The sequence below is a fragment of the Rutilus rutilus genome (genome assembly GCF_951802725.1).
Source record: "Rutilus rutilus genome assembly, chromosome: 13".
Lineage (NCBI taxonomy): Eukaryota > Metazoa > Chordata > Actinopteri > Cypriniformes > Leuciscidae > Rutilus > Rutilus rutilus.
The window spans coordinates 14,242,101-14,386,279 of NC_140218.1; the positions used below are offsets into that span (position 1 = coordinate 14,242,101).

The 144,179-nt window shown below is 37.5% G+C and overlaps 3 protein-coding genes across 11 annotated transcripts in view; 2 read left to right on the forward strand and 1 right to left on the reverse strand.

The window, feature by feature from the left end:
- klf15 (Kruppel like factor 15) overlaps nucleotides 1–2,916 on the forward strand; it is a 13,690-nt gene extending 10,774 nt beyond the window's left edge. Inside the window, exon 3 of one of the 2 annotated variants that reach the window (XM_084428873.1) lies at nucleotides 2,164–2,916. In XM_084428873.1, the coding sequence (XP_084284999.1) occupies nucleotides 2,164–2,176 (13 nt within the window). In that variant the 3' untranslated portion in view covers nucleotides 2,177–2,916. Of the gene's footprint in view, nucleotides 1–168; nucleotides 1,480–2,163 lie in introns of those variants that run through there. The other variant, XM_084428872.1, reaches the window with a different exon arrangement.
- Nucleotides 2,917–38,037: 35,121 nt separating this feature from the next.
- LOC311302438 (solute carrier family 41 member 1) lies at nucleotides 38,038–59,691 on the forward strand. 7 transcript variants are annotated; one of them, XM_084428319.1, is made up of 11 exons: nucleotides 38,038–38,109; nucleotides 42,603–42,920; nucleotides 48,086–48,193; nucleotides 48,319–48,390; nucleotides 48,663–48,807; nucleotides 50,333–50,479; nucleotides 51,127–51,271; nucleotides 55,172–55,251; nucleotides 56,253–56,387; nucleotides 57,521–57,669; nucleotides 58,810–59,691. In XM_084428319.1, exons 2-11 carry the CDS (start codon nucleotides 42,627–42,629, stop codon nucleotides 58,981–58,983), a joined length of 1,449 nt encoding a protein of 482 aa, XP_084284445.1. In that variant the 5' UTR covers nucleotides 38,038–38,109; nucleotides 42,603–42,626; the 3' UTR covers nucleotides 58,984–59,691. The 7 variants fall into 7 exon arrangements, with proteins under 7 accessions (XP_084284445.1, XP_084284443.1, XP_084284441.1 ...); XM_084428317.1 differs by lacking the exon at nucleotides 38,038–38,109 and adding an exon at nucleotides 39,641–39,719; XM_084428315.1 differs by lacking the exon at nucleotides 38,038–38,109 and adding an exon at nucleotides 39,700–39,935.
- A 1,305-nt stretch (nucleotides 59,692–60,996) lies between these two features.
- On the reverse strand, nucleotides 60,997–78,685 carry LOC311302440 (carbohydrate sulfotransferase 11). 2 transcript variants are annotated; one of them, XM_084428323.1, is made up of 3 exons: nucleotides 78,208–78,685; nucleotides 65,021–65,103; nucleotides 60,997–63,591 (listed from the first exon to the last, which is right to left on the reverse strand). In XM_084428323.1, the coding sequence occupies exons 1-3, from the start codon at nucleotides 78,299–78,301 to the stop codon at nucleotides 62,746–62,748; spliced, it is 1,023 nt and encodes a 340-aa protein (XP_084284449.1). In that variant the 5' UTR covers nucleotides 78,302–78,685; the 3' UTR covers nucleotides 60,997–62,745. The 2 variants fall into 2 exon arrangements, with proteins under 2 accessions (XP_084284449.1, XP_084284450.1); XM_084428324.1 differs by lacking the exon at nucleotides 78,208–78,685 and adding an exon at nucleotides 75,981–76,176 and having other exon boundaries at nucleotides 62,600–63,591.
- Nucleotides 78,686–144,179: the final 65,494 nt, after the last annotated feature.

Consider the following 144,179-nt stretch of genomic DNA (forward strand, 5'->3'; position numbering starts at 1 on the left):
AAAAAGCTTCCATAGTATTTACTTTTTAAAATGTAAAAAAAAAAAATATATAATATATCAACAACAAAAAAAATCTATAAATATATGTAAGGTTTCAAAAAGCTTAATACCTGATTTTTTGTGTTTATTTAGTTTTTATTGGATTTTTTTGTGTGTGTTCCCTTGTAGGGAACGACTTCTTGTACTGTAGTCCGCAACATAATCAGATTCACTAACATCTAAACAACATCTCCAACAAGAACAACAACCAATAGTACAGGAGTCCAGCGCATGTTGTTTAAGCTGAGTCACCGAGGATAAGGACATATTGAGTATGATGCTCGTGAAGGGCCCCGATGTTTATGGCTGACAACTCCAATTTATGTTGCTCCCTTCACAAGCCCCCAACCACATGTGGCACTCCTAAAGATGAGAGGGAGGGAGTCAGGAAGAGAAGAATGCAGTGAAGTGATTCTCTTTTTATGGCCATCTGTTGGACATGCTCACCGGTATGAAGGCGATCTTCAGCAGATTGCCAATATCTCCAGACGTTAGCTAATATGACTGATCTTGGACCTGTTTGACCATAAACGGCAGTCCTGGTAGGATGACTCAAGATTTGGTTCTCGGAAATGTAATGTAATGTTTTTATTTTATTTTCTTGTTGCATATCATACAGATCAACTATCATGAGGTCTTAGAGGAGAGTCAGCTGTTTACAGAGTGCTGGCAAATTTAGGTTCATAGTAAGAAAGTAACTTTAAGTGGATTGTTTACACTAATGCTAAGTAATGCACTTATTGCATATAATGCATATGAGTACTTTGAGCTTCTTGATTTATTACAGTATACTATCCCGGCAACTTATTAAATGAACGTGTTTTATGATTTTATTTCGGTTTAAAGCTATTAATCAGTCTTCCCGTGGTGGCTTCAACACTCACAGTTGTTTAGGGAACTCAGCTCTCCGGGTCTTGCTGTGCTCGGGGAAACGCAATGGTCTTCCAGCCATTTGACAGATTTATTTTTGGAGCATTTGCCGTTGTTGGAAAGAGTAGATCCATCTGTCATGACACCAAGGTAACTTTGGGTCAAGCGCATGACAGGTCACAGGAAATGATGTAGTGACTTATTTTATTAACGATTAAATGGAGTTGCTTACAAATGAGGCATTCATTGAAACCTGAATAGGGACGCATTTTCCATTTGGTCAATTTCTGTAAGATTTTAAACGCTGAGTGATGTTGCAGTCAATGGGCAACCAGGTGAGATCTAAAGTATCCAGATATAAATTTGTTGCCCATTCTCAATGGGAAAGTACCCAAGAAACATTGCTCAAAGAAGTTGCCCCATGTAACATCACCTTTAGGCAATGAATGTCTTGAAGTGTTAATCAATTGCATTGTGCAATTTACAATAAAATACTAATAAAAATGTATATGTTGTGAAAAGGCGGATCAAATTGCTGCTCTTCCTGTTATTAATGTTATGGCCATCTTTAATTGACAACAATATGACATTTCTATAAATAGTGGATTAAAAATATTAAATATTTACTATAATAGTAGAAATAAATAATTTATGTTTTTATTTATTAATATATATACATTTTATTTAAAAAAAAAATAACATTTTTTTTATATGAAAACTTTATATAAACTTTTGAACTGACATCTCAAAATTCTTTTTTATTAAAGTAGTAATAGAGAAACCAAAATTAAAGGACAAAATATGTTTTTATATTAAACTGATTGATAGGGTTTTTGTTTTAAATTAATTTTAATTTAATGTAATTTTTAATAGAATTTTATAATAAAATAATATTAAAATCTTACTAAATAATATTTCTATAATATATAAAATTTCAGAATAATATTAATACAATACATTATAATATAATATATTTTCTATGAATGGCTATACATGTAAAAATAAAAAAGTATCTACTCCTTTAAAATATTTATTAAAAGTATTCCATCACATGAACTAATATTTTTATAGTAAAACAAGTTTATAATACATTTATTATAAATTAACATTCTCCTCCTAAAAAAAGCAGAGTATTTTTAATTCTCAGTGGAATCTGACAGTTTTAGTTTGAAAAACGACTTACTGGTGTACATGTGTGAGAGGATTTATGAATATTCCTGCACATATTGCTTTGCTTTTGTTCCCTCTGCACAGGATTTCATTATAACTCACAGCTTTGCGGTGAACATTTGTAGGATTCTCAATCGAACCTCTGACCGCAACATTACCATCAGATTCATCCCAGATAATAAAACACAGATTTGAACATTGTTGCTGTGGTCAGTATTCTGAAGGCTCTCTCTCTCTCTCTCTCTCTCTCTCTCTCTGCTATTCAGTTTTCATGTTGTCATATCCAAACTTCATGCGGACAGGATTCTTTTTGTCTTGCAGGAGGGATCAGAACTTTAGATCCAAGTCCAAAGGATATAAATGTGTATGAACTTGATCTCTTCATCAAGATCTCAGTCTAGAAACATCTTGAAGGAACGGAGAAGATGTTGGCAGCTCCTCTCACCTCTCTTTCCAGCCTGAGACGCATTCTTTTCTTCCGGTAATAAAACCGTCAATCCCTTTAATTTACTGTGAGTCTGGGCAAAGCCTGGTTTGGTGCTGCAGTCACTTTGTGCACAAAATGTTTTCTGTGTTCACGTACAAGAAATGAACTTGAATACACATCTAGGGCTGCATACCCAGTTAACAGGGAGCATTCTCACAACTTTGGCTAACGGTCTGTCAAGGTTCTCTCAAAGTTCTGAACAAATCGAACGTTCGTTCAAAGTTATCTGGTCTTCAATAATGTTCTCAAAACTGTTCATGAAGCATTTTTTTCTGAAACGTTTTAGTTGGACGTTCATCTAATGTTATTTAAAGGTTACTAAAAAAATATTGTAAGAAAAGTATGTAACCTGGTTGCCTTAAAATTGAGTTTGTTGAACTTAAACATTTTAATTAAAGGGATATTTCACCCAAAATCAAAATGTTGTCATCATTTACTCACCGTCAAGTTGTTTCAAACCTGTATGAGTTTCTTTCTTCTGTTGAACACAATAGAAGATATTTTAAAGAATGTTGGTAACCTAACAGTTGACGGAACAATGGGTACGTCAAATCTTTGATTACCAAAATTCTTTAAATTATCTTCTTTTGTGTTCATAAGAAGAAAGAAACTCATATGATGTATATAAAACGTAGGTAAATGGACTTGAACTTCTATAATTCTGTATTTATGACACATGTAAGCAGAAAACAACTGGATTCCGACATTCTCAGATCGGTTTCAGTCCTCAATGATATGTTTTGCCGACCAGATCACGCCGTTTTTACTTCCTTTTCCGGTTCAGTACGTCTACCTTGGTGGTTTCGCCAAGTGTAAAGTATAAATGCAGATATCGGATATGGGTCACTTTTAAAAGCTGGTTGGATATAATCAACAAATCGGAACTGGGCATCAAGACCTAAATGCGGCATGTGTCAGGCCTCAAACCTTGGCAGCCATTCCTTTCCCTGGCGAGTACAAGCCTGAAAACAGAAGTGTATTTGTTAGCTGTGAAGCCCCTTTTTCCTTCCCAGCTCAAAGGAAAGGCAATTGATTGCTGAAGAGAAAGGACAGCAACACAATACAAGATGTCAAGCATGGAAAAACCCTGTCTAATATCTCACATCAGTATTTCTTTTTTCTTTTTTAAAAATACTTTTATTAAGCAAGGATTTGTTCAATTGAGTAAACACTAACATGCACACACACACACACACACACACACACACAAAATCAAATAAATGCTGTTTTTGGACTTGGTATTCATCAAAGAATCATGAAAAAATTGTATCACTGCTTCCACATAAAATTTTAAGCAGCACAGCTGTTTTCAATATTGATAACAGTAAGAAATATTTCTTGAGCAGTAAATCAGCATATTAGAATGCGTTTTGAAGGATCATGTGACACTGAAGACTGGAGTAACGATGCTGAAAATTCAGCTTTTCCATTACAGGACATTTTAATGACATTTCAGAATATAATAAAATAGAAGACAGTTACTTTAAATTGTAATAATAAAAAATAAAAAGTTCTGATGTATTTTTGATCAAATAAATGTAGCCTAGATGAGCAAAAATCCTTTTGAACAGTATTTGGATGCACTGCTGTGATATATTGACTGCATAGAATAAATATATATATATATTTTTTGCACTGGGAATGAATTACTCATAAACCACTTCTGTTCCACTTCGATACAGATTAAGAAATATATTACCAGCTGACTGAGGCTGGCAAGGACCGGGGTTATCATTAGACAATATGGTGTTACAAGAGCGAAAGGAGGAGACATGCACTCATTTCACTCTGCTGAAGGTTATTGGCTCACAGCCCCATTGTGTGTGTGTGAGAGAGAGAGAGAGTGAGAGAGAGAGAGAGAGAGAGAGAGAGAGAGAGAGAGAGAGAGAGAGAGAGAGAGAGAGAGAGAGAGAGAGAGAGAGAATTGAGAAAAGATGCAATTCGTTGTGCAAAATCCCTCATCAGGAGGGTTTCTGAAGACTGTTTAATATTGCATAATGTGATGGCCTCATTTCACACAGCTGTGCAATGTTTACATTGCGAGACATGCAATTTAGCCTGTCTCGGGTGATCCATGAATGTATGTTGTGTGTATATTAGTGTTTAGCATGCATGTATGGGTAATAGTGCTACATTTAAAAAGTACATAAATTAACAAAAAACAGAACTGCAAAAATAACGACCAGGTTATCCAAACAGGATTGACTTTTATTGTATGGATAAAAAACACAGAAGCGTTGTTCAAAATATTGGTTGTGCTTCATAGAAGAAAGTATGTCATAGATGATTGGAACGACATGAGTAAATGATGACAGAATTTTCATTTTTGGGTGAACTATCCCTTTTAAGATTTTGTTTTATCCCATGTGAGACCGGAATATCAGATTTCCAAACCCGTCAACCTCATCTGGAACTTAATAAATATCCTGATGAAAAATGTTTACTCATCTCGTGTGTGTGAGCCTGTTGCATGCAAGAAAATTTGGTTAGCCCTTGGGAACATTGCAGTTTCAACACTCGAACTGATCAATAATGAAATAAAGCAATAATGCCAGATGCTTTATTTTACCCGATTTTTGTCATATCCAAATGTCTGGAAGCACATCACATGCCTTTTATTATAGTCCGAGCACTATGATCCGATACGTGGAGGAAATGCAAATGATTCTCAACACTTTGTTCTCCTGAACTCGCTGAAACTCCGAAACAGTGGCTGTAATCTTTCTTCCATAATAAAACACTCACAGACTCTTTGAGTTTTTTCACCATATAAAGCTAAAGCAATTTACAACAACTTGCATAGTGGCCATAATTTGATGGTTTAGGAATCAAAGTCTTTACTAGAATATCATACCAACAGCTCTAGAAAACACCGTTATCTGTGGTTCAGTCATCAACACTGGAAACTTACATAACTTAATATGGATTTAGTCAGCTAGAGTTTGTACAAATAAAAAAGACTTTGATCCAGTACAAAGATATCAAATTACATTATTTACAGTATATGAAATTGTATGTTTTTTCTTCATATTTACTATTAGTAGTAGTATATTTTTTATTGCATATAAGAATGTGCTAAGTTAATGTGTGTCAGCTATGTGTAATCTTTGCACAGTGCAAAATATGTTTTGTCACGTAATAAAAAAAAAAATCGTCATATGAAATGTGTGCTTTTAAGGAAAGAAAATTAAGCCATGATTAATTTATTCAGATTTTTTCACAAAAGTAATAATTTATGTGTAAAACTTTTTTAATGGGTAAACCTGAAAGGCAAATAAAGTCTTATGTATTGAGACTAGTTTGTAATTAAAATAATTGTGTTCAAATATATAATTTAAACAAACAGAAACCTCTGACGCTTTCTGACGCAGTTTTGCCCAGCTTGACCAGACACAACTTTCTCTCAGTCCTCTGTGTTATCGATCATGTGTTTACAGTGACGGTAAGAGCTCAGATTCAATCAATATTTGTCTCTGTGAACCTTTGCTGTTCAGGTAGCAATGACGTAAATGATTTCCAAACAGTCTGCTCTCTGACAGATAAATGGTTCATAGGGACATTTTCACCTCGATGGATGATGATGACAATCCATGAGTACAATCTGAAAGTCCTATATGCTGTGTTATTTGCTCTTTGATTAGAAGTCTTGATTTTTTAACAATCGCTAAAGCTGAAGTGTGTCATTTCTGTGCTAGAAGCTTCACCAAAGAGAATTGCAAATATTGTTTTCAAGCAGGTTTCCTGAATATTCTCCCTGTCTCCCATTGGTCTCCAAAAGACGCGTACTTCCACATATCCATCCTTCTCCATCACAGGAAGTTTCTGAGGTTCGCTTTCGGGGGAAAGGCGTACCAATATCGGGTTCTTCCATACACTTGCACCTTCACGAAATGCATGGATGCTGCTCTAGCTCCACCGATCCTAAACTCTAAAGCCTCCTCCACGAGGAAACTGTATGCATTAACCCTCTGGGGTCGGCAGTCGCGCCGGCGTGACCAGCTCACTTTTTTTCTTATCAGTGCAAAAGAGACTCAAAATACTCTGTTGATTTTGATCTTACACATCATTATACAGTGTTATACATCATTCAAAACTGTTAAATGTCTTCTTTTATTTGTGTACACTCATAATAAAAACAAAATGTTGTGTTTTTCGTAAAATAAAGAAAATAAACATGATGCGCGTTCTGCCATCTCTCTCAATGTGAAGTTCATTCTGAAACGTGACAGAAAATGATCTGTAACTCAGCGAATGCTTGCCACACTGGCATGAGACATATGTCTTTACACAGCTTGAAGTTGAACGATGTAAATTATATCAAAAACAAATATTCTGTGTTTAAGTAATCCGTATGAAAGCAACGAGATGTACAACGTCTAAAACGCATCCTCATTAGCTCTAATGTGACCACACCCACACGCGCAAGAGCAATTGACATGCAAATGGTCCACGTGGAGGAACGCAGACCTGTAAATGCCCTCATTACCTCAAAAACAAAAGACTTCAGTACTCCTCTGCTTTTAATCAAGTTCGGAAGACACATTGTGTTTGTGCTGTGCTGTGCTGTTTACCTTGGATTTACCTCAGAAGAATTAGAAGAACGCGATTTGAAGATGAGAAAGATTTTTAATGTAAGAAATTTCCTCTCAAAATAGTAAGCATGTTATTGTTGTAAAAACTTTACATTGTAGCAACTAGTCAAACTGGTGTCAGACTAAAATGTATGTATATAAAGCAAAATGTGCCAAACATTAGGCTTCATGTTTTTACTCCTATCTCATTTCATAACGATAACGAATGGAAACATTTAACATACAGGTGAAACTCGAAAAATTACAATATCGTGCAAAAGTTTGTGTATTTCAGTAATTCAAATTAAAAGGTGAAACTAATATATTTAATATTTATAACTATATACATATGCATGATTATACTTTTCAGAGGGCCGACATTTCTGTATTTAAAATCCTTTTTTCCATGTAATATTCTAGTTGTCTGAGATTTTGAATTTGGGGTTTTCATAAGCTGTAAGCCATAATCATCAAAATTATAACTTTTGCACGATATTCAAATTTTTCGTGTTTCACCTGTATATTTTTCTAGTGTTACTGAAGTGTTCCTTTTTAATGATATATAGACAGCCTACTATAGGCTATTGTTATTACTATTTTATGCAGCCCTACAAGTATAAGCCTACAAGGCACAACAAACCTGGTGTTCATTATATATATATATATATATATATATATATATATATAGTACATTTTAAATCGCAATTTTAACCAGAAAAATCTAAAATGTATTCCCAAAATTGTGCAGCCCTATAGTTTCTCTTGATAGCAGCATGGTCACAGTTGTTTCGTGTGTTTTTTTTGTTTGTTTTTTACAGGGACCAGATGCCACTGATGAGTCCTGCTGACTTAAACATTCACATGAGTCTCTGTACATGAACATGGTAAAATGAAAAATCAAACACCTTGGAAATGACAGGTATGTACTATGATTCAGGAATGGCACAAAGGTGTGTGACTGTTCAAGTCTCTGTCTTTAGATCAGTGTGTTCAATAATGTGCTTTTTTTTTGTCCTTTGTTGTGGATTATTTTTGGATTATGCTGTGTTGTAAATAAATCCAAACAATCAAAAAGCCATTCTTTTTTAAATCTCTCCTCATTCTTTGTTTATAGTTCTCTCACAGTCCCCACCTGATAAGGGCCTTTGTCTTTCTCAGGTGTGAAACACATCAATATTCATGATGATGCCTCCTCGTATAAAGTTTCTAACACAAAACATGTCTTACAAATTGGTGGGACCTGGCAGTGGTTCTTGAAGAGTTATCCCTGGCACCCTTCGAACCTTTGGGCGAGGTGTCAGAGAGATATGTAACCCCAAAGGTAGCCTTCCTGCTAGCTATTACGTCCCTAAAGAAAGTGGGGGACCTGCAGGTGCTATCTGTTGCTCCCTCTTGCCTGGAGTTCACTCTTGGCAGAGTGAGAGCCATTCTCCATCCTAGACCTGGCTTTGTGCCTAAGGTGCCTGCAAATGTGGCACGGTCTGTAATCTTGCAGGCATTTCATCCTCCACCGCATGTGTCGGCTGATCAAGCTAAGCTACATCTATTATGCCCGGTCTGAGCTCTGGAGGCCTATGTACACAGGTCCTCGGGCTGGAGGAAGTCGAACCAGTTGCTTGTGTGTTTTGGGTCACCTAAAAAGGGTTCCTCTGCTTCTAAACAAACTATTAGCAGATGGATAGTAGAGGCTATTTCTTCAGCGTACGAGGCACGCAATTAGCCTTCGTCTTCTCCTGATAAGAGCCCCTTCAACTAGAGGAGTTTATATTTACTATATGGTAGTGTATAGAGGCACATGAACATTGTCTATGTTTCTTGACTCCATTTCACTTCTGCAGTTATTTATGACGTCAGTGTTTTCGGGGTCATTAAATGCATATTTAACTGATGTAACCGTGGCCTGTCGAGGAAAGCATGTGGATTTCATTGGGGTGGAACGCCAATCCATCTTAGTTCAGAAATGGACTGAGAGTTTGCACTGTCTTTTGATGATTTGTCAGTTGATATTGAAGATTTTAAAGCTATGTAATTGTCAATGTGGATTTTCCTGAGAATGCAAAGTTTTTCCAAAAGTATTTTTAGTGCTAAGGCAAACATCACTATAACTAATGCTCATACTTAAGATTTGGGGTTATACAAAAGCATTAACGCTAAGTATTAAACTTCTGCGCGTAAATTTTACCTCAAAATGCGCATCTGAGTGCTATTACTTTTCTAAGTGATTAAACTTTTCACCTAGCAAAAGACAAAATGCATGAATCCAGAGCCACTTAAACATACAGTAGTTGAAATATTTTCTATGTACACCCATACCTCAAACGTTACGGTAATGAAAAGTTATTTCGATCACCTTATGATCTGCCAACACTCACTTGGCAAAAAACAAAAATAGCATAAATCTATCTCATTAATCTTCAACCAAAGATGGAATACTCCAATCTAAGCATGTATACAATATCTCTGCTTGCCAATGTGTAGAAACAAGCCAAAATCAACACAGAATTTAGTTGTAAAGCGCATTCCCTCCAGACAAACTACTGATCGTATAATCAGGTCTTGAACCACCAACACAGAGACACAATTTAGAACGAAACTGAGCAATTGTGCCAACGAGCCTGAGGAGAATTACTCAGTGTTGTGTAACATTATACAATGGGCTCCCTTCAACGGTGCGAACCTTAAATAAAGCTTTTTCTAAGTTCCTAAGTGCAGTGGAACAACACTCTTATGTCCAATGAGAGCTTTTCTCGTTTGCTTTACTTGAGAGTTTGTGGTTGCCAATTTTTTGCTGATCTCATAAAAGCCGCCCGTAGCTGTATGTCACCATCATGGATCTCTCTGCTGAAGCAGTGTGTGACGCATTCAGACTCCCTGAATAGCATGAATGCTGAGTCATTTCTGCTGGACTAATCGGGGGCCATTGCTGAATTTATTCCATGCTGTGAGCCAATGATCGATGATCAATGGTTCAAAGAACAGATGGGCAACATCTTGAACAGTTTTACAGGGCCATTGAACAGAGCTGAGACGGCTCTATAGGGTCAGTTGATATTCAGAGCTTAGCCAGACCTACCCTTTGATTAAATGTTGCAATAGAATGTTATAAAATTACACTTGTTGAAATGTTATATCTGCAAAAACTATTTTTTGTGAAATAAAAAGTACCTACTAAATTAGGTACAACCTCAGGTTTGCCCAAAGACCAAAGTCTTGTGTTTTTATAGCAATGTGCTTTTTAAACCGCTGTACTAATGTGCAGCTTTCCAATGTGCATTGAATCCACTATGGCTGCATCTGAAATCGCATGCTCTCTTGAGTAGTTCTATTCTATAGTATTTATATAGGTTTGTTTATTCAGTGTGTAGTTTGTAATCTTGACGTACTACATTTGTCATGCTGTCATTATTATGTGATCTACTGTACCAGCGTCAGTTGTGTCGCTTCACTACCATTCACAAATCCTCTCTCATGGCATCATGGGATTGTAAAGTGTCCATCGCATGCACACTTCAGAATCTCGTCAGAAGAAGTAGGTTATCCGGGTACTTTTTGTCTTCTCTTGTACTGTGTACTGTGAATTTGGACATTTTGTCACACACTTTTTTCGCCAACAGTAGGGAAGTACTTTAATTTATTAACGTAACCATAAACACTAATTTGTAGAGCAAATAGTTTTACTGTTTACTGAACATTATTATTTTTGTAGTTATTTACATAGTGGCTAAGGAATTGAAAGTCTCATATATTCATTCATGCATTGCAAAAAAAAAAAAAGTGGATACTGATGACAGTCAGGTCATGCCTCTGATTTTTTAGTTATTTTTAGGATTGTTTAGAAGATAGAGTGCTTTTAAGGGAAATATATTTGCTGGATTATATAATTTTGTTGCAGTTTTGTAGGACAAACAGTAGGGCATAGAAGTAGGCGGATTGGGACGCAGCACAGGAGTTTATCATTAGTCCCTCTGCTGCCCCCACCAGGTCTGGAGAATCCACACATTTATGTGATTTTACTGCAGGTTGGCTTGTGCATGACATGTAAAGTTCACATTCTCTTAGAGATACTGGAGTTTGTGGTAAGTTAGCCGGATGGTTTTGTTTGTTAACTTCAATTGTAAGACATGGCTGGTCATTTGATTTCAAAATGGCTGCCCTCATTTTATATAAATCAACATTACAGTTTCACTCAGTATGTGTTTTTTTTTCTTTTCTTTTTTTCACGTCACTGGCTCTTTTTTGTCACAGTGGTTTTGAACTTTATATTGATGCCTGTCAGTGTGGATGCATGAGGTTTGCTGCCCAGTTCATACTGAAGCTGTATATTTTTTTTGTTTTGTTGTTGTCTCATACGAAACATTAATTAAACAGACATTTTGGATTGAACCAAACACTTTTTCATGTTTATGCTTGCACACTGGCAGAAAGTCCCATATAAAGCAAACATATTTTTTAAAAGTCTCATATAAAACATATTATTGTTGCTGTTATTATTAGTAGTAACTCTGTAATTTGAATGACCTGGCAGGTCATGATGTGACTTTAACATGGCATTGGCTGTTAAAGGGCCATATACACCATTTACACTAAAAAGTTATTTCTAGGCCACTAACAGGACTGGATTCATCCTCTTAATGATATTTCTCAGATGTACAGTTTTTTTTCCCCCTTGCATACAAAAAAAAAAAAAAAAACATTTCTCAGTGCAATTTTAATGGATAATAAAAACGAATAGGAAACCCACGTCTTCACAATAAATGCAAAGTAGTATTACACATTTTACCTCAAATTTTTAAATAATTTCTTTATAATAACTATCCATATTGTATTATAGTACAATTTCACTGTGCAGTTTACAAGGAAAATTAGACTCTTGGTACTTTTTAAATCTGGGTGCTTCATATCAGTTATATAATTTAGCAATTCACTGTTGTTGCAGTTTTCTAATGAGTCCCTGTTTGAACTATCTATCTTATCCTGAAGTATTGCCAACATGACAAAGAATTTGTTTTGTGCTGCTTCAAAAGGAATGAATTCCGGATATAAGTCTTTGTGCCCAAAATAGAATGTGAGCCAGAGAAAACACTGAATAGATAATGGTAGACTTTGATTGCATCCTGTTTAATTCACTCTGTCAGAACTCATCAGAAATGGCTGCCCTCATCAGCTTCTAACAAGCTGGTTTCAAAGAATGATGAAGTAGGCCACAGTCTTCTGTTTGTGTGTGTTCGCGTGTTGCTGGAACACTGGGTCAGTGCTGGATCAACAGTGTTTTTCTTTTGTTAAGGGCATCTAAGGGTCCCTCAGTCTAATATAACTGCTATAATTTGATAAAGATTTGTTTTAGCTTGTCATGGTTGCAGAAAATTATATATATATATATATAGGAGGATTCGTTCAGAATTACAAACACAATAAAAAGTGTTAAGAAAATAATGTGAACTTCCGTGAAGATCTGTTTGGCCCAAATTCACAAGAGTACATACTTTTAGGTCGTAATCAAATGGCCTCCTCGGATGCCTCCTCCTTTTAGGATGGGGTGACGGCGATTAATCGACGTCAAGTAAACAGGTTCATGCGCGTGTGTGCTGCGAGTTACATCTTCATCATGACTATAAGTTTGCGTGAGCCTTTGCAGCCTTTTGTTTTGTGCTAATGTAAGTTGTAAAATTGTTTATTTTGTGTAGGCCAATTGATCGATTGATCATGGGAATTTGTGTGAATTGACATCCCTAGATGCTATTATGTCAATGTGGACTAAAATCTCTGAGGAATGTTTCCAGAACCTTGTTGGATCTATGCCACAAAGAATTAAGGCAGTTCAGAAGGAAAAACAGGGTCCAACCCAGCAAGGTTCACATAATATTATAGCATTAAAAGCACATATGGCTCATAACACTGGCATTTTAGTGTGCTAGTTTTGCTAATGATCATAATCTCGATAATTATATTTGGCGAGTTTGATTGATGTTGGTGTGAATGTACTCCTTAAAACATTTCTAGGACAAATAAATGATTAAACTTGCAATACACCTATGTGGGCCTGTCTTCACGTGTTTTTGAAAGCGAGAGAGAACACTGGTACATTTTGTGCCCTCCACAGCCCGGTCACTGCCAAACACATCAAATTAGATCAGTGTTGTTGTGTCTTTGGCTACGAACGGGCACCAGAAGGCCCTTTGTGGTTCCTTCCTACTCCCTTTTTTCACATGTCTACTCCATTACTTTTAAAAATAAAACGAGGCATTATACAGATCACATATACTGTACGAGTTAGCCTTAAGATGTATCCACACAGTATTCACACAGATACAGAGTGTACGGTACATTTTGTGCACGCCTTTGAGACAAAAAGGTACAAATCCTTTCTCTCTGTTCTGAGAAAATATTTTTAGCTCCTTTAACATGCTTTTATGAACATGATGTCATCGCACTGGGCCAATCGAGAGCCAAGGAGCCGTCTCTCATGATCAGAATATATTATACTTATCACAGAGGGGGTCGTAGAGAGAGTGTAAACACTGAGTGTAGTCACATTTCCTTAGCACAATACAGCACGGCTCACACACTGAAATCTCCATTTGGGCCATAGATTGACTCTCCTCAAGAATGGGAGGGGGTGTTGCTGGGGCCCTTCATCGCTTGGAGGGGTGTTGTGGGGCCCCTCTATCCCCATGCCCAAACACGCTCCACAAGTCTTTCACTCTGCACATTTCAAAATAAGCACGTTCTGGCTTAGTTAGGGACCGTGAAAAAACTCGCTCTCAAATACAGGACTGGCAAAGCACACTCTGAAAAACGGTTCCTTGAAAACTACCCTCCGACTCACTCTGGCCCCAGTGAGATGAATGAAATGAAAGGAAGACGATTACAGACTCTCCTTTTCTCTTCCAAATTGCTATGCAGGAAAAATCAGCAAATGGATGTCTTGTCTGAAAGAAACAAGTCTTGAGATCTATGCACAGTAAATTTGTCTAAAGGATTTTCAAATGGAAACCAAGTCAATTATACTTATTAAGATCAGATTTTAGTTTAGTTTTGCAAACAACTGCATGCTAAACTGACTCACTAAATGTCAAATGTTTTTCCCTATAGCTTCACACAAATGATGCTAAAATGTGCCCTATTTTATTTGATTTAGTCATCATCTTTAGAGTGATTCGTTATACTATCACATTTATAAGTTTTGTGTCCTTTCTGTCAATTACTGTAGTGTACTTATAAAAATCAGCTAAAATTCACTTTTAGCAGAAATACAAATGTAGTCCTTTGGAAAATCAGACTATTAATGACTCATCCTGCACTACACAGGCTTTTATCCAATACAATTCTTTCTGGAATGAGAATGTCCCTCCCCTTTATACCATATATGGTATAAAGTAATGGCTGTGACATAACTAAAAAGCTATTGGCTATGTAACAAATAAATGACAAGTCATCCCAACTTCCTGTTTTAACAGGAAGTAAAAGTCTGTAAAATCATTTTATGGGGGGTATCTTTGTCAAACTATGAAGGACTCTATAAATCTAGCTTGGTTTTATTTTTTCCTGGCTGCCCCCCAATGCCAACTCGTCACCTCAGTATGGCTCAATCTGTGGCCACCGGGGATTTTGGCACTTTGCCAAAACTCCTCACAACAGGATTCTGTTCTGATACCCACATGCTGCTTTTTCTGTATGTCCTTCTTTTTTCTCTCTCTCTCTCTCTCTCTCTCTCTCTCTCTTCACCCAGTGCTTGTACTGTGAGGCCCATAGTCTGTCTAAAAGCTGTGCAAGTGTCTGTAAACATGCTGTATGATCTGGCTTCATCATGTCCTCAGAAGACTTTGAGAACAAGGCGTCTTGAATAAATTAACATAAAAACTGTTAAGTGTTTGAACTTTCCCTAATTACATTATTACCATGGGATCCTCATAGACTTCCAGCTCGGTGAAGCGTTTACCTAGAAGTTGTTCAGGTGTGGCGAAAATTACACAAGCGGCACCGCAAGGATTAAAATCAAACTCAAACCGTAAATAAACTTGCTTCGTAAATAAACTCACTTATGTTACCCCAAACCCAATTTTGGTTGTTGAAAAAAGTCGCTCTCTCAAAAAAGATATGCTCGCCTGTAGAGTAAACACAGCCATGCATTAAGCAGTGTGTCTCTATATTCATAAATGATGCCTGTTGTCAAGTGTTGCTTTTACTTTGGTGTACCGATCTGAACAAACCCTGCATAAGTGTTCAATTTAAATCCTTCACCGGTTTGTACAACATGCATGATACCTCAAATCATGCATGTTGATACCTCAACATGTGCTAGTGCTTTTTTAGGTACATTTTTAACTGGTGGACAATAAAGCAGGTAAAAATTGCACAGATTTAGAATAAGAAAAGGACTCGGGAAAGCAGCACTCACATTTTCTTCAGAAATTGAACAACAAAACAACAACTCTTGCCTTTGTTTCGGTCAGTGCCTCAGAATGTGTGTGTGTGTGTGTGTGTAATTCCTTTCTGCCACTCATTAAATTTTGATTAGGAAAAACACTGAAGTGTGGAATGGAAATATGAAGTGCATAAAACAGGAAAGAGTGGGGAGAAGAGAGAAAGTTTGTCAGCTATAGTGGTGTACAGAGAAAAAACAACACAGAAACCCAATCTCCCAAGAGAACCAGTCACAAAAACACAAGGATATAAAACCACTAAAGACCCGATAGACGGATTCTACTATCACTGTGACAACAGTAACCATAAACAAGAATGAAACTGAGGGTCTAGAGAAGCTCCGCCCCCTGCCTCGCTTCACTTCAAAGATAGCTGATAATGATCCCTGTTACATAACAGTTGGAAGGAGAGCGAGAGAAAAAGAGGCCCATTCTATGTGAGGGTGGATGGGGGCCGTTTTGTATAGGCCAAAAGAATGCCCATAAAGTGCTGCTTTTCACAGTAATTTATGAGTTCAGGGACATGAGGCCTGTGTTATGTTATTTACATTCACTTTTCATTTCTTTTTGCAAAACAACTCATCACGAGCCAAAGGTGAAGCTGTATAAAAATGCGCTCTGCATGTTGGGCTGGTAAAGTTGTGCTCTCTGCCCTCTCAAAGAACTTTTATGAATGTATAGACCCCACTGTGTGCAGTTTGTACAGGGGAACATTTTGCACGATGGTTGCTTTTCAGTCACACACACGCACATGTACTCAACGGGGAGCGCTTAAACGCATGCAAAGCGAGCTTTATAGCTTTGTGTTTTTGAGAGGGATATTTGATGCAAATGTAAAGCAGATTGTAGATGTTTGTATGTCGCTTGTGCTCTGCCAGAGAAAAAATCATGCATTTTTCATTAATTTTCAGTTTTGTTCATTAATGCATATCAAGCGGAAATTCAATAGTCCTGCATATAATCGGCTAAAATCTGTATGGAATGATTGAGATGAGTTTTTTTTTTTTTTTCATGAATGCAAAAGCCTCATGCTGTGCTTTTCTGAAGGTGAGGTTCATGTTTGCCCTTAACAGGTTTGTTTATTCAGTGGAAAATAAAAGTGGAAACAGTGAGTTCTTTCACCATGTCTTTACAGTGTGCACACACACACCCATACACCCCCCCCCCCCCCCCCCCCCCCCACACACACACAGACTGACTGATTCAAAACACCCCAGGAGTTCTAATAAACAGTACAGTACACATTTTTGCATTTATTTTATTTTTTTATTATCTGTTGGATGAGCCAGCATACTTTGATAAGCTGACCATATTCCGCATCCATGCCATGTCTGAATTCTGAAGTCTTTTCTCACATCCTCAGAAATTTTGTTTTAGAACCATCATGGATTGTGAAAAGTGTTTCTGTGAACACTCATGAGTCATAACTCCAAAATGTATTCATGTCCTGCTTTGGTTAAATTACCTTTAACTTAAGGTGCTGTCATTTTGGTTATTTTTACATGACATTACAATGCAATGTTCATGTGAGAGAAGTTTGAGTTTTTTTTTTTGTTTTTATAATTTGTAATTATATCCAGGTTTTTACAACCTGGAATCATGTAATTGCTGTAATTCTGATATGATGTGAATGCAGCATTCATAGCAAATATACCATAGATTAGCCATACATCTGAAGTGTGTAGTTTGGTTTTCAAACAGGTTTCCCATTTGCCATTGTGCTGTCGTTGCTGTGTTGGGCTGGTCAGGATGCTCAATTAATGTTTCCAAAGTGCTTACACTTTTCATAGAATACATTTAATTGGCTCTACAAATCAAACTGCAATAGTATTTGAACAAAATTGCAACAAAAAAAAATTAAAAATAATTACAAGGTTTAATTTCTAGGATTTGCTGATCTTTCCCCACAATATTGCAGCTATTGTGACTGTTGATTTGGGCTGACGTTGCTTGCTCAGCGTTTGCATTTGGAACAGACCTTGAGGTTATCTGAGATTAGGTAAACACAAAAAAGGACAAAAAAACAGCACGTTTTTGTAACTTTAGGCAAGTTCTAGAAGTCTGTCAGCAACCATAAGAGTTAACATGCACTTCCTCTGCTGCGGGATGCGCCGTGTTCAGGGGTAGACAGGTGTGCTTGCCGCTTATAGTGCAGGTATGTGGCATACTTACACGCGGCTCTGGGTGTTTTACGCACAAGCACGAGAGGGTCAGAGGGACTGGAAATATCCGTAGTACTTCTGTGACTTGGCCGTTTGTATCTCTGTGATGATGGGGTCTAATTTTACACATGCTGAATAGGAGCGTTGAATCATGAGTGTTAATGCTAAAAGCTACTTTTTCAGGCCGGTGTGTGCGGTGAGTGAGAGCAGCTCTTTAACACCTCAGGCAGGTCTGTGTAAAGGACCGGCCTCGCCCATCATCAACGGCTTAGAGGAAATGCAGGTCTGGAGGTCTGGGACAGGGCAGACAGGGAACAATTTCCGTCAGGGACTTTTAGACTTGACGTCAATACCAGGGACATTACATTAAGCCTAATTTTAAAAAATACTTTAAATTGTTGTAAATGTTTGGGCATTTGAATCAACGCACAAGACCGCTCCCTTTCAGTCATTTAAAATGACTGAAACTCAGATCTCTGATGATAAGTTTGTTTGGATTTAGTCAATGCAAGTAAAATGTTGACTGTTGTCACAAATTAATTGGAAGCTAATATTCTACTTTCCTTCAGAATGAATTATATTTTTTTCTTTTGCAGAATTATTTACTCGCCAATACTTTGAATGTGACCGGTTAACATCCTTGATGTCTTGAATTTTTCTTTCCGATCTAAACTCACTTGGGGTCATTGGTAATACCAGAACATATTTTAATTCGATTTAATTAAATGACTGGGAATTACACAGAATTATTGGACATCATTTTTGTTTGAAAAGATTTTTTGCTTGTTTGATTGCACCACGTGGAGCTTTTCTCTTGAGACAAAGTGCTAAAATGTAGAGTCATATGTCTTCTGGTAAACTGAGTGACTTCATGTTGGCCTTCTTTAACAGTGGCTTCCTTCTAGCCACTCGCACATGGAGGCCAAATCTCTGACACGCTGAGAGATTGTCCAGACATCCACAGTTTCTTCCATTTTGTCCAAAGAATTCTGGCTGCTTGGTCACTTCACTGACAATTGCCCTTCTTGTTCAGTTGTGCAGTTTGGTAGAAGACCAATTTTAATAGTGTATGGGTTGTGGCATGTTTTTTTTTCCATTTTGATATAATGGAACAATCCACAGCTCCTAGCAAGACGTCAGATTCACCAATTATTTTATGACCTTTTCAAGATTTTTTTTTCTTACTCCAGATGACTTCTAATCTGATCTACTGTAATGCTTTATGCCGAGTTCAACATTGCACAATTTTCAAAGTCGTCAGATCACTGTTGGATGGATCGGCGACAGGGGGTTACAACTCTGACTGGTCCACGAACTACATTCTACAACCAAACACACGCGAGAAGTGATAAGGAAATAACACAAGATCACGAGTGAGACCGGAATTGTTATTAAAAATGGTAGCCCGCAAGAAGCTTGGTCCAAAGTTCGACTAAACTTTCCCCCATTTCTTGGGTCCAAATAGACAGAGAAGGAGCCGAAGCCTTGCTTTCTGATATTCTGGCATGCCAAACATCTCACGGACGTCTGCGTCTTTAATAATGCATACTGCTTGATTGTCACTCGTGTTAACGAGCACCTATTTGCCTCCGATTTCGGGCATTTGTTGGCGATTTCGCAAAATCTGTCGGTGAGTGAAAATTGGGGTAAAAATCGTGCAGTGTGAGCTCGGCTTTAGTTGTGGTACAAGGAGGAGCCATTTGAATGAATGAATGAATGAAACATTTATATAGCGCTTTCATATGTACTACTGTACACCCAAAGTGCTTTACAATCATATCAGGGGATCTCTCCTAAACCACCACCAGTGCACTTGCATACAAACGCAATTGTTGTGACATGATAGTTTGTTCCACTACTGGTATATTGTATACTACACAAAAGTGTTAAGTCTTGTCACCAGTGAAGTATATAATAGCACATATTATAGTACACATAGCATGGAGAAGTAGTATGTTGTATGCAAACTCGTTACTATGTTTAAGGTTATTGAATACCTCCAATATACAATTTAAATGTGCCAATTTATGTGCACCTAAAGACTAACAGAATTGCAAAATAATGATTATTTCAAACATGTTTTACGATCACTACCGCCGTCTGCCATTGGTCAGTCAAAACCGATAGTTCCGCCCAGAATTCCAATGGAATTCTTCAGAATACCGGAGTGTGGTAAGAAGCCATTTATATATCTTTAGCATTGTGATTTACTCCTTCTCAATGTTTGTTGGAAACTTCAGACTTATCAATTTCATAATTTAAAATGTTTACTTTTGACATTTAAATTCTACTCTACTGTTAACACTGTGAAGTGTTACTAAAGGAATTGAAATACAGCTAATTTAAATCTGTTTGAAAACACATGATTTACAACAACTCAGTATGGTTCAAATAATCACTCTGAAACTAAGCCTCCACTTCCTACGGTGCACGACATCTCAGTTTCTCTGAACATTTGTGCAGCTTAAATTGAAGTTGAGGGATTTTTTTTTGTGCTGAACCATTCCCCACTGAGTCCCTGCAGCCTAAACTGTCCCAGCAGTAATTGCTCTTGGCTGACAGCAGTGTGTTTAGGTAAAACAGCTCGTAAGCCTCACCGGTGGGTATGGAGCCAATTAAGCAGGAATGAGGCTTACTGTATGGATCATAGTAATCATCATTCTATTCTTTTGGTTGAATACTAACTAGAAAATTCATCATGTGTGTTTCTGCGAAAGTGTACGTTTGAGAGCGTTTTTTAACATTTGAGCTTTTAGTGTGCCTCACAGTCCATTGACGTGAGAGTCCGGTTTGTTTGATTGGTTTAAAAGCTGTTTTTCAAAAAGGTGTGCACCCAGGAATTGCACCCAAGGCCACATGAAAACAGGAGTTCAGGGTAGGGTTGGGAAATCAAGATTCGGTTCTCATTCTGTACTGGTTCCATTTAAAGCAACAACTACACTGCAACCGAATGACTTTGAAGATGTTTAGTTTGTTCATTTTTATTGTAATGATGTCTAGAGTCTTTTGCCAATGGAAAAACAATGCAAACATATAGTGCAAGCAGTAAAGCTTGATTCAAAAATGATGCAAATGAGCAGACTCTTTTCAGTGAATTGGTCATAAAGACTCATGAATCACCCCAGAACTCATGACCTATCAGGTTAAATGTATTTGAATGAATAATTTATTTGTATATGTATGGATTAATACACTGATGGATACAGTCAATACACACACATAGTGTTTGTTTTTCTGTGTAAGATTGATGGTACCTGTGAATGTGACTGAGTGCAGTCACATGTGTCTAGTACCTGACTAATGTACAGTATGTAAGGACGCACGCAGTTGGGTCACAGTGGTGTGACCGTCAGCTGATAAGAGTGGCTGGATACCAGAGCGGCATTCTTTTGGCACTCTCCCCCCTCCACTGTTTCCACAAGCTTTCTGACCCCATGCCAGGATCACAGGGACTCAATCCGAACTAGCAAGCCTTGGGCCGGTGGTTTAAAACCTTTGGCATCATTTCTATGATTGAGACACAAGACTGATTACCAGATTTCAGGCCTTTAATATGAAAGAGCGTGGCCGCTGTACCATGTCGAAAGACAGAAGGACAGTTTTTGATACAAAAAGCATGTGATTATGGTCTGAGGATCATCCTTTATGCTTTTTATTAAGCATGCAAAGTCTGAAGGCACATCTACTTTTGCAAGAGGTACGATCTAAGTAACAACATGCTGCATGTCACTGCTCTGAATATAAGTAATTTCCTGCCTTTTCAATCAGTTTACATTAAAAGAGTTTCACTCAAAAATGTCATCATTTACTTACACTCATGTCATTCCAAGGTGTTTACATGCCTGTTTATTGCGATTAATATCGGTGTACGCCACATAGTTTAATGCGAATATGGTTACTACGATTATGAGCTTAATTGCATTAGTTTGATCGAAGTATCGCGTTTACATGAGGTAAAGGTTAATTGCAATATTGCCAAAATCCGATTATAATCGCATTATGAGGGTGCATGTAAACGCACTGCTTGTTGTCTCCACTGTGGATGACTTTTTGTCCATATAGAGCCAGATCAAAACTATCTAGGCCTGGCTATAGAGATGGAAAGAGAACTCTTTCTGTACCCGTGGATTATCTTACCTAGTAAACATGGTAATTTATCTTGATGGGGTTTTAAATTCTGATTTGCGGTGCATGAGTTCTGTGCTTTTACTGTATCCATCTGGATTGAAGCCGCCAGGCGCAGTAACGGAGCTGTGGTTTGAAAGCTTGCAGTCCTCAAAAACACTAAGGCTGCATAACTTCATTATGTGTTTGCTTAGCACAGCATGGCTCGAGGCAGAGGTGCTGTTTCCTGAGCCCCCACAATCACGCAAGACCCCCTGCCCACTTATTTTCACTGTATGTGGTTGAATATACAAAACAGGGAAATGGCAGGCGAGCATTTCAATTTGACTTATGTGAGTTGGTGTAAATGAGACTAAATTCAACTCCTACCACACACTATAATAAGCTCTCTGCGTAGATCTGATATGTGGATACAAGATTAAAATGATTAAAATGAGTGGTGCCATTGGCAATAACAAACATGCATCTGTGCCTATGAGCAAAGATGGCAGTATTCAGGTCCCATACATGTAGGGGAATCATGTGCCTGCCGAATAATGATTGATCTACCTTCTTGGGGCAGTTACTGAATAGCGTTGATATGTAAATGTAGGCGAGCGGGAGGGCAATTGGACAGTCATATGTTAATGTAATCATGGTTTTGACATTAATACCTTTAAAAAAAAAATTACAGGGTGAACTCGTATTCATATTCGTAAAAAAATTTATTTAGTGTTTTCACAAACACTACCATTCAAAATTAGGTAAGATCTTATTTATATTTTTGAAAGGGGTCTCTTAGGCTTAACAAGGCTCCATTTATTTGATGAAAAATACAGTAAAAATAGTAATATTGTTAAATATTATTACAAATAAGGTAACATTTTCTATTTGAATATATTTTCAAATGTAATCTATTCAGCATCATTACTTCAGTGTCACCCAAGGACACTGTACAGTTGAGTGATAGTCATAAAAAACAAGACAGCAATACAACAATTTAGATAATTAGATATTAGATAATAAGCTAATTTAAATAGATAAGTTTTAAGACATGATTTAAAAGTGTTGTCCAGAGACAAGGAGCAGCACAGCTGAACACCCTGGACCCCATAGTGGCTAAACGAACAGAGGGTACAACAAGGGAAACAGATGAAGAAGATCTAAGAGTACGCTTGGGTTGTTAATATGAAGCAAGTCGATATGCAAGAGATATGAGGGTGCAAGATTGTGAAGAGCTTTAAAAGTGAGAAGCTGAATCTTGTACTCTACACTGAAAATAAATTTCATTGGATTTACTCAATTGAATTATGGACATTGGTTCCACATAATTGTTTTGGGTTCACAGTATCCTACACATTCACAGTTTCTGTACAATAGTTTTGTGTTAATCACATGTATTTTAATGAAGTAATATGTACATTCTCTATTTAAGTTAACCTAACATAATTCAGTCATGTTAGCTGAATATTATTCTTTTATTTTAGATACATGCCTGGATCATGTTAATTCTACGCAATCTAATCAAGTTATCTTTAAATAATTATTTTGTGTTACATTTTTAATGGTTTATGTTGTTACTTAAATGTGTTTTTGTAATAAACAATAAAAAAGCTTTCATTTAAACCATTTATTGAACATTAATTCACTTAAAAATTATGCATGTAAAAACGTACAAAAAGTACTGAATCTACTGATGTATGCATAGTTACAGTCTCTATTTTCTAGCTAGACATATAATCTCATCCCTTACGAAGACCATCAAAATATATATATATATATTTTTTTTTAACAAGATCATCAGCAATATAACATCTCATTTTTCTGCATAACTGCCTCTAAACAAATAGAACATGGCACAATTCCTACCTTTGTTCTCTCAGACTCTTCTACACATTTAATGTGCAGACCTTGTGTAATGTGTTCAAGAAACATCAAAACGGTCAGTCCAGCACTGAACGAAATTTTATGACATCTTGAAATGACTATGAAAAAACATCTTTTTAGAATCTCTTTGGTGATTAAATATCATCAACATGACTTAAAAAACTAGTAAACATGACATTTAACAGGAAGCCAGTGAAAATGATAAAGAACAGGAAAGATATGCTCAATGGAGAAGGTTCAAGTAATTATACGGGCAGCTGAGTTCTTGACCAACTGATGTTTATGAAGAAGTTTATGAGGTGACCCAAATAGGAGAGAGTTAGAATAATCAATGCGTGAAGTGACAAGAGTGTGTACAAGAACGGCTGTGGTATTGCGTTTGAGAAATGGACGAAGACGGCTGATGTTCCGTAAGTGGATATATCCAGACCGGGTAACATTGTTCACATGCGTTTCAAAAGACAAAGTACTTTCAAGGACGAGACCCAGACTCTTAACCTGAGGAGATGGGGAGATTATAGAATTATCAATAGAAAGTGAAAAGCCATTGGATTTTGCCAAATTGGATTTAGTGCCAACAAGAAGTTTGCATGAAAATTGCATGAAAACTAGGGTTTAATATCTTCTAGACAGTCCAAGAGGGAAGAAGAAAGAAGAGTAGAATTTTGCTAGGAAGACAAATAGAGCTGGGTGTCATCCACATAGCAATGAAAACTAATACCATATTTCCTAAAAATATAACCAAGAGATAGTAGGTAAATGATAAATAAAAGAGGGCCCAAAACAGAGCCTTGAGGAACAGCAGTGGTAACAGATGAAGAGTATGATCTGACATTTTTAAGATGGACAAATTGAGTGCGTCCAGAGAGATAAGATCTAATACAGGTGAGAGAATAATCTATCTAAAAGAACTTAGATGAAGTAGGATAAGTATAGTTAAGAGCCCATAATCAGCTGCCATCAGCAAATCATTAACAACTTTTACCATGGCAGTCTCTGTACTATGCAATGGACAAAAACCGGACTGAAATTTTTCAAGCAAGTTATTTTTTAAAAGGTGAGCCTAAAATACAACAATATTTTCCAATGTTTTTTTAAAGAAAAGGTAGATTGGGCGAAAGTTGGAACTTAACATGTTTCACTCTATTTTACTGAACCTATTAATTCCATGAATTAAACATTGCATTAACCTCAAATGATATGCAAACTTTTGTACATCTGACAAGTTGTATATATGTAAAAGTTTATGCTTTGTTGTTGTAAATATTGTTGATGCTGTAAGTAATATTTTACATTTCAGTGTCTATACTGCATACAAAAATGTACCGTGGCGAGAACCATGCTTTATATAGACGTTTATACGAATTATAATGACATCATGTTGGTTTTTAATGATGTTTTGCGAGCTATTCATAACTTTTATGTGTCTACTCAAATATTAATTATGTGCCATTCAGTATGTCTAAATTGTGAGGATGACACTTAATATATAGCAAAGGAGCGAGAAAACAATCCTGTTTCATAAGCATTTTGTGATGTACCATTGGTCGGTCATTTTTATTCTGCATGTATTCATTATATAAGGAGAGAAATGTGAAAATATGCCATGATTATATTCTACAGTTCCAAATGAAATCTGGTCATGAATGATAAATTCCAGCAGCCGAAGCATTTGTGGGTTTTTTAGACCAATACATTTTAGCTTTTATTGTGTTCGTGCTTGTAATTGTGAATAGTTTAAACCTCTGTAGTGTGTTCTGGGCTAAATGATAGAATTTAACGGGACAGGATCCATTCATCATCCTGTAAATGAGAGATGAACTTATATTTTCATGTGTCATTAAGACAAAGGACGCATTATTCTGTCTGCAAAAACGCCACAACATCATCTGTAAAGTATGTTTTTGCTTTTCAGCACATAAGATGGTGTCCATTCATCTTTGATCAGCCGTCAGACTGATACATATGCACATGATTTTACTTCTGAGAGATGCATTTTATTACAAATGTGCTGCTGTTCATTGTTACAAAATATTGCACAAATTCAGTCGAGCTGTTCACAATAAATTGCTAAAAAAATAAAATAATAATAATAATACTGCACATCATATGTCAGGCTATTGTCAACAAAAAGAGATCCAAGCCAGATACCCACCATGTGTCTCTATCATTCCGTTCTCTACAGTCACGCAACAGCGCGCTTAAACTGATTTCCATCCCTCACTTTTGAATCCTCATACTGTATTTTGTAATACTGATCCTAATGACCATTGCAGGGATATAGAGAGACAGATTGTGAACAGAGAGAATCGTCTGCTGCAAAAAAAGCTAAAAGAACAAGAGCTGGCAGAGCAGGGCTGATATTCCGCCAGAGACTTCCATAAGAATGTCTGGGGGTGAAACAAAACACACACACACACACACACACACACACACACACACACACACACACACACACACACACACACACACACACACACACACACACACACACACACACACACACACACACACACACACACACACACACACACACACACACACACACACGCACACACACACAGGTTTCAGGAGAAGCTTTTTTTGTGCCGCAACATTTAATTTAAGCAGGAATCTTGACAATGGGTCTCCTAGCAATTGTGGCTTTGGCAGTTTTGTAAACAGAATTACAGAGAAAATAAAAAGAAACGTACAATAGAGTGAGTAGCTAATGACACCTGAGATGGTGAGAGACTGACCAAGGAGAACAACAGAACCAGCTGAAAAAAATACTTTTTGGTTTGGGGGAAGGATAATTTCAGCTGGTGTGGGTTCAGAAGTTTATTCTTAAGTGAAAGTTTTTTACTTAAATTCACATGGTTTGTGCAAGGTACTTCAGTAATACAGTAGATTTATCATGTCCAAAAAAGTATGATGGTGGTGCCATGATACAGTATCAGATAGTAATACTAATTTAAGTACCATGGTAGTACTATGGTACATGACCTCAAAAACTTGATGTTACCGCAGTACATATCTGAAAACCTGTATTGTAAATATAAAAAACATGGCTGTATCATGTCCTAAAAAACATGGTATTATAGTAAATGTCTCAAAACATGGTATTACCATAGTACGTCCAAAACACAAACATGGTGGTACAATGTTCTAATAAAACATGGTATTACCATAGTACATGTCCAAAAAACATGGTGGTACCGTGTAAAAACATGATATTATTATAGTATAGGCCTATGTCCGGAAAAATGGTTAATGTCTGAAACCATATAAAAAATATATAAAAAACATGATTGTGTATAGCTAAAATTTTTCTTTTTTTACTGTTTGTTATTATTGCCATTTCAGGTACAGTGTAGGGATGGTGAAAACATACAGTATTTTAGTGGGCAAGTTTCAAGCTAACTCCATGTGACCTTCCTGCTTAGATATTAGTCAAATTGTGAACCATGTGTGATCCTTGTTTTCAGATGACTGGACTGCAGGCAGTGAAATCTCATCAGGCTTCTGTGTGGAGGTCAAGAAACCCAGAGAAGAGCATCTCTGAGGAGAAACAACCCTTCAGAGCCTCTTTCTTTACTGCGATGTTATGGACCAGGTGTTTCACTTTAGATACAGTATACTTGAAATATCACTCTTTTAAATGTCTTTCTTTTTAAGACCTTTTCGTCTTATAGCAAGTATCCATATCAAATATCTCAGAGATGGTAAACGAATAGAAGATCAATGCCTGGTTCCAAAGACCCACATTACACGCGTTTCAGCATTTTAATGATTGTATTAAATGACTTCTATCCTTTATCATGCTGCTACTATGTGTTATATATCATTACATAATATTACTAGTAAAACAATGCAAATTATGTTCATTTCCCCATTAAACTCTGAAGACTGAAGCCACACTTTGGCAGTAATTCAAATACTAGTAAGTAGGCCTACTTCCTGGTAAGCATTTTTCTAAGAACGATAATGCGATTGCATGGAATGTGGGCCTGCTCAACCAAGCACAAGCAATATTGTCACATGAAACTTTACAAGGGCTCAATAAGTTAAAGAAGAATAGACATCTTCAAAAGTCCAATGAAAATGTATTTTAGTTCTACACTGCAAAAATTCTAGTCTAGTCTATTTGTCCGACTAAAATATCTAAAACATTCAAAATATCTAAAATAATATAAAGAAATATCTCAAACACAACAAAATATATTTACTATTAAGATATTAAGACTTGTTTTTTATTGATTGTATCTTAAATACAGTATACTGTAAATGTATTTTGTATTACTGCACTGGCAGATTTATTTGTTATTAACTTGTTTATATTAAAAATGTATATAAAAAATCTCCAAAGTTTGGGGTTGGTAAGATTTTTTTTATGTTTTTGAATGTCTCTTATTTCCACAAAGGCTGCATTGATTACAGTAAAAACAGTAATATTGTAAAATATTATTTCAATTTAAAATAACTGTGTCTGTATTTGAATATATTTTAAAATGTAATTTATTCCTGTGATGCAAAGCTGAGTTTTCAGCATCATTACTCCAGTCTTCAGTGTCACATGATCCTTTCACTCATGTATATGCTGATTTGCTGCTCAGGAAACATTTCCGATTATTATCAATGTTGAAAGCAGTTGTGCAGCTGAATATTTTTGTGCAAACAGTGATACTTTTTTCAGGATTCTTTGATTAATAAAAAGTTAAAAAGAACAGCATTTATTTACAATAGAATTCTAAATGTCACTTTTGATCAATTTAATGTGTTCTTGCTGAATAAAAGTCTTAATATCTTATGCAGTAAATGTATCTTGTCTTTAAAAATATTTTTACTGGAAAGCAAGTCAAAAAGATAAAAAATAATTCAGTGTATACATTTCAATGCAAAAACAAGTTCCATCCTTTTAGTCATATTTTCATTTTACTTTGTTTTCAACAATCAGTTCTCTATGAGTTTCTGTAATAGTCATCCACTGAATGCATTTCCATTCTAAATTAATTCGAACATTCTTTTTTAAAATGCCGAATAGTTATCACAGCACTGCAAGAGCCCTGTTTCTGAAACACCTCTTCAAATACACCTCGCTGTTTAAAGCTCCGAAGCACTCTTAACACTTTCACTTCATTACTCTTGGCATCAAATCATCTTGTTTTTGAACTGTTGTAAAGTACAGTTTTTTCCTCAAACTCCTCTGCCACACTATTTACTAGTCTTTTGCGGGTCAACCCAAATGTGAGCGCTATTTCAATTAAAGTTAATTCAAATCCTGCCTCACCGCCCCGCTGATTGAGAACAGTTGTTGTTAACAGTTTTCTGAAAGGTGACATTATTAAGCTTCCAGAAGCGTTAAACTTTTGGCTTTAGGAGGTCTGGCAGCTCGCCTTCCGGACTTTTGCTTTTTATCTGTCTCCTGCATCTTTTCTCTCTTCCCCTTTTCATTTAGCGTCAGCGTTTTTTGGCTTGTGTACCTCATTATTTCATAGGTTTGTTTAGGTTGGAGTGGGACGTGGGTGTGCTTTCTGCACTGATATCACTCCATTGAGCTTGACTTTTTCACAGAAGAGATCAGTCCTCTGGTTAAAAGCTCTTTTTTCTCTTCACTCTGCAGGTTTGGCCCCTGGGAAATGCTATCATAGACTCAAGTCACAGAACCCAAAGCGCCAACTGTGTAGCCTGATTCATGAGAAACCTCGATGATGTTTCATTTTCAAGCACAGCGATCACATTCAGCTAACGGTGGGCCATGGCGTTCCCAGCACCCACTGAGACAACTGTCGGATGATGAGGCAAACAAAGTATCATTGAGTGTGTATATGAACTTTGAACTTAAACCAAGCAACAAGGTTTCGAGAAATTACTGCTAAAGTGTGTGAAATTTGACAGGACATCTTTGAATTGACACTTTACTTTGTGAACTGACTGTAGATATATTTGGCAGCTTTGACTCAATTAGAATAGAGTCTCGATTAGATCATTCAGAGAAAATTAAGTAAACTACTGCCACTTTTGCATGTGGTATATCAGCACAAAAACCTGCATCTTATGCACTAACCGCTGATAATGAAGTTTAATCAGACTAATTACACCTAAAAAGTGCTATACTTTTCTTTAAGCATAAACATTTTCCTTGCCATGGAAGCTCTTTTCCACCTCATAGTAAAAGCTAAAAAGGCAATGCTGCGTTCACGCCATGCCGTAATTACCGTAAATAAAGCTTTGTATGCTTTCGAATCACTCTTGCCGTACTTTGATGTCATACACCGTTTCAAGTTGAACACACCTCAAATCTGCAGTGGTCAGGTGGTACAGCGGCCATGTGGTACAAGTCGTAGCTCTCAGAAAATTAAACGTTTAAACGTTGTAATTGCGGCTTTTTACAGAATCGTTACGGTAATTACATGGCGTGAATATGGAAGCTTGTTTCCGCCACAGAATAAAAAATAAACTTTTTTATCTCACAATTCTGACTTTTTTTCTCACAATTGCGAATTTACATCTCGCAATTCTGACTTGCGTGATATAAAGCCGCAATTGTAAGTTACAAAGGCAGAATTGCGTGATATAAAGTCGCAATTGTGTGTTATAGTCAGAATTGCGTGATATAAATTCGCAATTGCGTGTTATAAAGTCAGAATTGTGAGAAATAGACTTTCTTAAACTAAACTTTTCTGACTTTCTTTCTTTATAACACGTAAAATTCTGACTTTATAACATGCAATTGAGAGATATACAGTCATGACTGCATAATATAATGTCGCAATTGAGTTATAAAGTCAGAATTGTGAGATATAAACTTGCAATTCTGAGGAAAAAAGTCAGAATTGGACTTTTTCCTTAGAATTGGACTTTATAACTCGCAATTGCGAGTTTATATCTCACAATTCTGTGAAAAGATGTCAGAATTGCGAGATATACTTGCAATTGCAAGAAAAAAAGTCAGAATTGTGAGAAATTTATTGCAATTCTGACTTTATAACACGCAATTGTGAGTTTATATCTCACAATTCTGAGAAATAAAGTCAGAATTGCAATTGTGAGATAAAAAGTCGCAGTTATCTTTTAAAATGTTTTATTCTGTGGCAAAAACAAGCTTCCATACGTGAACGCACCTTAATTGAGACTTTATATCTCATACATTGTGAAATATAAATATACACTGTGTGAGAAATAATAATATAACGTTGTCACATTGGGACTTTTTTAAACTTGGAACTGCTACTTTGTTTCTCATAGTTTTGATTTTATAGCTCATTATGTGACTTTATCTCCTATATTACACTTTATCAAACAATTAATTTTTTACTTTGAGGCAGAAAAATGCTTTCTATGTAAATTAGACTTGCTGTAAATTTCAAATATATATATATATAAAAAAACTCTCTGTCTATTGCAATAACAGTTTTTTGTGCATTGCGTTCAAACGATTATCTGGGTATGCACGATATGCACGATTCCCTTTGTGAATCAGGTACTAAAACTATACACAATCTATACTGTATTAATATCAGCTGACTCAATTCATTTGGCTTCATAGCTTCTCAGAGGCTGGGACATTGTCTATAGTCTGTGGCTGCACTGGTCCCAGAGAGCTCATCTTACTGTATGGTTGGAACCAGTTGATCTAGTGAGACCTTCTTGCTGCTCTTGCTTTCAGAGAGAGAGGGAGAAATTAAACACTCCCATATGGCCAGAAGAGAACTGTGATGGAGCCCAGATGTGTATGTATGAGGAGAGCCAGCATTAGCTGCTTTGGGCCTAAAACTACACCAGATTGTATGTAATTTTGATGTCCAACACTGATGGTTTGGACCGATAGTGGGGCTGATTCAAATGAGTCTGATTGCTGGCTGTTGATCCTATGGATTCTGAACAAACACAACCATTATGGATGAAGGTCAAGGACTAAGAGTCATTTGATTTGATCCCAAGAGCATTTGCAGAGCTGTGCAGTAATGTTCATACACACAACGCTAGCAAAGGGGGTACAACAGCACTCAGAGTAACTTATGTAATAGCCGTTGGATGGAGCCAGAAATACTGTTCCAGGGACCATCATCATCTTGCATATCTTGGTTAATGTTACCCTTCCGTGTGCTCAAAATCTCTCTCTGTGTTTCCCCTCCATTTTAAGAGTGTGAGGACGCTAGTGTTTCCTTTCCAAGAAAGGCTGTGGCCAAGCCTCCAGCCTGCTTTAATGTCATAATGACTGTAGCAAATCACAAGCAGAAGATAGAGGCGCTCTGCCATTCGCCTGCTTCTTCTATGAATGACGGTGCACACACACAATTGGCTGACACCAGTATATTGGATATTTTTCTTGGATACTTTTGACATATTTATGTGGTAGCTGTGACATGTACATTGCTTTCTTTAATCTGCAACTGTCTTTCTGTGTAATCTTTTTTTTTCCAAACAACTGATTAGATGATATGGTCGGATGCTTCAGCTAGCCTGGGCCTGTTTGTTTATCAAATGAAGAACAGGTTTTTCCCGCCTTCATGGTGACATTCAAAGGGGACAGCAGCTTACAACTGTTGTGCTACTTCGTTTTAATGCAGCAGATGAAAGATCATGAAAACAACAAATGAATTAGATTAAATGAATACTGTACTAATTACTAATATACAAACAGGTAGACTCTAAATGACAGACCTGGTCTGTGCTGTTACATCATGTGCTGATGGCTATACATTAAAATGATGAAAACTATGATTTTTCAGTGAGCAGGAATCTAACTTTCTTTAGTGAACTTCACTGAACACTACATGACATTTTTGATAAATTATGAAAACTGGTCAGTGTGTGTATGTGGGGTGTATAATTTATCATTTTTTTAGCAGCACCAATTAAAATGTGTTTGGGTGGCTCGACTGGGATGGGCATAATGGCGTGACCTGGACTACAATGGAAGATGAGGGAGTGTTTGAAAACTTTTTTTTTTTTTTTTAAGTTCTGTTGGGAAAATGTTTTGCTGCTGGTGGAGCAAAAAAAATTACACACATTTTAAGGATATTAGAGAGAACGATTTGCAGATGGAAGAGGTTCTTGTGATTATATCTGCTTTTTCTCAACAAAAATACAGAGCAGACTATGAAACTAAATATTGAGTAGCCAATCATTTTAAGATATTTAAACCAAAGAAACTTCAAAGATTCTGCAAAAAAATGCGGTGGATGAGTCTCACATACAGAGACAAAGATGTTCCAGATGAGTTTTCCCTTTTTCTCAGGTTTTGCGGTGTTGTTCTGTAACCTAAGGCAGGAAGTTTTAGAGTGACATTTAGAGAGCTTTTCCTCATGTGCCATCATCAGTATCTGAAATAATTTTGGGAGGATTATCTACTCCAACAGAGCTTCCTTTAAACCATATAGATACTTCAATATTTCAATACTTCACTACACAAGACTACCTTCGGCCAGGACAGTGCAGCTAGTTAAGAATAAATTCGACTGCTGAAAATCAGAAACCGTGAGTGCTGCTTACCCATGTAAACATATTTGTATTAATTGTATGTCTGATAACTTGAAGATGTAAATAACACTGAGGCAACCAGCTGCCTCAGAGTAAAACAATAAAATAAAAATGTAACTGCAACTTTATATTCACAGTGTGACTTAATATCTCACAGTTGGACTATTTAATTATTTAGCTAAATTTGTCCGCCTCCTTTTTTTTACACTCAAGCAGAAACTGTATAACGATATGATATTCTGGTCCCTCGATGGCTGTGTTAATGAGATGTATTTGCCCATTTTATGATCTGCTGGGTGAAATATCATGAAGATATAAATAACAGCACACAACTATCTGGGTAATTGAGGTATTGATCATGTGCACAGCTCAAACGGCGCAGCGTGAGTTATGTGCCGTAATGTAATTTATGTTTAAGGGCCATTCACACAGAATGAAGAGGAATGAGACATTTAAAAGTTGAACTTCTTCTAACTTGAAGATGCTGCAAAAGACGCAAAACGTGAGCGCAGTGGTCAAACACGTCCGTCTAGCGTGTTTACATAAAAAAAAAACAATGGAAAAGTAGTGCAGTGGACTGGAAATCGTGCTCTGTGTGATCGGCCCCTAAACCCCTTACCTCTCAGTATGAGCTAAAGTAATAGTAACACTGCCTTGGCAAACACTGAATATTAATCAGCAGCTGTCGCCTCTCATTATTAGTGCACAGAGTACATTATGACAGTCTTCTGAAAGATTGACTGAGAGGGAGCATGTCTGTCTACACCTGTGAGTGCCGTAACACTCCCCAAAAAGCACTAAAGCTTGTTCCGTGAGTCTCCTGTTCAATGACGTGACGTCAAAGAAAGAACGGCTCACTATTCCCATGAAACTTATAACAGAAGTTTTCCATGTCTCTTCTCTTGCAAAGTCGATTCGTTTCTTTTCAGCTGCAGTTATGCTCAAACATTAGTTCTGATAAGAGTTAAAGTCCCATGATAACAGATGTTTAATGGTCAAGCCACATATCAGAATTGAGTAATACTTCGGGTTGTTGCAGAAAACCCAGTAGTGCGTGGACAAGGGAGTAGTAATGCAAGAATTACATTTGCTAGACAAAAAGGAGACCTTTCTGTGTGCTAAGAGTGCAGTTTGCTGCAAGTGCAATATGTGTCATTTCATCAGCTCGGTGCGTGTTGTGACATGAATGAGATTAAGCTCATAAAACTGGATGACTCAGATTTGCACTTGTGCCCTGCCAGCAGACTGTCTTATCATCTCTGTTTCTGAAGGATTCGCTCTGCCTCTTCTTTGTCCTATTCTGAAGATGTAAAGATTGAGATATAAAGCGAAAAGAGACGGGAACGTTTATGCAGACTAAGACTGGACAGAGGAGAGAGAATGGACACTTGGCAGTGAGAGGAAATCTGAGAGCTCATCAATCACTCTGTAACGTTATGTAATCGAGCTCTGCTGGAGAGGGTGGAGACCCACACGAACAGCTGCGGCCGATCTGAGCACGCTAAGCAAGAGTAAGCGCGCTGTGGGAAAGCGAAGAAATGTGGGAGTGGGGTGGAAAGCAGTTACACCGCATTTATCCTGCAGCTAACATCACGATCAGCATAGTCAGGATGATTATTTTATTGTAATGAACTCTGTACACTGTCTGCAAAGATCGGTAAAATTGCTCCCCATGGGCTTCTATCTTGGTGATGGTGTGAAAACGGTGAATCCATGCATAATGCATGAACTAAATACACATTTAGTTTTAAATGATAGCCAGTAATGGGGTGGTGTTTAGTTGTAGTGGATAAAATGCAGGGTGTGTAACTGGAACAATCTAGGGTTGGGTTCTGGAAATAAAAATCCCATTCTTTTTTTCATAGAGAAATCAATTTTAACGATTATATACAAACCTTTTGAGACAGACGTAAGATTGGAGGTTATTAATCAATGGTATGTGGTTCTGTTGAAGCCATAATTCAGAGTAATTTGAACGTAATTTAAAAAAAAAACTATCATATTTATATAGAATTTTTAGGCGAAGAACTACACTACCCATGAATCCTAAAGAGAAAGCAATCCCATGACAACTGACATAATCAAGCCAGTATTTCTACATTCTTAACTCTCTTATTTGTATATACACATACAATACCATTCAATTTTTAGGGCTGATAAGATTGTTTTTTATGTTTTTGAAAGAAATCTCAACTAAGCTGCATTTATTTGATAGAGTAAAAACAGTAATATTGTGAAATATTATAACAATTTAAAATAGCTGTTTTGTATGTTATTACATTTTAAAATATAGCCTACAGTATATATATATATATATAAAGCTATTTTAAATTACTGTGATGGTAAATCTGAATTCTCAGCATCCATTACTTCAATCTTCAGTGTCACATAATCCTTCATCTAAATATATTGTTTATACTTATGATAAATTACTAAAAATCAATTATGAATAATAAATCAGTTTTACTTGTACTATTGTTTTTAATTCAAGTATGTCATTTGCAGTGCTTCATTGGATTGTTGTTCATTGCCTCATAGAAGACATTAGTTTTGAACACTTGTCTTTTTCTGATTTTCATGCATTGTATATGTATATGCTGATTTTTTTTTTTGCTTCAAAACAGTTAATGCTGTGAGTATTCTCAGAGGTGATTGCTTTGGTTAATAGCTAAGAGCTAAAGCATTTTTTTTTTTTATCCTTATGGAGAAAATGAATGGGAAAATGGAAACCAATGCCACTGAAAAAGTGGCTAGTCGTCACTGTTGTGCTCTATTGACTAGTTAGCGTCAACACCTTCATCCCTACCCATACACAAAAGAAATATATTTTCTGGATATGTTTTGGAATATATGCACATATTTGAAATTGGCCCAATAAATATATTTCATACTTATATTTCATATATTTTTGTTATATTTCAGAATATATTTCAATGTATTTTTTTCTGTACGGGTCCCCAAAAGTGTCAAAAATATATGTGGCATATATTCCAAATACATTGAAATATATTCTGAAATATAACAAAAATATATGAAATATAAGTATGAAATATATTTATTGGGCCAATTTCAAATATTTGCATATATTCCAAAACATATCCAGAAAATATATTTCAAATACAATTCTTTTGTGTATGGGTACTGGTGGATGTCTTACTACACCATTATGTTGTCAAAAAGCATGTTTAATGGCCTTTTAAAGTAACTGCTTTTGTTCAAGCCACACAAATATTTAATTATATTAGATGCTTTATTTGGAGGGCTCTTAAAAGCATCAAATGGACTTTTTTTGACAAGTGATCAGTCACATGTTTCTGGAAGCGAGTACCCATGAAACAAAGATGGCATCCTCTAGGCTGCGTACTTCAAGGGGGCCATGAGCCCTCCCTCTGCTGACTGCAGCTGAGTTGAATGGGAACCGTATCAGATAACTTTGTGTATTATAGACCTCCTTGGATTATTCCCCATAATGAGCAAGCCAAGAGCCATCAGCACTGTGCCCTTGAGCAGAGTACTTAACCTCAGGTTTCTCCAAGGGAATTGTCCCAATAATAAAATCATGCCACCATTCTATTGCAACATCTCACAGGCTTGCTCATTTGGTAATAAATAAATAAAGATTATATTCTATTTTAAGACTAAATCTGCTCATCACGAATGCACTTATTTTCTTTGGCAGGCTGTTTAACAACTATTACAGTCAGTGAGACTCATGTGCCAAACTTATCCTTCATTCAGCATGTGCCATGGCAGGGATCCTTCCCTCTTGGATCGAACCACGTTTTCATGAACGTTGGGGCTCAGAAACATGAGACATCATATCTGTTAGGGGTATAACAGAGTCGTTGCTAAATTAGGAAAACGTTTTGATGCCGCCCAAAATAACTTAATAACGTTATAAGCAATTGTGTGTTGAAGGTTTGCTGTTCGTCTTCAGGAGCTCTAAGTAGAAAGCTTTCAGTCACACTCCTGACCTTCACATCCATAACATGACCTCAGAGGCCTGGAATCAGAGACATATGATCACCACGTTCTGAACTCAGAGTCGAGAGGTCATTTGAGAACCTGTTATTAGCTCTGAGCTAAGGGTGAAGGAAACATGTAGTGTTCGCAGTCACGCTGAGACTTCAGTCAATGATCAAATTTGCTTTCGATATTTCTTACAATATATGCACGGGGGCTGTTTCTCTCTGCAAGAAAAGTTTCAAGGATTTTACACGATCCCGGCGCAGGTGCTGATAAGCTCTTTGGAATGTGTTGACACTAATCCCATTTCAGTTTAAGGTATTAAACCATCTTATAAGTTTTGATTTATCTGTTCCCCGCTAAGACCTCGTTAACATGTGCGAAGCTACTGCATTTCAGGAAAGGTTAGGGGTTATGTGTTTCTTGGAACTCTAGTTGATTCCTGCTGTTGGAGTCTCTTCATGTTAGTGAAGTACACTAGAGATTAAACATATGTACTTATGGGTTTTACTAAAGGCTTCACTGCCTTGTAATTTTTGTGGAAACCGGCCCTGTTTACTTGTTACTGTGATTTCTTTTGATGTGACATTTTTATGGGGTATGTTTGAGGTGATTTGCTTGGAGGAAGCAATTAGCCATCTTTTCCTTCTTTAGAAGTGGGAAGACGCCACTTGTCAACATTTGAATTTATGACATTGATGGGCATTTATAGGTTTTGAAATGCTATAGAATGTACAGTATGCCTGCAATATGTTTCCTTTTGAATTGTCGCTGAGCACAGAGCGTTAGGTTGTCAAACAAACTGATTGATACAGAATCAGTGCGCTTTTCCAGGCATAACATTCCTTCATTTTAGCTCCTTTTCTTTTGCTTTGAAGTTTGAGATGAAGTGGAGAACAGCTGGGACGTCTGAAGCCAAAGGAAGAGTGTGGGAGGTGGTGTAATGTGAAAGTTAAGCATTGTGGGTAAGTGTTTGTGTGCGTGTGTGTGACAGGTGTCCACTGTGTCTCGCTGGAAAGGGACAGTAGCTATATTTAGCACCTCTGACAAGTTTCCACCACTCCTGTCAGGCAACAGCATACCCATAATTACAGCGTGTGTGTGTGTGTGTTTGTTTCTGTTTTACTGCGTTTTATTCCGGTATTTAATGTCAGAGGTTCATAAGAGGCATTGTGGGAGTTCTTGTTATGTGTGTAATTCATCCACCGACACGTTATTTTGCTCTATTTTTGATCAATATGCAAACCCTGCAATCCAACTGTTCTTTTAATTACTAAAACACAGTTTCTCCTCAATAACCTTTATGTGGCTTATTTCTATTTAGCCACAGAGGCACATGTTCTGCTGTACTTTACTTCCACCTAGTGGACCACTGTAACATCACACAGGAAGCAGAAACATATTTAGGTCATTCTCAGATTTTTAGAGAATGTTATGGAATAGCATACTACCATACTATAACTACCATTCCTGTAGTATATATTTTAGTATGCATACTTGGCTCAGTATGCACATTTTCTGTATGCATATAATATATGCACTACTACATAAAGCTATTAAAATAGTTTTCAATAAATAAAGCTGAAATAAAATAAAATATAAAATATTAGATGAAAAACGTACGCTTAAAAAAACGTACTGTAGTCTTTACTGTACTGTAGTCTGTAGTCATTCCATTTCCAATGTGATGAAAGAACCTAAAATTGTCACTTATTATTTGATGTGACAGCCAAAAATAAAGATATTTTTTATAAATATGAACTGGCAAAATACCCATTTCATTTCCAAGACGTTAATGTCACACACATGAAACATGATTAAGTCATGTGACATAATTTACCATACTATTCTTTGAAACATTTACTATACTGTACTTACTGTTTTTGAAGCGTATACTGTGCAGTATTCAGTGAGCTAGTATTCCATTCCGAACACATCCTATATGATCCTTAATCAATGTCGTATTTGATTCTGGAACCGTCTGGCTTCTTCATCTTGTTCCTGTAACAATAAGTAATAACATTTGCTGACAACAATTTAAATAAGAATGTCATTGCATAATACTGTTATGAAATATATCTAAACAAATACTGAAAATATGCTTATGTAACAACCCTGTGAGATGATGTGAAACCAACAGAATTACTGCAGGGTAAATTCATTGTAAAGTGACCCAGTCAGTCAACATCATATGCTGTGCTCTAACACTATTTGCATAATTACTGCACCAAATTAGGCCTAAAAGCCTTTTTCAAAACCTGTGCCTGCAAACACTGTCATTTCAAATTTGGTGGCGGTGAAGTGATAGTGATATGTGTATGGAAACCGTTTAACTGGATGTTCTTTGAAGGGAGAGGAGCATGGGTTTCCCTGTCAACACCATCTTCTCAGGGGCAGATTTGGTCAGACAGGAGGGGGGTGTTCTAAACTGCCAGCAGGATGAAATTTAAGACACCCTCCGAGCCACCCCCCATCTGTGACTCCTCCAATCCGACTGCATGTTTTTATTCTCTGTGCCCTTTAAGATTTATGCTGGTCACTTACGACTTTCCTTCGCTTTGCGACAGTGTGATAGGTAAGACTATCAGTGTGTTGGATTTGCATGGACAAATCTGTGCTGTACTTACACCGTAGCAGCAGAATTTGGGATTGGTTTGTGTTATCAGCTTCCCATATCATTATATGGACCATTCATACATCCATTTATAAGTTGTCTGCCTGGTGTGCAACTTTTCATGACCTTTGGAAGTTAGATGCATGCGTGGACACTTGCAATGTGGGCAAATACAAGGTAGAGAAGTCAAATTATTACATACTCAACTCTAGAAGTAGACAGCACTTTTAATCTCTCATTCCTTAAAATGAAGTTGCAGTGCAAATTTAATGTAAGAATTATCGATCAAAGTTTACACACTAAATAAAATAATTGTATACATAAAATGTTACAAGCGAAATGAATAACTAACAACATCACCTAGTTTCATTCGATTTGGGTTTTGACTAGCGTGCTGACAACTAGTGTTGTTTCGTTTTTGAACGAATCATTTAAGTGAACAAAGCGAGCCGGTTCGAACGAATCATTCATGTTTTCCGTTCACTGAAGCAAGTGACCGATTTCCTCCAAGTGAGAACGAAGCTCGTTCGTGAATAACTGATCTATATAAACGTCATTTATATATACCCTAAAATATTTGTAGCCTAGTATGTTATAATATTCTATTCAAGTCTGCAAGTCAGCGTCGTTCAAAACAAGGAGAGAAATAACAATAAGAGTGCGGAAGAATTATGAATGTAAACATGACTATACATAAAAAATAGGTAGAATATTTTGAAACAACATTAAACTACTAAATGTATTATACTGTTAGCTGTGTATAAATTGGGGGGAAAAGCTTATGCGTCATTAAGGATTTGAACGACACTGCAAACGAATCGGTTAAATGAACGATTCGATCACTCACCCTTTATTTTCGCTTGTCACCACCTACTGGCATAAATTAAATTAGCTATGTAACGTTAATCTACAGAAAATATCACTGAACGAATTAATGAATACATCTGAATAATTATTTTAGTGAATGGGGTTAAAAGATTCGAGTCACTAAATAAAAAAAATCCAAACCACTAGCTACTGACGACAGAAGCACACATGCGTAGATTAAAAAACCGCTTTAATTAAAATAGTGAAGCAAGTTAGAAGTTTCACCGACTTGAAAGATAGCACCTCAGGCTCAAACTAATGTCTGAACATATTAAAACATTAACATTAGTTGATACCTGCCATGGACTGAATACATCCTGGTTCTTTCTCTGTCGAATCGCCAAATATTATACGACATAACGAATTAATATTAATTTCATCATGCAGACGTTGCTTTGAAACCTTCTAGGCGCGTCCCCTCACGTGACTAATAAATATTCATGAGCCAAGCTTTCTCTGTAGTACTATTGGTGAATTCGTTTCCTATCGAGGAAGTTATCATTTCGAGTAGTGATTCAACGCGCTTAAGCATTTACAGTGAATAATATCATTATCGATAGCGAAGCTTCATATAATGTGATGAACATAAACACAAAAGAAGGGCTAATTTGAGACGGTAGGCTGTTCTTTACGTGGCTTTCTATTGCTGATGTGGAGTACAACCTATCAACCGTGTGTAACCTATCATTGTTTTCATCTGTCATTGTCAATATCATCATGAGTCGATAGCATTTAGCTTCGATCCGTATACGTGTGAGATACGTGTGAGGAACGGTTGTTGTGAGATTTGAACAATCAGTCGGATTGAGAAGATTCAGTGATATATCTGTGGGAATGTGCGACTTGATATTACTATGGCAACGTGTCATCAGTGCCTATGGACCAAAACATGAGCATCTTCATCGGTGTGATTAAATATCGAAGTGATACAAACCTTTCAGATCAGACTGTTGATACATTGATTGTGGATCATTATAGTGGTAACAAGTTCTGTTTAAAAGTAGCCCGAAAAAGCTAACTTCCAAAATACTGATTAACATTATTAACGCAAATGCAGCAATATTTATGCAGCTTTACCTTTTATAAATGCCTTATATTCAAAATCACTTGCAGATAAATCACTAAAATACACGTTAGGCTCAGATTGTACAGTGGGGTACATGAGTATGCAGACACATTGAAAATCTGGGATGAGCAATGTAAATGAAATATGTAATTAAAGAGAACATTTTTAACACAAGAAAAATAAATAACACAAATCAAACCTTGTTGAGCAAGTTCTGGTTTTTACTAAGATATAAACATATATTAAATATTAATACATATTTATACAATTATATTTTAGCAACATATTTCATGTCACATTCAATTTTATTTAATGTTTTTCTTGACATAAATAATGCTACAAATGTATTATTAGAGTGACATTATAGAATCAGAATTAACAACAACAATGTTCATCACCAAATATTTAAAAGGATAGTTCACCCAAAAATGAAAATTTTGTCATTTACTTACCCTCAAGTTGTTCCAAACCTGTATGAGTGTCTATGTTCTGCTGAACACAAAGGAAGATATTTTGAAGATTGTTGGTAACTAGACAGTTGACGGTAGCCATTGACTTTTATAGTAGGAAAAAAAATACTATGGAAGTCAATGGGGCCCTGAAACTGCCTGGTTACCGACATTCTTCAAAATATCTTCCTTTGTGTTCAACAGAACAAAGAAAACTCATACAGGTTTGGAACAACTTAAGGATGAGAAAATTATGACAGATATTTTCATTTTTGGGTGAAATATTCCTTTAAATTTGTTCAGCTTTTCACTCAAAATTATTTTTCTGATTTTATTATCATTTAATGAATACATTTGTGTTAAATTTGGAAATTTTGACTTATGAATCAAGTATGTTTTTGCCTAAATTAAATGTTTTATTGTATTTGACTTTGACTGTGTGATGGACTTCCTGTTTCTCAGAGGGAGCGGACCGGAGACTCCACCATGCCAGGAGATGAAGTTCGACAGAGGAAAGGAGGTGGCCGCAAGAAGTCCAAAAAGGGGAAAGGGAAGGGGCAGGGTGCTTTGGATCGGGCTGGCAGTCTAGATGAGCAAAATGACCTGCTGTTGCCGCCTCCCATCATACCACCTAAAAAGCCTATGGAGGAGAGGATCAAAACAGCCCAGGCTAAGATAGAGGATGAGTCGGCCATTTCTATCTGCCTGCAGGTGCTGATCCCATACCTGCTGGCTGGGATGGGGATGGTGATGGCAGGTATGGTGCTGGACAGTGTGCAGGTAAGAGACTTTTGAAGAACTTTCTGCCACTTTACGTAACGATTTATTGCCTGACATGTCTTTGCAACTGTTTGAGGTTGATGCTATAGCAATTAATGTGCCCACTTTAATTATCCAGCATGTCAAGTGCTGATATTTATGGTCCTCACTTACAGGAAGCAGAGTGTGAGGCAAATTAATGTGGTCATTAAAATTCATTCGGAAGGAGAGAGACCGGACAAAACACTCCTATCATGAAGCATTAAAGGGATAGTGAAAATGAAATGAAAATTCTGTCATCATTTACTCACCCTCAAGTTGTTCCAAACCTGTATGAATTTCTTTCTTCTGTTGAACACAAAAGAAGATACTCTGATGAATGTCAGGAAACCAATAGTAATAGTTCAATAGTTCAACCAAAAATTTGAAGTCACTACAAATCTGTTTGTTTTGTGGAACAAAAATGTTAATGCAACTTCTCTTTCCATACAACAAAAGTGAATGGGAAAAGTCTCAAGCTCTAAAAAGAACAACAAGATGTTATAAAAGTCTCTAAAAAATGGAATGAACCAAAACATTTATTGAACGAAATGTGCATTTCATGATACAGATGAATCCTTTCATTAGGTGTCCCTCAAAATAGAAATAAACTCAGATCTCAGAGGAAAAAAGTCCAAATTGTGAGATGTGAACTCAAACTTCCAAGAAAAAAAGTCAGAATTGCAAGATGTAACCCCAGAATTCCGAGACAAAAAGACAATTATTGCGCAAAAAAAGACTTTTGCGAGATATAAACTTGCAAATCTGAAAAAAGATAGTCTGAATTGAAGATGTTAACTCAGAATTGTGATATATGAATTCAGAATTGCGATTTATTATTCTTGATTTCTCACAACTTGCACGTCGCGTAGCTTTGCACTGAAGACCAATGGCTAAGGTCAGGATTTTCCTAAAATAAAACACAACATTTTTATATCGTATACTCCCAGTACATTTGGAATATATGACACGTGTGTCACATGGGTTCATTCTGTGATATTTTCTGACTCTTTAAAAAGCTTGAAGCTGGTTCATTGCTATTACATGGATGAGACATTTTGTACAAATTCTCCTTTTGTGGTCCATAAAAGAAAGACGGGCATACGGCATTATAACAACAACAGGGTGAGCAATTTATGACTTAATTTTCATTTTAGAGTGACCTATCCCTTTAAATCAAAATTGAGAGATTGCGAAAAATAAAGTCCGAATTATTAGATAAAAAGTCCACATGAGAGCGAGTAAATATTGACAAAAAAGATTATTTTAAAGAACGCCTGCCTAATAATCGTTGTCTCAAGAGATGCTGTGTCCTGATGGTGTTTAATGAATGCGTTCATAAGTGTGTGTTGGTGATGTGGGTCTGGATTTGCTGCGTCACTGTGCCTGCTCACGACCGAGCTGGGGTTGTTTTTAGCTGAATCATGCCCCTCGTCCCAACGTGTCCTCTACGCACTGGCTAGCGGTAGAGTGGTGAGTAATCGAACAACGCTGCTTTTACAACCCCATGGGTTCTCAATCTGTCTCTTTGTCTCTCATACACACACTTGTTCTATCTCGCTCTCCTTCGTCTTTCCCCCCTCTCGTCCGGCTGCCAAGCACTCAGCCCTTTCATAGCTGATAAGACAGGTTCAGTTATACGTCAGAGGAGACATTAGCAGAGAGCAGGACAGGGGGACAGATGCAAGACTGAGCATCTGAGTCAGATGAAATGGTTGATAGGAAGTAATAAGCCTCAGACTAGTGACTGTTAAAAGGCCTTATGCACCGGTGAGGAGGGGGTGAAGAGGAACGAGTGGAAAAAAGCCTCAACATGTGTTTCTGTCACATTCTGGACCTGTTAGACCAGGCCTGGTGACGGAGACGTCGAGCCAGACAGGACTGTTTGTCTTGTGAGTCACGACTCCTGTGGCAGAGAGAAGATGCGCTCTAGAGATCGTAGCGCTCGTGTACATGGACGTTCCAGCGACCTGTGAGTGAAAAAAGTGGCGGCTTGGGAATTATCGTAAGAGTCCTCCAGAGACAACTCTTGAAGTTTGGATTTTGATGCTCAGAGAACCAACTCAGGAGAAGGAGACTTTTGAATGTGAAGATTCCTGTTGGATTTGTTGGCATTGATAGAACTGAAATATACATAAGCCAACTTGTCGGGGCCTTTGCTATCGTGGGACAATCTGAAGATACTAAATGGCCTCATTGTTTAATCTCTCTGAGTCAGCATGTTATTTTTCTTCTTCCTAACCTAGATCATATTCTTGCCTGTTTGTCTTGAGCTTCTTATTTTGGTTTTCGAGACATTGTGAAAGGAATGTTCAGCTATCTAGGAGAGTGTTAAAAGCTTCCAGGTTACCCTTCCGGTTACGTTGGGGAATGGGGTAACAGAGATGGTGGTCACTCAGTTAGAGCTGGAGCTCTGTTATCAGGGGACGAAGCTCAGAGGTTTCACCTGCAAGCTCACCCGTTCGGCTCATGGCTTTCTGCCGGAGAGCTCGTACATCATCGCTGCGCAGGTCTTCCTGCCGTATCTGCTGGGCGGCCTGGGGATGGTGGTGGCCGGAATCGTCATGGACATTATCCAAGTATGAGCAATTTAATCTAGATTTGCCATATTTCTTGGTTGATATGTTATTGGAATTGCATTTTTACAAACTGTAAGTAATGCTGTTTTCCAAAAGTATTGATAAATGTTGGCGATACCGTGGTTCAGTGGTGGGATTAGATGTAATACCATTATACTTAAAAGTACCTTTTTTTTAGACATGTACCATGGTAGTGCTATGACTTTGTGCCTTGGAGTACCATGTAAATACCATGGGAGTCCTACAGTAATTTTATAAAGGCATGATACTACCATATTCATATTCCATCTTCATGTTACTTCAATAATACCATGATATACATGTCTAAAAATCATATTTCCATTGTAGCATGTCCCTAAAATCATAATACCATGGTACTTTTCTACTTTTTTGGTGTTTTCTTAGTTAGTGGGTAAATGTTGAAGCATATAGATATTGAAGTTTAAAGAAATAAGCCAGATTAATAAATGTATTAAGAATAATAAAATCACTGTGATTCATGGCTTTAACTGGTTTTAATGCTTTAATAACATGACAGCATAAATAAATAAAAATTGTATCCTACTTTATTAATAACATCTCAAATCCATTGATTAATGTATCAATTTATTTAAAAACTGGTTCACTTAATATTTGCTAATTTTCTGCTTAATTCATCGCTAAAACATTATTTCCTTTCTTTCTGAAAGCATTTCAAATACAAATGAGAATTTTTTTTTTATTGTTAACCAAAACTAAAATAATTTTTCCCCTAAAAATAGTTGAAATAAAATAAAATATAAATATTAGATGAAATATTTACACACAAAAAAAACTTAAATGAAAATAAAATAAATACAATTTAAGTAGTAATATTACTACACCTAAAACTGAAATAGATTTAAATTAAAACTGAATAGAAATGAATGAAAAAAATGCACATAACAAAATGAGTAAAATTAGAAAATTACTAAAAATAAAAGCTAATTCAAAATGTGAATGAATTCTATAATAGTATATAAATAATACAGAAATAACACTGCTTTTGTATGTTCCATTATTGCACCTTTACATTAGACATGTAGAAAAATGTATGTAGATCTACAGCTACTGCATTCTAATGCAAAATATCCCCTAGTTAATATACTTAATGTTATACAGTATATATATATACAGTATGCAGTTATCTCATGGAATATCAGCACACTTCGCAAGCACATGCTAGCTTGCAGTAACAGCTCCTCGTGTCCCTCATGTCCTCCAGTTGTTGGCATGGACTGTGTTGTGTGTCTATTAATTGAATTCTCATGGGGGCAGGTGAGATAGACAGGGTGAGAGAATGAGAGCTTGTTTGTAGAGGACTGAGAGAGAGAGAGGAGGAGAAGTGGGCTAGATCCCAAGACGGGCCTGTGATGTGACACCGGTCTCTCGAAACAGCCTGCACTGTGGTAAAAATACCATCCCCTGGCTGACTGGCTGGCTGGCTGGCACCGGTCTCTTATCTGTTCATTTAAACATTACGGCTATTTTTAACTGCATGATGAGTGGGCTTGTGAAGAGAGGAGCGCTCAACTCGTATACTGGCACGTACTAAATATAAACGCACAGCACAAGAAGCCATTCATGTTCAATGAGTCACTTCGACTCTTTTGTCAGCATGCCCATTATGAGACGATATTTATGATTTTGCTGATGACTAGTTTGTGTTTTGAATGTAAGAATCAGAATAAAGAGCTGAAACTGACACCCAGTTGGATTAATCTGATAGTGTATTTCATTAAGACGTCATTCAATTTAAAAATATTGACTGATGGTCACATTAGCAGTGATGTGGGAAAGCCAATGCACTATTCTGTGAAAAGTATCTGTTTAGCTCAAATTCTTGAAAAGTTCAGTATCTATGGACCTCAGGGCAGGGCTTCAGTGTGACAGTGTGACATAAATGGATAATGAGAATTATTATTTTACTATGTAGCCTACCTTTTTATTTCTGCACCAGTGTTGTATTTGTTGTCCCTTTGAATTATATAGCGATAATTGAAAGCGATTTAAATTTTAAATGCAGTTTCAACTGTGTGAATTTGCACAATAACTGTGTTATTTTTTAATTTTTTTTGTATTAAGCACATTCAATCCCTCCCCCTAGTCTCTTGTTAATCCTGTCTGGACACAAGTGATTTAAAAAAAAAAATATTCATTTTAAAATCCGCATTAACTACATTAATCTTAATAAATAATACCACCTTGATGTATTTTATAAATATATTTTACAAATAATTTTGATGAAGGACTTTACAATTCTAAATTATTATTATTATTTAGATATGACCCAGACACTGCTTGACACTTTTAATGAGATTTACACTGCTGTAAAACCTGAATGTGTTTGTGCCGAACACTGTGCTTTCTAAAATACCTGGAAAATCGCTCTTTTTTTTGGTCTACTTTTTTGCCTGCTTACACATTTCTCTTTTCATTTCAGAAATACTGTTTTAATGGTTCCAGGTCAACCTTGATATCATGGAGAACAGTATATTTTCAGTTTCAGACTGTTTGTGTAAATCTGCTCTGTGTGTGTGTGTGTTTCAGCATTGGGACGTGTTTAAGGTGATCACAGAGGTGTTCATCCTGGTACCTGCTCTGGTCGGGCTCAAGGGAAACCTGGAGATGACTCTAGCATCTCGTCTCTCCACTGCTGTGTGTAAAAATATTAATAACCTATCTCAAGCTGTAACCTTAGTGTTTAATGATCTCCATTATTACATCAAAACACTTCAAGCGGTTATTTCCTTCACTGTGGTTTTGTTTCCCATCTTCCTCAGGCTAACACTGGACAGATGGACGACCCCAAACAGCAGTGGCTGATGGTGACCTGTAATCTTGCTCTTATTCAGGTGCGTGAATCAGAATACGCTGGAATACACTGGAAACTGGCTTTAGTACCAGTCAGAGATAAATTAGACATTACAAACATTAATTAACAGAACAAACTTTCATTAAACATTAAATAAATAAGAATATGAACAATTACTCCGAGACTTCATTCTGCAGGAGTCCTCGTTCTTGAATTCCAATGAGAAATCGTTCATTATAAAATGAATTTTTAATCTCTGTTTAATTATGAATGAAGGCGTATGATCTGTGATTGTGTGGATGTCTTCCTCAGGTTCAGGCCACTGTGGTGGGCTTCCTGGCAGCTCTGGCGGCCGTAGGGCTTGGCGCTCTGTCCAGAGGGGGTGTAGAGCTGGACCAGGCGGCTGTCCTGTGTGCTAGCAGTGTTACCACCGCATTCATGGCCGCGCTGTCCTTAGGTCCTTCATTCCTTCAAGATGACATGAAATCAATTTACATTTCTTTATAGATATCTATGGTCTTATTGTTTATGATTTATATTTTATGAAAAAAACAACAACAACTGATTTTCTTAATCTAGAAGTTAAAATGCAAAGAAATTTCTGTGCCTCTAAAACCATTTTTAAAAGACTGCATAGGTAGGAAGAAACGTACATATAATAAATAAAATTACTTCACAATCCACAATACAAAAAAGTAAAAAAAAGTAAGAATTTAAGTAAATAAATTTTTATTGTGCAAGGACGCATTAAATTGATACAAATTTCAGTGAAGACTCTAACATTGTTACCAAAAATTCTATTTAAGATAAATTCTTTTCTTTTGAACTTTCTATCAATATCGACATTTATCGAAGAATCCGGATTTTTTTTTTATTATCACTATTTCCAAAAAAATATGAAGCAGCACCACTGTTTTCAACATTGAGAATAATATGAAATAGTGGCAAATCAGAATATTCAAATGATTTCTGAAGGATCATGTGACACTAAAGAGTGAAGTAATGATGCTGAAAATTCAGCTTTGACAACACAGGAATAAATTATATTTTACAATACATTTAAATAGAAAACGGTTCATTTAAATTGTAATAATATTTCATTATATGACTGTTTTACTGTATTTTTGATCAAATGCAGCCTTGGTGAGCATAAAAGACAAAAACATAAAAACAACTGACCCCAAACTTTAAACGGTAATACTGTGTGTGTGTGTGTGTGCATTTGGTTCTAGTAAACCTTACTTTATGGTGACGAAATGTCCCCACAAAAATGGCAATATCGGAAATTCTTGTCATTGTGGCGACATATTTGGTCCCCATGAGGAAAACAGCTTATAAATCATACCAAGTGATGTTTTTGAAAGTGTAAAAATGCAGAACGTTTTCTGCGAGGGTTGTGTTCTGGGGTAAGGTTAAGGTTAGGGGATAGAATATATGGTAAAACTCTACAATAAGGTTAATTAGTTAACATTAGTTAACTACCTTAGTTGACATAAACCAAGAATGAACAATACTTCATCATTTATTAATCTTAGTTAATATTAATTTCAACATTTACTAATACGTCATTAAAATCAAAGGTTTTATTAGTTAGCATTAGTTAATGCACTGTGAACTAACATGAACAAACAATGAACAGCTGTATTTTTGTAAACTAACATTAACAAAGATTAATAAATCCGGTAACAAATGTTTTGCTTATTGTTAGTTCATTTTAGTTAACTAATGTTATCTAATGAACCTTAGTTACAGAATATATAATATAAAAATAATTATGTCTCTGCAAAGTCCCCATAAAACATGGAAACCCAACATATGTGTATACAGTTGGATCATTTTGATGTTTTGAGAATACGGTTTCATGTTGTTTTCACCTTTCTGGATAATGCAACATAATCTTTTTGTCTTTTTTCTTTGAATCTTTCTTTGAACATTACCACTGAAATACAGTATTTGACTCAGCTGCTTTCTTCTGTGTCCAGGTCTGGTGATGATTGGTGTGGTCATTGGCTCCAGGAAGGTGGGCATCAACCCTGATAATGTGGCCACCCCGATAGCAGCCAGTCTGGGAGATCTCATCACTCTTTCTCTATTGGCTGGAGTCAGCACCACATTGTTCAACTACAGAGGTATGGGGCCATCTAATTTCATTCAGTCTGTTACGTAACCTAATAACTGCTAGTTTTAGAGCCAAGAATATTTATTTTATGCATTACAGCACATATCGTTACAAAACTGCCTAATATTTAATTAGACTATTGTTCATTATTAACAATTGTTAGATAATAGCAGTGTGGAAAACTTTTAGGAATTTTTAGTTTTATTCATAAATGAACTAAATTAAACAAAAATAAATTAATTTAAAATATCCACAAACTGATCAATATATATCGATTAAATAAATTACAAATATCACACATTTTTATATTTGAGCCTCTAAATACTAAATGAGTGTGAGCTGTTTAAAGTACCAGAAGAGGGCAGTAGAAATGCACAAAAAACATTACTTAATCATTTTTTTTTAGCTTTGCCAAACCATTTGGTTCCCATGATTAAAGATTAAGAGTGGAAATCTCCTCCCCTTGGGAAAATCATCTCTCTGTTTTGTTTAGAGACATTAGAGATCTACAGAATGTGGTTCTGATGTCATTTTATTCTTTAGAGCCCTTCAAATCGGCATTTACTTAAATCATATAGCACATTATCTGAAAATATGCATTCATAAGACTAGCATGTATCATCAGGGCAATCTAAAAACGTTTGTGTGTGTGTCCAGATGTGTGGTATTTGTCCCCGTTGGTGTGTGTCTTCTTCCTGCTGCTCATTCCTCTCTGGGTGCTCATCGCTAGACGGAGTCCTCAGATTAGAGAGGTTCTGAAGTCCGGCTGGCAGCCTGTTATAGTAGCCATGTCCATCAGCAGGTACAACTGTGCATGCAGAGACACACTCTTCGATCAATGCGTCAGAGTAGAGTGGTGCAGGTATGACATCAGAAGCTGGAATACTAATTCACAACTGGTTCCTTTGAGATTTTCCTATGGGGTTTTATGATTGTAAAATAAAGCCTGATGTTAATATAACTTGACTATACTTTGACGTTTTTGTCTTACAAAGTAAACTAGATGCGAAAGTTCGTCGAAACAAACTTTAAGTTGGCTTGAGAAAGTTTGGACCAAAACGTTTTTTGCTAGGCGGTTGCTAGGGTATTCTGGGTGGTCGCTAGGCGGTTGCTAGGCGGTTGCTAGGGTATTCTGGGTGGTTGCTATGGTGTTGCTAAGCGGTTGCTAAGAGCGAATTAGGCTTCCGGGTTCTGATGTCATCCCTTCACCACTCTATAGAGATAACAAATTAAATGTAGGCCTATTCTTATATATTTAGTAATGTATTCAATGTAACAAACAAATTGTGCCTGTAATAAAAAATTATGCACTATACACTATGCACTTATACACTTTGCCTATACACTATGCACTATGCACTCATCTGTGTAGTGAATAAATTTTATACGGTTATTTTGTCATTCAACATCGGAGTCTGATGCCCCTCCCCCTCTGCTACGTAATTAAAGCTGCGACAGTTGAGTGCATGAATTGTCTAACATTCCACACTTCGTTTTTTCCATTAATTTAGTGCATCATTTAAAGTGCACCTTTTCTTTTTGGAACTATTCTATTTCACACTATTTATACTTAAAAACATCATTGAATAGTGCATAAGTACTCGAATTGGGACACACCTATGGTTCACCCAGTCATGGAAAAATCTATAAATATCAGGGATTTTTGTAATTGAAATAGTAATGCAAATAAAAAAAAACATCAATGTACATTTTTCTTATTATGCTCTGCTCTAGACGGTTTTTATTAGTTAGAAATTGCTCTTTATAGAGAGCAAAATTAATCATAAATGACAGGAAAACTACTTAGTTTGCGAGAACGGATGGGAACCGTGTTGATTAGATCTGACATAATTTTGACTTACAATTTTTTGTATTTCTTAGAATTCACTGAAAAAACTGATTTGTCTGATTCCCTCAATCATTTTATTTGACAATAAAATTGTGTTTCTCTTCTAAAATATTGATTCATGTAATTCTCTAAAATGTGTAATCTACATTGTATAGAACTAATTCAATATGTTCACTCGATTATGATTAAAATGATAATTTTTGACATTACTGAAACTAGCATATTAGTAAGATAATATGTTCTATTCTTAGCTAATAGATTGTTAACTGGGAAGCTATCTAGTATAATTTAGAGGTCTTTAGAATCGCGTGGAAAGACAGTATGTCACGTTATAAAAAGGCCCTAAAAGCAGCCAGGGCTGAGCACCTCCGCAAACTAATAGAAAATAACCAAAATAATCCAAGGTTTTTATTTAACACCGTGGCTAGACTAACAAATAAACAGACATCACCCGAACAAAATATCCCATTACAGTTTAGTAGTAATGATTTTATGAAGTTCTTCACTGAGAAAATAGAAAACATCAGAACCACAATTGTAAACGTTCAATCTTCAGTTGCGCCTTATAATTCAGCCTTAATTATCACCCCGCAAGAACAATTACAGTGCTTTACAACTATAGAACAAATAGAGTTAAATAAACTTATCACTTCCTCTAAAACAACAACATGTTTATTAGATCCGATACCAACTAAACTACTGAAAGAAGTGTTACCTGTAGTGGAAGAGCCTCTCCTTAATATTATTAACTCGTCTTTATCTTTAGGTCATGTTCCAAGAACATTTAAACTGGCAGTTATAAAACCTCTCATTAAGAAACCACAATTAGATCATAATAACCTAGCAAATTATAGACCCATTTCAAATCTTCCATTTATGTCTAAAATATTAGAAAAAGTGGTGTCCGCTCAATTGTGTTCTTTCTTGCAAGAAAATGATATCTATGAGAAGTTTCAGTCTGGTTTCAGGCCGCACCATAGCACTGAAACTGCGCTCGTTAAAATCACAAATGATTTACTTTTAGCTTCTGACCAAGGCTGTATCTCAATACTAGTTTTACTTGATCTTAGTGCTGCGTTCGATACTATAGATCACACAATACTCTTAGATCGACTACAAAATTATACTGGTGTTCAAGGACAAGCATTAAGCTGGTTTAGATCATACTTATCTGACCGCTACCATTTTGTCTATTTAAATGGAGAAAAATCGATCATAACTCCAGTAAACTATGGAGTGCCGCAGGGATCTGTGTTAGGCCCTCTATTATTCTCAGTATATATGATGCCACTTGGAAATATTATAAGGAAACATGGAATTAGTTTCCATTGTTATGCTGATGACACTCAAATATATATTTCATCACGGCCAGATGAAAACGATAAATTATCCAAATTGACAGAGTGTGTTAAAGATATAAAAGATTGGATGACGCGTAATTTTCTTTTATTAAATCCAGACAAAACAGAGGTACTACTTATCGGTTCAAAAAACCGCCCACAAAACCTCTCGCAATACAACTTTAATATAGTAGGATGTCCTGTTACTTTATCCTCTACAGTAAAAGACCTGGGTGTTATACTCGATTGCAACCTGTCTTTCAAAAATCATATTTCATATGTTACAAAAACCGCCTTTTTCCACCTTAGAAACATTGCTAAGCTACGTAATATGCTATCAGTTTCTGATGCAGAAAAGTTAGTTCATGCATTCATGACCTCGAGACTAGATTACTGTAATGCTTTATTAGCCGGTTGTCCTGCATCCTCAATTAACAAGCTACAGTTAGTCCAAAATGCCGCCGCTAGAGTTCTTACTAGATCAAGAAAATATGATCATATAACACCGATTTTATCATCACTGCATTGGTTACCTATAAAGTTCCGTATTAATTACAAGGTATTGCTACTGACTTATAAAGCCCTAAACGGCTTAGCTCCAGTCTATTTAACGGATCTTCTATCGCCCTATAATCCATCGCGCTCTTTAAGATCACTAAATTCAAGGCTTTTGGTCATACCTAGGATATCCAGAACCACCAAAGGAGGGAGAGCATTTTCACATTTAGCTCCAAAACTCTGGAATAGCCTTCCTGATACTGTTCGTTGCTCAGACTCGCTCTCCCAGTTTAAAACTAGATTAAAGTCGCATCTCTTCAGCCAGGCATTCATATAATATTTTTAATCTTACAGTCCAAATTACAATCCGGCCTCTAGTTAATAAACGCCAGAGGAGAACTGGCCCCCGACTGAGCCTGGGTTCTCCCAAGGTTTTTTTTTCTCCATTGGGTCACCTGATGGAGTTTTAGGACACTATTAGGTCACTTGATGGAGTTTTTCGGTTCCTTGCCACTGTTGCCTTTGGCTTGCTCAGTTGGGGATATTCTGGATATCTAATTTGATTTTATCAATAAATTCCACTAGAAACAAACCTTGTTGTATTATTTTAATTTAATACTGTGAAGCTGCTTTGATACAATCTGTATTGTGAAAAGCGCTATACAAATATACTTGACTTGACTTGACTTGACTAGTATAATACTATTCAGTAATATGACACAGTAATATTATATTAAGTTGAATACATTTGAAATTAATCAAATAACTTTGAGGCTTTTTAATTGGGCCACTTAAGAATAACTTAATTCCATGAAGTTATGTGAGCAAATTATCTTTCTTGACCAAAAATTATACATATAAAATAAAAGAAGAAGTTGAAATGATTCTTGTTTTTTTCTCTGATTAAACCATGTAAATTCAACATACTTTTCTTAGGATGTGTAATTAATGAAGGAATTATTATTTGTGGGTCCACTAATACATTTAAAATTGATGAAACTCTTCCCAACTTTAGTTTCGGAGGCCTTATTCTTGATAAGACTGTGAGCGATCCCAACTTTGAGGGCATGGCGGTCTTTACACCAGTCATAAACGGTGAGTAAATATCAAACCCAAACCACACTTTGAGCAAAGACGCCTTTCACATACTCGGATCCATTCTCAATGTACAGCAGTAGTAGTACAAAGTAACAATAAACCTGAAAAACAAGTTTAGAAACTTAATTTAAGGCCCATTTCCCTCCTCTACTCATCATTACAGTAAAATTGATCACATCTCTCTCAGTGTTTGGAACTCAACTCGTGGATTCAGGGAGGCGATCGGCCTCTGCTGCCAAAATAAAACCTTCTCATTCCAAATCGTCGCAATAAATCAGAGCACTGGCTCTTCGCTTGCGACGTTTTATCGTACATGAAAGAAGTCAAGCATTTTGACGGGAGTGTAACTAATAGACTTAAAAACCCCAGCCGAGGCAGAGTTTGTTTGGTTTTACGTAAAATATCACTTGTGGTGATTTGTCAACTTCAGCAATCTGGTTTAGATTTCCCCTAGCTGGTTCTGTTCCTACTCAGCTGCACATGTGCTCTACCAATGTCCCGTCCCTCTCGAACCATGACTCAATACTATGTTGGCGGAAACTACACGCATCCCAATGGGAATAGAGCATGTTATGGTTGTAAAAGCGGTCTAATCCAGTAGAAGCTGTGATTCTAAAGCCGAAAAACTTCTCTGACGTCTTCCATAGTTGTTTATCTGGATCTGGCACCCTATTTTTCCAGCTCAGTCCTGAGACAAACTACTCTTAATGAGGAACACAAGGTGGCTGGGATTCAGGAAGACTAATTCGATACCTCATTACCTAGTTTGATATTGACGTCAAGGAATAGCCTTGAGCTAAAATGTGGAAAAGCTGTTAATTGTCCACACAATACTCTGAAATATGCTGAAAATGTATCATTTGACAGATATCAGCGTGCATACTTCCATGGACGCATGCTGCGTTTTAACATTTGCATCTGAAATGAGGGGAATATGAGAATTGTAATGGTGTAATGGTTGGAAAGCTCTCACATTCTTTGCTTTTCGAACTTTTCAGGGGTAGGGGGGAATCTGGTGGCCATCCAGGCCAGTCGCATCTCCACCTACCTTCATTTCTTGAGCGTACCTGGAGTCCTGCCCTATAAGATGAGACAGCACTGGCCCAACCCCTGTGTCACATTCTTCTCCTCAGGTGAGGTCACTTTGAAACTCTTTGTGCTCCTGGGATGAATTCACTCCTTTAGATCTTTGAGATAAAGTCGGTAATTAGTAGAGTTTGCTAAGTCAAGCTTCGTACTTCAGGTTCGGCATTTGAACGAACTTGAACCCTGATATTTACACTTTACGCGCATAAATCATCTGCACCATTTGTGTTACAATTATGAATGATATCTCAAACCTTGCTGTTTGTTGAGGAGGGGTGTTCTATTCATTTTCTGAAGTGGTTGGTTACCCAAACACATTGAGGGAGAGGCCCGAGCCATATTTTGAGACCAGACCAAGGGCCGGTTTCACAAAAAGTTTCTTAAAGCTGGGTGCACACTGTATGATTTATAATAGTCCTTTATGACTGTTGCTTGTCAGACTGTATGAACATGATTCCAGCTGTAAGCCATGTCACACTGTAGGATCTCAGTTGTCATTACTGTCAGGCTGTACGACAGTCAAGACATCATCAATCTGTGACACGTTCAGGGACCGTGAGCAGCATTTAGATGCGGGATTAAAATGGATAGGACAGGTTTTGGCCTAGGATCAGAGGAATCTTTTAGAATTCACAAAATTTGTCACAGATGGCCAAATTGTGGCCTCAATCGTACAGTGTCACGGCTTAAGAAAGTTTTAAGACATTTCTTCAAATAAATTTTAAGAAGAGATAACTGTGACTGGTGAAAACTATCCAAAAAATTCTTAACTTTATCCTTAAAGGTGCAGTAAGTGATTTCTAAAAATGCTATTGTTATTTGAATTCACCAAAACAAACACGCCCCTACCCAATAGGATCACAACACAGGCACCTCCCCCTAATGAGCACCTCCCTTTACTGCTGATTGGCTACAAGTGTGTTGTGGTGCTCGGTCCAATACACTTTCAACAGTATTTCTCAGAAATCGCTTACTGCAACTTTAGGTTAGAAATAAAGAAGAAAATAGCAGTTACAAAGAGTTTTATTCTTAAGAATGTTTCGTAAATCCGTCCCCAGAATATCTCTTTTGAGTTGGGACCACCCATAACCCCTTTGAAAAATGTAAAAGTCTAGTTTTGATTAATGTCGATCTCGATCATTTTGAAATAATTGAAATCGCTCATGCCATTTCTCCTCAGGAGTGAACTCAAAGTCAGCGCGGGTGCTGTTCCTCTTGGTGGTTCCAGGTCATCTCTTGTTTCTTTTCGCCATCAATATGCTTCAAGGAGGTCACACTGCCATCACACCAGCATTCACCTGCTGCTACCTGAGTTCTGCTCTGCTTCAGGTGAGCCGTAGTGCTACATACTTTACAAACCTAGCTGAAGTGTTTCATTTCTGCTCCGCCAGTGCTGGCAAAAATAATTACAAATAAAAATGGCTCAAATCACTTTTAAACCACTGAAAAGTTTAGATAAACATTGACTCTAATTGCCATTCTTTTTTTCTTTTTTTACATAAATATGAAACAAGCACTGAAAATACACCATTCTCACTGATGGGATCACTTTATTTTATATATATATATATATATATATATATATATATATATTGTCCATTATCTGGCTGGAAAGCAAATAAAATAGTGCTTTCGTAGTTTCATGTAAAATGTGGAAATTGGCGTGACTGTATTCATCCTCCTAATCTCCTACTTAATTATATGGATACAAATGCTATTGCCATTATCAAATGGGGTCTGTTTATGAACAGACTGATTCTGGGTTTTACTTGAAAATTTAACAAATTTCAATTTTGTCTCCAATTATTAATTTCAGATTGGAAATCTTTTTGAGGTATTATTAAAGGTGCTCTAAGCGATGTTGGGTGACGTCACTTCTTGTTGACGTTCGAAGAATTGTCAAACAAAACGGAGGCTAGCTCAATATTAAAACAGTAATATTGTAAAATATTATTCAATTTAAGTAAACTGCTTGATATTTTAATATATTTTAAAATTAATTTATTCCTGTGAATTTTCAGCATCGTTAGCATCAGAGTCACATGATCCTTCAGAAATCAAGAACTGATAACATGCTATAAAGTCAGAATTGTGAGATATAAACTAGCAATTGTAAGAAAAAAAGTCCGAATTACGAGATATAAACTTGCAAGTGTGAGAAAAGAAGTCAGAATTGCGAAAAAGTCTCTTTCAATTCTCTTTAAAAAATATATTTTGTGGCGGAAACAAGCGTCCATAGAAAACAGTTGTGCTGCTTAATATTTTGGTGGAACCGTGGTAAATAATTTCAGGATTCTTTGATGGATAGAACATAGTTTAAAAGAACAATATTTATTTGAAAACGAAATCGATTTGTATATGTTGCACAAAAGTATTAATTATTAATAAAAGATTAAAATGTTTGTTCAAAAAAGTTAGCAGGAATTGCACGTGAAATAACTGAACGTTTAATCATGTTTTTCCTCACAGGTCGGGATCCTCATTTATACGGCGGACTTGATTGTGCGTTTTATGTGGAGGAAAGGTCTGGACCCTGATAACTTCTCCATCCCATACCTGACTGCACTGGGAGACCTGTTGGGCACGGGTTTCCTGGCCCTGTGTTTCCGTCTGGTCATGTTAGTGGAGGGGCACGGCTTATAAAATGTTAGACCCCCTCCTCCAGTTACAGCTCTCTGTTCACGGGACCTTTGCCACCCAGGCTGGCTGCAGTGGCTTTGGAGATTCAAACTTTTCTGTGCGAAGCTAAAGACAGAATTTGAGCCACGTTGTTTCTGTGCTTACAGGATAGGTTGACTGGAAATATGAAGTACACTTTTGATCATTGGCAGGTATGGACTACTAACCTAATGGTCCGTAACATGATTATATTCTAGGTGTGTTGTCCTGTTGCTTCAATGATGCTACTCTCATACACACTAGTCACCTGATTACTGTATATTAAGGTCTAACTTTAGGTGCGTGTCACAAACCTTTATGTGCCACGTATACATTGAATTTGAAGTTTACAAAATATCAGACACTGAATGACTCTAGGAGGTTTCTTTTGTCTGACGAATATTGTTTCAGGATTGATTTTAAAGAAAAAGTAAAGTATCAAAACTTTTGAAAGTCATTCCTTTGCTGTTTTAGTAACTATATACAAGATCATAATTGCTGCTAGATATTTATACTGGATACAACTCATATAGCCTACAGAGGGCCCAATGTACCTCTCAGTTTGTAATGTTTTTGCAACTAAAATATTTTTTCTCTCAAAATACCACACTTTGGGAAAAAGGCAAAATAACTGTCTTATTTAATGAATGTAATTGGTTGTTCACTTGAATAAATTGATGACAATGAAGACAATGATATTGTTGATGTGGCAGTTTTATTCAGTACACGTTTGTAAAATCGTAACTCTGAATTATAATAACCTTAATCACATGATTCTTCCACAGTTTGAGTGTTGTGGGGCCTCATTTATAAAATGTTGCATAGAAACAGTCCTACATTTGATCTTACGATCATTTCTCAAATGTGCCAACATGTGATTCAGAGAATGAGCATACACACAAAAAACGTGTGTACGCCTCTCTTCCAGAAGATAAATGTATAAATCGCAAATGATCGTGAAATTGTGCAGAGCTGAAAGGTGTCAGATCTCTGCCTTGTTAACGGCGCATAATGAATCGCGAGCGAATACCTGCAGTACTCCGACTCACTGCCAAGGAAAAGCTCAAACCCTAAGCACTTTTCCACGTCAAAGACCGTTTTTATAAATATGAACGTTGGCGTGGATTTTAGCATATGCACAATTTAAGATCAAATCTGTGCATACGCACGTTTTATAAAGAGGCTCCTGGTCCTTAAAACAGCACAAAAAAAAAAAGTCCAGAAAAAGTTCCACTGTCGTACCAGAGGCAATATAATTAAATTGGTAAGAAGAAATTATGAAATGATCACCGTCGGTTGACATATTCCCTGTTGTCGACTGAAAAACAAAAATACAATTAAAAACAAGTTTATTTACCCTTCAAAGCAAGACTCCATACTGGGATTCACAGTTATGCCGCACATGTATGCCCACAAGCTTTCAAAACAGGTGCAAACTGTTAGTTGCATCACAAATGGCACATACTGTTGCCACACTCTCAACAGCTCCGCTCATTCAATGAAAGGCTTTCCTCTACACTCACATTTTCAACCTACAATACATTCAATGTTTTACATCAGAATAATTACATTTTGACAGAACAAATGCATTGGGACTCCTGTAACTTTCATATCAAGGCATGATGCTCCTCTTCAAATGACAAGATATATCATCTGTTAAAATGTGTTATAATACTAGACATTTACAGTTCTGCTCATAAGCTTATATACCCCCTTGCAGAAGATGCAAATATTAATAATATTAACAAAATAATTAGGGATGCACCGATATGAAAAATTTGGCTCATACCGATAACCGATAATTCTTTATATCTGAAAGCCGATAACGCTATATTGACCGATAAATCTAAATCCAAATTTTATATATAATTTTTGAGCCTGATTACAAAAACAAAAGTCTCACCATTAAAAGTCCCAAGCACATAATTATAATGATGTTCTCATTATATTTTATGAACGCTATATGACAGTTTTGCTTTGCACTGAATTTTCCTTTTTGAAGTGATTCCAATCATATTTCAAGCAATTAAAAAACATCATGGTGAACAGTTTGCGTCAGAACTGTCTCAGCTGAAGGATAATTTTAATATACTTTAATATATCGGCGTGATATATTAGGTGAAGGTGAAAACATTCACTAATGCTCAAGATGGCAAAACGATGCATTAAGAGCCGAGATTCTGTTTTACGATTTTTTTATACTTCCCTTTAAAAGCTACATGAAATGTATACATGTTTCCCCGAAGAAAAAAATAAGTACAATTTACTCCGATCATCCAATTCAAAAAGTTTACACCCACCAGCTCTCAATGCATATTCTGCAAGGGGAATGCAAATTTATGAGCATAACTGCTGATGAGACTTTTTGTCTTTAGGAAATTCTGGATAATTCCAGTTCAACAATAAAATAGTGACTAACTGGCTAGATCGAAAATATTTCCCAACAAAGCATTTCCAAGAGCATTTTTGTTAGGCAATGTGGCACACAATGTGTGCACCAGGACATGTCTGCCTGTCGGACAAATTTTAGACTCATTCTCATTCTCTCTAAATATTTCATAACTATTTCAACCATAAAAAATTAGTCATTAGCCTTTTCCGTAGATAAAAAATATTAAGGTAATTTCCACCAAGTGCTAATGAACCACAATAACATTTCATAAAGTCATGAAAACTAGCAGGACTTTAAACTGTATTGTAGTGCACAGACACAAAAGGTAGATTTTTTCACACTTTAGGAGTTTGAAGGGATAGATAATCTTCTGCTGACTCAAACACATACTGGTACCTTACTAAAACCTTTATTGCACTTCAACCCTTATTACGAATTCATAAGATGAGTGTTTCCTCCCATGATCATGCTGATGTTTGACCTGCAATGCCCAGTGAGTAGTTAGCACCTCACCCTGCATCCATAGCTCAACAAGAGGCGCACTGATGAGGGTCTACCTTTCCCCAACCACAGCTATGCACTGTTTACTCAGCCCGTTGCATGCTAAATAAAGGGGTGACTCTGTGAGAACACCGTTTCATTCCAGATTAGCTAAACCGGCCAAGGTAGACAGCCTTGTCCAGTTTGCCACTGCAAGAGAAGTCTAAATTCATCCCTTACCCTCTGACTCTCTCCAATATATGACCAGCTAACTGATTGAAAATGTTGATGGTTTGTTACATTTAGACTTGGAAACTACCTTTGTGATTGGGGAGTGAGGTTATGGTCTGGAATCATATCCAGGGAATGTTAGAAAGGAGGCTTTGAGATCAGCCGCAAGGAATCTCTTCGAGATTAACGTTAAGGCCTTGCTGGTTCCAGTTCAAGAACAAAATCCACAATAAATATGCTATGTAAACAACACTATAAATATCAATTTGGGTGGTGAAAATTAAAGAAGATGAAACATTCATAGCATTCGTTCGTTGATGAAGAATCCCGCTTCACTTATCAACATTCAGAAGGACAAAGGCACATACTTGGAGCTCGGTGAAAAGGTTCCAAAGCCAAAGGAATTACAGACAGTATTTTGTGAACTTTTGGGATGGGAGGCAACACCCCTGCCAGCAGTAATCTGTTCACAGTGCTGAATTTCGCTTCAAGTGAGCGAGGGCAGCGCCATATTCAAGACGCATCCTCTACAGGTTCCCCCAGGCAGTTCACTTGAATCCGGACACAAGAGCAAAATTCAAACGTCTGTGCCCACAAGACATGTGCGCAAGATTTAGAATCAGTTGAAACACGCTCAAAAACCCTCATCTCAACTTCAAGTACGCCGGCACAGAGTAGTTAAAAAGCAAGAAGTCCATTCTGTAAAGATTGAAGAGTTTCTTCTGGTAAAACGGACTGATGTTGTCAAAGAACTTGGCAGCCATGTCGCCCGTGGTCCTGGTGCTCTTGGAGGTGGCTGGGAATTTCACCTCTCCTTCGGCATCTGCTAACTTCAGGATGTAGCGGGAATCTTGCGCAAGAGTCTCGTACTTGCCCACCACGTCGTAACGGATCAGGCAAGGGTGGCAGAGTGAGTGAACCCTTTCCCAGTGCTCATTAAACGGTTCCTCTCTCTGAGTCTGAGGGTCTACTAAATAATACACAAACTCCTCGAACGAGACGTCGTTGCCTTTTTCCAGTGCCTCAGCCTGGGGGTCGGCACGATGTCTCCTGATGATTTTGGTCCCGTAACGTTTATGAAAGGCTGTGTTGTAGCTACGGGTGAACTTGTTACGATAGGCCGAGACGAGTCTCTCGAAGGGTTCGCGCACAAAGACGAACTTCAGATATGTGCGCAGACGCTTGTTGATCTCGGCCGTTGAGTACTCCGAGAGTGAACGCAGGTTGCCCGCTACGTGAGCTACGTTGGCGGGAATAGCCAGCGGTTCACGGTAGCGCCCATCGCCTGTTAGCACCATCATTACACGCTTCCAGTTGGTGCATGCCACTTTGGGGACATAGCAATACAGTAGCTTGTGTTTATCGTCCACTATGAGGTGGCGGAGGTCCTCTGGGCCGAGTACGCGTCTTTTGTGGGTGTGGGTTTGACAGGTTTCCTCCAGTAGTTCCCTTCGACCCTGCAGAGTGGCCTGCACTGCAGACTTCTCCAGCTGGAGGACAGGAAAGAGTGGTATTAGAGGAAATAGAATGAAAAAAAAAAGTCACCACCATTTGATCCATGAAAGTCAAATGGGTTCAGAACAGAATTTCATATTTAGGTTAACTATTACTTTAAACCGAAAATCTTTTCTTCTGAAACTGAATGCAAGATTTCTTAACAGTGCAATTATGGAAACCACAAATTGCACGACATGTAAACACATGCATTTGTGTGACTTTTTATGATAAGACAGATGCTGTGTTTAGGGGAAGTTCTTGTGAAATCATGAGGCACATAGCAGTAATGGGAGGGTAACGGTTTTGCCTGGGGGATGATCCACAGATGGGTTTGATACAGGCAAGAATATAATAGGATTTGATGAGCTGGTAGTGATTCAACTAGATGGACCTTATCTAGACATTCCACTCAGACGTTTAAAAGCATGGTTCATCCAAAAATGAAAGATTTGTCATCATTTACTCACACATCATGTCATTCCAAGCCCGTGTGACTATTTTGTCCATAAAACACAAGAGCAGATGTTTAGCAGATCTGGGCTGTTTGTTTTTCATACAATAAAGTTACACAATGAAAAGTGTCTGTATGCATGGCTTCAAAAAACGTAAACGTCTGCGTTAATGCTTCTCATTTACTTTGAATGGGTGACGTCATGTGTTGCCGAATTGAATGGTGGGTTCCGTTGCGTCGCGTCACTGGCGTTGCTCGTGGAAAAAGTTGAAAAATGTTCAACTTTTCAAGCGCAAACGCGGGCATCAGCCAATCAGATTACCTATGCAAATACCCTAGCGCAGACGCTAGCCAATTGCGTTCATGCAACACTTGGAAAAGTAATGTGATTGGCTGTTGTCACTATGTCGAGTCAGCACCAAACAGACACGACCTCCGTCAAGCGTTGACGCAGACGCCCCGTGTCAATGCAGCGTTATAAGAATATATACACACAAGTCGTATGAACTACTCCTAATATACTATGTTTGCCATTTTGGAATTTGTCAGACCCAGTTTCTTTTCACTTTCATTCTTCAAAAATGTAATGGAAGTAAAAAAGATTTTAGATTTGGAAAAAACGTTTTTGTTTTTGTCAGTTGGTTTGCATGTGTCTTTATAAGATGATGATGTTAGGGGTAATTTGGGGAGAATTGAGCTCCTCCAGGAATGTAAGGTTGTTATTTTAGTAATTCGACTTCCACTGCTGTTAAAATCTGTCCCTTCAACAACAGGGGTCCGAGAAATGCACCCCGTCCTCTGTCAGTCAGCGCTATCCACCGAAATCATTTCATTTAAATTCGCTTTCAAAAGTATTATCAAGTTAATAATTGCATAACTTATTTAAGAATTATTTTATAATTTAATAAATAAATATTGAATAATTATTAGTCAACAACATTTCTATGATTTCAGCGGAAAAAAATACATACCTGGTCATTTTCTTGTAGTGTCTGCAAAGGACTTCTTCCTGATTTAACTTGGAAACTGTTCTGACCCGAAATCTGTTCAGAAGCTACAAGCACACAACAAAAACAAAATATGAGAAATGGCAACATAAAGTTAATGGCTCCATAAGCAGAACACAATGGATATATTAACTGATATTATAGTAACTTCAATAGACCAGAATATCATAGAGACCTATAAACCAGATAACATGCTAAAAAAGCCACACGTCTTTGCGCAGAGCAATGCCTTGGCAACCACCCACAACATCCCTGCATTCTGACGCCGAGTTTTGCTTGTTCGAGCATCATTTACATTTCTCCCAGAGAGTTTCTTTGGGGTTAAGAGACTCGTGACCTTGTGTTGCGAGAGCAGAGATCAAAGTGCTTTGTCTGAACGATCACGTTATTGAGCTATAAAAGATTAGAGCTGTTAATTCTGGGCATATGGGGAGCAGCGGGGATCGTGCTGGTACACAATTACTGCCTTCCCTGACTCCTGCACCTAGCTGATCAGCCATAAATTTCCTCCTTCACATTTGCATTCTCTATAGGAACAGTCTGTTCTCTTCAGTCCAAGCCACTTCCCCCCTTACTCCCCTTCCCACCTTACTCCCCTTCCCACCCATCACACACACACACACACACACACACACACACACACGCACACACACGCACACTCCTTCAGTCTGTGTTGGGCCCCTTACCACTAACGTAAGTGATTGGTTTTGCACATGTGCCAGCTAAGTCAAAGGGATACTTTAAATGCTCCAGCAAGTCTGGACACTGAGAGAGTAGAGTAAAACTTTTTTCTTTTTTTTTCTTTTTTGAGAAATGGTCAGTGAAAGATGTTTAAACCTCAAAAAAATGCTTATCGTAAATCTCAGGGGGACAAAAATGATGTACAAAATGTGTACAATGATGTGTGTAATTATAGCATTTTCTTGACCTATTTTGTAATTTTCTATCAATAAACAGAAAACCATCAAATTAAATGTATAGTATTGTGGGACACTGATAAATAATACATTAAGCAAACTGAATTTAAATTAAGTTAAAAAATGTTTTACCTCTAATGATTAAAAAGAATTAGTGGGACACCAAAGTGGCAAAAAGACCATAAAAAAGGACCATATGAGGATCAAATGGAAAATGGAAGGGAAAAAAAACCCTGATATAACATGGAAAAGGCAGAAAGAAGGAAATGGGGAGGGGGTTGAGTACATATACAGACCAAAACTTGTGCTATGAAAGCAGGCACTGATGGCTTTCCCAGCTTTTATATATCCTCATTATTCAATGAAAATGAATATAAGTCTGCAAATCCAACAAAATACATGTAATATCTACAGTGAAATCTAGCAGTCTCAATGTGCAGCTTTTCATTTTTGTTATTTATTTGACACTTGTAGTAAAGAGTGACCATGCAACATTTGCAAGTGAAATGCTTAGTTTGTAATGTAGGTCCATTATAAACAAGATAAGTTTTCACAATCAAACGAGAAGTCTCGCAGGCTACAGTTTCAGGACAGTTTTCAGTTTTTTTTTTATGTATTAGCAGTATACTATTTTGTAGCACTTACTATTCAATTATGTATTTATTCTATTATTTTTTAATTAATATAGCCTATTGTCCTAAACAACCCAAAACCCAAACATACCCATTGGTAAACACGCTCTTTTAGAAATATTTAACCTAATTTGTTTCAATATATGAGTCACTATATTCTGGTTTTCTTGGAAAGGTAGACTATTTCCTGTGTATGTGGGAGACTTCAATTCATTAGTACATACTAATGTGTGACTGACACACTTAAAGGGATAGTTCACCCGAAAATGTTGTCATCATTCACTCACCCACATGTTGTTCAAAACCTGTATGAGTTTCTTTCTTCTGTTTAACACAAAAGAAGATATTTTAACGAATGTTGGTAACCAAACAGTTGACGGCACTCATTGACTTCTAGTATTTTTTTTTTAATACTATGGAAATTAATGACTACCGTTAACTGTCTGGTTACCAACATTCTTTAAAATATCTTCTTTTGTGTTCAACTCATAAGGGTTTTGGATCAACTTGAGGGTGAGTAAATGACAAACTTTTCGTTTTTGGGTGAACTATCCCTTTAACAATGTGCAGTAGCCTAAACGGTAAAATAATAGCTCTACAAACTTGCGTGTTTATTAATACGTTAATAAATTAAAATAATTTGAAAACAAATACCAGTTTACAACATCCAGCAGCACAATGAACTGTTTTTGCACAGCCTTATAATAACTGGAGACTGCTGAAACCAAAAGCCTCAAATATTCAAGTTTAAAATAGTCGCCCCTGCTCTTACGTTAAAAATAAGCTGGAGAGATAATTAAAAATGACTCATTTCCGTATGTATAGTGTTTGCATCTGTTTGTTTTAAGTTTGAATCATATCTCCGTTGTTGAAGTAGAATTGGCTAGTGGCGCTGTCACCCCCCAAAAATAATGCGCAAAGAAATGTGCTCCTGAAACTACAGCCTCCGGTATTGCTGGAATATAGTATTGAATCAAACAGCTGGAGCGCTAAACAACTAGTTGAATCATAGCCTGAACAGCTAGGTCACTTATAAGCCCTGTATAATTAGGTTGCAAAATTTAGGCATGTGATTGTGAATATAAATGAATTCAGTCATGAAGTTGTTGCTTGGTGACCTTCCAGGAGCATCTAGTCATATACCTTAATTAATAATCCTGATTGCTTAATTCGCCTGATGATTAGCACCCACCCAACAACGTCTGCCTTTCAGCAAACAGACCCGAGTGTGAGTGAATGTCACAAAAAATGTTAGCGTAAAGCCTTGTATGTGAGCATCACAGCTCAATGTGTCACGTGCACATAACCACATGTGCATATTTTATATCAAATATTTAAAATACTCCTACCTGTTGCAAACACCATAAGAGCTCATATTTATGACCTGACAACAGATAATTGATAATTGAACAGATAACAGATAATGCACTTAAATAGTGGTGTACAAACTAAGGCATAAAAAAAGGAACTATATAATGTTACTCAACGCCACAATTTGATGTCTGTGCCAAGTACAATCATATCAGAGCTGCCATCGCAAAACTATGCCTTCACAAGATATTTGTAATCATAAACTTCAGCTGATAATCATTTTTAAAAGGAAGTGTGTGCAAGAGGCCGTTAGAGGCAGTCTGATTCACAACCACAGAAAGACGTGAACTTCCTCTTGTGATTTTTTTTTTAAAGGAACAGAGTAACCTATAGAGTAATTTGCTTGAAGAACAAGACAGATGAAATGAAATGATGACAAGACAATACAGTATCACCCAAATGAGTTCCTCAAAAAAGCATTGAATGACTCCCAAAGGTGGGCAATGAGGTCTCTTTTTTAAAAGTTGTTAGTATGCACTGAGTAAGGTTCCTCACGTCAACTGAGGCCAGGCGGCAACAACAAAGGTTGTTTGCTGGAATGCTACACAGGCTTGTGGCCATTTATGTTGGCCTGTGAGGGTTTACAGAGGACAACACTCAAATCAGCAGGCTTTTATCAAAAGTTCGCAAGGTAATGGGCAGGAAGCCCTCATGCGGCGCAGCGACTGTGCTCGCTTACTAATCGAATTCTGCTCAGCCTCGTGTGGAGAGAGTTTTTTGTTCTCTGAGGTGACTTTTGAGTTTTTGTTTTACTCCCGAAATCAAATGATTTATCTACTCAATTGTCTTCACAGCTGGTGCTCTCGCCCATATAGTCTAAATATAATTAGGCTGCGGTATTGGAAACACATTCAAATGACTTTGAGGATCATGTTTCTCTGGTTGAAACTACACTGGAAACAGAAGAGCTTATGCTTCCTGGATGTTGTGCTGTAAGGAAGCATCATATGTGTCATGAAACCCATCAGAAGTGAAACAAAACACAATGAGGGTGTTTCATAAGCTGTTCTCATATTTTGTCTCATACACTTTTCCCCAGAAAACGCTACTTCAAAAAAAAAAAACGCAATTTCCAGTAATATAATAAGATGTAACCACAAAAAAGCAGATCAAACTGACTTAGTGACTTCTGTGTTTGCCTTGTTTTCTCCACCGTTTTACTATAGTTTGTCAGTGTCCTCTTTTGTACTTGGTAGGGCTCAAACTTGGTGTTTTGTGTATCATATAGCAGCACAACACTGACCACATTTGTAAGTTTTAAGGAAGTTTTTTTTTTTTTTATAATAATAATGAAATAACCGTTTTTAAAATATTTTCTATCTGAATATATTTTAAAATGTAATTTATTCCTGTGATATATAAAGCTGAATTTTCAGCATCATTACTCCAGTCTTCAGTGTCACATGATCCTTCAGAAATCATTCTAATATGCTGATTTACTGCTCAAGAGACATTTCATATTATTAATATTAACTTTGTTGAAAACAACGAAGATGACCAGCATTTATTTAAAAAATAATTTGTCACTTTTGATTTAAAGGTACACTAAGTAATTATTTTTTATTCAAAATGAACATTTAAATGAGGCAGTAGGCTATATCATAATTTTTTAATCATACTCTTATTCATGGTGAGCCTAGTTTATATATGAGATCTGACGGAATGGTTTTCACGGGAAATTGCGTACATGCGTCAGTCGCCCGTGCGTGTCTCGTCATCTGTGAATAGAGAAATGTTTCTCCTGCTACTTTTGAAACGTGTCTGGTGTGTGAGTAAGTATCAGAGGTTAGTTATCACAATGAGCAAAAAAGGTTGACACGGAGCAGCTAAATCTCAAACCTCCAGGGAATCACCCCTTTAAAAAAAAATGACAAACAGAGGAGAGTCTACTGGTAAAAAGAGAGCGCGACAGAGCTCGTAATAAAACAAGAATCAACATTGGCTTGGCTTTAAGGAGATGGCAAAAACGGAGGGATTTGAAATGTTGTAAAAGCTATTTTTTGTAACGTTTTACAAAAACGTGGAATTGGCGAGCAAGGAATTGTATTGAACATATACATTTACGTATGTTGCTCCCTAACAGAGTTTATTGTAAAGCATTATGAAAGGTCATATTTATCCGCAGTCATGCAGAGCCTTGTTGATTTAAGGTATTAATGTCTTTTAAAAAAACTTCTACTGTAAAATCCTGTCGGGCTTAGGCCATCCTTAAAAATATTCTTGTTTGCCGTAACCCGACCGACCCTGTCAATTTAGTACCGACCCAATTATTTATTTATTTTCCCTTTCAGTCCGACCGACTTGCCGGTTGTAAACTTGCGTTAAGACCTACAGATTTTTTTTTAACTCTTCAAACAACTAATACAAATGCAATAAAATAATATTAGTTATTAAGTATTGTGAATATAAATTGCCTAGACCTACATACAAACATAAGCTACGTTCTTTCTTTTAAATAAAAACCCGTGGCGCGTCATCTATGATTATGTTTACACCATTGGTTAACCGTTAACGCATGTCACACTACTGCCTGCAAGCTAAGTTTGCTTCGTTTCATTCACTGTCAATGGTTCGCGCTTGGTAATGATGGCTGCGGCTTTACTCTAAAGATTATTTCATTTTTATATGTTGTTGAATATAGTTTATTAAAAAATAAACATGCGAGAGCGTGTTATAGGCTATATGTCATGTTTTAGTCAGATATGACGACGCTACTGCAACACGCATTGCCGCAGATGAGAAGCTGAGCATCAACGTGCAAACTATCGCAAATCAAAGTGAAAGTAAGTCGCTGACGCTTAACACACAATCATCATCATTAAATGTAAAGAAACGAAATGATCTTACCAGGGCTGTTTCCGCTTTCTCTTATTGCGGGCTTTGATTCAGAAATTTTAGCTGATGATAAATAATGTAGTCATAACTGTTGCTTTCGGTGACGTGCACTCCATTAAATCTACATATAGCGGTAATTGAAGATCGGATTTATATCCGCAAAAAAACAACACACATTTAGCCTATGTAACCAGGTGTAAATGGAATCGTTTTGATAAATCAGATTGCAATCCGATCTGAGAAAACGCATGAAGTGGCCTGGTGTAAACAGCCCTTAGAAAAATGTAAAAAAATGTCACCTAATGTCACCCGACACTGATTTTTTTTTTTTAAATGAAAAAATATATACTTTTTTATATTATTTGTGTTATATATAAAAAAATATAGTCCGACCTACCGACCCTTTTTTTCTTTTTTTTTGCTGTTACTGCAAACCAAAATATTTTTAAGGATGGCCTTAACATTTCTTTTAATGTCTATAGTTTTTAAAACCATAGTTTTATTTAATTGAATCGCCATATAGAGCTATCTTTGTTTGGACATGCACAGATATGAATGAATGTTCAATTAAAGTGGACATTCTGATTAAGCAGCTGGGTGCTGCAAAATAAAGGCAGCTATGAAAAGTTAAAGGTAGGGTAGGCAATTTCAGAGAGGCCAGAAATAACAAGCTATAGCCTTGACAGCATGAGATCTGCCAATGCCACACCTCCTCCAAAACACGTGAACGCAAACAGCAGATTCTGCAAAGCGTCACGAGACAGTGTTAAATTACCTCATGTCTCAAAGCACATAATATAACAAGAAAGATGAGCGTAAACAACTTACAGAGCTCTTACTTGTACCACCTGACTGCTGCAGATTCATTTAGCCGTTGATAGTGTTGACATAGAAACGCATAACTCATAATTACAGTTACGACATGGCGTGAACGCAGCATAAACTCGTCGTTTTGGTTCAGGAAGAACTGTAAAAGGCTGCTGTTTGTTTGTGGTGCTCGGTGACTCAGTCGACAACTCTGCATAGCTTCATGAAACGCGCTGATGACGTGTGATGTCTGCATGAGCATGTGCACAGAGGTATGGAAATACATATGTTGAGAGGCAGGTAGGACATCCTATCATTGCATTCGGACCAAATCCAAAGATTGGATGAAAATCGTTTGGTCCTGGGACTTCCACATAAGATATATGTACATGTTTTTAATATTTAGACCCCTTCTATTATTGATTGCTATCAGGATGTGAAGAGTTTCAACTAGTATAACAAAACATGTTTATATATAAAAAGAAATTGCCTACCCTACCTTTAAGATATGAAGGAAACACATTTTTAAGCAAGAAAGAACATGACTGAGAATTACTGATTTGATTAAATTACTGTGCAAAATTACTAAAATGCCTATGCTGAAATTCTAATGAATACCTACAGCGACCTGTTTCTGTAAAAAGTAGCTTTACTTACCATAAAGTGTTCTTAGGGAAGAAGTGAATAGTTATCTGACTAGAGCAATCATTTTCCTTTCTGCCCCAAGCACACTAAAGGAAGTAGAACTCCAGTGGGGGCCTTAATAGCCTATGTCATAAAGCAAAATCTATTACAGAATGAAGAATGTGCTTAGTCAGAGATTTGGATAGAGTTAGGTCCACTCATAGTGGCCCAGCATGTCGTACTGTACAGTATTCCATTCATAGCAATGGTTTTACTCTCATTAAGATGAATTTGAGAAGAGAGAAAGAGATGCATATGATATGAAAAGCTGAAGAAAGACCGTACTTCTCTGAGCCTCTTTGTGAGGGTGTCACTCTATCCCTGACTAACATAGAGCCGTGACTGTTCATCCCAAATCCCAAAATTCCATTTAAGGCAGGAAATTTCCCTTTATTTATTAAAAGAACGCAGCCTTTTTCTCCTTCCCAGTCCTGAAGAGTGAAAAAATTACCAAAACAAAAGAGAAGATATAACAAACTTGCAACCCTCAAGCTCTTCTACATCAAGGAATTGCCTTATATCCAAACGAGTGCCATGGTTTGGCAATCAAACAATCTGTTTAAGTCACCTAGCATGATTTGTTTATTCCATCCAAATCTCTGACTGCTTAAAATCTGTTTTGGCTGTCTGAAAGGAAGAGCGAAGGATTGGGAGAGCTGGCGGATACTGACCAATGCCCCGGCAGCACGTTAAATCAAAAGCATCTTGCGCGCAGTTCCTCATAAAATATAAAACAGGTCCATTTGGGAAACTTGGCCCTGTAGAGCAGTACGGCTCCCAGAGTTATGTCATTATATGGGTAACCAGCATTGGCTGATGATGCTATACCAAACACGTGTGCCTGTAGGATCCAGTCAGAAAGTGCTGAAAGTTTATTTATCTGTGCAAGAGGGCATCTGCAAATTGTATCATGCTTTGCACATAGGATCAAGGATCTAATTACAAAGGGTTTGTTGTTGTAGAAACAAAATTTCTGTCATCATTTACTGACCCAAGTGTTAATTCAAACTGTATGACTTTCTTTCTTCAGTGGAAAACAAAATAACTGTTTCACTGCATGGACAAACAGTCTGAGACATCCTTAAAAAATTATTATTTGTGTGTGTGTGTGTGTGTGTGTGTGTGTGTGTGTGTGTGTGTGTGTGTGTGTGTGTGTGTGTTCTTGTAGAAGAAGCAAAGCTCTACAGTTTAGAAACAACATGAAGGGGAGTAAAAAATACTTTTCAGTTGAACTACCCCTTCAAATCTGTTGTTAAATACAGGTTTTCAGTCCTTGGATTATAGTCCCTGGGGTGATTTATTCCAAAATCGATAAGGCTGATGCCAACCTGGGCGAGCATAATCACTCCAATTCACTACAACTAGAGTGTAAAATGAGTAAAAGACACGTAAACAATTTAGGAAACAATTTAGGCTGCATTACTGGAGAAAATCCAAATCCAAAATCCAATTTGACCTTCAATCACTTCATAATGTGACTCAATTTTCAAGGATCAAAGACAGTTTCGCTTCTAGGCATCTGGAGTAATGGACTTCATAAACTTTTCTAACAGGCCAACGTAAGAGCATTGGAGGTTTGCTTGATGGTAAAGAACGAGCTTATGTTTTCTGGCATGCGGTATAAATGCTACGCAACAAATTTTCCGTGAACAAATTAATCCTGTAGCCCTGTATAATTTGTCGCCCAGTCGGTTGTCAGACAACTGTCGTGACCCATTTCATTGCTGCAATAAAAAATTGTGACAATCAACAATGCCTAAAACTAATTTACCTTTTTAAATATGCTGTTTTTACCACAGCAAACTGTAAGGGAGCTGAGTAAAACGATCGACTGAGATTAAGCAGACTGTCTATGTCAACTGAACAAGCAAAAAAGAAGTGTGACGTGTGGTGAAGTCAGCAGCATGAGCAGCAGTAACTGATGGTGGTCAGATAAGCGATGAAACTGCTGCACATTCAGCAGATGCAGTATTAACCTTTACCAGAAGAGAACGAGCCTTTAAAAGGACTATATAAGGACAGAGACATCTTCTTAGTTTCAAACTGCCCACAGTGGAGCTGAGGGCAAAGAAATGACCCTCACTTTATTGAAAATGTTCAAAGGTCTTTTGACAAAAGCGCACCCAAGGTCCAGTTGAGTATCTGATCTGTGCACTGACTCACAAACACTTACTGCACAGAAAGGGAAGGAGCTCCATATGTTTCTCATGGACAAACCGCTAAACTTGTATTAGTTGCACCTCACAGATTGCCTTTTGGCTGCATGGACAAGTTTTCTTGATGTTGGCTTCAGGTAAAAAGAAGCAGATCAGCAGAAGAATGAGGGGAAATTCAATATTCGATAATTAAACAACTTTCCTATTGCGAACTTGATCACAGAATAAATGCGCCAACACACAAGGACAGTTACCAAGCGGTTTCGTGAAGAAACATACATAAACAGAAAATCCATTTTAAGGTAATTACTGATTGCTGCTGCGAGTTTTAGGCCAAGACACCGACAGAGCACTACTTTTAAGATCACTTGTATCAGCTCTTTTTACTGGAACCACTAGGAGGACACAGTGGTATATAGTATAGCCAAACTTCCTGTGAAGTGTGTGTGACCCTGTGAACACTGAAGAGGTGTGGCGCAGCGAATATCTATCCATGAGCCAAACAAGAAAAGCTTTAAGCAAATAATGCACAGAATTAACACTCATTGGGTCTTATTCACTAATCAAATATTTCAAAATCATGAATAATAAGATGTTAATAATAAAACAAATATATAGTAATATAGTAACTTATACTTTCAAAATATTGCACGCTAATAATTATACAGTTAGAAATATAGTTTTAAGTTTTAAGCTTGATCACATGTCTAAACCTATCTAAAAGTTTCCTCAGAATAGCCTGGATTCATCTACATTTGAATGAGAATAAGAACAATTCTACGTGCATAAACATGTTAATCCGGTGGGAATTTGTTTCTGTGAGCACCTAATTTGTACGCACTTATTAGTGAATGAGAGCCATTGAGATAAGCGTCTTCAATAATGCAGGTGTGAACATCCACAAACACCTGTTAAGTAGAGACAAATGAAGGATCACATGATGTTCTTTTGCCATAGTCAAACTATTTGCCTCTGGCAGGAGAATTCTTAAGGGTCAAATCCTGAACTATTCTTGAGAAGCTATTTAACTGCATACTAACAAGCCTAAACAAGAACGGTTCAATGGAGCCAAATCTAGTCAGGGGAAGTGGATTATTCATTTAATTTTTTAAAAAAGGGCAACGCCAAATTGACGCCAGCCTTGCAATCTTGGCTGTATAATAACATTTTCACCAAACAATCTGAACTTGGCTCTAGTCTATGTCTCCCAGGCAAAGGGAGAGGTTTAGTTTGCAAAATAAATAGAAAAAAGATTAGCTATTATCACTACCAGGTTATGTTCAAAGACTTTCATAATTCACAGGAGACTAACCATAACGTAGATATATTTTGTAGTGACATACTTCACCACTTCATGCTGTTTCTGATTTTGTCCAGATGGACTTCATACTCATAAATTACTGTCGCAGCACAGGTTTACCTCCATACCCTCTCATGAATGCAAGTAATGAGTGGGTGAAAAATCAGATATGGTCATATGAGGCCAATCCCAAAACTCTGGGACAAAGTCAAAGCCACTGACCTTTAATTCCCCCTTCTTCTCTAATCTCATGCTGTCCTTCTTCAAGGTGATCCGTTTCTCTCGGAGGCATCAGGGGAAAGGTTTAAAAGGTTTTGGAATGCCCCAGAGTCTCCCAGTGGGGGCCTTCCAAACATTCCACGGGTAGTTTTTCTCTCCGTCTGCTTTGTTTCCAGTGGGTTTGAACAGTCTTTTTTGTTCGCTGTTCTAAACAGGCTGAAGCCTACACATGTGCACTCTGAGGACAGTCTGATGTCCTTTCTTGTATGTCAGAGGAACTGCCATTATGTCTATGTTATCTAAACTTTATCTACCTAAGCTTGTCAAATGGAAGTGATGACAATGCACTAAATCGTTATTTCAATCAGACAGTCATTGCTTAAGATCTCCCTGGTTCCCTTTAAGTCTTTTAAAAGTGTTTTGAAGAGTGGTTTTCAACCGGTGGACTGTGAAGAAATATTGGGAGAGAAGGGATACTGTGCTAAATTCAACTAACTACATAACTGTAAGCAGCTGGGACACTAAAACAAAGAGGCTTAAATTCCCCACGAAATCAAAATTGAAGTTTTTTTGGGCTTTTAGTATGAATCTGTTAGCCTCACTATTAAGTAAGTGTGCTCCAAAACAATGACAAAATTTGCATTTAGAAGACATAAGCGTTCAAAGCGTACAGTCCCTCACTTCCGCCAATATGAATCAATGATTGTGATGACATCACGCTTTTCATCAGATTTTCTGTCCAATCAAATGCCCCCTATATTATAAATAGACGCTAACGTTGATGGCTGTCATTTTTTCACACAATTACTATTTTCTACATGGTGAATGGCACATAGTGCACTGTTCAGACAGTGTAAAAATGCTTTCCATTGGGGCGAATGAAGTCTGGTTTCACGTTAGTGTCACTCAGTCAGTCTGCTCCGGTCTAGAGACACAATGGCACAGAGCGGATTATATGCGCGAGACCAGAAAACTAATCAGACCCATTGAATTCTGCACAGAATGCTATATTTTAAAGCGATATGGAGGAGATTATGAGGAGAAACGGTTAGGAAACTGCAGCTTTACAGAGCTCAATGGCTCTGGCTGAGCTGTGATATAAGTGAAATGCTATTAGCTATTTAAAAAAAGGGGAGGAGCTGCTTGATATGTCCCGCCCTGCCTTCCTGTTTCAGTGGAAATGACGTTAACACAATGCTGCGCGTTTCAAGACACTTCAGTAAACCTTTAACTTTGTTTTTTCATGGATTGGCCCTTTTGGGGTTCAAACTAGCAATCATTCAACAACCAACTTAGATCTTTAACCAACACACCCCTTATGTAAACACTTAATAACCCTGATCAGACCAAAGGAAAATAACAACCTTCCTTGATGGCACTGACCCCAGATATTTAGGATGTCCAGACCTGGGAGGAGCTATGGGTCAAAATGCGCTTGAAACATTGTTGCCCACAGTTATTGTTAAAAAAACGGTGCATGTCATCACTGAACGAATTAATTTAGGATGTGGTCGTGACCCGTTACAAGTTGTAACCTTCATTTGGCTGGTGAAACAAGTTGAAACAAGCATCTAACTTCCTTTCTTTTGGGGATTGATTGACAGAATTAGCTGTACACCAATTAAAATGTTTACTATAATTGTAGCAGTCTTTACTCAATCTCAAACTAAATTTAAGTAGACATCAATTTGTATGATCTCATTCGTACATTTCTGTAGGATCTGCTTACGCCCCAATGACAGACACATTGTTAAACTGCTAATGAAATTGGATGTTGCATAGCTTATTACTATATTATAAGCATCATATACTGAATATATGATTATTTGGGATGTTCTCTAAATGCTTTATTGTAATTAATGTGTCAGTTCATTTGTTGACTGCATCCAATAACCTAAATTAGCTACTGTAGCCTATATAACATTTACAAAGAACAATTGAAAAGCGTTTCAGCATGTTTAAATAAAATTCAAAACCAAATCTGGTGTTGATAAAACTGACATACGATTTAATGAGTCAAACCATTGACACCGGATTATACGAATAGTAAATGTCAGAATGAGACGGGTTCTTGGTTCAAAGATTCGGAGAAACGCTCGGACCGATTCAGTCTGATTTGCGAACAAATTGTTCAGACCGGTTTTGTGAACCGGCTCATTTAAAAGATCCGACTCAAATGAACAAATCCATTATGAATTAGACTTCGCTACTTCAGTAATAGGCAACTCACCTGATCTTGAGATGTTCTGGATGTATAATATGAGAATGAAAAACGACCCGACGCATGTCGCCAGAAACACCCGACCCACTTTGGGCTTTATCATTCTGAGACTCCTCTAAAGGACGATGCCCGACTCTCGCCCGGCGACAGAGGTCCACGAAGGGCTGAAGAACAATCCTAAAAGCGTCTGTCCAGCGGGTTCCTCATTTTAGAGTGAAACAACATATTTGCAGTCCAAATACAACTCCGTGAAAACTAATTCTGATACACGTTTCATCCGAGGCAGCCCGCTTGTCTACTGGAGAACAAACCGCTTTATAGTTGGGTGTTACACGAACCATTGATTCACCTAAAAAACTTTACAGGTCCAACTCTGTTTCATCGAGCCGTCGCTTCCCACGCGGTCCCCGTCAACTACGCATACATTCCATTGAACATCTACATGTCTTCTGTACGTCACATGTTGCTGTTGTCAGTTGAATTCAACAACTTCCCTTAAACATGGAGGGCATTGTATCAAACTTTCGGGCATGACGTCACGCCCACCAGCATCTAGCTGAGTGCCCAGGGGCCCCTGGATGTGACGCAACGACTGGAACCCCTCTGAAGTGAGAACGTTTTGTAACGTTGCTGAACGAAACCAAAAAAAAAAATCTTTTCAGATTTAAAAAGTAAATGTAAATTCGCTTTATATTTCACTTTTATGACTTTAAAGAATAAATGTCTAATCTATCTATCTATCTATCTATCTATCTATCTATCTATCTATCTATCTATCTATCTATCTATCTATCTTTTTTTTTTATCTCAGAACTTTCGATGTGATAATCCGGCACTTTTATAAATGTGTCTAGTTCTAAAATACCATACATTATGTGTCAAAAGTGATTTTTGTACAAATAATGTATGTTTAGTGACATCTGGTGGAAAAGACAGGAACATTCTGACTGATTCTCTTATCTCTAATAACTTTTAAGACTAGTCTGAGACTAGGGTCTTCAAACTTCAAGAACTCCTTCATTGATGAACAGACAGAAGCTGTTACACACTGCATAAAATTGAGTGTTGCATTTCAAACCTGTTGATGCATTTACATCAGCTATATTTATTTGCAATGGCATTTAATAATCATTATTGATATAAGCCATATACTTGTAAATGAAAGTTTTCTTAAGGTTGTGGTGAATTGGCCAAGCACAGCCTAAGCACGGCTTCCATTGAAAACCGTATAGTCAGCATAATCCTGTTTCTATGACAAGGTATCACTGTTGTCCAGCTTCACCTTCTGTTCAGCACAAAGAAAAGCAGGCCTGCATATAATATCCTGTTTATTTACAGTGAAATGCAGAAATGCCGGTTTTACAGGTTTCTAACAATATCCTGTATTCAACCAAGATTTAATTATTAACAATGTAAAATCCGATTTTAAACAATTTCCCCATGTGAAGAGCTTTAATAATAAGCCCTATTGGAAAAAGTCATGTTGATCCCGATCAGAGTTAAAGTCCAATAACGACTGGTCTAATGTCTGGTTCATGTTGATTCAGAGTCAAAATGACCCAGGAAATGCTGTTCCACTATTTATATATATATGCGAAATATTCTATATGTTATATTTACAGTAGCAAGTAATATAAGACTTATATTCTCATATTATAAAGTCATTTATCTTACGAACCAAATTTAAGGACAATAATGTATACTGGCCAAAACGGATTTCACTCTAAGAAAAAAAAAAAAGAAAAAACTGCCCAAAACTGCTGGATATAGAGATGGACAGTGAGTTAAAGAGACTTTTTGAGGATGTACTGTAATTTGAGTGGATGGTGGTGTTACAAATTTCCATATTATTCTTTACAAATATTATATTTATAGTAGCCAGTATAAAAGAATTACAATGAATTACAATGCCTCATTCATTCATTCAATCATTCATTCATTCATTCATTCATTCATTCATTCATTCATTCATTCATTCATTCAATGAGTTTCAGTGACAGATTGAACATTGGTAAAGGTTTTGGCATTTGCTGAACACACACACACACACACACACACACACACACACACACACACACACACACACACACACACACACACACACACACACACAGTTTTAGAGTAAAACATGTTTTGGAAAATATATATTTCATGTAAAAATGTTGCATTTTTCATAACAATAAATATAAAATTAAAAACTTTAAAAAAGACTTTTTTTCTTTAAAAAGAGACTGTACTCCAAAGCATTCAAGATTTATAACAATTTAAATTAGAAATTTTATTTTCAGGTCTACTCTCAAAAAGTGAATTACTGGATTATAACTAGGCTACTGTATAATTTTGTAACATAAAATCCCCTATAAATACAAGATATTAAATAAAATCAAACTAAAATATAGTCCAATAATTTCATTGAAATATATATATATATTTTTTTTTTAAATCTGTCATTTTTGACCGACACATGAAGAGTACCAGAGGGTTAAACAGGTCAGCTATTCAGATGGACATTGACTTATGCATCAGTGTGTGTGCTACATGAAGCATGTGCATCTAATGTTGTTTTCTTGGCCACAGAGGTGTACTGAATGCACATGAACACATTTAGATAGTTCACGGTCAAGATGATACATTAATGTTGGTTAGATACAGGGGGAAAAACAGTCATCCCATAGGTGGGTTTAATGGTATAAATCATGCTTGTCCTCCCTTTATCACCCCAAGCAGATCCTTAGACATCAATCAGTGCCTGAAAGCGAGAAACAACCAGGTGTGTGTGTGTGTGAGTGTTAAAGTTCACATGATTCAGTAACTGCTTTTTAAACACTTCATAAGGGTGTTTGAAGTGAAATATGTTTGATATGTAGCCTGGCGGTATCTTTCCTGTCAGAAAGGTCAGTACTGTGGGATTGAGTGATCCACTGCTGTAGCCTCTGTTGCTCTGAATTTATGCTCCAAATATGGTAATGGTTTTGTGGGTAGGCTTTTTCTCACTTAGATTTACACCTAGTCAGTTATGTATATTTATGCATCTGGCATAAACTTGGTCAAGGTATTTATCTGACAAAATTATTTGTCAAAAAGGCAAAATACAGCTCAAGTTTTACTTCCTATGCGGAAAAAAATGCATTAATAACTTTTCGTTTCCTGTTTATGCATGTGTTCATAATTTCATTGTATGACAGCCTGGCCCAAAATTTGTTATGGTAATGAGTTTATGAATATTAATGAGAACTGGATTTCCCATACTCCTCTTTTAACGCCAGTATAGGTCAAAAATGGAGGAAGAACATCCAGTCCGAGAAATGCCTCCTTGTTTATTTATTTATTCGTTTGTTTGTTTTTGTTTTGTCAGTTTCCATAAATTCCTTCACTCGATTGGGATGTTCTCTTTTATTCTGGACGGCCAGGGCAGTGACTGTAACATCGAGCGTATTTTGCAGTATTAAACACGTATTTATACCGATTTCATCAGGCTCCGAAAATTCTTCAAAATGAACACAGAGAATGGCCTTCTCAGCTGCCATAGTTGCAACTCTTGCGTCATCAGAACAGGGTGCTTAACGCACCACCGTTTCCGTTTAAAATACGCAGCCCAGGTCAGATCATTTGTGTTCTCGGTTTTGTCTTCTAAACGAAATTTTTTAGAGTATCGTACCCCCTAAGGCTTTTAATATCCGCGTGGACCTGCTAGAAATACATGCTGATTTAATGTTATTTTAAGGTGGGGTAGAATGAAATGAATGCAAAACTAAGCATTTTGTTCGCGTACCCCCATCTGTCACACCAAAATCTCCGACACAGACACCACGGTTTCCGGCACGGACACCACAGTCTCCGAAATGGACACCAAAGTCTCCGACACAGACACCCCCGTTTCCGGCACGGACACCACTGTCTCCGGAAAGGACACCAACGTCTCCTGCACAGACACCACCGTCTCCGGCACGGACACCAACGTCTCCGGCACGGACACCACCGTCTCCGGCACGGACACCGACGTCTCCAGAACGGACACCAACGTCTCCGAAACGGACACCAACATCTCTGGAATAGACACCAACGACTCCGGCACGGACACCGGCACGGACATCGGCATGGACACCACCGTCTCCGGAAAGGACACCAACATCTCCTGCACAGACACCACCGTCTCCGGCACGGACACCAACGTCTCCAGAACGGACACCAACGTCTCCGGAGCGGACACCAACATCTCCGGAATGGACCCCAACGACTCCGGCACGGACACCGGCACGGACATCGGCACAGACACCACCGTCTCCGGAAAGGACACCAACGTCTCCGGCACGGACACCGGCACGGACATCGGCACAGACACCACCGTCTCCGGAAAGGACACCAACGTCTCCGGCATGGACACCGGCACGGACACCACCGTCTCCGCAAAGGACACCAATGTCTCCGGCACGGACATCAACGTCTCCGGCACGGACACCAACGTTTCTGGCACAGACACCACTGTCTCCGGCACAGACACCAACGTCACCACTGTCTCCGGCATGGACACCAATGTCTCCGGAACGGACACCAACGTCTCCGGCACGGACCCCAATGTCTCCGGAACGGACACCAAAGTCTCCGACACAGACACCACCGTCTCCGGCATGGACACCACCGTCTCCGGCATGGACACCACCGTCTCCGGCATGGACACCACCGTCTCTGGAAAGGACACCGCCGATTCCTGCATGGACCCCGGCACGGACACCACTGTCTCCGGAACGGACACCAACGACTCCGGAACGGACACCACTGTCTCCGGCACAGACACCATCGTCTCCGGCACGGACACCAAAGTCTCCAGAAAAGACACCAACGACTCCGGCACGGACACCACTGTCTCCGGCATGGACACCATCGTCTCCGGAGAGGACACCACCGGCTCCGGCAAAGACACCACTGGCACCGACACCGGCACGGACACCGGCACGGACACCACCGTCTCCAACACAGACACCAACGTCTCCGGAACGGACACCAACGACTCCGGCACGGATATCAACGTCTCTGGCACGGACACCACCGTCTGAATTTGTGTCCCAGTCCGCCCCTGACAGTTGCTGTTCTAGCCAGAGCAAGTGGATGTTGCAGTGGAGTTAAAAGTCAAAGGTGAAGTTGGCTTATGTCAAATTTACATAACTGTGGTTGTGATTTATTTCTGTTATAGTTGTCTTCAGCCATTTTTATGTTTGAATTTACATTGTGAAAAACAAGGTTGTGTTCCATATTGTGATGTTCAGCAATTTTAACATAGTATCGTCATCCTATCAGTGTAGATGTAGATGGACCAAAATAAAACCATTAAAATATCAAGTAAATAAGTATTGTGATACTTGGTACCACAGTGACCACAGTCCCAAAGAGTATTGCTTTACCACAATACTCAATATGTTGTCCCACGGTGAGTCATTTTTCCACATTGTACCTACACAAAACATTAACATGCCTAAGACTTTTGCACAGTACTATATATATATATATATATATATATATATATATATATATAGTATTTATGTACATGGATGGGTCACCATGCACATGGATGGGTCACTTTTGCACAGTACTATATATATATATATATATATATACAGTATATATATATATATATATATATATAGTATTTATGTACATGGATGGGTCACCATGTTGAACTAAATTTTGCTGAATTAATCAAAGACTAATTGTCATTTTTGGCAGTTAAAACAAACAAAAATGACTTTGGGCAGTTTTAAAGCTAAAAACATCAATGAAACAAATAATCATTTGAAATGTTTACATTTTTAGGACGTTTAAAAAAGTTACATCTTTGAAGATATCACAGAGCAAATAATCAATCCAAACACCCTTTTCCATTTAGAAATATAGCTCTTTAATGTTCTGTTTTCTCTGGCCTTTGTCGTGCTTGTTTTGGCAGTCGTCTCGTGGTCTCTGTGAGTCAGCACGAACGATTCTCCACTGAGATCAGCCAGAGCTGCTCTCAAAAAAGACCTTGATCTAAACCCTTATTATTCAGGAAGTGCATCGCTTCATGAGGGCAATGAAACCGGAGCCATTTCATGACCTCCAGACCTCTGCTGACCTCTGTCCGAAAGTTATGAAAGTGTGGTATCTCTTTTTTGGTCCGTTTATTAAAAAAGCAGCAGGATGGGTCAATGACTTCACAGTTCACTTTTCTGATCGGATCAAAAGATAACAGAGCAATTTTTAACATAATATTCCAACGCTATCTCATGACCAATTGGTACGAATTCGTAATATTCTCATCTGATAAAGTCATTTATCTTACAAACTCAAGGACAATAATGTATAATAATAATTATCGACCAATATTAATTTCACTCTAAAAATACACGCTTTGAACTGACGGATATGGAGATGGACAGGTCAGACGGTAAGTTAAAGAGTTGTTTGGGGATGTACACTCTTAGAAATAAGGTTAAATGAGGCTCTATAGAACACTTAAGGTTTTTGACTTAAAGGAGTCATAACCTGCAATTTTCACTTTTCCACGAGAATCAATGTATGTTATGATCGACTAACGATTATACACTGGCCGGGAAGCCGATATTTAAAAGTGAAGCGTTTGTTTACCTCAGGGTAAATAAACCACTCAAATACGAGATTTTGATTTCAGCTCCCTCTTGACGTCATGAGGTAGTAGGATATACCATATATGGACACCGCAGCAGGAAGCCCCCCTTCCCCTCTCCCCCTCATATTCAGTTCAGTCGAGAAAGATGGAGAAACCGAGTGCACACCGGACTTGCTCTGTGGTTGATTGCCATAAAAAACATGTAAATGTGTTTTATCTCCCAAAATCGGACGAAACTATCAGGGACCAGTGGATGAAATTCATTTTTAATGACGCTGTCCCAACAACCCTTTCAACTGGCGTGCAGAGCCATATAGAGCGTCCACGACAGCCAAAACATCGCATTGATCTCGCGAGACAATAATGCCTTCAGAAATAAGGGAAAAAGTAGGTCTGTGTTTATTTTTTTTCCACTTTTCTTTTTTAGAAGGGCCTGAAAGACTATAATACAGCAGTAGGTATCCAATGTAATACTAGGTTATGACTCCTTTAAGAACACTTTATGCCAAAAAGGCATAAGGAGAAATATCTGCATGATACTTTCATCTTTAACGGGTTATTACATTTTTTTTCTAGTAATAAAGTATGTTTATGAGCTGCTTAATTCATAAAATTTTATTTAACTTAAAAATGAATTAAAACTAAATGAATTAATTAATTAATTAAAACTATATCCCTAAAATGATTCCATGATGGGAGCCCCTAAAATATTTTATATATGAAGCGGCCGGACAGAACTAAACTTCTATATGGAAACATTTCTCAGAGGAATATGGTGTAAAATATCACATATTTCCATGCTATTCTTCAACAAAAAATTTCAAATGGAAATGGAATTTACACAAAATATGTGTAATCTGTAATGCAAACAGCAGCTCCTTCCCTCAGAATTTTCTCATCTTATAAAGGTAAAATATATGTTATAAAATGGATAGTAGTTGATTTTCTCTTATGTTCATACTCGATAAAACAAAATAATTTTCAGTCCAGTGAATCCTTTATTCCTACCTCATGTCAACATTTTTTTTTTTTTTTTGAGGATTTTAATATTTAATATAAGTTGAGAAAGATTTTGTGTTTAAGCTGTACATTACCGCTCAAAGGTTTTGGGTCTTAAAGATTTTTCATGTGTTTGAAAAAAGGTTGTCTTTTATTTGGAAAAACTAGCACTATTGTGAAATATTAAATATTTAATATATTTAGCTGTAGAGCTGTATTAAATATTTAAAATAACTGATTTCTTTTTCAATATATTTTAAAATGTCATTTATTCCTGTGATGTCAAAGCTGAATTTTCAGCATCATTACTCCAGTCTTCAGTGTCACATGATCACTCAGAAATCATTCTAATATGCTGATTTGCTGCTCAAGAAACATTTATTATGATGGTCAATGTTGAAAACTGACCATTAACATTTGAATGGTATATGTTTCTTATTTGATACGCTACATATAAGCAAACTTCATTTGATTTTACGTGTGCATTTTTTTTCAAGCCCTGGTCCACTTTGCGAGAGGACACCCAAGAGCTCTGACACTGATGTGAACTTTAATTAAGTTCTGTTAATCACAGTGGCATTGGACTGTGAAAACAAACCTCAGTGCTCTGCCTCTCAGCCTCACTGGTCCTGCTTTAAACATTGTTCTTGATTGAGAAGCTAAAACATTTCTTCCACTCTTTAAAATTCCTCATATTTTATATGCATCCCATTATTCAGATGCATTAGGAAACCGTCTCCTCCTATGAGAGAAGGTGACAGACTGGTCAGGCGTGAAGAGATGCGAGGTGTCAGATAGTTCAGAGGAAGAGAAGACACCAGGCTGAGCAGAGACTGATAGGTGAGAGATGATATATGAGAGATTTTCTGATCATCAGAACTGGACTGCGGTTCTTAAAAGCAATCAATAATGATATAAGGTTTTCAAAAGGTATTATTATCCTCTGTTAGTCTTTGATTATTTTTTTTATGTGCGGCTCAGGGATTTGTACACACACATTGAAATGTCCAAAATAGTCAGACTTTTTATAAGGTTCATGGTCACTGGTTGATAGTATCTATAATCTTGTACATCTGGAATAAATGTCACAACTAGGATCAATCATTTGTGTGATCATTTTGAATTCATGTTGACTCTATAAATGTTCTACAGTTTAGCACCGGATAAACTTCAACATTCTACGGTCATAAGGTCTAACCTGTTATTGAGCTGTAAATATGAGGGCTTGACCAGGAGAGGAGAGGGAAAGAAAATAAGTGCAGGCCAATTTGTCAGTGGAGTTCTGCACTACACCATCTCAGCCAGCAGGGGGCACTACAAACATGCTCTAGTCTAGTCTACAGTTTGACCAGGGGTATTAGAGGAGGAACTAAATTATTGTGATGATAAGAGAGAATTCAAGACATTTACTACTGTTTTTTTTTTTTTAAACATTGAGATCACTATTTAGAGTGCACATCCGAAGTGTATAAAATAGACATACCTCATTGAAGAGCTCTTCAGAAATATAAACTCCGTTTACAGCAAAGACATTACTCGGTTGTGCGTGTTTTTACACACAGTCCTCGGCCGGACACTGTTGTTCTGATGGAACAATCAATAGAACCATTTAAAACATTGAAAACGCATGACGTTTTGTTGCGTTAATGGTTCATGTGCATTCTTCCATAGATGCGGGCTGTTAACTTAGTTTCCTGAAAACATACAGCACAACCACTCCTGAACAAATCCTTCTTTTTTTCAATAAAAGTCTTATTTTTGCTATTGTAGGCTCGTTTTGTAAATGTAAGCAATTAATTTGGACAAGCACAAACTGTACACACTTGGCCAAAATCGGCTCGAAGTCGTGCATCTTCGGAAGCGGAGCCGCGCGCAAAGTTACAAAAAATGCCGTGCACACCGCCACCGAAATGGGGAAAATTTAAAAGTATTGAAAAGTATTTGATACACTGCCAATTTTGCAGGTTTTCCCACTTACAAAGCATGTAGAATCTGTAATTTGTTATCATAGGTACTCTTCAACTGTGAGTGACGGAATCTAAAACAAAAATCCAGAAAATCACATTGTATGATTTTTAAGTAATTAATTTGCATTTTATTGCATGACATAAGTATTTGATCACCTACCAACCAGTAAGAATTCCGGCTCTCACTGACCTGTTAGTTTTTCTTTAAGAAGCACTCCTGTTCTCCACTCATTACCTGTATTAACTGCACCTGTTTGAACTCGTTACCTGTGTAAAAGACACCTGTCCACACACTCAATCAAACAGACTCCAACCTCTCCACAATGGCCAAGACCAGAGACCTGTGTAAGGACATCAGGGATAAAATTGTAGATCTGCACAAGGCTGGGATGGTCTACAGGACAATAGGCAAGCAGCTTGGTGAGAAGGCAACAACTGTTGGCGCAATTATTCGAAAATGGAAGAAGTTCAAGATGACGGTCAATCTCCCTCGGTCTGGGGCACCATGCAAGATCTCACCTCGTGGGGCATCAATGATCATGAGGAAGGTGAGGGATCAGCCCAGAACTACACGTCAGGACCTGGTCAATGACCTCAAGAGAGCTGGGTCCACCGTCTCAAAGAAAACCATTAGTAACACATCATGGATTCAAATCCTGCGCACACAAGGTCCCCCTGCTCAAGCCAGCGCATGTCCAGGCCCGTCTGAAGTTTGCCAATGACCATCTGGATGATCCAGAGGAGGAATGGGAGAAGGTCATGTGGTCTGATGAGACAAAAATTTAGCTTTTTGGTCTAAACTCCACTCGCCGTGTTTGGAGGAAGAAGAAGAAGGATGAGTACAACCCCAAGAACACCATCCCAACTGTGAAGCATGGAGGTGGAAACATCATTCTTTGGGGATGCTTTTCTGCAAAGGGGACAGGACGACTGCACCGTATTGAGGGGAGGATGGATGGGGCCATGTATCGCGAGATCTTGGCCAACAACCTCCTTCCCTCAGTAAGAGCATTGAAGATGGGTCGTGGCTGGGTCTTCCAGCATGACAACGACCCGAAACACACAGCCAGGGCAACTAAGGAGTGGCTCCGTAAGAAGCATCTCAAGGTCCTGGAGTGGCCTAGCCAGTCTCCAGACCTGAACCCTATAGAAAATCTTTGGAGGGAGCTGAAAGTCCGTATTGCCCAGCGACAGCCCGAAACCTGAAGGATCTGGAGAAGGTCTGTATGGAGGAGTGGGCCAAAATCCCTGCTGCAGTGTGTGCAAACCTGGTCAAGAACTACAGGAAATGTATGATCTCTGTAATTGCAAACAAAGGTTTCTGTACCAAATATTAAGTTCTGCTTTTCTGATGTATCAACTACTTATGTCATGCAATAAAATGCAAATTAATTACTTAAAAATCATACAATGTGATTTTCTGGATTTTTAGATTCCGTCACTCACAGTTGAAGAGTACCTATGATAAAAATTACAGACTTCTACATGCTTTGTAAGTGGGAAAACCTGCAAAATCGGCAGTGTATCAAATACTTGTTCTCCCCACTGTACATCCAGCCAGTTGTTATCTCTGAATAAACCCCTGGTGATAAGGATGTATTAAATACGTGTGAAATACGCATATTTTACGTGTTGTTAATGTGTTAAAATGAAAGTGTTTTTGAACCTTTTGGCCTTCCACGTGGCGAGTATAAAGCAAGCTTGAGCTGGTTCTTTTTAGTGGATAAAAAACATACAGCGCAATCAGTAGGCCTATAGTCTGACTCCTGGATGAATCTCTCTTCTGAGGCGTTTCTGTGTAGTGGATCAAAAACACACAGCGCGACTAGTGTAGTCTGACTCCCGATTTAATCACTCTTTTGAGACGGTTCTTTTTTTTAGTGATTCAAAAACACATCTCAATGAACGCATCCAACAGTTCAACTCCCGAACGAATTAATGACACAGTTCTTTTTAGTGAATCATAACACAGAGCGACCAGTGAAGTCTGACTCCCGATCAAATCCCTCTTTTGATTTTGTTCTTTTTAGTGGATCAAAAACAAACAGCGCGGCCAGAGTAGTCTGATTCCTGATTGTTTAACTCTTTTGAGCCGGTTCTTTTTAGTGAGTCAAAAACACATAGCGCAATGAACGCATCCAATAGTCCAGCTCCTGAACGAATGATTCTTATGACAGTTCTTTTAAGTAGATCAAAAACATTACATGATAGTCAACATAGGCCAATATAGGCCGAACAAACAGGGGCCTCATGTATCAATCTTGCGTACGCACAAAAACTTTGCGTACGCCGGCTTTCACGCTCACGGTCGGATGTAGGCTACTAACAGTGAAATTAACGCGAGAATGTGCGTTCCTCCACGCCAATTTCATGTCTGGCGTATACGTACATTTCTCATTGTTTTTGTCCATTGGCGACTCTTACAGGCAATGAAGTGAAGTTGCAAACATTACACAACGAATTGTTCTACAAGTCTATCGCACCACCAACCGTGGGAAGCATTGCTATTAATTTGCAATTTATAAAATAATTGACATATATTGTCACACGAGCCTTATGGGAATATTCTATCAATTATGCAATTAAGTAAGAACATATAAAAGCATATGCAAATTGATACAACGCTTAGTCTATAAATAAAATAAAATATAAAATAAAATAATATAATATTAATAAAAATATTAAATATTAATTAATATATATATATATATATATATATATATATATATATATAATATATATAATATAATATATAATAATATATTTAATATATAATACCGCATTGACGGCATCAGCCAAACTCTCCCGCTCATATTTTTTCCTTTTGTTATTAATTCCGGAGGACAAAGTTTCAAATAAAATATTTTTTTCTCGTTTCTACCTCCGATAGTAGCACCTCCAATTCACTTTCTGTAAAGTTTCGTTTCTTGCCGCTTGCTTTAGCCATTTTCTTACTGCTTTCTTTTGCCAAAGTGGACTCATTACCATATTTAAATTGATTTAATTAAGGGAGGAGACTGGGTGGGGCGTTGTGCTCGTGCATGTGCGCTCAATTTTACGTTAATTGGGATGTACAAAGAGAATATGCGTGGGATCCTTCGTACGCAGAGAATCATACATCTGTTTTTTTTTTTTTTGTGCGTACACACATTTACAGCTTTGTCCGTACGCAATGTTTTAGTATGAATTCAACGCAAGTCTTTGTACATGAGGCCCCTGGTCTTTTGAGACGATTCTTTTTAGACTCCTGAATGAATAACTCTTTTGAGCCGACTTCTTTTTTACTCAAACCAAAATGGAACACACACACACACGCACGCACGCACGCACACACACGGATCAAAGTGCCAAATAAAGCAAAGAAAATAATAATTCCATGAAGAATTTATTTATTATATTTCACATCAAAACGAGTTCATGAAAACATACCACTCCTTGATGTGAATTTCAACCAGATGTTACTTTTTAATCAAGATGTTACATTTTTTAGATATCATATTCCATATCCCTGTATCGCCTACAGTGGGCAACACATCAAAGGCGTCTTGATCTTCTCCTCTGTCCTCTGCTGCCATAGGGAAACCGAAGAGATGTAAGAACTCTGATAGGACCAAAAACAGCAGGTCATCCCAAAGACACATGAAACATCCTCAAACCAGACCATGCAGTGAGGTCTGTTCAATCACAGCTGGGTTAACAGACCGTCTCATTAGGTGGAGTCAAGTCTGAGACTATAGAGAGAACGCTTCCTAACTTGCTTTGTTTCAAAACATTATTTTATGATACAAATCACATGATCAGCATAACAATTTGAGTGAAAAGTTTTGATTTGTTATGTTGTTATGTGCTTCAGTGAAAGCAAGAAACATCTCTTACAAAGTTTTTATGATCAGTGTCACTAATGTACCTAGTCTATAGTCTAAGCAGAGAAGAGGTATAAAGCAAAGATTAGGGATCTACTATAGGCCTAATAATGCTGACATAATAATAATAATAATAAAAATAATAATAATAATAATTAAACACCAATAGTAAACTGAACTTCAAACTGGCAAGTGTTAATGTACTACATTTTCTACCCTTATCTGAAAACTTACCTAATCCTACAGCAATATAAAAATAGCAAATGTTTGTCAGGAATGTCCTTTTAAAGTCTCTCAAACAGAAGATGAAAGTGTGACTCTTTCAGAGGTGCTTCTAGCTGTTCTTCTGTTCTCTGCTGGGCGTCTCTCACATACGGCACAGCCTCTCTTCTGAAACTCAGCCCGACAGAAGAAAACCTGCATGGATTATTGTAGCAATTCTGCAATTCTGTATAGAAGTGTTAAAGTATTTAGACTGATAGAAAAAAGAAAAGCACTTTGGCAAGGAATAATACAGATCAAATATATATGACTTTGTTGTTTCCAGCAACAACAACTATTCTTTTAGCCAAGAGCACACATCTTACAAATACGTGTAAGTCATTTTCTGTGCTATTCTATTCTAATGTTTACGGTGTCATTTTGGCCAGGTTTTGCCTGAAAGTGAAAAATGAAAGTGACATGTGAAGGCTATGGTAAGTATGATAGTTAGTGCACACACATTAGGAGTATGAGTAGTGAACACAAACATGCACGCACACACACACACAGCCATTTTTTTGCTGTGGCACCCAGGGAGCGATTGGGGGTTAGTTGCCTTGCTCAAGAGCACCTCAGTCATTTCCTACCAGTATTGAGAATCAAATCGAACCCGCAACCTTCAGGTTACCAGTCTGACTCTCTAACCATTAGGCCATGACTGCCCCGCAAAAAGAGAGGACATAAATACATTTTCAGAGCGGTGCTTGTCCATGCAAAACTCTCCACCATAATGTTGAGGGTGTTGCTCTGTGGTTATGCAGGTTTTTTCTTTATCAAGTTGATGTTACTATTGGTGTTATGATGTAGTTGCTTACTGACCTAAGTTAAACCCAAGTCTCTATGATAATCTAGTCTCTATAGATACAGCTGACGTACGTTTTTCAGTGTAAGTCTATGGGATTTTTTCACAGAGAGATTACTGTAGTCACACTAATCAGCAGGACTGTCACACACTGCTGGCCGCTAGTCACACCTGAAGAGTCTTGTGAGTGAATTCGGGGTATCAGACGCAGATAGTTACGCCCAGAGAGCCAGAGATAAAGACTGAGAGACTGTAAGGTGAAGGATCTGGTCGATCACAGGCTTGTGACGTAAAAAGCACGACCAGACTGCGAGCTTTAACTTCCCATCAAGAAGACCATATAGTCTTGATCTTGTATGAACTCAATAGGGAACATCATAGCTTGAGGAGTTACTCTGGACATCATGATCACAATGTAATGAGTGATATTTGCTTTGACCATCAGCACCCACCACATCAGCAAAGAATTTAGAGAAACAGACTTTATGAATCACAAATCTAAACTCCAGCCTATAGACCAAAATTAGAGTTCAAAATAATTATTTGATAATCAATATTGCATTTAGAGAGTGACATTTTTACTTATTATTTTGGGTTGTATTACTTCCCTTTGATTCCATCATCTATCTATGTGATCAAAAACAAACAGATTTGAGATCCCATTGGCCAGATCAGTTCCACAAGATAGTCTGATGTTGAGAAAAGTCCACTGGCATACTTACCTGTACAGCTTTAATTACAGTTACAAAACAGCATATTTCTAAAGACTTCTTCAGCCAATACATGCAACACACATCCGTTTAACATAGATGTTGTAACTAAATGGTCCATTAGAGGGCAGTAGTGCATCATGCATCAAGACTGAAGAGTCTTAATCATATGCCAAAGCTTCAACTCGTTGATTATTTCCTTCAGGGAGAGGTTAACTGTTCTGACAAACTGTATTAAAACCATACGGATGCAAAGACCAAACACTCTTGTTTTTCACATTGCAGCAGTAGCCTAAAATGTACACAGAACTAAAGCACAACACTTCAAATGTAAGTTTAAAAGTGCCAGAGTCTAATAAACGTGCTTTTCGCGAAGCTGATCAATATTCTGATGTTGTAAGCAAGCCTGAGAAGCGCAGAAAGGACCAAATTGCCCCACGCTGAGCGAAGATGTCGAGTGTTTCGTGTCATTCAAACTTGAGCGTCGCTCCTCTTATCGTGATTGGTTTGTCAGATCATCATTTGATGGAGGATAAACACACACTTGCATACTTTGGAAATCATTGAGGTTTTTAATTCCCAAATCACCTCTCATCTTATAAGGAGAGATGCCCAGAGTGCCCTTACTCACCATCTTTTCATTTGCAAATTACCACACTTTTCAGTCAAACACGGTTCTTTGCAGCTGTCTGAATTGGTCAGACGTCTACAGAGAACTGCGAAATGGTGGATGTCAAACCGAAGAGAAGACTTCAACATGAAAAATTGCAGGGCGGTGTATAATTGAACACATGCATGGCACATCAGAGCAGGTCAAAGATTTTCTAAATCGCTCCTACGCCAAGGTGGTTACGGAGGATTACAGTCAGCGGCTGATAGGCCTACAGAAAGTGAAGGGACCTTGTGTGGTTCTCGAGAGCTTTTCTGTTTGAGCGACGTTGCATTACATTATTTATTTACATCCTTATTCTATAATAAAACAAACCCTGACTGAATGTGCTAAGGCCATTTGAAATTCCTCTTTTCCCCCTTCTGTGAATTATCATAAGAAGATTAAGAAAGTTCCATGATGACAGAGCAGAAGTCTATCAAACGCCTTTGATCTGCAGCTCCAGTCCCAGGTACTGCACAAAGCTTTTGACAGGGATTTGCTTTGGGCTGACTCTTTTTCAAATGATAATTACTGTTTTGTTGCTGCGCTCGCACTGAGAACACACCGACTTTAACAAGCCAAAGAAGCTTGAAAATCCACCCAAATAACCAAAGTGCATCTATGGATAGAACTGATTATTTGTGGCCTTCATTCAGGCCTGTGATTGAAGGTTTTATTGGAGGGAACAGGACACTCGGATAACGTCAACAGCATTTTCTTTTTGGATCTGTGTTTTTTGTTTGTCTTCAAATGCTAATCAAGTCTTTTCTTATATTATATTTTTTATACTCTTATATATCTGTACATTTTCTCATCATGGAATACAACTCCACTCTATTTCATACAATGATAACAACGTTTTTTGAAAGAATCATTTAAGTGAATGAATCATTCTAGTTCCCTTCAGTGCTTATATTTCTGTGCTCAATGAAGTCATTCTCTTTTTTTTAAATGAGAAGGGTCTCTTGTTCATTCAGTTTGTTATTTCGTTCAAATTATTCATTACATTATAAGAATTACAAATATGTAAAATGATTGATGACTGTACACAAAACAAAGGATAATAAGACTCGATTTTGAGTGAATGATACAATGATTCGCTCATAACACACAACAAAACGCTCGGTTGTCGCCACCTACTGACATAACCATGTAACCTGCAGAAAGAGTCACGGGACAAATCAATGAATGAGTTCAAAAGATTCACTGTGTACAAACTTCACTAGTGACCACATCTATGAAGCTCCAAAAAAAGCATCATACAAACGGATCATATGCATGTGATCAAAAGCTATTCTAGTTCATGCATTTTGTGTTCCTCTGGGAAAATAATAGTGTTGGAAATAACAGCATAAATAATGAAAGAATTGTTGGTGTGTATTTTAAGGCACAGAAAGAAATGAAAATCAATTAAGAATGTTTTTTTTATTAAAATTAGTATTTGCTTAGCTCAAATGTTTCTCCAGCATTGAAGGCCGTCGACAACACTAAAATCAAGCGAGAGCAGCCTGAGTTTTGAAATCTGTGCAATCAAAACACAAATCTACCCTTCACCTGTATAAATGAGGAAAAGAGATGAGACATGAAAAATGTGCATGTCTGTATTATTTTTGTTACATGCCACAGATGACTAAGCAGAGAAATGGCAGCATTTTCAAATTAAAATTTAAGCACTAAAATTGCTTAATTGTGCGGTTATTTCACCGGCTTTATTAACATAAGCAATTCCTGGGACATAGCACTACTATAGCAGAAAATTGGCATTCTGGCCAGAGGGAATTAAAAAGCTCAGCTTGTAAACGGTAGACTGAGATTTCTAAGCTAGCGGAACTGACATTTTCAGTTTCTCACCAATTATGATCCCAGCCCTGTTCCTCCCTCGCCTCTTGAACACACTTTTAAACATTACAGATTACCATGCACATAGGGAGTGAATGCTTTAGCGTGTGATACTGATACAAGTCTACTATGGACTGGCCTAAACACCCAGCATAGTATTATTATTAATATCTGTGTAATACCATGCGTCACTGATTCTAGTGTATCCTGAAGAGGACACCATGCAAGTGTTTTTTGCTAGTTTCAGCCTGACGCAGTTATCATTAAATAGCAAATGCATTGGCGCCTCCATTTGTGCGCTCATGGGCGTGCCGGTCTGAAAACACACCTCGTGTTCAGGCGCATTGTTGGCGCGTTGCTATTTTGAGGCAACTGAAATAGACTGCGCCACTGACCAACTGAAACCTGGTCTAAAGTCAATTTTTTTTGTTATTTAAAGGGCGCATTAGTAATATGCTCCTATAGGCGGGTGCACATCACGTGTACACTCTGCTTATTACACACACAGGGACGCGCAGCAGCACAGAAACATGCCAAATATTAAAAATAATAATGTAAAAGGATTACAATGTAAAACATTATTACTGTGAACATAAAGATATGGTGGAATCCGGCTTGTCCCGTAGATAGTCTGCTTGCGTACGAGCTGATCCATTTCCTCGCTAGAGAAGCCTTTCCGCTTACAAGTTCCGCCATGGCGTGAATGCAACTGGCTTTTAAAGGGAATGGGAGATGAGACTCTGATTGGTTTACTACACGATACGCCCAAAACACACCGATTACTCTTTAAGAGAATAAGGGACAACCCCTTTAGACCATGCGCCGACCATATTTCCCGCCGTTAAACTAGCAAAAGTGGATTCTAAGTGCGTTTGCGCCGTGCGCTTTAGACCATGCGCTTAAATCGTTAAAATAGGGCCCATAATCTGATAATAATTTAATACAATAAAAACAAAACAACAAATAGATAATACATTAAATTATTTTAGTATATTAAAGTCTATCTCATGAATGTCTTCATTCACCCCTGTAAAATAGGATTTACAAAAATCCTGCAATAAAACTACTTTTAAATTTAAATTAGCAAAAAGAAAATACAACAAATGGTTGCATAAAGAGAATGGGGATTGGGAATGTTTTGTCTTATTTAAAATGTCTTTGTTTTGATTTTTGGGGTGAAATACGGCTGGGATTCATATGTATGGGGGGCTTTACTTATTAAGGCTTGAAATTACTTGAAATCAGCTCTTGCCACATATTCTAGCATGAAAATGCATGCAATGAAGCATTGAAGCCTTTACACTTTTGATTCCAGCAACCAAAATATGCAAAAAAAAAAGAAGAAGAAATCCTTTGCTTGTACTGTTGTAACATTCTCCCCATTTTTCTTGCTCATCTCCCCTCAGTCGAGCTCATCCATCCACAGCGAACGAGTAAATAAAACGTTTTTGAACGAGATCCATACACCATGTAATCTTGCTAAATAACTGCAAGACTCCCGCTGATTTTTGTGGGGAATGAAAATGATTTGCGTGCTCTCAGACTAAATGCATCACGCAGATGCGGAAATGAAGATGGGACGGGCGCGTCTGGAGCCTGTTGAAATATCTGAATCGATTTTAAAACGCAGTGAGTTTGAAGACAGAAGCCATTCGCACCTGAAGAGCAAAAGAGGGGTGGCAGATTTATATTTAAAGAGTGAAAATGACTTGTTTTTAATGCTTTAGGGAGGGTATATGGAAAAATTACACTGTGGATCACATTGTCAAGTGAAACTGACTGATTCTGGCTATTATAAAAAACAAAAAATAATTATAAAACAGACCCTATTTGCAGTATAGCACAGCTTTATGTACCTTATAGCTTAAACAAAGCACTGTCGGTTGAAAACCAGATCAAGTATGATTGCTCTCTTACCTTACAGTGTCTAAAAGGGACCTGTTTCATACAGGGACTGCGTATGAGAGTCATTATTTGCTATCTAGAGAAATATGAATGTTCAAAGGAGTGCAGAGTTGAAAAGAAGAATGGATGACTCAGTTTAGTACAGAAAAGGTAAATCGTACCTAACAGCACAGCAATACAGTTATCAATTATCACTGTAAAGCTGCTTTAAAACAATATAAAGCGCTATATAAATAAAGGTGACGACTTGAATTGAAAGGTTATGACACACAACTGCTTTAATTTGATGTTTTTTCCCCCTTTCATGAATAATGCTATACATATTCAAGCCCTCACCCTCACCTTTCATCTGTGCAATGTGTGCTTACCCTCATTTAAGGTGAACAACCATGATAAAAGTAATAATAGGTAAGAGGTCAGATGCCTGGTTGGTATTGGCCACTTTTTCATGAATGATGTACAATATAAGGCCTGAAAATGATTTTTTAAATTTTTTTTAAAGGTCTGTGAAAGTGCAAATGGTTAACCTCTGGAGGTCAAATTAAGTAATATATGAGCAAATAAAATTTTCTCATAGGTTTGTAATTTTTACAATTCTACCACCAAAATTTGGAACATGTCTTAAAGGGATAGTTCACCCAAAAATAAAAATTACCCCATGATTTACTCACCCTGAAGTCATCCTAGGTGTCTATGACATTCTTCTTTCAGACGCAAGAAAATATCCATATTTAAAACTTGATCGACTAAAATAACTAGCTTCCGGTCATTTACACCAAAAGACTAACACTTGAACTTGACGCACAACGTAATGACAGCAATTGACGCCTCTCGTGGTTCAAACAAACAGGGCTGGGCAACTGCGTTCGTTATTACGTTGTGCGTCAAGTGGATATTTTTCTTACATGAACGAATCTTCAGAAGACCTTTATTAACCCTCGCAGAGCCGTGTCGAGGACTTTAATCATGAATAGATGCGCTTTGATGGACTTCCAAAGACAAACAGCCATTCACTCCCATTATCAAACTTGGACGAGCCAGGACATTTTTTTAATAAAACTCAGATTGTATTTGTCTGAAAGAAGAATGTCATATACACCTAGGATGGCTTCAGGTTGAGTAAATCATCACAATAATTTTCCTTTTTGAGTGAACTATCCCTTTAATGCAGCTGTATAATGTTAGTAGTGAATAGGGTTTGGTTTTATAACCTATTAGATTAGTTCAAATAACTCAGATTTTTTTTTTATAACATTACATTTTTAAATAAATCAATACTTCTGTTTGAAGCGCTTATGCTTGTATTTTACATTTACTTTTTTTCTCGAAATGAATAGGCTTGAAGCTACTCATCATGTTGCTGCTGGTTTTTCATGGTTGAAAAAGCACAAAGCACAAAGAAAATATTTATAGCAACCAAAGCTAAGACTAACTATCATGATAAATGCTCTATCAAATGAAACTTTTCTGCTCATTTTATCACTCTGCACTCATTTGAGCTGACAAGCAATGCAAAAAATGAAAGGGTTAGTTTATCCAAAATGAAAATTCTGAAAAAGTTTCTTCTGCGTAACAAAAAAGGTGATACAATGGAGACGATAATGTAACAACAGTGTAAGTCAATGGATTCTAAAACAACATAGATCCTTCTCACATTCATTGAATGGGAAAAATTTGGGAGACATTTTTCAAAAATCTTTTTTCTTCTGCAGAAGAAAGTCATACAGGTTCAGTCCGGTGAGTAAATGATGACAGAATTTTCATTGTTAGGTAAACTACCCCTTTAACTTTGTGTTTTAAGCTTGTGTTCACACTTGGCAGGTTTCTTTGAATAAGTATGAACGCTGTACCTTGGTGCGCAGCAAACAAGCGGACCGAGACCCACCTTTTCAGACAGTGGGTTTAACTCTTCTACGGTTTAAGTGAAACATGAACGCACCATGGACCTTTAATCGAACCAAAAACAGGATGCGATGTCACAAGATGCAAGCCTAGAAACAGAATGTATAGGCATATCTGGTTATTCTCATCACAGGAGCAATGTTGCCCAATACAGTTCAGCACAGACGACTTCTTGGAACAAGTTTCTGTGAATTCTCAGCTGGTAAAAAATACCACACATATTAGGGCATTTAGCTCAGCACACAGCACCGTTTTGGATGCTTGGATACCAGGATTAACAGATCATTTTCTTTTGTGGTCCTGACCAAAAGAACCAAGAAAACCTAATTACAATTGTGAACACACCCTAAGACAGAAAGACCAAGCATTTATGCATCAGTCAGTATGAACAGTACTGTTATTCAATCAAACAGTATGGTCTGGTGTTTCAGTGAGCAGTCATTAATCTCACCTTCTACCCACAGCATCTGATCAGGTGATACGGGACAGGAGCTGTCCATGGTGCTGAATACCATCTACAGTCCAATCCTGTGAATGAGACGACAAGATACTAGACTGATGTTTCAAAGACTTTTGCATTTGATAATGATGGGAGGTTCCTACTTACGAGTTTGGAAATAATAATAATAGCAATGTGCGTTCAACTGAATTTAGGCTCAATTAAATAAATGTGATCTCACTTCCTGAGAAAAACAGGATGCTGTTTAGCACTACAATGAAGTTGTGTGTATTAGTTGCGTAACAGAGTGTAAAACCATTTATTTTTTATTACCGAAGTAAGAGGCTGCATCCGAAATAGCATACTTCCCTACTATACAGTGGGCGAAAAACAGTATGTGACGAAGGAAGTATGTCCGAATTCACAGTACTCATAAATGAGAAGGCAAAAGGTACCCAGATGACCTACTACTTCTGGACAGATTCTGAAGTGTTCATACGATGGACACGTTACTCTCCCATGAGGCCACGGGAGAGGATTTTGAATGATAGTGAAGCGACTCAACTGACGCTGTAGGTCACATGATAATGACAGCATGGCGAATGTAGGACGTCCAGATTACATTCATACTACACACATTCATACTAAATATAACATACTTTTTTAGCAGTCTTGAAGTAATTACTTATTCAAAATCTACTCAAGAGAGTATGCGATTTCGGACGCAACAAGGCCCTGTCCCAAATGGCACCCTAAGCACTCGCGGCCTTCCTCTGAGTCCACACTTTCATGACGTAACGCCGCTTTGACTGTCGGGAAGAAGTCTGCTGCGGGGCTGGCATCAGTGCGGGCTCGGCAAAAGTGCGCATCGAGGACGCAAATCGACAGCATGCTCGCGAATACCCTTCTGAGACCTAAAATGACAAATGGGACACCCTACGGTCTCACGGACTTAACGGACATGCGCACGTGGCAGCCATTGTAAGTCCACAAGACCTTAAGTGCATATAAAGTGTGCCAAAGGGCCAAAGAGTGTATTTTTCATATCCTTCTGCAATCCAGAATTGCAGCACAGCTGAATGGTTTGTTTGAGCTGCGCCCTCTACTGTACAGACGTGAATTTGCATAACCTTTAGCCTGAGCAGAGCCCGTCTACGGAGAGTCTGCCCACTCCCTATTAAGTCCTATTGTACCGAATTTTGGTTGTAGTTCCACCAGAGTTCCACTGGGGGCGATCGCCCATGAGTGCAGAATGAATGGGAGTCTATGGGGCTAGACGGCTAAATTTGTCTCTTTCACCCGATTGCCGTTGAGATTGCCTTATGTCCTTTCGATTTCTTACAGGTTGAGTTGTTGTTGCCCATAACACGCTAGCATTCTGCTAATGAACGCTGATTGGTCAGTGAAGGACTGATTACGACCAGAGATACCGCTTGATGGCATCGTGGCATCCGAAGCGGGACCAGAAACAAACAAAACAAAAACTGTTCTAGCACGTGTATTTACCTGTGTCAGCTGTGTTGTCGATGCCTCGAGTGAAAAGAAAGTGCAGAGCGCGAAAGCACCATAATGACTGAAGGATTGCCGTAAAGCAGTATCTCTGGTCGTACGATGTGTATGAACTCATTGACGATTTAAAAGACTTTTTAAAGCAAATAAGTGACTCTAAAAAATCTAACACCCCGCAATGTGTAATTCCTTTGCATCTCCTTTCGAATACAACATTCAAATTACTAGACAAAAAATTATATCCTGAGAAAAGTGGATTTTGATGTGTATAGCGCCATAGACCTCCATTCATTCTGCACTCGTCCTGTGAGCGCCCTCATATGGAGCCAGAGTGGAACTGCAACCTGTTCAGAAGCCGGAACTTTACTGAGAGTGAAACTTCTCCCCTTATTAGACATTCTCTGACCTGAGGCTTATTCATTTAAAAAAAAAAAAAAAAATTGTGAAAGGGCCTTTACCACAGCCAAAATAGAACTTTTTTTTATCTTTAAGAACAAACAAGAAAGCTCAGCCCAGGTGAGAAAAAGTAACCCAAAAGTAATGTAATGCATTACTGTCCATAAAAAGTAATTAAGTAATGCAAGTAGTTACTTTTTAAGGGAGTAACGCAATATTGTAATGCAACACTTTTAAAAGTAACTTTCCCCAACGCTGATCATGACCAATACAAAGTAGCTTTCGCAAAATCCTGTTTGTGCTTCTCGTTTCTAAAACTTTTTATTTCACAGTGCAACTGTCAGCAAAAACAGAAAGACCTATTATTTCCCTGACAGGCTTTCTCTTCTTGACCCTTAAAGTCTTATTTAGCCTGCTGGCACCCACACTGGCCGCTGTTGGAACGTCTCAGGATGTAATCCCACCTCTTAATGCTTTAGTGCTTTTTTTGGCTATAAAGTCTGTAATTACGCTTCCTCCTGGATTTCCATACACAAACAGCCTGCCTATGATGGATTTGCATTCATTCATCTCAGCTTCAGTAGTCAGAATGATTGTTTTATGGTCATGTAAGGATCCCGACCCCCGTTTTCCCCAGATTAATCACTCTATTCTTTAATGAGTATGCAAACACACACAGGAATACTTGATCAGGTTGCAATTAGAACAACCGACCATGCAATGCTTCTCCGATTAAATCCCCGTTCACTTCTCCAATGTGCGAGTGAAACAGGATATCAGACCTAATTAGACCTGATTTTACTCATAAAGAATTGATCAGATCATGACAACTGAGTATTAAAAAATAGAAAGAAAAGATTTTCTTCCTCAGTATTTTGTCTTGTTTTCCAGTATAGCTTTCATAAATAAAGATGCATTTACTTTACTTACATCTATCTATCTATCTATCTATCTATCTATCTATCTATCTATCTATCTATCTATCTATCTATCTATCTATCTATCTATCTATCTATCTATCTATCTATCTATCTACACAGACTAAAAATGATTATTCAGGTGCCCAAAATAGAAAACGTATCATGATCGATGCATAAGCTCAAAATGTTGTTACATTTTTTATCGTTCAACAAAAACGCATCAATTTTTAATGAGGGCGGCCGACACACCTCAATAATGGTGGAATTTGTTTGGCTATTTTCATAATCAGACAGTGGTAAATATACAATTAATTATGCATGAATCTGATGCATAAATTACAGGGAGGAAGTACAATTTGGGAGAGGAAAATGTTAGTCACGGAAGCTATCAAAGGACAGTGTCAGAAAATCTTCGAAGTGTGCATAAGATGAGAAAATAAATGTTTATTCTCGGGTCAGTGGGAATGTTAATTAGAATGTGTTTTTTCCTTCGCTTTGAATATGCGTGCGTGTTCGGATACAGGGAGGGGGGGCCGAGTGAAATTGCTATCGTGTTTTGTCGTCTCCGAAGCATTGTAAATGACAGCTTGTCAGCTGTGAGGACGTTTTCAATGACAAGTGGCCCGCGCCAGGGTACAGCAGCCTTTTACACAGCAGTTTGCAACACAACCTTTGGAGAAAACCCTAAAATGCATTATTATTTGTCAAAGCGATACATGAGAGGACCAATGATGTTGTGCTTGATGAAACTCTGTATATTGCACAATACATTGTTTATCTTCCAGAAAAGCCTCTCATCATAATCATAGATTACACATAGTTTCTTTAAAACTAAACCATGTGTTTCACTTCATTTTGATGGTTCCCTTTAGACATTCAGTTGACTATAAGTAAAGTTGAACTTCTTTTAGTTTTAAAGGCCATTACTGGGCACAGCATGCAGTGGATCAATAAGGACCTGAACTATCTGGTTTAGAACTTGATTTTATCCATTTACCAGTTATATAGATGAGGCCAAGTAAAGAAAAACAGATGAGAAGAAAATAACAATGCCTAAAGCCTAAAGCAATCTCTCTCAAACGAAAGCTTTTATTTTACTAGATGGGCTAAACGTGGAATTGGGCCCTTTAATGAAGAGTCCTTGTTAAGATTCGCAAAGGATAACCTGTAAACACCTCTATTCTAGACACAAACTGGCTGATAAGGGCACTTATTGCTGTTCTGGAACTGGAGTATTTCATGAGGCAGAGGAAGCAAGGGAGCGAAGGAGAGAGACTTAATAACCAGATCTTACCGGGGCTGCAGATCTTAAATATTACTGACTGCAGAAGACTGCTGTGTGTTTGCAGAGCTCACTGGACTGAGACAGCCTTCAGCAGACACTGGGCGCTCCAAACACCACCAAAATGATTCACTAGATAGGAAACCATGTCTCTGGGAGCGAATGAATGCATTTCCATAGGGCCTCTCTCTTGCCTGAACCTTCATTTGCTGAATCTATATATTGCTTCTAGGCTCTATATGGATTCCAGGCCTTAAAGGAATAGGAATAGGGCTAAAATGGACCCTCGTGTTGGTCCAACCCCACATGAGGTTTTTATTTTAAAAAGAAGAAAGTCCATGCATCTCTTTTCCAGTTCATCAAGCTCCATACGGATTAAAAACACACTAAAAGTAATTCATATTAGGGTTTATGATCTCAAGGACACACACACACACACACCCCTAATTGATGGAGTGTGTATCTTTTCATTTCTTAAACAAGCATGTAGGAAGACACATCATGGCCATATTCCATCAATTAGGGTTAGAAGAACTGTTGCCAAACATTTGACATGCTAGAAATATAATAATCACCACAATAATGATCCAATCATTGACTCTTAAGCATTTGCCTATTAAAATCCAAATGTGTGTGTGTGTGTATATATATATATAGGCTAAATATAAGCAAAAATATCCAAATTTGTTATAAAAACATGTTTAATAATTAAATTGCCATTTATGTTGCACATTGTACAAAGCCTAAATAAATTATTACATATTAGGTAACACTTTATAATAACTGCACGCTATGAATCATTAGTTAAGCATTAGTAAATAGTTAATTCATCATTTATAATACATTAATAGACATTAATAAGCAGTTTGTAAATACAGTTATACATGCTTTATTCTATATAAGCATATCTATAATGTGTTTAATAATTGTATTTTCATACTTTAATAATGATCAGTTTATCATTTCTTAATTATGTATTACATTATTTGCTTATAAATAAATAAATATAGGATAAAGCATTTAGAGCTGTATTTATAAATTGCTTATTAATGTCTAATAATGCTTTATAAATGACAAATTAACTATTTACTAATGCTTATGATTCATAGTGTGCAGTTATTATAAAGTGTTACCAAATAGGGTAAAAAAATTGTTATAATAATAAAATAAAAGAATACATATGACAAAACTATATTATGTATAAAATGTACATAGTATAATTATAATGATTTTTTTCTATTTTTATTACAACCACTACTACTACTACTACTACTACTACTAATAACAATACTAATTAAAATGATAAAATTATATATAAAAAAATGTTGCACATAATACAAAGCCTAAAGTAATTATTAAAATTTGATCTGGAAATTGTTTTATTATTTAAAAACGCATTAAAAAAAAATGCTGGTCCACATTATTTGTGTGAGAAATTTTCAGTTTATTCACAATGAAACCATCTCATTCTCCTTGAACTTTTGAGTTGTAAAACACATTTCCCCTTTTGAATGTTTGAATGGCATGTTTCAGGGCAAACCAGAGCATTCCATCAGTAGAGATAAAGGATGCTGCATCTGCACGCTGGGTGTTTTAAATACAGATATTACACACATGCACACGCGTTCACACACATACAGTAGACAACGTTAAAGGTTCTAGGGCGAGATGTGGATTTAGAACCCGCCATCTGTTCTTTTGTGTTCTCTTTGTGAATGCATTAAAACCAGCATTAAAGGCTTATTAGGCTTCATTATCTTCAAGTGCCACCCATTGTGAAAACAGATGCGAATGTTTAAATAATGAGGAAACATTTTAAAAAATTTGAATTTCCTGTGCATACAAAAGAGTTTGATGAAGACCGCGGCTGGTAGCTCTCAGTTCCTCTGTACCTATCCAAACATCCTGCGCGAAGCCGTTAAAGAGAAAACCAAAAGCAAATGATCTACAAAGATCCAGTCGCAGCCAAGGTGAAAAATCTGAATCAAGATGAAGGAGATGAAAGCTCGTTTAAAAGATTAGGCTGGTGTTTTCATGTAAATGCTAAACATGTAGTTTTGAGACAAACAATTAATAATCTATCCATCTGTCTATCTATCTAGTCTGTCTGTCTGTCTGTCTGTCTGTCTGTCTATCACCTAAGCTTAACCAACATTTAAGTTGTCTCGATAAAATACGCTTTTATCGTTACAAAAGTTACATGCATTTCTTTGAATCTCAATTCATTTTAATTCTACTTCCCTAAATTCAAATTTGAATTGCAGTTCGAGTGCCAGTCAACAAATCTAGTTTATGTTGTTTACCCTCATATTTAAATGCCTGAACAGTAAATAAAAGAAAACAGAATGCAGGACACTAAACACATGCTTTTCAATGCTGTTTTCAATTATCAGGATGTGTTCTTATATAAAACTAGCTAACAAGCATATCTGTCAATTATTCCATTCTAATACACTGTGAGCAGTGCCCTTTATACCAGAGCCGCTGACCTTTTCTTTTATGTCCCACAATTCATCTCTCCACACTGTCCTGGAGCTTTTAGCCTGCATCACAACACTCTCCCTCAAATCCTGCAATCAATTGAACGAAAGCGCAAACCAATTAAACAATTCCACAAAGCACTCAAGGCTGACAGGGTGCTGCTTTCTGTTTGGAAAATGCCATTTCAGAAGAGAAACCCATGAATACATAATTTCACAAATGAATCAGAAGAGTGCTGCTTCCATCTCGTGAATTCACTGCGGACGTGTTAGGCTAGTTTGAGGTGTGGGTTCTGTTCAGGCATCTGGGTTTTCAGGCAGAGCTGTGGATCAAATCAAATAACTTATCCCTCTTTTTTTAAAACTTGTGAATAAGTAATGTTACATCAAGTAACATCAAATTGTTTATCTGTGTAAAATTTATCACAATTTGGGTGTTGTGCATGGGGAGTTATCAAGCAGAGCTGTGGAAAACACAAGTAATAATTAACGATGTTCTGAAGCAATGTAATGTCATTTAGAATTAAAACTAAACTAAACTAAAAATAAATATTAAAAGTAAAGTAAAGTAAAGTGAAGTGAAGTGAAAAAAAAAAAAAAACTTACCACCACAATTCTAGGGTGTTGTAAGATGATTTGAAATTACATATCCCTCTTTTTTATAATGTTCTGAAGCATAGTAATAAAATTAAATAAATATCTGTGCAAAAACTATGGAAAACACAAAGACAAGATCCAATAAACCGGTCACACTTTAGATTAGGGTCCAACTCTCATTATTAACTAACTATTAACTACAACTTTTGCCTCAATAAACTCCTAATTACTGCTTATTAATAGTTAGTAAGGTAGTTGTTAAGTTTAGATATTGTGTAGGATTAAGGCATGTAGAATATGATCATGCAGAATAAGGCATTAAAGGGTTAGTTCACCCAAAAATGAAAATTCTGTCAGTAATTACTCACCCTCATGTTGTTCCAACCCCGTAAGACCTTAGTTCATCTTCGGAACACAAATTAAGATATTTTTGATGAAATCTGAGCGCTGGATCACTCCTCCATAGACTTCTAGGTCACGAAACTTGCTGGCCCAGAAAAGTTATTAAAGAGATCGTTAATATAGTCCAAGTGACTACAGTGGCTCAATCTTAAGTTTATCAAGCGACGAGAATACTTTTTGTGCGCAAAAAACAACAAAAATAACGACTTCATTCCACTTTTCATTTCCTTCTCTCTGGGCCTCGAGTCACGTAGTGTTTTTGCGCAGCGCGTCTGTGTTACACGTCACCACGTAGGCTCACTATTGGCCGACGCTGGTCATGTGTGTGATACGTGGTGACGTGCAACACAGACGCGCTGCGCAAAAACACTACGTGAACCAACTCGAGGCCCAGAGAGAAGGAAATGAAAAGTGGAATAAAGTCGTTATTTTTGTTTGTTTTTGCGCACAAAAAGTATTCTCGTCGCTTGATAAACTTAAGATTGAGCCACTGGAGTCACTTGGACTATATTAACGATCTCTTTAATAACTTTTCTGGGCCAGAAAGTTTCGGTCACCTAGAAGCCTATGGAGGAGTGAGCCAGCTCTCAGATTTCATCAAAAATATCTTAATTTGTGTTCCGAAGATGAACGAAGGTCTTACGGGGTTGGAACAACATGAGGGTGAGTAATTACTGACAGAATTTTCATTTTTGGGTGAACTAACCCTTTAATATGTGTTTTATATGTAAACATGCAAACTAGTTTATATGCAACTAGTTAATAGTGAGAATTAGACCCTTAGTGTTACCAATAAACTTAATCATCCCACTTTCGTACTCTAGTGAATAAGTAATTTTGTTCTGAAGTGTTGTAACAAAAATTGTCAGTCTGTGCAAAAACTTACCATCACAAAGCTGCAGTGCTGTTGGTTGTTATTAAGAGCTGAGGAAAACAAAGAAGATGAAGTGAAATTACTTATCCCCCTTTACGTATAATACATTGTTCTGAAGATGAAATTCCTTGCCTGTGCAAACTTACTGTCACAATGCTAGGGTGCTGTGGATGGTTACCAGGGCATTGCTATGCCTTTGCTTTCGAGCGGTTTCTCTAAGGGCATTATTATTTTATTGCTAGTGTGTTTTGGGAGGTTGCAAACCAGTTCAAGTCAAACCAGCACCCCCTAAAGTCTCTGTGATATTCTGGTCCCTTCCTCAATGCGTGTATGATTGACATGTCTACAGCACAAACAATGCAAGACAAGTTATTACACCAAAGTTTAATACTTTAGCAAGCATCTCTAATGATTCATTACAGAAATAATTGATCTTCTCTGAAATGAAACATTAATATGAAGGATGAAGATATAATTAAATCCAAGTGTTAATTGTTCATGCTTTCATGCTGGGCATCAATTTAAGTTCCACTTTCATTCGAGAACATCCGCCACCACGTCTAACATTTGACTTTTATGTCTGTTTTTCCTCAGTTTCCAAAGTTTCAGGACAACATTAATTGATTTTGAAGTCAGGCACAAGAATCTAATTTGAGCGCTGGCAAAGACACACAGTCAACGACAACTAACAGACAAGAAAATACTTGAATTAGTAATTACGCGTGCACACACACACACACACACACACACACCCACACACCAACTGAGGGGACCATTATGAAAGATGCAAACAGTAATTGCTGTTGTTGGTTTATGAGTCTCATATTTGGATGTGGTCCTCGCCTGCACCCTTGGTCCAGCTCATTACCCATGATGTCTACGAACGAAAAAAAAGAAGAAGAGTGTCTAGGTTTCATTTTGCTTGAGCGAGATAATTGAGCCCAAATTAGATGTGTCAAATGAAGAGATATGCAAACGCTTCCTCACAGTGGTGGTCTTTAAAAGCTTTGGCACTGGATGAAAATCACAAACATTTCTCCTGAACAAATGTGACATCCCTAACAGTTTCCCTGTGATGTTTTAACTAGGGAGCCATGGAGATTTCCAGCGGATGAGAAGTCTTGCACATTTGAAACAGATGGTGGCTATGGCTTTACACTCATTAGAGACATCCTCATAAACCGAACCAAAACACCGCAGTAAAACACAAGACTACTTAAGCATTTCAAGCCTACATTGAGGTAAACCTACTAAACCTTGAATATTTCCCCTCAGACACCTGTTGAATCGACTCTAAACACGTTTTAAATCTCCTAACAAGTGAAGATTTTCTGGCGTGCTTTGAAATAGAAACTCCTACTCATCAATTAAGATGTTTAGCATTAAATGAATTGTAGCGGTAGCTTGCAAAGAGTTAGCAGCTGCTGTCTTATCCTCCTGTAATACATCAATATGTCGGTTTAAGCCCTCTATGTACTTTTAAACGACATCATCGTGCTTATCTCGTGCCGTGGCTCTATAGAAAAAAACGGATTTCGTCTCTAAACTGTAAACACCAAACACCTTTCCCGCTCTCGGCCTGACAAGATTAGAGCTGCAAAAGATTTCCTCAGTTGAAGGCACTTTGCTGACCGACACGAATCACTCAAGCGGAGGTTTTCCAGATTACATGTTGATTCGCTAATCGCTGGCTGGCTTAATGCATCAAGGCAGCGACTTTTAATTGGTCCCTTTGTGGAAGCAGCGTTTCTGATTATGATGTCGCAATCAAGAGGGAATGTTTTGGGAAAACTTTCTCAACGCTTTTAAGTAATTGATAACCGAAGGCTCCCGCAGCACAAATCTGAGCGCAGCTGATCCAGCGAAATCCTAGCAAGAAATGCTGATCCGTGGCATGCAGCACACCAAAATGCAATCTTATCTCATACTAAAATGTGTGTCTGTGGTCTCGGGGTGTTTTTTTTTTTTCTTTCTCCAGAGCATCAGATTTTTTCTGTAAAGGTTTTTATCCATAGGGAAGGGGGCAGATGCGTAAGCAAGAAATTATGTTTGAACACCAGGGGGCAGTGTTAACTTCAGGAAAACCTGAGCAGGGAAACCAGTAGCAGTCAGACAGAACTGAGGTGGATCTTCTCAACCAATGTGGGAATATGCCAAGAACATGGATATCTTCATTGCACTGCAGCGTATGCATTATGAAAACAGCCCTGGAGTCATCCCATGTGAACGTAATCACGACTACTTCCTCTTTCACCTGTCGCTCTTACTAAATCGCAATGGTTTCGGACGAAAGCACTTCATATTTCCGTTCAGCACAATGCCAGCAGTTCTCCGGTCAGCTCAGTCGACGCTTAGATAAATATTACATGAGGAACAGTAATAGCTGACACAGCCATTGAAATTTAATAGGTTACTTATTATGGACAAGAACCTTGACTTATGTCTCTGTTATGGGCCGTCAGCTAAACATATCCTTACTCAGGATGTTCATGGTTTTATAATATAATCTGTATAAAGTCAAAACTTGCCATAATTGGGTCTAAAAGGCTATATTCTGATTTCACGTCACATGCAGAGTGATTTTACCATGGGTAAGGGGTGTTTAGGGGCCGAAATCGCCCTTAAACATGGTGAAATCACTGTAATGCAGGGCAAGTGGCTTAATGCATTAAGGCAGCAAAAGTTAAATAAGACACCAATGTTCAATAAACATAATAATAATAGTAATCATCATAATTTATTATTATTATTATTATTATGTTTCTTAATTATAACAATTGTCATTATAATATATTTACAATAAAAACAACAACCACAATTATAATAACTGTTATTAAATGATAGATATACATATAATTTATTGTTATAAATAAACTACAAATAATATGTATATTTCATGTGTATAATAAAAATAATATGTATATTTATTGAGTTCATTAACCTGTTTATATATAATAGCCTACTAATAATTGTATACTAGTTGTTATAATTATTATATTATAGTAATTATTATACAATAATATAAACATAATTTATTGCTATTAACATAATAAAATAATATTTTTATTTTTATGGGTATAACCATAGTGTAGTGGCTTCTATATAACATGAATTACTGAACTGACTGCACATATTATTAGTGTTTGTTTACAATGCGACTCTATTTGGCATTTAATATCGTTGGATTTGTAAAATTGTATCTTAATACAGTTACACTAGATGTGAATACAATTGTGCTGCACTGATTACTAGGACCATTATTTTGTCATGATGCACCCTAGTGCGTTTCAAAGAGAAATATGATGAGCTTTGAAACTGAATGCGATCGAGTGGGAGCGAAAGTCTGAATGGCTTATAGTTTGATACACATCTGAAAAACTTCTGAAAAGCTTCTTTAGTTGCTATAATTACTGTGTGTTTCACTAAAGCAGTTCTTCAGGCTCTGTATTAAGCCGATGTGAGCAGAAGTCTCCACCTGATCGATAACTCCACCAGTCAGGAATGTAAGAAACGTCAATAGTTAAAAGTTCACAGGGCAAAAAAAAAAAAAAAAAAAAAATCATAATCTCTGGCCCAAATCAGCCAGGCACCCCCATTTAAAAGATCACAGAGATGCGTGTCTACCCCTCTGTAGGACCTGTGTCACCTTGAAGTGCTCTTACTGGTGCCAGGGTAATTACTTAGAGAACATACGAGTAAAGGAGAAAGAGCTATTAATATAAAGCACGTTTCCTCACGCACCCACTCGCTAAACCTTCAAAGAGCAGTTCAGTCAACGGGGCTCTAGTCTCTGAATGTTTGGGATGTTTATTTATTTTCTAAATAATTTTGCGGTGAATCATTGCAAAATGGCTACAGCTGTAATCACTAGATAAGTAGGAACCAACATGGCAGGTGTTTGGGCAGAGATAAGCAGGAACCATTGTGAGGAAAAACGATGCTTCCAGGAGGGAATGTTTTGGGGCTCGGATTCCTGTTTGATTTGTTACCTACAGCCCTCCTCGAGGGTAGGGAGAAGATAGGGCGAGCGGCTCCTTAATATATTTTCAGCAAAGTGTGTTTATACATACTCCAGACGTATTCAGAGAGAAGCACTTTTTTTTTCTTTTTTTTTTTTTTTTAACCTGGCTGCCACGCTTGTCTTCTCGTGTCCAAGTGATGAACTGGGGGTCTGGAAAACTGTACACCACTGTAAAATATCAGTTTTTGTCATAGTATAGTTACACTCGTATGTTGCAATTATTTTACAGATGTTACAGCTGCTATATAGTACAATATAGTATATATATGGAACAAGGAATAGATAAATAAGACCATAGATTGCCTGATTGATATACCCAAATGGAATAATATCTTGTTTAAAGGTAGGCAATTTTTTGTGAACACTTTTTGTTATACTGGTTGAAACTCTCTTCACATGATAGCAATCAATAATAGAAGTGGTCTAAATATTAAAACATACATGTACATCTTATGTGGAAGTCTCAGGACCAAACAATGTTCCTCCAATCATTGCATTCGGTCCAAATGCAATGATAGGATGTCCTACCTGCCTCTCAACATATGTATTTCCATACCTCCACGCAAACATGTATATATCATTAATAATTTATCATTTAAAATAATATAAAATCATAATATATCAAATATAAATAAATATGAACAAAACTTCTCGATCTAAAAAGATCTAAACACATAACACATAATCAGTAATTTTGGTCACATGTTTCCTTTGTTCCTAGTTCCCATCTGAGTTTGTCACTATAGTAACTAATTTGATTTTGTTATTCTGTCCAGCTGTGTGTCATTAATTATCCTTGTTTGCCTGTGTATTTATCCGCCTGTGTTTTCAGTTCTGTTTGTCGGTTGTTGCTAACGCATGAACTAAGGGTACGTTTACACGACGGCGAAATGCTTAAAACGGGGAAGTTTTCCCATCGAGTTTTCCACGTACAGACGATGAAAAACTATAGACTGAACACGTAATACGCATGTGCATGACGTCATCGTTTTCACAGATTCATGTCTTTCACAAGACCGGTTTCAAAAGTTTGCATTTTCAGGCACCCAAAATGCCCTTTTCGTGTAAACAAATGGCCAAAACGCATAAAAAGTTTTACGGTTTTAGTTGAAAACGGTGTCGTGTAAACATCCCCTAAGTTTGGTTATGGTTTTCGGTCCTTTGATAACGTAGTTTGTGAATTCTGTCTTCAACCCTTCCCACACCGATAATAAAATATAAAAAAATGATTTAGATTAAACCAATATTTCTTGTTATTAATGTAGCCATGAACTATGCTGGATAACATACGTTATTCCTTACAAACAAGGTCATATTTGTTGTCTTTAAATACTCTAAAACTAAGTTTTTACAAGACTGCAGTTATTGCACCTGAAACTTTTGCCTTTTATTTTGTTTTGCCTTTGAAAAATAAGAACACAAGCCAGACAGGAATGCTGGACTGTGTACAGAAGCAGACAGAGATGGCTGGATCTTTAATCTGCTGTAGAGCTATGTGATGTTTTTCTTCATCGGCCAGCCTTTACAGGGAGTCACGGAGGGATTCCTGAAGCACTAACCCCAAAAAGTCAACTTTACTGAGAGTTACTCAGCTGATGAAGGCTGGAGCGGCATCTACAGAAGCAGCAATAAATACTTTATAGTTAAACTCTCACTTGATCTCTTTCTCACTGGGATACGAGAAGCAACAAACATACTTTGTGATCGTCTTTATCTAAATATGTGAAGTCTTATGCCTTGAGGTGTCATGAGCATTTTTGATTTTTAAAGCCAAGTGGATTTAAAAAAAAGATTATTTTAATAACTTATTATGTTAAATTAATAATACTTTATAATATTACTTTATATGAAATTAAAATCAAGTTATGATTGTAGGACAAACAAAGTGTTTTCATCAGGGTTATTATTAAAACAAAGTAAAACTAAAAACATAAAAAAAACTTTTTTAATGCAATTATACTTAATCACAAATTAGGACCAGATATGAACCCAGATCATATGCTAAACGTCAATGTCAATGTCAATTTTATTTATATAGCACCATTAATCCCAACCGAGGTTGTCCAATGTGCTGCACATACTGTAGTAGACATAATAAGACAATACAATAATTAAAACAAAATAAAATAAAAACGTAAATCTATACAACGAGACTAATATGTCTTATAAATATATATTGACACACACACACACACACGATAATACCACCTGACACTGTCAATGTACACTGATACTCCGATGATATTTTTTTTGGTAAAAAGACCTATGTTTCTTTCTGGTAGAGTCTTTGTTCAAAATAAAAATGCCTGACTGAAAAATATTCAAAACATGTCTGCATGAATTTCCTTTCTGAATCTACCTTACAGACTTGGCATTCTAGAGTTTGTGGGTTATTATTATGTACTGCTTTTGACAAAAAGTTCTTGCATACTTGAAACAACACCAACATGCAAAAATACAATAACAATGAGTGGTTTAGCCTTGGTTACCATAGAAACGCAAGTAAGGTTTTCAGAGGTATGATGAAAATAAGACCTGAGGTCCAGATTTATCAAGTGTCTCTATTAAGGAAATGTTGCTGTTGCCATTAGCCACCAAGTGAAGAGCCACGATACACCTACCTTCAGTGTTCAAAACAAGCATTTGAAATGTTGAAAAACTGGCAAGTGCATTCTTTTTTTTGCACATAGCAATTTAGTCAGCACCTGCGCTCAGCTGTTATATTGGTTCTTTAAAGGAATATTTTTTTCTCAAAAATCTCAGGTCACGTCGTTCTAAATCTATATGATTCTCTTTCTTCTGTTGAACACAAAAGGATTTTCTATGATACTACAAATAATGGGCACTGAAGCTTTCAAGCTTCAAAAAGAACCATAAAATATCATTAATGTAGTCCATTTGCCTCACATGTTTGTATATATATATATGACGCCATACAATAGCATTGTGTGACAAACAGACATAAATGTAAGTCTTTGGAAAGTTCACAAGAGTTCATGAGAGAAGTAGCAGAGTCTGGTTTGTTTTCTAGTTTCAACAGATATTTTTGCTCTGGTTCACAAAACCTCTTTCTGAACGATTCGTTCAGTTATCTGACTGATCACTGACTCTTCACTAAATGACTGAACGTCGAACTGATTCAATGTCAAATCCAGTCACAGCAGTAAACAGCTCATTGGAGGTGAAGAATAGCAGTGAATAACAAAGTTCAGTTTCGGTTTGTTTCTCGGATAAAGCCATTATGTTGCTTCAAAAGATTTGAAATATAATGCACAAGTCATGTGAACAATTTTTAAGTCATTTTTCAAAGTCGGAAAGCTCCAGTCCCCATTCTAAAAAACAAACAGTATGTTAAAATTTTTCATGTTGTGTGTTCCACTGAGAAAAAGTCATGCAAGTTTGGAATACCAGACGGATAAAATGCCTGAAATGTAATTGTTGGGTGAACTATTCATTTAATACTAATAAAAACGATATATAAATGGACTGCATTTATATAGCGCTTTCACAGACCTTTGGCCACCAAAGCACTTTACATATAACCTCACATTCACCCATTCATACACCAACGGCGGTGCTCGTTAGGAGCAGCTGGGGTTAGGTGTCTTGGTCATGGACACCTCGACACTTGGTTAGGACAGGTGGAACCGGGGATTGAACCACCAACTTTCCGGTTTGTAGACAACCTACATGAACCACTGAGCCACTGCGGCCCAAATCAATGTGGCGAGGAGGACGAGTGGCGTGAGAGAGCGGCACGAGGCCGGTGGCGTGATTACTGATGAGCGACACCTGCGCGACGCACCGGTCTCGGGAAGCATAAAGGAGGAGCGACGACAGTGAAGAGCGAGAGAGGACAGGCCTGGACTTATGTTTTTATGTTTTATGTGACAGCAGTCGTCCGTGAGGGGCTGCTGTCTTTAACTTTCGTTTTGTTGTTGATTTGTTTTAGTCATTAAAGTAGGGTGACCATACGTCCTGTTTAACCAGGACTTCGAGATCGCCCAAAATGCCCGGGATTCGTCTTTTGCTTTCTACAGTCACCATTCATTATGTTTACATTATTACGTTATTTGACACTGACACGTACGTGCCAGCTTTGCAGGTCATGCATTCTGATTCACACGGATCCCGATCGAGACGAAAACACAGGAATTTTCTTAGCAATGCTTACACGCACATCAACCGATCACTTGTTTAGCGTTCATGTAAACACTACATTCAGATTAACCAATCGGAATTAATTCAGTACTACTGAATCAAAAGGTGTAGCCTACATGTAAACAAAATGAATGGCGACGAGAAAGCAAAAGCCGAATCGCGGATATTTTGGGCGATCTCGAAATCCCGGCCGGACATGACCTGGAATATGGTCACCCTACATTAAAGTCTTTAAATGTTCGCCGGTTTCCGCCTCCTTCTTCCCATAACAACGAACTATGTTACAATAAACAATCATTAAGCACACATATGTGTGCTGGATGGTCAAAGCGACAAAAGCACAAACCTTTCAGCCACATAATGGCCCCCTCTATGTTTAAAGTTGATATACCACAGAGTATGATAACACTGTGATATTGTGCACCTAAAGAGGCCAGGAATTAATCTGAGGCAGCACTTCAGCCAAATTGATCAATTTTAAACAAGCACTCGAGTTTCTGCGAGGACTGAGACGCAGTCTACAGTACATCAGTGGGGGGCACATAATGACTCTCGGAAGCAGGTGAGGGGAAATGTTTCCACAGGAGACTCTTTGCTTCTCACTAAGAAACTGTGAGTGGTTGCCACTGAAGTAATGCTCTAAAATTCTCTCTGCTGGCAAAATATAAAAGGAAACAGCTGAATATTATTATAGACCTGAGGTCCAATGGCTGTCAGATAATGCCTCGAGCCTTTCTACCTGGCTCTCTGCAAGTTCAGGATTCAATTTAAGACAGCCCTGACCGAGGGTGAAGGGTTCACTTGACACACAGAGCTCAAGGTGAATGTGTCTATTAACTGTGCCTTTTAATCATGATTTTTATTGCTCCTTGAAGGATAGGTCTTCTAAAAAGAAACATTCTGTAATTATTAACTAACCTCATGTCATTCCATCTCTCAAATACTTGTTCCACATATTCGGAAGGTGAATTATGTATGAGAACCAATGCAGTCAAATCTGGCGCGATGGGTTGAGGTACCCTTTTCCAGTCTGAATGAGTTTGAGTTTCGCGTGAGATTATCAGTGAATAATTAATGTGAATTTAGGAAATATTTTAAGATGTTCTCACAAAGTGTATGATTCCATACAGTGCACAAATCGTGCAGACTAACATTGTTTAATAGGTTGTTGTGCCATATAGAATTGCATTGAGAATGCCTTTTAAATTGCATTTTGATTTCTGACTTTGAATTGAGGTAGCAAAACAGAATGCATTGATTTTGGTCTTACAGGTTGATAGATATACAGACAGATAGAAGGGCAGAAGGACTGATAGAACAAAAGACAGAAAAATAGACGGACAGATAGATAGAACAGACAGACAGAATGACAGACAGACAGATATTTACGTTTCTGTGAATTCAGTAAATTTTGAATGAATTATTCATTTTAGATAGCTGTGCCTGTGACCAAAGTGAAGCATTTCTTTTGATGCACAGACCTCAAGGTGGATGCGTCTATTAATTGTGCCTTTTAATCAAGTCATTTTTGCACATTATGTCGGGCCGGGCGTCTCAGCGGTGTAGAGATCTGCCTGGACGCTTCATCTCCCATGATAAAGAAATCGATTTATCCTGCCTTTCATCTTCAATGCCAGACACTCCAATAAAGTTGTGGTATATTTTTGTGTGTTTGATAGCTTCATACGCCGCTGCTTTGAAGCTCCCTAAACATCATTTTTCCAAGCGAGAAGCTCACCCCTGTCTAACTTGACTCGGAGCTGCATTGGTGTTGAGCCAACCTGTCTACTCCTTAGCGCAAGAAAGCCATGTTTCCCACTAATTGGAAGGTCTGTGCTTGGCATATTAATGGCTGACAGCTTCTAAGGTTTGTGTTAATATTCTGGACATCCCTGCAGCATCACCCAAATAAAACCAGCTTCCTTCTGAGAGAGAGAGAGAGAGAGAGAGAGAGACGTACAAAGTACAGCACACGCAAAACGAGATCAGAATGGTAAGTAGCATTACAAAACTCTGCCGTGAGTCGTCCAGGGTTGTGTTTTCCAAGGTTACGTCCACGCTGAGACAGACTTCAATATTGGAGGAACAGAAGCGACCTGAATGCCACGCGGGCAGATAAAACCCTGAAAATAGCATGTCTCTGATAGCGTGCCTGGAGCCCATAAAGACTCAAGATGGCCGACGCAGTGACCATGTGCAAGTGCAATGTGTGTGGGCTTGTCTTCCTTGTCATCTCCTGGTCCCTTTGAGTGGATTTGGCATGGCAAGAAGGAGTTACAGATGGCAAGAAAGGCATGCACACACACACACACACACACGTTTGTGGTCCCTCGTTCAGCCCATCATACAGCCAGAGAAACTCACATGCGTGATGAGTCTTTTGTCAACGCCCACGCAGCCAGAACACACACAGGATGCCATGCCTCCACACATGCTGCGTGATCGCTCTTTGTTTTAAGTAATTATCTTTTTTTCAGTGCGACTGCTTCGTTTCTTTACTTTGATTATGTGTGTGTGTGTGTGCATGACAAGTCTCTGAGCTAGAAAATTGATGTTGTTTTTCTCAGAGATAGATGAACTCTGTTTATTCAATTTTGTCAGAGTCTATTCGAAAAATGTTAAACAGGGTAAAAATGTGACAAATTCGTGCAGAGTGTTTTGGGAGGTTGCTAGGGGGTTTCTTACCGGCCCAAGTCATCATAGTCCTGAATCATTACTATATTAATCTACCAGGGTATTTAACAAAGAATACTATGGTTATTTCATGGTACACTGGTAACTATATTGAATCTCCATGATATTAATTACAACAAAAAGCATGGTATTACCGTAGTATATGTTAATAACCACACCACTCAGCATCATAACAAGTTTTGCACTGCCAAGCACCCTTACATTGTCTTCAGAAAAAATCCCTAAAAAGACAGATTCATTTATTACCCGAAGGAAAGCACTGCTAATTATCATTCTAAGCCATTCAGTTCAAACCATTGAGCCATTTTAAAATATATTAAAGGCAAGGTAAGCAATTTGTTCCAGATTTTTTTGTTTGTTATTCTGGTTGAAAGTCTCTAATAGCAATCACTAAGTTAAGTGGTCTAAATGTATTTATATGTGAAGAGTTCAGATGCAAAAGCCTCTAAGAGCCACCTGAAATTTTCTTCTAGAATGATCATTATTATAAAGCTTGTGTATATTTAAGTTATTTCACTAAAATGACAATTAATAGGTAATTTGCATTGCCATTTAAGTGAAATTATTGAACTTAAATATACGGGCTTGATAAAAATGATCATTCTAGAAGAAAATTTCAGATGGAACTCTTCATCTATATACGTATATATTTTCTGTGGAAGGCGTAGAGCCATAAAATGTTCATCCAATCATTGTATTCGGTCCGAATGCAATGATACGATGTCCTACCTGCCTGTCAACGCATGTATTCCCATACCTCCGCACACCTGCTCACCCAGACATCACAGATCACAAGTTATGTGCTTTGTGACATGAGGTAGTTTAACGTATGCTCTAAAGGGAGGGTGGGATCTCAAGCTTACAAACTCGCTATTGCTAACAGCTCCGAAAATTGCCCTACCCTACCTTTAATGTAGCCACTCAGTATTCAGGGAGGCAAGCACAGTAGAAGAGGACCGCTTCCTGCGAATGTATGGTGGCCTGGCGAGACCATAAAGCAGGGGTCTGTGGATTACACAGGATAAATCCGAGTCTCTCAGAGACACGCTGACTGCTGCTTGTCAAACACACACTGAGGGGGAACGTTTGGAGCTCATCCAGGCTTTTGTGCTTGGATGATTTCCAGGATTTCCTCCCTGCACCATAGTTCAGTGCATGGATCAGTGTTTAGTGTAAACTGACGACAGACTCACTCTTATCATGTTCATCAATTATTTAGATGACTTCAACATGGACTGAGTGTCAGTATAAAGGAGGGGCGGGGAAGAATATTCTGCTTGAATGACTGAATCATTAGGGCTGAAATCAAATTACTTTTTCATTCCGAATCTCAGAGGAAAAATTCATTACTTCGATGTTGCTCTTTCGTTGCTCTTTCTTGAGTCTTTATGGAATTCTCAGATGTTTCATTTCAAAGATCAAATTCTTCTCCATTTTTTTTCTTCTAAAATCCCTTAGGAGAAATAGAAATTTTTGGAAATCAGACGATCGTTAAGAGAACTTCAGAGTACAACTATATAATTGATGTGCGCTGCATACTTTTTGGAGAAAGATTATGAGAAATGTTGATAATAAAATCTCTTGCCTCGTATCTTGGGAAATCTGAACACAGCTTGAAATATTGACGAGATCTCTTGTGAAACTGTAAAGGAGATACAGGTGAGATTACTGAGAAAAATCAGAGAAGAAGCTTCAATACATCTCAATACGCTCTTCACGGAGATGTCACTGCTGACAGAGAGAAACAAATAAGATACAGTGATTTGTGATGAAAATGTTTCTAATGAAATGAATGACTTCCAATATTAGTTGACAAGCAAATTTGATAAAGATCAGTGCTATTTTAGTTGTATTATTGTTTATTAATATTTTGAATTAGCTTTTATGTTTAGTTAATTCTCATTCTTTTTTATTTATTTGTTATGTTCTTTTGTCATTTTAATATTGCAATTTCGGTTTAATTTATTAGTTATTTATTAGTGTTAGTTTTTATTTATTCCCAGTAAATAATTTTAGTGCTTCAACTTACAACTTATTTCAGTTTAGTGCCAAGGCAATATTTCTATAATTTTCATTTAATTTAAGTTTTTCAACTAATATTTATATGTTATTATATCAGCACTAAGCAGTAACATTTAAGAACATATTTATTAATAACAAACTAGATGTTAAAATTATCTTTTGTCTGCACACAATGACCAAATAAAGAAAATGTTTCAGTGATGACCAATGCTGTTTGCTGTTATTCAATGTTTTGGGGAGAAAATAAAACCAAAATGGTATTTTACCCTTGGGGGGGGCTTTAGTCCCGTTACCTGTTAATCAGTCAACAATTAGGGTTCATGTCATGTTCGGTTGCTGTTTTAAGTGATTTTGCTCAGTAACTACATAGCATACTGAAGTCTTAGCTGATGTTGTCTGAGTACACTTCACAAAGCACTGTCAACATTATAATCCATGCTCTTTTATCAAGAATTAAGAGTGCAGTGAAAATGATATTTAGTCTCCCAACACATCGCACTTTTTTCAGCAGCGTAATTTGTGTGCAGAGAGGAGGGAGAGAGAGAAGAGCTGGAAGAATGAAGCCATCACTCAGATGCTAGCAGCACGGAGATGCTCAAATGTAAGAGTGAAAAGAGGTGTGAGAGAGAAAGATAGAGTGTATGCTGGGAGTGCATGGACAGAATGGTAAATAAGCAAAGTCTGTGTGGCTGACGCACACACACACACACACAAAGGCACAGATGGCTAGGGTAGTCCCTCTGAAAGAGCTCTCAAAACCAGTGCTGGAGATCCACAATAATAATAAAAAAACAGCACTGTGGAACTGTACTGACAGAAACAATAGAAGACTATCCACAACATACTGAATGCTAATTACATATTCATTTCGTTTTTATTTATCAAGAAATGGATCAAAATCTCAAGCAGGTGTGTTTGAATTATATTCTTTTCATTTTACTGCACTCTAAGGACATCTGATATTGTCATGTACATGAATATGAACAGACACTTGGGTAATAATTTAAAACAAAACTTAATTTTGCCCTCAGAATGTCTTTGAGAAGAAAATGTTAGAGGCGTTTAGCCATACAAAACTCACTGCTGCGATGATAAGGTGCTGTAGGTGGCTAGAACTTTGCTAGGTGGTTGCTAAGGCATTCCTTCCAATAACAAAGACCTAGCCATCATTACATCAACAGTTTCAGACCAGCAGTCTCAGGAAGAATGTTACCTGTTTGGCTAAGCGTTTCCTTGCTAACCGCTAAGCTAGCTGTTTACTGTTAAATGCAATTGAAGCTTATTGACTTAATAAAACACATGAAATACATACATCAACATACACAACAAAAAATACATTTAATAATTCATAGATGCCAAGATACTGCCCAAGTCATGTCAATGGTAAAAAGTATCCCAATCACCCTGAATTCATCCCTATATAGAATTTTTCATATTGCACATGATTTCAAAGCAGCTTTACAGAAAATAATGATATTCATGTTTATAATATTTCAATATTTCCATGCCTTATAGTCGCATTTAGCAGATTAGAGCTGTGTACAGTAAAGTTAGATATAGGCCTACTTAATATATCCAACTTCATATATAAAGCTGTGCGGCTATAGTTTACATTTTGTGACAATATAAGCAATCACACATACATTATATACAGTATACTATACAGTAAAAGTTGGATGTACTTACATATCCAACTTTTAAATAGATCATTGGGCGATAATATAGTTTCCAATTTTTTTTGTGATGAGTACCATGCACAGCTAATATATATATAGGCCTATAACATTAAATATTTAATATTTCAGCACACTTTATCATATCAACAGTCCCTGAACATCTAAAAACATCACAGAATAACGAAAATGAGCAAACGTCATTCAAAATGACATCTGTGAAATGGTAAAAGCTGGTTGAAGCTGCTTCTCAATGTCTTCAAAAGGTATTTGCTCAGTTCTAAATTGTTCCGTCTACACTTACACAGAGGGGGAAAAAAAGTTTCTACAAGACGAGAACATGAAATGAAACTTTAAGGTATAATATGCTTTAATTTGAAGTATTTTCGAGCATTATAAAGAATAAATGGCAGATCAATTAGACTGATGTTGAGGTGTTGAGGTGATGTATGAGCACTGCGATTATTTAAGCCAGCGTGACCTTGTATAGAAAGGTGTGCGTTTTTGAGTCCATTTCTTTTTTGCGAGTTCAGAAGAGTAGGATTTTGCTCCTTCGGCATGCTAGCTCTCTATGCTCCACCGCCCACTCGCATGCACGCACTTCACACACATACGCAGCCTAACACAAGACACTCTTCAGAGTTTAATTAGAAGCCTCTGTGTTACTTTAAGAAGCATCTGTAAAGGAGAGAGTGTGGGAGGAGGCTAATTGGCTCGTGGTGCTAATTCGACTCTGACCCTCAGCGATTTCAGTGTGTGTGTGTGTGTGTGTTGGAATGTGAAGAACAAAGAAAGAGCAAAAGAAAATGATCGGCCCTATAGGACAAACAGATACTCCCAAACCTCTTTTGTGTCTAACTACACCTCTCACCCACATCAGTTAGCTGTCAATTAGCACAGCAGCCCTGACATCTGTGTATTAACATCAGCCTAATCTGAGTCTTTAAGTGTCTAACCTCCTACGTAATTGAAAGCGGGATTCTCCAAATAAGTAACAGACAAATTGAAATAGCTACTTTGCAAAATGAGGTGCATCTTAAGACTAAATATGTCCCCCAATTCAGGAACAACAGTATTTGCTGAAAGCAGACATGAAATTAAAAGTAACCATATATACTTTTCTTATATGACAAGTACTTATACTAAGTATACGTTTTCGGTAATATTTCGTCAAAAACCTCTGAAACGACTTTCCTTTTTGAACTGACGTCACCAATTTTTCATTGGTCATTTTCCACCTCATGACCATTTTTCCACCTGTTGACCACCGATTTCACAAATCTTTCTTATTTTACTTAGAAACAGACATGGCTGCTGCAAAGGCCTGGCCCAACCAATCCCTGGCCCCAAGCCAAATAACGAAATTGGTGCGATGTTTAATTCAGCTCCAGATTTTGAGGGAGATCATAGTTTTCGACCACTTGGTATCAAAATTCCACTTGTTATTTAGAAACTAGAAAACAGTACAAGAACGGGACAGCGGTCTTCATGAAGATTCAAACGATTCTAAACCGTTCACGCGCAAGAAGAAGTGAAAGAAACTCAATTCGGTAGACATGCCCATACACACAAAGCGCGCACAGAGAGTTCGGTCAGCACGCCATACTGAACTGCTCTCTTTCGTGTCTTATCACGCTTAAACGGTAGCCTGGCTAACGTCAGACCTCGTCTCATTGAGTAAACAAACTGCTTCGGTGTGTCATCATCATCGTCGTCATCGTCTTGCTGTTCCCTCCCCGTTCTGTGATTGGTCCCCTCGCTGAGGCGAAAATCTGGTCCATGGAATCCAGGCTGCTTGGCAGCGTGAATAAAATCGCGCTGCGTGCAAGGCAGCATGGGGAAACCTACACTGTAAAAAAAATTGCTGTAGTTATGCAGCTGTTTGCCAGTAACTTACTGTAGATTTAAATTGATGCTATTTACTGGCAACAGTTTGTTCAAAGTTAAATGAACATTAAACATTAACAAGTCTTTGTCTTTACAGAATAAAACTATAAAATAACAATCTAATGCAAAGCATTCTGGGAACCAGAAATCTTCATCAACCTTTTTCTGTTTTATTTCCTTCAGATTTTGGTTCCCAGAATGCTTTGCATGAGGCTGTTATTTTAGTTTTATTCTGTAAAGATAAAGACTTGTTAATGTTTAATGTTCATTTAATTTTGAACAAATTGTAGCCAGTAAATAACATCAATTTAAATCTACAGTTACTGGCAAGTAGCTGCCAGTAATACTGTAATTTCTACCGATTTTTCTAACAGTGTAGGCTACTTAAACGGACGAATGCACCAAAAAATGTACGTCAAAATGCCTTTTTTGGTGAGTATCCTCTTAAGAACAGTCTTAACTGAGCTAAAATAAAAAGTCTTAATGCACGTCAACAGTTGGGAGAAAATCTGATGTGTGTCGGACCTGAGCATTTGGTCTTGAAGTGACAGTAGCCTAAAACTCTACTCAAAAAGGATTTAATTGATACATTATAGCATTTTGTACCTGAATACAGTTAGACCTACCTGAAATCTGTTTAATTTGTATCTTGTTCTATTATATTTATTTGTGCTATTGCTTGTAATTTGTTCATAAGTGTATTTATTTAACATTATTTATTAAAATATTATATTACATATATTTTGTGGTGGGTCCAGTGAAAATGTTGGCAGGGCAAGTAACCAGTAAACTCCTAAGTGTTGAGCCCTGTGTGTATATATAGAGTCCATTTTAAGATCCGTTCCTTTTGTTATAAAAAAAAGTTACAAAATCTTTTACAGGAATTTTTTTTTTAAAACTCCGGCCCAGCAGGAATATCACTTGACCAGCCTTACATCTCAAAGCTGGAGTCGGGCCTGCTTAGAAATAAGTGTAGGGGGCTGTGAATACCATTACATGTTGGCTTTAGTAATACTTCAATACATTTACACGCAGTTTCAACCAGTACTATTTTCTTTCAACCGTAAAACACAAAATAAGATCTTAGGCAACATGTTCAAGCTGCTATTCAACACAACTAAGAGATTTACAGTGTAAATCACATTTCACGTTCATTGTGTAGCAAAGAAGCCCAACATCTCCTTTTCGGTTTCACAGAAGAACAAAAATAAAAAGTACAGGGTTAGAATGACATATGTGAGTAAACACTGACAAAACATTCATTTTTTTGTGTAAACCATTTTCTATTGTAAATACTAAACCTTTAGATTAAAGTGTCACAGCTCATGAGGTGAGGCTTCCATTCAGAACTTTGCACTTGTTTTTCTGCTAACCTCAAAGTTGAATCTGTGGAGAACCAAAAGGTTTTGTAATTGGCCCTCTTCACTTTTGCTCCAAGGCCAGCCAGACCTGAATGCTTCAGCGGTAGGCTAGTCTGGGTGAAATGTCTGCCAAAGAGATGTTTTCACTCTGGAAAGTCAGGGAACACGGGGGTCAAAGCTGTCTCCTGTCTGGCTAATTGGATGAGTTTGTAGTCAGAGCTTGCAGAGATTGAATCATCAAGCTGTTCCTTTACAAAGCTCCAGGGTTTTCTCTCATTGACTGTTAAAGACCATTCCGTCTTCACGGCGGAACTCTGCGGAAAGTCTTAGCTCTTCTTTTCTTTGGGTTATACAGTTGGACAACTGGTTCTGAACAGCAAAAAAAGCAAGGAGGTCATTGTGGGGAAGTGGACGCTCAAAGCTTCAAAGAGAAATTTGGACCGTGGCATCTGTTCTGCTGTGAAGACAGTGAGTTCTAGTATGAATTATTCAGTGTTTGTTAGAAATCGAGTGATGTTCACTGCGAGCATACAGATTTCCTTGCCAACTGAAAGTCCCCATGATGTATTGTGCGTGAATGCACGTTTCTTTCTGAACATTATTAGGTGTAAAAGAAGCATTTATTTTCATTCTCACATCACTTTTATCTCTAGGTTTGTGCAGAATAGGAAAAAAAAAATCAATTTGTTTCTTTCTTTTCGCTCAAAAGGAAACAGCCGATCCTGGCAGTAGTGCCGGGGAGGAGTGTGACCGCTGTGACCAGGCTCCCTGCTGATTTCCTGACAAACCTAGCATTATAGGACAATCACTATTCACAGAGTAAGTCTCCCAACTACAGGGTGAGTATGCATTCAGACACACAGGATAAGACAGAGAGATTTTAAGAGAGATGTTTAAATACTGGTGAAAACAAGAGAGATGTAAACTCAATAGAAGCTTAAGGTTAGGCTACTGACTATGTGTGCATAAGTGTCTTGTAAGGGCACACGCTGATAAACTAGTGTAGAACAGAAACAGATACAAATGCCATCTAAATTTGAGCACTTGTAAACTAGGAAAAGAATTTTCATGTACCAAATAAAAAAAGTTTTTTTTTTTTCTCTAACAGCTTATTGGGAAGTGATCTCATTTAAAAAGGAATATTGGAAAAATGTTTCCTGTGTTACCTTCTTACACAGTTATGTGTGTGATATTTCTCAGTCCCCACATTGGGGATTTTTTCCCTCTCTTATGACTGAAATATGTCCAAATAAATCAGAATTTATTGATCAAATCAAACTGAAATATCATAAAACATAAACTCTGACTATATATGCTAAATATATTATTGTAATATAAAGTATCAGAAAAATATTCCAGAAGACTGTCATAGTCATGATTAGTTTGTTTTAGTTTTCTTGGACTTTCTGTTTGTTTTCATTCATCGCATGTGTTCCTTTGTTCTAGTTTCCCGCCACTCGTCAGTCACCATGGACACTAACACTAATCATCACAGCTGTTCGTCTTTTAGTTAATCATCACTGTGTATTTAAAGGGACTATGTGTAGCTTTTTAGATATTTTATTATCTAAAATCAATATTTTTATTAATAAATATTCCCTCAATGGTGTACAAATACCTATGCCAATGATCAGACTAATCCTCGTAAACGTAAAAAAAATTTATTATCTTTATATACATGGGACGGTAGGTCCACTGAGGCTTCCATGTAGTTCCGCCATCTTGAAAAACTATAATAGCAGAGAGGGACAAAAAGTACTAGGCCAACGCGTTTCCACAACGCCTTTTCGTTCAGAACCAGCGTCACGTGACTGAAGCCAGCAGAAGCGGAGGAGCAGAGCAGTGAGAGGCGCTTGTCACTGCCGCGGCAAGTTTAAAAGGATGCACTGCACGGGGGGGGGGGGGGGGGGGGGGGGGGGGGGGACGGGGGGGGGGACGGTGGGTGGGGACGGTGGGTACGCGTACCCGCCAGATTTCGTCATGAGTCATTTTGTACCCACCACTTTTTTCAGATAACGTCCATAATTATTAGACTTTGGGTTCGATTTTTTGACAGTTTTCAGTGGTTTGAGGAGCAATATGAGAGAGAAATTTGGTGCTCGTTGTTTGGGTACATTAAACCACGTAAAGCGTTTTCACGTTAGTATAAAGCCCATGAGAACCGTGTGGAGTCAACCCACAGCCGCTCCGCTGCTCTGCTGAAAATGTGAAGCTGAAACGCTTAGTGTCAACATCCATAATAATTTGACTTTAGGTTCGATTTTTTTTACCGTTTTCAGTGGTTATGAGGAGCAATATGAGAGAGAAATTTGGTAATCATTGTTTAGGTACATTAAACCGCGTCATGTCATATTGTCAGCATGGTTTCTGAAGCAGAATAGTGGGTCATATGTCTAATGCTTTTTGAAAACTTAAGGCTTTCTTCTTCATAAAACGAGTCGGACATCATCACATTTTTGTATACATTTTGATTTATTTTCATTAGTAATCTTAGCTACAGGACATCGTATTTCAAAACATGACCTGCGAAAAAGAGAGAAAAAAAAATGAAAAAAAAAAAATGCGTCATTGTACCCAGCACTTCTGAAAATGCACTTCCGAATGGGTCTCTGTACCCAGCACATTTCAAACCAAACTGACGCCCATGCAGCTATTGAGTAAAGTAAGGTTAGAGAAGGCTCTGATGATGATGATGATATCTAACAATGCACATACTTCAAAAAATATAACGAGTAAAGAAGGCATTACTACTAATTACCATAGTTAATGTTTTTCACAGTCAGTAATTCATCCTGTAACATTCTTTTTTTCGTTGATTCAAGTTTCAGTTTGTTTTAAATAACAAACCTGTTCACCCGAAGAAAAACTCGAAGTGCTATTATAATGGTGCGTTCACACCGAACGCGAATAGCGCGTCAGGCGCGAGTGATTTCAATGTTAAGTCAATGCAAAGACGCGTTTCGCGCGTAAAAAATTCCTGCGGCGCGAATGAGGCGTAGAGGGCGGCGCGGTAGACGCGAATACGCCTCAAGGCTGATTTATACTTCTGCGTCGGAACTACGCCGGAGCCTCTACGCTGTAGGCAACGCGTTGGTTTTCATTTATACTTCTGCGTCGTTGTCCGCGTTCACACGCGCAGAGGGAGCATATGAAACCCGAGGGAGCGGTCCTAGCAGACCAATCACAGCGCTTGCGTCCGCGTAGAGTTGACGCGTTGTTACATTTTTGGAGAGGTGCACGTCAGGGTATGCCGAAGGGTACGCGCGCTACACACAGCCTACGACGTAGCTACGGCGTAAGTTCGACGCAGAAGTATAAATTGGGCTTCATTCGCGCGTCAAGTTCGCGCGAATAGCGCGAATTGAGCGTCTAGCGCGTTAAGCGCGTTATGCGCGATATGCGCGAATGATTTTATTAGTGCTATTTGTGCATTCACGCGTTTGACGCGAATTCGCGTCTGCCGCCCGAGTTGAAAAATCTGAACTTCTGCGTCAATTCGCGCCGCGTTAACCAATCAGGAGCCTGCTTGCTGCTGTCACGTGGTGAACTGACAGTTTATAATGTTATTTTATGTTTGGCCTCAATAAATTATTTTGTAATATGACTAAAATGCACAACAAAGCAAATCTTTCACATAAAAACTCGATTTCAATATGAGAGATACTCATTTTTTATTGAATGCTATTTATTCCATATCTATTCTAGATTATATGAAACTTTATTAATCTAATGTAAAGACAACAAACACAATTTAGTGTATAAAAACTTAAAAAAAAAAATCACAGGACAGGTTTCACTTTTGGAGGCTGGCTCCATTTATTATCAAAACAAAAATAAATGACAGATTAGGTGCGGGCGAGGGTGAACCTCGCGCCGGGATGTACAGCGCGGGCTCGTCATGCAGCGACCACTCGAGGCCGAGGCTTATACGGCCTACGCTGTCCTCGTCAGCGTCCTCACCGTTAGGTCCACCAAACCTACCTCCTGGAGCAAATTGTGAAACTCCTGAAACCCTCCGGAGGGTCTGGTGGACCCGAGTACAGCGACGATGTCCCCTACGCAGCTGTTTCTGCTCTCCAGAGCATATACGAGCGGTGACTCTCTCGATTAATGCTACTGCTAATGCTCGATAAACAGCACCTCCGGATTTCGCCTCTGACGCGCGTAAATTTCATTTCAAACTTTTGATTTTACGCGCGTCAATTTCGCTCTTGACGCGCGAATTAACACAAAGTGGTCAAGCGTATAACTAGACGCGGCAGGCGCGAATTTGACGCGCTATTCGCGTTTGGTGTGAACGCAGCATTAGACATCCTGTCATAGCTTTTTAGTACATAACGGCTACCATAGATGCAACGCGCATTTGAAAAAGTGAGGCGCTGGAGAGCATTATTCGTTTGAATGCAAAATACAATTTCACCACTAGATGGGAGAAATTCCTACACACAGTCCCTTTAAGTTCCTGCCTGGGTTCTGTTCAGGGTCCGGTATTATTCGTGTTTGCACGCTGTTTCGCATGTTGGCTGTCTATTTGGATTTATTGAACCTTGGGTCGTCGTCGTCTTCGTCTTCATCACTGGATTTGAGCATTACAAAGACACTATATTCCCATTCTTTTAAAGCCTTAAGCTGAGTTAGATTTCAGTATGTACCGCTTTTGTGTCACTTTGTAGCTCGACAGCCCCAGTCCTCATTTACTTTTCATTATATTAAAACAAATGGCAAAAACAATATTAAAAAAATATTTTTTCTCTTCCACGGAAAAAGGGATGAGGAACATCATGAGGGTGAGTGAATAATAACAGAAGTGAACTATCCCTAAAGGCCAACTGAAGTTTTCAGTGTTTCTAGTCCAGGATCTTCTAGGCACAGTTTTTTTACAAGGTCTGCATACATCCACATGACCTCTAGCCTGCTGCATCTAGCCTGGAGAGATTTCCTTTTGATTTGGATCCTTGGGTTTGTTCAGTTCGATACCTGCTACAGTGTTAATGAACCCAAGGATATCCACCGTGTCCTCTAGAGCCCTATGCCCTGTTCAAACACCCACCTAAACCAACAAGGTGAATCATCTCTGAGCAAACACCTGATGACTCTGTTTGCCAAGAGAAAAGTCAGATTCTTCCAATGAGTAGGCTACTTGGATGCAACAGCAATGCATGTGGAGCTCTGCAGAATACAACTCATAGAGATCTTTATTATATAAAGGTGCGATCACATTTACAGCTGTTCGGAGAAATTTCGTGGATGAAACCCAAAATCCCCACACAAGATTTCGCTTGTGATTAAGTTGGTTATGTGAATTAACTGTTCTGACCAACAGAAAGCTGCTTGGTTTGAAAGTTACTTCTCTCATTCACTAAGCTGAACAGCCAATCAGAGTTCTCTCTCTCAGTGATGAAGCTGACGGCAATTCAGCACGCTCAATTGCCCAAAAAATTGGCAGACGGTGCAGAACATGCAGCAAAAACTGGGCTGGCCGATTTCCTTACCAGGCTTCAGTTAGACTACTAGCAAATTCAAACTTGGGTGAGTTTATGTTTGCCTTTTCTGCAGGGTTATTGTGTGGGAAGCTTTACTAAACATTTGCCTACCTACCAAACACATAACCGCCACAGTGAAGCACTCGCTTGAAAAGTTGAAGGCTGCACGTCTTCACCTTGAACTCAATTACTCCACTTTTGTCTTGCATCAATGAGTTTGAACTTCCCCATTCTAATTCCGTCCTCCTCCGCCTTATCCGCTATACTCCTCTCCCTCCCTTTACAGCTTTTCAGAAGTAGGCCGTGAGTGGGAGTCCCTTTCATATGCAGACAGTTTGCAGGCCCTGCTACTGTACAGAGCTCCCAGAGGGGCCTATTATCAGTGACACCAGACTCCAGCGTAAAGGATCTGCAGAGCAGGGCAGAATCAGACGCTAGATCCCAGCGCTGGCTCAGTTATTAATGCTGCTCATCTCCCATAGAGTATGTGATGTCATAACCCTCACCGCAGCTCCAGCCTGTGGACTTACAAACGCGTTTAATCTCACTGTGACAGTAGAAGGTTCGTGATGCACCTCATATGTCCATCCACACAGTGCTGACGGTAAAGGTCTGTTCTGAAACCACTTGAGGTCTGTGGAGATTTCCTCCACATAAGCGCCCTAGGGGAGATCTCGCAAAACCTGTCAGGAACGTGTATGGGTCGTATTTCACTCCAAAATGAAATCTGCATGAAGCACCAATATGATTTTTTTTTTTTTTGGTCATTTTGATATTATTTTCATGGCAATTTAGCAGGGTTATTATCATTAGCTAAAACTACAACTATAAAAAAAAAATTAGTTAATTGAAATAATCTGAAATCAAATAAAATATAAATACAATAAATGAAAATTAGAACTGTTGTGTTTGAAACCAACTGAAATAAGTCTAAGTTGAAGCACTAAAATGTATGAAAATTAAAATAAAAAACTAAACTGAAATAAATGAATCAATTAAATAAAAAAAAACAAAATTAATAAAAATGACAATCTAAATTAAAAAGATGGATATATATATAAAAAAGCTAATTCAACTGATTGATAAAAAGTATATTATATTAAAACACAACACTGCAATTTCACAATATTATATATGCTAACCTTTTATCTATTTTTATATATATAATATAATATCCCATATAATACATATTTTAAACAATACTAGTTTTTTGCATTATAGGAATTATAAAAAAAAAAAAAAAAAATTGTAAATAATATTAGTATTATTTAAGTATGTTTCACAGGAAAATACTATTTTACTATTTTTCTTTTTTTTTTACTTCAAAATGTGTTTCTTGTCATTTCTCATTGTTTGTGAAACTTACTATGGTTTAAACATATGCTTAATTTGTGCACAAATATAATATAATTTATTAATAAATATATTTGTAGTATTTTTTCTTTAGATCTTGATGTGAAATGTGACCTGGACATTGTTTTTGTGCGATTCATCCGTAAGTGTTTCTGCTGGTGTTCTTAAAGTTGCTTAAAATCTATAAGTATCTATAAGTATTCAGTATCTCACAATTATGTTTACCTCGTCTAATTTCTTTTCAGTGACATGTGGCAATTACTCTCTAGAATAAGAAGAGCTAATTCTGTTAGCACTGAATTAAGTTAATTAACTTAATTGCGTTTGATCCCGTCGTGTGCCGTTCCATCCCACTTCACATATAAACTGTTGATTTTCAAACTGCTAATATGTTTTTTTCTTCCATCTTTTTTTGAACATTAGTCATTATCGCACAATCCTTTGACCCAGCCCGAGAACAAAACGTCACAAAAGGCCTCAAGGCCTCCAACATCCGTCATTTTTCTCCAATAATGGTGCGCAGTTGTTGAGACGCAGTTATTACGCTGACAGACGAGTCAACCTCAGTACGCAGATGTTGACTCTCCTCGCCCGTCTGTTGGGTTGTCTGAGATGCAACAATGTGGCAAGAACAGCTCAGAGTCAATTAGCTAAAAAGAGAGATAATGATGAGAATAATCATGGTGATGGTGATAACAATGATAATTATGTAGACAATGGTAATGACTGAGGGGGACAGCATTTAGAAACAGCAAGGACGCTTTCTTTTAAATATCACATATTTCTCTCTGTAGTTACAAATGACCCATCCTTTGTGCAACGCACTCATGTCTTTTGGTTGGTTTGTTTTTCAATCTCACAATTTGTGTGTGTTTTTTTTTTTTTTTTAGTTGCTATCCTGATGATTCCAAAAGATTAGGGTTGGGTTAGTGTGTTGTCACAAATGTTTAAAGTAGTAGTTCATGCAAAAAAAAAAAGAAAAAAAAAAAGGAATAATCATTTACTCACCCTCACGTCATTCCAAACTCGTTGACTTTCTTCTGTGGAACACAAAAGGAGAAATTCTGAAGTATGTTCATATGAGAATCAGGTTCGGAATGGCATGACGGTGAGTAAATAATTACAGAATTTTTATTCCTGTTTAAGCTATCTCTTTTAAATGCAGACAGGTCTTTAAAACATTGAGTGGATGTTTAAAATGCAACATGTCAAGTAACATGAGTGTTTGCTAAAGTGCTGATAAAAACCTCTCTTCGAGAACTATTTGATGACTATAAAAAGTACGTGCTTGAACCAAACGCCTCCCTGAAATTCTGCAGTCTTTTCATCTCGGTTTCATTAGATTGTACAGTAAGAGAAAGTAACTATGACAGCTATAAAAACACCTGCTTTGAGGACTGCTTAATATATATTGAGTTTCCAAGGCAACTCTTCATGGCACATACAGAAAGTTGTGTTATTTTATGGAAAAGTTCATTTGTTGCAAAAGGTGAAAATTAGTGGCAGATGAAAAGGGATATTTTTCATAACACTGGTGGACATTTCAAATATGTACATTCGTATGACATAAGAGACCGGGCGATTTTCACACTAGTGAATATGTCTCAGCGTGAGATTATTTTTGAAAGTCAAGGCTATTGTATATGTCCACTTTTATTGAATGGGGCATGTTGTCACAATGGAATACTGTAGGCCTATTATAGGCTTTCAGCTAAATTAAAACGGTGGAAAAAAAATGTAAACACCACACAAAATAAATAAACAGCAAAATATCAAACAAATTTATATTGTATTTAGTAAATGGTATACATTTATAACATTTAAACAACTTGCCTTAACCTGACATTTATGAAAAACACTCGTCATGAGAACACAGGACAGAATTCCCCAAAATTATGGTAACACTTTACACTAAAGTTCCATTAGTTAAGTTGGTTAATGCATTAACTAACATTAACTATTAATGAGCAATCTGTTACAGTATTTATTATTCTTAGTTAACATTAGTTAATGTTGCGGCTATCTCATAACCCCCTCACACAAACGCTTGTTGTTGCAGTCTCCGGTATTATTTTGTTGTTGTTGTCCTGTCTCTTTAATTTCGTCCATTTCTCAATATGCATTCTTAACACCGTGTGTACACCGGACGCGACCATTGTTGTTCGTGTCGAGCCGCTCGCATGCGGTGTAGACAAGGGCTGCATCCGAAAAATGATAAATGCTGCCTGTAGGTTTTCACTGAATGAAGCCCTAGTGTGACACTTTGTCCACTCCCTTCGTCCGAATCCACATCAATAATCCACAGGACCACTCGTGAAAAAATGTATCCGTTTACTCAGTTAGCAACAAAAACATCAGCACAGGAATATTACAGAAAATGAAATTATTAATTAACGACAAAAAAAAAAAAGGGAGATAGAGAAAAAAGGTAAAAAAAAACTGTGAGGCTCCACTCTCTGCTTGCCTGACTGTTCACTCAGAAAACTTTACAATTCTCGCGAGAGTATTCCCAACAATTAAAGGTACATGCAGTTAAAGGGATACTCCACTTTTTTCGGAAATATGCTCATTTTACAACTCCCCCAGAGTTAAACAGTTGAGTTTTACCGTTTTAGAATCCATTCAGCCGAACTCCGGGTCTGACGGTACCACTTTTAGCATAGCTTAGCATAGATCATTGATTCAGACGAGTCCAGTAGCATTTCTTTCAAAATGACCAAAGAGTTTCAATATTTTTCCTATTTAAAACTTGACTCTTCTGTAGTTAAACCGTGTACTAAGATCGACGGAAAATGAAAAGTTGCGATTTTCTAAGCCTATATGGCTAGGAACTACTCTCATTCCGGCGTAATAATCAAGGAACTGTGTGGCTGTACCATGGGTGCAGCAGGCGTAGTGATATGACGCAGCGCCTAAAAATAGTCCCCAGCTCGGTAACTTCTTCCAACGTGACCGGGACTAAGTTTGTCTAACCTATTAGACCTATTTTCAGGCGCTGCGTCATATCACTACGCCTGCTGCACCCATGTTACGGCCGCACAGTTCCTTGATTATTACGCCGGAATGAGAGTAGTTCCTAGCCATATAGGCTTAGAAAATCGCAACTTTTCATTTTCCGTCGATCTTAGTACACGGTTTAACTACAGAAGAGTCAAGTTTTAAATAGGAAAAATATTGAAACTCTTTGGTCATTTTGAAAGAAATGCTACTGGACTCGTCTGAATCAATGATCTATGCTAAGCTATGCTAAAAGTGGTACCGTCAGACCCGGAGTTCGGCTGAATGGATTCTAAAACGGTAAAACTCAACTGTTTAACTCTGGGGGAGTTGTAAAATGAGCATATTTCCGAAAAAAGTGGAGTATCCCTTTAAAGGTAAAAATGCGATAACAGTCCTCTATTCCCAAAATATCACCGATGCACTCTAAATTATCCACACACGTTTTAGATAATTACAAAATTAACTCCTTGCATTACTGTAAATATTAACTGCATCAACCTGTAAATACTGTAAATATTCCCTTCAATTTCCTCCACATAAATGAATCATGTAAATTACTATTTAACGCATAAATTAAAATTATTTATCAGTTAACTGTCTGCATTTAGGCTCCTACACTGCCTTCGGAGGACGCATTCCAAGGTATGAAGGCATCAAGGCACGTCTAAATCCAAAGTTAGCTTCACTTCCTGTCTTAAGAGAAAAATAAAGATGGCGTTGCGGCTGATTGTCAGTTTGTGTGTAAATGTACGTTTTTGACCATTGTTTTCCACTTTTGATATCATTTCTAGCGAAAAATTACTATTGTGGTAATTAAGTATTTGCTTAGTTACCACCAACGCTCGCTATATTTCCCTGTAGATCATTAAACTGCTATGATGCCTCAGAAGTCTGTCCAAAATCAGTTTCGTGAGGTACCTCCATGCGCAAACGCTGCCTACAAAGTCATTGCCTGATAGGGCAGCGAGGCAACAAGTTGTTTTCGGATGCAGCCAAGGTGTTAAGCGATCTTGCGTTCTTGTGTTCTCATACAACGTCATCATCAACCGTCGAAGTTCAATTCCAATACTCAAAAACGCAAGTACAGAAAACATGAAAGTACCCGGATGAGTTCTTGATATCGAGGATGCATCGAATGCATTCTTGAGAGAATCGTCCCCGCGTCCTTCCAAATGTGTTCTTTTAAGGTCGCCTGTCAAGACCAGTCTCCATGAGAATCTTTGCGTTCTTGGAATTGCGAGACAGACGTTTCTACGCTCCACTGTCGCCACCTTCCGGAACAAATTCAAAACTCAAAACAATGAATTCAAATTTCAAATTCAAAACAAATTCAACGCTCATGTGCGAACTGAGTGTACAAAGCACTTTGGCCTAGAAGAATTCCTTTGTTAGTTCATGCTGACTATGCAGTATAATAGTTAACTAATTTTAACAAATAGAACCATATTGTACAAAGTGTTACAAAATATTCTAATAATATTGTTTGTTTTGAACGAAGGTAGGTGTTTGAAACCAACCATACAAGAGATAATTGCTAGAGAAAACTCTTGTATAATTGGACTCAAAACCTTACTGAAGGCATCCCTTGTGTGACAACTAACCCCAGTCTCCTTTTCATACTAGAATTTGCCTGAAGGCAGGTGTGCTCATTTGTCCTTATTTCGTTCTCAAATAAAATAAACTTCAAAGACCTTATAGCGTTCAACTCTCCCTGAGCCGTTTCTATTTACCTGGATGCATTTGGCTAAGTTTGGCTACACATTCATGCGAACAGGAAATGGCTTTGAATGATAAGGTTGCGTTGATGGCCAGGAAGCGAGTGCGTGGCGTGGCAGCTGAAGAAAGCGGAGGGAGGACAATGACAGGGCGAAGCGGGCCCATATGGATGAGGAAAGTAAAGTTCAAACGTTTCAGGTGCCATTTCCCCATTACGATTATCACCCCGACACACGCTGATGATAGACCCAGATAGAGTAAGCGCCGTGTTTACTGCCAATATTGCTTTTAAAATACAGCTGCCCTTCAAGGCCTTTGAAGATGGCCATGACATTTGGAGGGAAAAATCTTAAAGGAATTCTCTTTATTGTGATGGCTATTGAAAACGACAACAGCAGCATATTCAGTGGCACACGGGGAGCAGCAGCATCGCGCCATGCAATTTACTCTGTGGATGTCACAGTCTTACAGCATTTCCACAAACTACCCTGAGAAAACGCAGGAAAATATCAGCAGCTCTTTCTGGTGCAATGACATTCCACTTCAGTAATAGGCAAACTGTGTACAAATCTTATCATTATTTTTGTCATTTTTCTAGTCTGCTGTGAGATTCTGTTTAATCTCAGTCATTTGGTTCTGTGTATATATTTTTTCTATGCTCCCGAAAAGCTGAATATTCCAGACTTGGCATGAGAACATGAAGCACTTTGTGTTCTCACATAAAAAAATCTGTAAATCTATTTTGATGTTTGGATCAGATTTATCTTTGTGTTTTAATATTTTTGCCCTTGAGGTCTTATTGAAAATATAATTCATTCAAGCAAGCCAATAATATATTTACAGACTCAAAAATAAATTCCAACAAATGTTTACAAAATATGATATTACAAGATATTTAAATAAAATGCCTATATATATATATATATATATATATATATATATATATATATATATATATATATATATATATATATATATATATATATATAACCAATGTCTAAAATGTACAGTGTAGCACAATGAAACTCTTTGAGCTAAAATGCATTGAATGTGACAATTAACGTGAAATTTAGGCTAATATTATTAGCTCAGAGTGCTTTGCAGGCCATTCTATAAAATAATTATAAATAATAACAAATAAAAATAACAATAATAATTTTAATCCTTTACCATCAATGATAACTAATAATAATAATAATACAATTTATTATTATAACTTATGAAACACTTTAAGAACTATTTCATTAAAGTAATTTGTATGAATATTATTATTAATAATAATAATCTGTATTATAAATAATTATAAATAAGAGCCATGATAATAATCATTGTAATCATCTATCATCAACAACTAATTAATAATAATAAAATGCATTATTATTTTAATAATAATAAGTCATTTTAATCAACATTATTATTGTTGTTGTTAATAATGAATAATGAACACTGAACATGTTATACAAGTTAATAATCCTTGTTTTATTCCAATTACCTTTTGAAGAAAGTTTAGTTTACTCTTCACCACATTTTTAGTCTCTCTCACATGAGCTGTGGAGCTGATTGATCCTCCTTCTCCAACCCCTCCATCCATTATTCCACCCGATCCCTCAATGAACTCTTTCTGCATGATCCGTCTGATTGTTGCGCCCTTCAAACCCGTCTCTCTCTTCCTCTATCTCCTACTTCCTTTCTTCTCCCTTAAACAGCTCCCACCTCAATTAATCACCTTCACCCATCCATCCCTCCACCCCCTCTTTCCCTTTATGAGACACTTCCAGTAATTGCACTGTTAGCTTAAGGGATAGCCAGGACTTTCCAAAGCAATCAGTGTGATTGGACGGGACCGCACCACTTGGCGTCTGTGATGTGATGTGATTGGATGGGGTTCCTGGAGGGCTAACCTGAAGGAGACAGGAGGGGATCAATCCGAAGGTCTGCAGGCTCCTGTTTGAGGCCTCAGGGCTCAAAGTCATTAACAGGAGGAGAAAGTGTGATTTCAACCATCCAGGTCTTCATATCGGTCATTCCGGTGACCTGGACCCAAAAGGAAAGTCAATGATGCATCTTGGAATGGCCATACTTGGAAGAGACATGGTTAAATGGCTCATAATTCAGAGAATTCATGGAGAGTAAAATACAGGAAGCAGAAACTATGATAATATAGTCAGTCTGCATGAATTACATCAGCTCATAACAACTTAAGGTGGTCAAGCTTATTTTGGGAGCATCCCAGCCTCAATACACAGCTTAAAGCTGGTTTACACTGCTCAAGCTGGGGTGATTTGACTGTTTTAACCAGCTGGTTGACTATTTAAACATCAGCTTGACCAGGCATGGAGACCAAATATACCAGCTAAGACCAGCAAAGCATCTTAGGCTGGTTTGTTGGTCTGGAATGGCCACCAAGATGCTTTCTAATGCTCAAGTCGGTGTGGTTTGATGATTTAGATGGGGCTTGGAGACCAGTTGGCGACTAGCTAAACCAGCCGAACCCCGGCATGACCAGGTTTGGAAACCAGCAGCCACCGTAGTTTAATTAATTTTTTTCAGCTGGTTTCAAAGTCTATACTTGTTCAGCTTGACCAACATGATCTACTAAGTCGACCTAAGCCCTAGCAATTGGTGTTCAAAATGATCAGTGGTATAGACAAGTTTGGATCAGTTGATAATCATAAATAACCAGGGCAGACCACGCAAAACCCTTTAAACTGGATTTTCCAGCAAGTCAAATGCTTCAAAAACACTCACCTGTATTGGTGTGCTTTCTCAGAGCATTTTATTTGGCTTTGCACACTATATTGTTATTTAGCGAGAGTGACATTACCATTCAATTCCATAGAAAAAAGAAAAAGAAAACATGCCTACGTTATACCAATATGTACCCAGTACTGTTTTCAAGATACTTGGAAGGATAATAGTGTTGCGTGTGCGTGTGTGTGTGTGTAAATAAGGAGGATGGATCAAGGGAGCAAAGAAATGAGAGAGCGAGAGAAAATAAAAAGAGAAGAGTGCAACAATAAGCCTGAGCTGCACAGGCACAAATTGCCGTATCCAGCACGGGCACTGCCATTATGTCTTAATGTATTGAAAACTGCAAGTGTCCATGCAGACCTCTAAACCGATGCATCACCATGGCAACCAGGCCCAGAGTAAAATGACAGTGTCTGTGTGTTTAGGAGAAATTGTGTGTGAGTATTGTGCGTGAAGTGCTCGTATAGAACATCTTTACTAATTTGCACCACACCAGTCTCCTCACAATAGGCACAATGTTATTGATGCATTATTTTCCATTTGCAGGCTGAAGGACACAGCGGTGCACTTCAAAGATGCTACCAAATCACAGCGTTGAAGGATTGTGTCGAGAGTGAATTGAAAATGGGTTTCTGCTGTCCTTTATAACTGCAAGAAACCTGCAGCTGAACATAGGAGAGATGGCAACAGAGTGAAAGATAATGTCACAGATTTTGAAAACAACAGCATCTGATAATTTATTCATATTCGTGTTTTTGTCTTTCTCTTAAAACTCACAAAGGGGAAAATATACGAGTTCCATTAAAACATAATCAGGCCTTTCAAATAAAACACCTTCGTTCAGTCTAACAACTGTACCCAGGAGAAAATACTATTGCTCAAATCTTTCTCTTTTATAGAGACTTAATGGACTTGTTTCATATAAGTATTATTTTGACTCAGATGCTTTTTCTAAAAGGCCTTTGGAGAAATAAAAATAGAAAAAGAATCATATGGATTACTATAAATTCCACAGCTCCGATAATTTAGTCTCAGAAGAAAAAATTTGAATTCATATTGAGATCCCTGACTTTTCATTACAGACTTTAAAAAACATGAGCAAAATTTGAGACCGATAAGATCTCTATAAGAAAAATATGTGAGATTACTGGTTTCTAAAGACTTCCATTGAGTCTCATTGCTGTGAGAGAATAACAATTGCGATATTTATCGGCCAATTTTTATTCAAATCAATTTAAAACCATCGGCATATCGACTATAGCACAGAAAGTCCGATATAACAAACTATATAACCGATAGTTTATTAATTAACAATTAAAATTAAGTTGTATAATGTTTGTTGATAATCCAACGTATTCCTCTGGGTAAATTAATTGAGTATTTGCCAAAACAAAATAAAATTTGTACAAAATATAGCAGGGCTCAACAATATACTGCCCGATGGCCCGGTGCCAACGTGAAACATGCTCAGGATCGGGCCAGTACTGCATCGTCACGAAAGTTTAGCATTTGCACCTGTTTTTAAGCCTTGCCAATTGAAATATTTAAGCGAAAATATGAACATAACTTAATTAAGTACTGTGAGTAGAAGTTTTGTGTGGACACACATCTGAAGAGCGCACACATAAAGCCACGTCTCAGACAGCACACGGGTACTGAATTTAGTTCTCTCTCACGTCTTCTTGTGCTTGAACGGACATATTCACACAACAATTCAAAATGCCCATCTTGGTGGGCATCCTAGTAAACATAGTCGGTTATGTCTCAAGTGAGCGAAAGAAAATGCATGTCTATCAGTACATTCAACCTGATCTCACGGGAAAACGTACAAATTCTACGAGGTGGCTAATTCGTACGAATTCATACGACCTCACTCGATTTTTGCAAAATCGTACATATTTTACGAATTGCCCAATTTGTATGAATTCATATGAATGACCTACCCCTGACCCCGCCCCTAAACCTACTCATCACGTGGGTTTAGACAAATCGTACAAATTCGTACGAGTGAGGTCGTACGAATTAGCCAACTTTTTATCATTCGTACGAATTGGTCGTGAGATAGTGTTGGTATATTGGATCCGTTCATTCGGTCTTAAAGTGACAGCAGCCTAATATTCCTGCAGCGCTGCTGTCTGTGATTTTAATGCTAATCAAACAACAAAATACAAAAAAAAATTAAATAGCTACTGCTCATGACTGAATCACTTTTTTAACTTTAATTTTAGGATTTATATACATTTAATTTATACAGTGAAGAATATGTATAGTGTTATTTTACATTTGATTACTTCAATTTCTGTACCTGAAAACTATAGGCCTACTGTTAAAACTACCTGAAAAGCATTATTTAATTAGTATCTTTGTTTTATTGTATTTATTTTTTTGTGCTAGAAAAATTCCTTAGCTTTGAGCCCTGTAGAGTTTGTCACACTACACTTTAGTGGGGGAAAAGCAGTCAATCTCTTTCTGAAGTAGACTACATTTAATTATTAGCCTATATAAGTTCTCTAATAATGAGTCAAAAACGAGTGTTAAAGGGATAGTTCACTTTGAAATTAATTTTTGATATGTTTTAGCTTACCTCAAGGGCATCCAAGATGTAGGTGTCTTTGTTTCCACAGTAGTTTCAATTTTGATATTTTTAGGTCAAACCGTTCTTGTCTGTCAGTCATATAATGCAGGTCGATGGTCACTGTCTCAAAACACAAGCACAGAGTCCAAATTAAAACAATTCCCCATCGTCCAAATTAAACAATTCCCCATCGTAAGTACACATTGATGGCCTAAGACACGAAACGAGCGGTTTGTGTGAGAAAACGAACAGTATTTATATCGTTATCTCTTGAACACAGCACACGTCCAAATGATCTGACGGCGCGGGCGGGTATAGATATATACATAGATGTCGCCTTGGCTACGGTTTCGTTCCAATGAACTGCAGTAGCAAAGGCGACATCTAGTGTATACATCTATACCCGCCCGCGGGCAGGTATAGATGTATACACTAGATGTCGCTTGGCTACGGTTTCGTTCCAATGAACTGCAGTAGCCAAGGCGACATCTATTTATATATCTATACCCGCCCGCACCGTCAGATCATTTGGACGTGTGCTGTGTTCAAGAGATAACAACGATATAAATACTGTTCGTTTTCTCACACAAACCGCTCGTTTCGTGTCTTAGGCCATCAATGTGTACTTACGATGGGGAATTGTTTAATTTGGACTCTGTGCTTGTGTTTTGAGACAGTGACCATCGACCTGCATTATATGACTGACAGACAAGAACAGTTTGACCTAAAAATATCAAAATTGAAACTACTGCGGAAAAAAAGACACCTACATCTTGGATGCCCTTGAGGTAAGCTAAAACATACCAAAATTTTATTTCAAAGTGAACTATCCCTTTAAATATTTGGTAGCAGAAATGACCTCTGAAGGT

What these genes read in the sequence shown, in the direction of transcription:
- LOC311302438 (XM_084428315.1), top strand. Translation starts at nt 39,747, where the DNA reads ATGGACAAATCTGTGCTGTACTTACACCGTAGCAGCAGAATTTGGGAT. An exon ending in CATGGCCGCGCTGTCCTTAG is followed by an intron (nt 48,808 to 50,332) that starts GTCCTTCATTCC and finishes TTCTGTGTCCAG; the next exon opens with GTCTGGTGATGATTGGTGTG. An exon ending in TGAGTTCTGCTCTGCTTCAG is followed by an intron (nt 57,670 to 58,809) that starts GTGAGCCGTAGT and finishes TTTTCCTCACAG; the next exon opens with GTCGGGATCCTCATTTATAC.
- LOC311302440 (XM_084428323.1), bottom strand. Translation starts at nt 78,301, where the DNA reads ATGATAAAGCCCAAAGTGGGTCGGGTGTTTCTGGCGACATGCGTCGGG. An exon ending in CCAGAACATCTCAAGATCAG is followed by an intron (nt 65,104 to 78,207) that starts GTGAGTTGCCTA and finishes GTGTGCTTGTAG; the next exon opens with CTTCTGAACAGATTTCGGGT. An exon ending in CACTACAAGAAAATGACCAG is followed by an intron (nt 63,592 to 65,020) that starts GTATGTATTTTT and finishes CCTGTCCTCCAG; the next exon opens with CTGGAGAAGTCTGCAGTGCA.